At 38.2% G+C, this 124,408-nt stretch overlaps 1 protein-coding gene across 1 annotated transcript; it reads left to right on the top strand.

Moving 5' to 3' along the window:
- The first annotated feature begins 19,421 nt into the window (after positions 1-19,421).
- Positions 19,422-121,179, top strand: polo (Serine/threonine-protein kinase polo). Its single transcript, XM_067158491.2, has 10 exons — positions 19,422-19,603; positions 19,784-20,008; positions 20,086-20,303; positions 56,504-56,599; positions 57,799-58,001; positions 66,589-66,696; positions 74,748-74,912; positions 85,632-85,785; positions 94,700-94,946; positions 119,936-121,179. Exons 1-10 carry the CDS (start codon positions 19,508-19,510, stop codon positions 120,131-120,133), a joined length of 1,710 nt encoding a protein of 569 aa, XP_067014592.1. The 5' UTR covers positions 19,422-19,507; the 3' UTR covers positions 120,134-121,179.
- The last annotated feature ends 3,229 nt before the right edge of the window (positions 121,180-124,408 follow it).

The raw sequence follows: 124,408 nt of genomic DNA, 5'->3' as shown, positions 1-124,408 counted from the left end.
CACAGTTCGAACCCCATTTTTAATGAGCTCGATGTGCTACTCATGTTAGGTCTATTGATGACAAGCGGAACGCAGACACATCTCACATTATGATGTACTACAGCGTCCAAGCCGCGTGTTTCTGGGTATGGGTTCCTTCTTGAATGCCGATCAATTTGCTTTCCCACACAACCTACTAAGCGTTGTCGGTGTTTCTTTGGGATACCCTATATATATTATTTTGGGCCTTGTCTTAGGACACTTGAGATAAAAAGAACTTATTATTATGTGAGGGCTCAGTAAAGACGTCAGAACTAAATATTCCTTTAGCTTTCAATGTGATTATATTAGATGAAGGTATGTATTTTATATAGTGTGTAGCATTTTCTGAAAATTACTCTATTGTTGTCCGGAATATGCACCTTAAAATTCAGGTACACGGTGTCCAAGCGCTATCTAATTATACAAATTTGAGATGACTTTCAAAATGGATTGCCTTTGATTTCCACAATGAAAGTCTTTTGGATGAGATATCTATACTTGAATGAATAGAAAACTGTGACTTTCTGCTGCGACCAGGCGCGACCATGAGAGTAATTAATTTTTTTCAGAAGCCATGTACTCTGTAACCCGGAGGTCGTTTTTCGAGCTATTGAGGAACAGCAGGGAATATACGCGGAATGATAATATTGCGAATGTTGTAATTGAACATTTAGGCTTTGAGGATTGTTCCAAGGATATATCCAAGTCAACAAAGAAATCTGTCAGTATTTTGTGTGCTAAAATTCGATCACGCTGGGCAAAATATAGCAGAGAAAGGGACAAATTGCTGAAGTACAATAAAAGATGGTTCGAGCAGAGAATGAGCCTTGCAGAAGGACGTGCATCACAACAATGTCAGAATGAGCCTGTCAGTACTATAGCTCATTCCATGTTAATAATACTAATATAATGGTCCGTTATTTTATTTATTTATTTGGCGTATGATGAATAATGACAACCTATAAACTATTTACACAACCAGTGAAAGATGAGTACAAAGTAAATACAAATTATCATATCTATACAGTCAAAGAAAGCAATTTACAAAGTTTGAAAGTACAAGAAGAAAACACAATATATTTACATCGCTATCCACCTATCAACTCTGACAGTTCATATATACACACTGAGTGCGAGTGATGTACATGTCACTAAATGTGAATGTCCAAACCCGCCACCCACTTCACTGCTTCGGGTGTAGCTGAGTTGAGGTCTTCCATGGTGCCAGTGAAAGCACGGAGTGGACATTCCTGCACTACATGTTTCATTGTTTGTCGAACCTCCCCACAATCACAGTATGGAGAAACTGACCAGCTCCAGGTGTGTAAAGTAGATGCTGTTCTACCTACTCCACATCTCATGCGGTTTAGTCTACTCCAGGTGCAACGTGGCAGATCAAAGCCTGCCAGCTTTGTGGATGGGTTATCAATATCCACTATTGCCCGAGGTGGGGATAAAGACCACTCTGTTAACCATTTAGAGGTGGGGTTGAATTCACTAGATGTTATCTTCACGGCTGTCTTCCAAGCAGGCTGGCGAGGCTTCAGGCGTGTGCATTTCTGTCTGATATCCTCATGAACAGGTAGACATTCATTCTTTAGCATTCTGGTCCATAGCTGAAAAAGGGCCTTCTGTCTCCTGATATGTGGAGGTAGTATATTGCTGAGAACCGGTAACCATTGGGTCGGTGTAGCACGAAGTGTACCAGTTATGATTCGCATAGTTTGACGAAGTTGTGAATCTACTAGCTGTGTGTGAGCACTGTTAAGCCAAACACCAGAGCAGTATTCTGCTGCAGAATAGACTAAGGCCAGAGATGTTGTCCTTAATGTGTTTCCATCCGCTCCCCAGGAAGTTCCAGCCAATCGTTGGAGAATGTTATTACGACTTTTTAGTTTGTTGGCGGTTTTCTGCAGATGATTTTTGTACGTAAGAGACCTGTCCAATTTTACTCCTAAGTAATTGGGATTGGCACAATATTGTAGTTCATGGCCCTTGAAGAATACCCTTGGATGGTGGTTTGCTTCTGCGTTGTTCAGATGGAATGTAGATGTCACTGTTTTCTGTGGATTGGGATGAAGGTACCATCTTTGAAAGTATTCATCCAACAGTTCAAGGTCTCGGTTAAGAACTATTTCAGCTTCTGCGAAGTTGGGTCGTTGAATTGTAAGGCAAATATCGTCCGCATATATGAACTTTCGGGACACTGTTTCAGGCAGGTCGTGGATGTATAAGTTGAAGAGAGTAGGAGATAGAACCGACCCTTGAGGCAGACCATTGTTGACTTTGTGGAATTTGCTTCTGTTGTGTTCTGAGTGAACTTGAAATAGTCGGTTGCTTAACATTCTGTCAATTAGTGTAGTAATTTTTAAGCAAGGAACAGCTTTAATCAGTTTAAGCATAAGACCTTCCCTCCAGACTGTGTCATATGCAGCTGTAAGATCTAAGAAGACAGAGACGCTTTTCAATTTCTTCTCAAAACCAACCTCCAGATATGTGGTCAAGGACAGTACTTGGTCACTGCAGTCACGGCTGGGTCGAAATCCTGCTTGTTCAACTGGAAGGAATGCTTCGATGGCTGGTGCTATTCGGTTTAGTATCAGTCTTTCTAATAACTTGTAGGTGACGCAGAGTAGAGCTATAGGTCGATAGCTTTGTGGGAGAGTTGGATCCTTTCCTGGTTTCAGAAGGGCAATAATTTTTGACTTCTTGAAGATTGGGGGAAGTCTTCCTGACTGAAGTATGGAGCTGAAGAATGCAGCAAGCCATCTTCTTGTAGCTGGACCACAGTTTTTTAGTAGTTCTGGGTAGATTCCATCTAGTCCTGCAGCTTTGCCATTTCGGAGTGATTTTAATCCCTCATCGACCTCTTGTGATGTGAAAGGTTGTGGATAGGTTGCGTTCGGTTGTGTTTCTCGTTTTGCCCGTTTAAGCTCAGTTTTAACCCATTTCATGGTCAGTTTATTCCTTGTTGTTTTAGAGGTGGAAACGAGGTGATTTGCTATTGCTTCTACCTTGATTGGGGAATGTTGCTTTAGTGGTATGGATGTGGAATCTAATTTCCGAATAAGTGACCATGCTTTTCTGCTGGAATGAGTGAAATTCATGTCTTTTACAGTCTTCACCCACTTCTCTTTTCTAGCAAGATCAAGTGATTGTAGTAAATCTGTTGCTTTCTCGTGACTGCTATTTTCTTCGAATTCCTTACTCAGTCTGCTGGACTCTTCACTCCATCCCGGTATATAGTCTTTACGGAATCCTCTAGGAATATAGGTTTTTGCTGCTGATTTTATTAAGCCAACAAACCTCATGTAGTTCTCTGGGACAGGTTTAATCCATCTGATGTTGGCATCAGTAGACTTGGCATAAGCAACCCAGTCTGCTTTCTGAAAGTTCCAGCGAGGTCTGGGTGTAGATTGTATAACTGGGATCTGAATTCCGTTATTGGACATTATAAATTTTCCAAGTAACTCATTCTCGGTTGCCTGCGTTTCGCCCTCATGTGCTAAGTTAGGCTCGTCAGTTGGGACTTAGCACACCACCCAAGATGCAAGGCTAGTGCATACTGCGGAGGCCACTGCATAGGCTATTTGAAGCCACCAGCAGTGCCAATGCACTATGAGAGCTATGTCTCATTTCCAAAAAATAGATGCCTGCCTGGCCATCAAATGAAGTAGATGTTGATTCCCATAGGGAACCTAAAATATTTGTCCTGAATGAGTAAATTTATAATACCAATATAATGGTCCGTTATTGGACATTATAAATTTTCCAGATAACTCATTCTTGGTTGCCTGCGTTTCGCCCTCGTGTGCTAAGTTAGGCTCGTCAGTTGGGACTTAGCACACCACCCAAGACGCAAGGCTAGTGCATACTGTGGAGGCCACTGCATAGGCTATTTGAAGTCACCAGCAGTGCCAATGCACTATGAGAGCTATGTCTCATTTCCAAAAAATAGATGCCTGCCTGGCCATCAAAAGAAGTAGATGTTGATTCCCATAGGGAACCTAAAATATTTGTCCTGAATGAGTAAATTTATAATACCAATAATAGTGGCCTCCACAGTATGCACTAGCCTTGCGTCTTGGGTGGTGTGCTAAGTCCCAACTGACGAGCCTAACTTAGCATACGAGGGTGAAACGCAGGCAACCAAGAATGAGTTACCTGGAAAATTTATAATGTCCAATAACGGACCATTATATTGGTATTATAAATTTACTCATTCAGGACAAATATTTTAGGTTCCCTATGGGAATCAACATCTACTTCATTCCATGTTAAGAAAACAGTATTGCTCTTATGACAACAGGGTTACCATATCGAACGGCTCCGCTCAACGCCACCACAGGAAAATGGCGGCACATAAATTTGTGAAATTCAGTATGTAAGTTCGAGACAAAAGGCTGAAGAAACTAAGCTACGAATTACTTTTATGAATTAAAGGGAACGTGGGGTTTACAGGGGCCACTTTTCGTTTGTACAGAATCAGAGGTAAACTACGGCACATAAGAAACCTCAGCACTGAAATATAAGGAAAATTGCGAGAGAAAATAGACAAATAATTTTATGGGCTCGAGGGGCAGGGGATGTATTTAATTGCGTTTAATGAATTTGTCCAGATAATAAAAGCTAGAAAACAGACGCAGTAAATAAATACTGCAGATTACTACAAAAGATCACAGTATTAATGTTAAAGAAATAAATCACACACCTAGGCTTATCGAATAACTCTCATTCAACAAAATATATATTTACGCACTGATTTAAAGCCTAAATAAATAAATGAATACTGTAGATGACTTCACTACAGAAGTTCAGGGAGGAAACGGTTCTAATGGTTGATATCCGAAGCAGTGCTGGCAATACCAATGATGGAAACTGCTAGAAGATTCTTCAGAGAGGCTTCCACTTCTACAGATATTACTGGAGTAGACATAAATTTAATAAACCATCTACGTGCCATCGTAGAAACTCTTTCGTGTGGGTATGCCATTGATAAAGTGACATTTTGGCATGTACGCAACGGAAACTATACAGTTGTACTTACAAAAATACAAATCGTACTACATGTGTAACTTTGTACAAAATCTTGGGTCATGGAGAGGAGGTCATTAGGCACTGTATTTTACCTATTGGACAACTCTCCGAGGAAGCCCAGGAGATCAGGAACAAAGATAATAGGAAACCTTCCAGAAAGACACAAATACTGACCTTTTCCATAGGCTGCTTATATCATTGGACCCTTATATTACCAGCTTAGGAAAATCTAGGAGGAAGAAGTTGATTCCGCTTTCACGAGAAGTGCTCAACTTACTGTCTGAGCCTCCTGTATCTGGTTCTGCCGAAGGAGATAATGACAGTGATGATAGCGATTCTGATGTAACTGCATCTAATGAATAAAATGTTTGGCAAGTACATGTATTCCTGTATCTGTTTTTAAACATACTAAACAGCATGTCCCGCTATTAACATCTAAAGCTATAACGAAAAATGATTAAAATTACAAAGATTACTAATTATATTACTGGCGTAGTAATTTGTTCTTTGTACTTGATTGACCACACACTAAATTATCTCCAATAAAAGGAGTTACATACTATGTTTTATGTAAAGCGGTCCATTAGTTTCCGAGATACGATTTTTGGCCGGCTAGATTCCTGAAATTACTCACTGTGCAACGGGAGCTTGCTTAACGTTTGGAGGTGGGGTAGAAGGTGCTGGGGAACCTGGCAGGGGAGAGGAGGTAGCGGACCCTTCTGCGTCATTGGTGGTATAGGAGGGGCATTCTTACGAGTGACAGGAGCAAGCTTAACGTTTGGAGGAGGGGTAGAAGCCTTCGTACTTAACAACTTAGTGAGTTCTGATTTCCATTTTAGAATTAGCATAGGAAGTCAGTGTGTAGATGTCACACCGATTGATCTAGCGCAAACCTGCATTTTATGTAATATTTCATCATTATTTTCATTCTCAGATAAAGTAATTATTTTAATTTTCAGGAATAACTTACAGATGGGAATGTTTGCATAGTAAGATTGAATACCTACTTTCCTTAATCTTGTCTATAATCTGTCCTTATTTGCTCCATTCCACAGTTCTTGACAAACTGGATGTTTTCCAAATAGCTTGTTTATAGCTTGTTTCCAAATAAATAAACCTGTTGTTGGATCAAGTTACACAAGTCTTGGTGAGTGATTAATTGACTCAATAGTAGCACTTGAAGAGTGATTTCTAGCCTCCATGGCTCAGGCGGTAGCACGCCAGCCTCTCACCGCTGAATCGCGTGTTTCAAATCCCAGTCACTCCATGGGAGATTTGTGTTGGACAAAAAGGAGGCAGGAGAGGTTTCTCTTCAGGTACTCTGGTTTTCCCTGTCATCTTTTATTCCAGCAACACTCTCCAGTATCATTTCATCTGTCAGTTATTAATCATTGCCCCAGAGGAGTGCAACAGGCTTCGGCAGCCGGCACAGTTCCTATCCTCACCACTAGATGGGTCTTCATGTGTTCCATTCCTGACCCGGTTGAATGACTGGAAACAGGCTGTGTGGATATTCATACTCGGGAGTGATTTCCAGTAATTTTTTTCTGAGTAATTCAGTGCTTGGATATACTGATCAGCTGGGTAGCTAGGGCAGTAGAGCACTGGCTTTCTGAGCTCAAGTTGGTATGTTCGATCCTAGACCAGTCCAGTGGTACTTGAATTTAATGGTGTTTTTTGAGGATCCAACTTAACAGACAGACCATAGTCAGAGGTATTTATCAAAATTATCTGAAGCTCACTTAAAATTCACAAGTTCAAACTTTATTTATAGAAGTATGCATGGAAATCACATTTTTATGTTGAGATAGTCATTTTTAAAATACAACAGTGAACATTAGATCAGCCTGCCTGGTGGCCATGATCATTAAGACGTTGAAGTCTAAACTGTCTGACACCGAGGTTAGCCAGTTCGAGTCCCGTTGGTCAAAAACAACGTCACCATCAGACTGTTGGCTGGCAGGGTAGGGGAGGGGGTGGTATACAATTTATAACCAGTAGATTGCATGTCAAAAGCCTGGATTAAATTCCAAACCTCTCCGCAATGCTCATATGGAGTGAGGGCATATGATGCTGTTGATAGTGATTCGTCCGTCGGATGGGGACGTTAAGCCTTGAGCAGACCTCTTGGTGCTATTCGACAGGAGTAGGCTACGTGCCGGCATGGGTTTCACCCTGTTTCTTCCTAGTATCATGTATCACGTCATTCATTTCATCTCATTAACTCCTCTGATGAAGTTGATGTCAGGAAGGGCATCCAGTCATAAACAGCCGCCATGACAGATTCATCTCGCCTCACCTCATACCCGACCCCGTACAGAAACAGGACAAGGGTTGTCCAAACAACAATAAACATTAGATCACCAAAACAGTACTCTAAAAACAATGATTTTTTTTTGTCCAAACCTTGTCCCGTTTTATCTACGGGTCGGGAATATGGTGAGATGAATCAGTCGTAGTGTTTTTTTATGACCGGATGCCCTTCCTGGCGTCAGCCTCATCAGAGGAGTTAATGAGATGAAATGAATGACGTGACATATGATAGTAGGAAGGGAGAGGGTGAAACCCTGTGCCGGCACATAGCCTACTCCTGTCGAATAGCACCAAGGGGTCTGCTCAAGGCTTAACATCTCCAACCGACAGACGAATCACCATCAGCAGTGTCATATGCCCTCACTCCATATGAGTACTGCGGAGAGGTTTGGAATTTATTCCAGGCTTTTGGCACGCAATCTACTGATTAGAAATTGTATATCACCACCTCCTCTACCCTGGTGGCCAAAATGTTTTTGATCAAGGGGACTTGAACCGGCTAACCACGGTGTTAGACTGCGCAGACTTCAATGCCTTAACAATTCTGGCCACCAGATGGGAACGAGTACTCTACAAACAAGTTTAGTAAAAAAAAAAAAAAGTAAATGTCTAATTTGTTGTAGTTTGTGAGTTTTTATGGAATGACCCTTACCATAACACAAGTTGAGCTGTGCAATGAGTTTATTATTATCTTAATGTTAATAACTAATAATTAAATTTTTCTATTCTTTTCAAGAATTTAAAGTATGGAAATCAAAGGGGAAAAAAAAACTCAATCCAGATATATTCTAACTCGTCCACCAAGACATAAGAGGACATCGACAACTACCAAACCAAACCCCATGGCACTACAGCCCTTGAAGGATCTACTTATTTCTGTCATTGCAGTGGATTGGTCAAAAGAAGAGAAAAGGGAATACGGCATATGAAATTTCAGGGTTCATGTAAAATAAATAATTGAGTGTGCATGTTATTTACAATAATGTACATTTTGGACATCACAGAGGAGTTGGGCATATCCTGCTGTCAAAAGAAGAGAGAGAGAGAGAGAGAGAGCAGATTGCTGGCCAGTTGGCTCAGAATATTCCCTTTGACACTGTTCTGAAAAATATCACAGACAATTTAGATACTAAGCAGATTCTGCAAAGACATGACCTGAGTAATATTGTTCGTGATTTGAGATTAGATAGTGATAAACAGAGTCAGAAAGATGTAGAAAGTGTGTGCATTTGGATAGATAGGTTAAAAGAACAAGGTAATGAGTATGTCCGGTTTGGTAAATTACAAGGATTTCCAACCCAGAATACGGATTGACAGAGAATGATTCTGTATTAATTTATGACTGATGCGCAGAAAGTAATGCTTGTGGAGTTTGGGAAAATAAATCATTTGTATTGGCAGTACTCATGGGACAAATGCTTGTGACTTCTCACTTACAACATTATTGATGTTAGAAGAATACAATGAGAGATTCTCTGTTGCATTCTGTTACTCTATTCGAACAGACTGCAATGTGCTGAAATTATTTTTTTTGGTATGTTGTCAAATAATCAATATCTGCAAATGATTTTCCTGTGCAGATACTGATAACTGATAATTAGACTTCATTCTCTAATGCATGGGTTGAAGTCACGGGCGCCCCTTTGAAGAAACTTCTATGCATATGGATAGGGCTTGGAGAAAGAACATTTCCTTTAAAATTCATGGTAGCCAGGCATTCAAAGCAATTGTGTAACAAACACCTAAGGACATTGTTGCAGTGTGAAAACGTAGTTGAATTCCACAGTGAGCTCAACAACTTCCTACATGCTTGTGAAAATAATGACACATGTAGAGAGTTTGGTGTGTACTTCAAAAAGGAATATGCTAGTAGGCCTATTGTTACCGATTAGAAATGCACATTAATACCAGTATGCATTTAGAAGTCTTCCACCGAGTCCTAAAACAAGTGGTAATGAAAGGTCTTCGAGTCAGTAGGATGGATAAGAGCATAAATGCTGTGATGTCACTGGTAAAACACAAAGTGTTTGATAGGTTGTTAAAAGTAAATAAAGGAAAACTTAGCAAAGCTGTGCAATATATAAGGCAGAGACACAAAAACAGTCCACAAATGTGTTCATGATGTGACAGTGGAAAGTTCCACTTCATGTAAGGTTGGAAGCAGGAGGACAGATGAGTTTTATAGTGTCAGCAAAGAATGTGTAATAGGTCATTCATTCTGCTGCCCATTGTTTTGCTCTGAATATAAAATATGTATTCATCAGTATCCATGAACATGCTGTGACCTGTGACTATTCTTTGCATTCTGCAATATGCAAACATGTTCATTTGGTTTTGAGGAGAGCCCATTGTACTCATCTGTCCTGGAATTCCTGAGTTCTTTAACTATTTTGAAAAATATCCCTTAGGTGCAACTTCATGTTATGTATATTTTATTTCACTTGTTCATGGTAGTTTATAGTTTATTCAACATATCTGTAAATGTATCTTCATTCTCCTTGTGTGAGTCAAGATTATTTTCCAGTTTATAAGCATGTTTTTTACAGTATTTTCAAATGAATCATTCAGTATATTTGGCATAATGGTTACAGGCTCCTTTGTTACCTTCCTAGCAGTTTCATTATTTCAGCACAAGCTGCCATGCATTTATTTTTGGAACTAATGAATTTGTCATAGGCAATTATTTTTCATTTTTCAATGTGTCTTCTACATAATTATTTAATAGCACTGTACCTTTCTTTGCCTTCAGAAATACCCAGCTTGGCTTTAATGTAAAACAGTACCAATGAGTTCTTAATGGCTGCAAGATGAGGAGTGTATCATTTTGACATGTTTTCTCATGTACCATTGTATTAATATTTTAATAAATTAATGTACATAAAAATAATGAGTTGACATTTTATTGAAAATAATTCCTTCATATTACTGTAAAATGCGTTGGTGTTTCAATGTTGATAATGATCCTGCAATCATTAAGAGGGGAATTCCTCAAGGCAATATTATTGGACCTTAAATAATATGAGTAAACAACTGGAATCCGAGATAAGGCTTTTTGCGGATGAAATGAAATGTTGTATGGCTTTTAGTGCCGGGATATCCCAGGACGGGTTCGGCTTGCCAGGTGGTGGAAACATTTAAGTTATTATTATTATTACTTATATATTGTTCAATACGGACCAAAAACATGAAATTCATAACCATCAAAGATTGTGAGCAACTGCAAAAAGACTTCGAAAAGTTGCGAGATGGACAGCAGGCAATGATATGATGATAAACGGTGTTAAGTCAGGTTGTGAGTTTCACTAATAGGAAAAGTCCACTCAGTTTTCATTACTGCATTGATGGGGTGAAAGTTCCTCATGGGGATCATTGTAAGTATGTACGTGTTGATATAAGTAAAGATCTTCATTGTGGTAATCACATAAATGTGATTGTAAGTAAAGGGTACCGATTTCTGCACATGGTTGTGAGGGTATTTAGGGGTTGCAGTAAGGATGTAAAGGAGAGGGCAATATAAGTCTCTGGTAATACCCAAATTAAGAGTAAGTTTCCAGTGTATGGGACCTTCACCATGTTTACTCGACTCGAGAAATGGAAGAAATCCAAAGAAAAGCAGCTCTATTTCTTCTGGGTGATTTCTGACAGAAGAGATGTGTTACAAAAATGTTGCAGAATTTGGGATGGGAAGACTTGAGTGTAAGAAGACTAAGTGGTACTTTCTGAGCTGTCAGTGGAGAGATAGTGTGGAATGACATTGGTAATCAAATAAGTCTGAGATCAAAATATGAAGATAAAGTTGAAATTCAAGAGGACTAACTGGGACAAATATCCTTTTATAAGAAGAGGAGTTAGTTATTGGAATAATTTACCATGGGAGATGTTTAATAAATTTAAAAATTCTGTGTAATTCTTGAAGAGATGATGAGTAAACAACAGACAGAGTATCTGCCACCTGGGCAACTGCCCTAAATGCAGATCAGTGGTGACTGATGCGAATGGCAGAAAACATGACCGAAAAGTTAACCTGGGAAGGACAACTGAATCAGAAAGTGATGTAACAAACAATATAGAGGGCAAACTATTCTAGACATAGTGCTAATAAAACCAGATGAGCACTATAGAAAAACTGAAGTGATCATGAAGATCATTTCTGTTGTAGTTGAAAATAAATGTGAGAGAATAGAATGCTGTAAGACTATTAGGCAATATCATAAGGTTGATAAGAGAGACAGAGGGGAGTTTTTAAAAATTAATTATGATTAGTTAAAAATAGTGAATGAAAATATAAACTGATTATGGGATGGGTTTAACTAATTGTTCGGGAGTTTGAAAACAGGTATGGTATTTTTCTAAAGTGGTAAGTAATAGTATAGACCCACTGTATTGTAACAGAAGTGCAGGTTAGAAAGAAATAGGAATATATGAGGAAGTAAGGAGAGACTGAAAGAACTTACTAGGAAATTTAATTTACCAAGAAAAAAGTCAGCTAAGGTTTACGTGATGACAAGCATAATTGACAGCCATATGAATTTTAGTGAGTACTGGTACCGTAATGGATGGGTATGTATAGGTACTTTAAGGCAGACACAAGTTCCAGGATGGACATTCCAGGGAAAATTAATGAACTAGGTGAGTGTATATGTGAGGACTTCCAGAAAGCATAAGAATTCAGTTAGCAATATGCAAAGATAGTTGGATGTAAGATTAATTTCCAGGTTGAGGAGGTGACTAATATAGGCTAAGTAGTGGAATGTATCTATTCTTCTTCTTCTCCTTGTGAATTTGGCCAACTGTGGACCGCATAGAACTTAAGGCTTGTTGGCCTCTCTTCTCTTCCCAGAACCTTTTCATTCTCTCACTTCGTATTTTTCTCTCCTCCTCAGAGATTATCCGGTTGGGCTTCTTTTTAGGTGGTTTGTCCTAAAAAAATTTGATTTTGTTGATTATGTTTCTAAACTCTTTCCTTTTATTGATCACCTCTAGTGTAATTCCAATTTCTTCTGCATCTCTTTTGACCTCTTCTACCCACTTAGTGGTGGCCTTCAATCCTACAATGTACTTAAATATCTTTTTGGTCAGTCTGCTTTCATCCATTCTTACTAGATGTCCGTAGAAGTTCTACCTTCGCTTCCTCATTGTGTTTGAGATCTTTTCCGTATGCTTATAAAGATCCTGGTTTTTCCTTTTTTTCCAGGTTCCATCAGTAGTTTTCTGGGGTTCCAGAATCTTCCTTTCTTTCTTTTCCAGTTCTTATAGCTCCCCTTTTTTATTCAAAATAAGACACTCTGAGGCATACAATCCTTCTGGTTTGACTACTGAATGATAGTGTCGGATTTTGGCCATGTAGGATATCGCCCGTTTGTTGTACATACTCTGGGTTAGTTTGTAGGCCAATTCTAATTTTCTGATTCTTCCTTTGATAGCCTCTTTGTCTAGCCCATTGGGTTGGATCCATTCTCCCAGGTATCTGAACTTCTCTGCCCTTTTAATCTTCCCATACTTTATCTCCATGTACTTCTCATTTCGGTGCCTATACTCCATATACTCCGTCTTTACCTATTATAATAAAGACATTTTCAAAAAAGGTACAAAAGATGAAAGCAGCTGGCTTTATTAAGAATTCAGGGTAATTTGTAGAAATATGCTGCCACATCGGGAATATTTGTTTACTGTTTGTAAGAAGGAGCTCTAGCCCCACTGTATAAAGAAAAGGGTGATGAACATAAGGCAGATAATTACAGGCCAGTCTGCTTAACATGTGTTGCATTTAAGCTCTGGTTTGATAGAAGGCCGTTCACGTTTAGGTAAGGTTATTCCAGTGAGGTTCAACTTGTAGGATTCCAACATGATATAGCAGATAATTTAGATTCAGGTCGAATGGACTATATGTATCCATCCATGGTGGTGGTGTTTATTGTTTTAAGAGGAACTGGGCGACCATCCTCTATTAACATGAATCAGAGGGAAGAGATTCGACACTTTGAAAAAAGAAGGTAGCGGCCAAAGGAAGGTGACGGCCATGAAGTCTGGTAAAGTGAAAGTCTCTCTAGACCTCAAAAACCTAATACCACTGGGGTCAGAAAAGACCAAGGGAGATTGGATAGGATAAATGAAAGTGTTTAACTTGGTGTGTAAGTAAAGGGAAGCAATGCCAGGACTCAGCCAAAGTCCCCACGGTCGTCAACCCGTGCTTGTAAGTTTAGAGTTTCTGGGCTCCTTTTAGTTGCCTCTTATGGCAGGCAGGGGATGCCATGGGTGTATTCTATTGCCCCCACCCACAGGAGGTATTGATTCAAGGATTTTGACAGGGTAGATCATTAGAGATTACTGACCTAAATAAGGGCTAATGGACAAAAGAGTGGTTGAATGGGTGGCTCAATTTCTAGAAAGAACTCACAGAATTAGAGTAGTTGAAGCATTACCTGATCCTGAAATGGTTATCTGGAATAAAAGATAAGGCTTTTTTGCTGATGACGTTACACTGTATATATTAAATAAGCTGCAGGTTTGTAAGCGACTACAAAAAGAGATCAACAATGGACAGGAGACAAGGGTATGATGGTAAATGGGATGAAAAGTCTGGTTGTAATTTTCACAAAGAGGAAAAGTCCTCTCAGATTTAATTACTCTGTTGATCAAGTGACAGTACCTCATGGGGATCACGGTCTAGGTCTTAATATAAGGAAAGATCTTCATTCATGAATGAGATAGTACATAAAGGTTACACATGAGGGTATTTAAGGGTTGTAGTAAGGAGGTAAACCAGAGGACATATACAATAAGTCTCTGGTAAGACCCCCAATCAGAGGATGGTTTCACTTTGTGAGACTCCCACCAGGATTACTTGATACAAAAACTGGAGAAGATCCAAAGGAAAGCAGCATAATTTCTTCTGGTGATTTCTGACAAAGGAGTAGTTTTTTAATATGTTGGAAAGAAAAGACCTGGGAGTAAGGAGACGAGATGCTCGAATAAGCGGGATGTTCTTAGCTGTCAGCGGAGAGATGGCGTGTGACGGGCGTAGCCATAAGGGGCGGGTTTACTGGGGGTTAGAAACCCCATGGAAATTTTATAAAAGAAAATAAACAGAAACTGACTATAAACAAGTGAAAGTCGACTCAATGGGGTGGCTCTTTGGAACATTCATAGAGACATAATTGTAAAACCAACAGATATCTTGAATATGTCTTCTAAGAAGCCTCGAAAGTTGGTTTAGATTGTAAACTGAATATACCATTCGCTCTAAAACTGCTGAGCTTGATCGTATTGTTTTTCCTGTATTTTAATGTAAGAGATGGTGGTGGTGGTGATTATTGTTTTGGGAGGAAGTACAACTAGGCAACCATCCTCTATATAACACTAATCAGAGAGGAAAAATGGAAGGGATCCGACACTTCGAAAAATGAAGATATCGGCCAAAGAAAAACAAGGGCCACGAAGGGCGTGAAAATGAGACACCCTAGCCCTCGCAAACCTAATAGCGTCGGGGTCGGAAAAGAACAAGAGTTGACCAAGGGAGGTCAGATAGGATAGATGAAAGTGAGGAGTCTGGCATAAGTAAGTGGAAGCAATGCCAGGACTCAGCTGAGGGCCCCGTGGTCACCAACCCACACTCCAAAGTTCAGAGCCCCTGGGGCCCCTTTTAGTCGCCTCTTACGACACAGACTCTGCGAGAATGCGTTGTGATTGGCCAGGTCATATTATGGCAGTGTTATACCGAGACGTTTGTTTACAAATAAGTTACAAATTCCCATACTTTCTTCAATTTTTCAGAGGATGATGATTTATAGTGAATATTAAATAAAATTACATGGCCATTTGGCTGTAATAAAACTATTATTATTATCATTAAATAAAATTGCCGGCTCAGTTTCTAGAGATACTTCACGAGTCTTCTTTCTCCTTCAACAGCACGTTCCTAAATTAAATACACTTTATGTTAGTGATGGGCGATATTTCACGAACTGTGATTTTTTCACTGATATCAAGAAATCACGAGTAACGACTGTTACTTTCTACGCTATCACTGTGATCAGTCGTGATTTCACTTCAAGTGATCATCGTGCGCCCTCTTAACTCCATATACAGAACTAGAATGTTGCTACCTAAACTGTGACTGTGATATATGTTGTGATCAGTCGTGATATCACGACATGTGCTGCCGCAACGCTATCCATGCGAAGCGATGCGTTCAACGAAGCAGCATCGCCATGATCACCAACAGTATGGACATTTGTTGATTTCATTTTTTAAGGACGTCAACATATCGTTCAGTATATAATGTATTTGTAGGAATTGAGCACATTCCTCCCGAATATATTAACAACTGAAACACTTATAATGCTCGGCATCGCTTGCAATATCAGTTTCAGGAAATTGTCAGTTGACTCGCAGTGTGGTATTATTTTTAAGCGCGCGTTCAAAAAAATCGTGGTACACGGGACTCTCCTAGAATAGTAACAAACATGTATTTCTCCTGTATTTTGGAATGCCCGGGGGCATATTGTCACTGAAGCTCAGTATTAGGAGCAAGTTGACTGAAATGGCGTTTTCTAGAAAAAGGAAGAACAGTGACCTGTAGCAGTCCTTTAAAGAAGTGGATGAAAATTTCACAATATGTAATATGAGCAAACAGAAATTATCTTAAAAAGAAGTACTTCAAATCTGAATAAACATTTGGAATGCGAGCACCTCTCACTTGCTTTGCCAGAAAGCAGTAGTCAACAATCGGCATGTATCTGATGATACAGACCAGGGATTTTAGACTCTAAAAAAATGTTTTAGGCACCTAAAATGGCTTTTTAAACAAGTAAATAGGTTTTTAAAAGAGAATATAGGCACTTCAAATATGCTTTAAAAATAGGCAGAAAATAGACTTTAAAATATGACATAGACCTACACTGTAATGTGATATTTTTTTTAACGTTAAGTACAGTAATGTGGTATAGGCTACCCTTTCTTAATAGGAATAGTTGCAAAATGAAGGCATAATTAAAAAGCGTTTATTACAAACAGCTATGGATTAGGAAACAAAAAATTTTCATCAGTACTGTACTAAAATTAAATTAAATGCGTAGTACTGGTATGCGTATTTATTTGTGAGGAACATTCCTACTGCACTTTTCAGTCGTAGTTTGCTTTATAGCACATAACAATAATCTTCTCCAAATTTTCCACAGTCAGGCTGCGTCTTTTGTCTGTTAAAACAATTTTTAAAGCAGAAAAAATGTGCTCTACACTCACAGATGTTGGAGGGGCATAGCAAAATTTACCTGCATTTTTCAGTTCAATTTCACTAGGTAGGTCTACTTTTCCCCATCCATTACCTGATATATCCTTTCCTGCACTGAATTACCTAGATTCTTCTGCAATACACTAGCCCACCTGTCTTTTATTTTATCCCTTACTTTACCCCTAGTACTTTGTATAATATTCTCAGCTTCCTCAATTACAAAATATATCTGTTTGAGACTCTACTTTTTTTCCTATTTTTGTAATGATTGACTGGAAGAAATGAAAAATTTGCCTGAATATATGCAATGTCTCTCTGAACACTGGAATAATCCTTTAGCAGATCTTTGCCCATACGACACACATGCAGAGTTGTCTGTTAAAGGCATATTGTCTATCACAGATGTTCGATATAATACAGGGCAGCTTCCATTGAGGAACCCCAACGGCTGTGGTGGAAAAGAACAGAGTGGAATTTCTCTCAGAAGATGGCTATTCTTGATGGAAGCTTACAGAACACTCTCTTCGTTGTTGAAATCAGATTATTTACTGCAGGCAACTTGGCCCTAACTATGTCTGTGAGTCTGTGCAAGGCATGGGCCATGCAAGTAACATGGACATTAAAGAAGGGTAGAAAGTTTTAACGAGAGGTAGAGTAGCAATCATGTAGGAAGCAGCATTGGAGACAAGGAGAAGGTCTTTATAATCAACACTCCCAGGATACAACAACTGGAACCCCTTGTTGATGATGTACACAATGCTTTGCTCTATTTTCTGAAGCTGCTTAGAACAAAGGAGAGCAGTAAATGCCAATTGGGTTCCAGTTTTCCTACTATAAGATTAGCAATGTACCTGCCCACAGAGTTGTTGTTTTTGTCCACATACAACCCTATGTAAGGACTCCCAAATATCCTCTGTGACTGGCAAAATTACCTCCTATATCTAAGTAGTTTTTCTTTAATGTAGATGTTGAAAGTATGTGTTGTTGGTATATTTCTGTAAACAAATCTCTGAAAACATGACTATGTACGGTACAGAATTCCAGGGGATATTTTCAGCAACTAGGGCTCTAAACATATGAGCATAGAAACTACTGTGGATTGTGGGAGGTATACTTTGTGTGAGCAGAGTCTGTCCAGTGTTACTTTTCATGGTTGATTTTGCTTTGTGACTAGCACTATCAGCATGCTCTTGTGAAGTCTAAAACACAATGTGATGAAAATTAGACTAAGATAAGGAATAGCTAATGAATAAAATTTGTAATTTTGAATTATTTCATTTAAACCACTACTACTCTAAAGTTAATTAAGAACAAGAACACTCCAGGCCTCAAAAGGTCTTGGCTTTCATTTACAGCTGCTGCGCAGCTCTAGGCTTGCAGATATTAGATAGCCGTGTGGTCAGCACGTCACATCCCTCAAGTGTATTGCCATGCCTCTTAGACCGCTCCTCATTGTAGCTTCCCAATTGTCCTCATGCAGCTGGGTCAACGCCTTTCCATACCATATATTTTTCTAAATTACTGCCGGTAAAAGAAATTTGCTCACTTCAAACATTGATATAGGAATTAGAAAGATGTTTTTGAAGACTTTTGTGTGGAGCGTGGCATTGTATGGAAGTGAAACATGTACAATAACTAGCTCAGAAAGAAAGAGAATAGAAGCTTTTGAAATGTGGTGTTACAGAAGAATGCTGAAGGTGAGATGGATAGATCGAATCACGAATGAAGAGATACTGAATCGAATTGGCGAGAGGAGATCATTTGGCTAAATTTGACGAGAAGAGATAGAATGATAGGACACATCTTAAGACACCCAGGACTTGTTCAGTTGGTTTTGGAAGGAAGTGTAGGTGGTAAGAACGGTAGGGGTAGACCAAGGTATGAATATGACAAGCAGATTAGAGCAGATGTAGGATGCAATAGTTACGTAGAAATGAAAAGGTTAGCACAAGATAGGGTGGCATGGAAGGCTGCATCAAACCAGTCTATGGACTGATGACTCAAACAACAACAACTGGTATCTAGGGAAAGGTGCACTGGTATAGTTAACCTTACATTAGGTGGCTGGGAATAGTCATTCATCATTATATTTTTCATTTGTGCCAGATAAATGTGTAGAATTTCATTTCCTAGCACATACCAAATAATCGGTTACAGTATAAAATACGACTGTTACCAATGTTGATCCTATTTTTTCCTTGATATATTGGTTGAACTTCGGCATGTCTACAAAAAACGAATGTAAATAATAAAATTATTATGTTTGTACGCCTAGAAGTAAATTGGCAACGACCGTGTCTGTAATGCAACCAAGATGTAGGCTGTTTATTAAATGCAAACCCTTAGGTGGCTGATTTTCTTATAAATGTTTACACAGAGATAGCCTAGTCACAATAACAAGGCATTCTCTTGATCACAAGCTACAAATAACAAGCACCAAGCAGCACGGACGATGCGGTGATTGTGATCACGTCACGACTAAAAATCACTGATATCAGAAAATCACGATATCAAATCACGCTGTGACTCACAAATCACGGTATCGCTCATCACTACTTTATGTTATATGCATCAGGAATATATGAATTTTCTTGAATTTGAGACTTGATTCTTTTTACTTAGGAACGTTTGTTGTCTTGCATATTTTCTGGATATGGGAAATAAAAACCGTAATGGGATAATTTATTGATGATCAAGTTGGCTGTGAGTCTTGTAGGGCGCATGCGCAGGAATTCATTGACAGGCGCTCTAATTGGTCTATGTTTCTAAACGCTGCTTCCAATCACGAGCTTATTTTCAAACGCGGAGTGAGTGGTAAACGGTTTAAGTTTCTGGTGAGGTTGGATTTCTTTTATGAGTTAAAATATTATTACCTTTTTATCCTTCGGCTAACATATTTCGACGATGGCTTCCAAAGAAGATGATAGGCACTTCATCCCAGATAACATATATGATTCTGGAACGGGAACGATGTACAGAAAAGGAAGGTTTTTTGGAAAGGTAAATGTTTTATAACCGCTTGCAAAGCGATTTCTTGTTTGGATATTTTGTTATTTAAGAAACAGGAAATCACTTACGTGTGTGTAATTGTTGACATAATGTTGAAAAAAGTGTAAACGTTGGAATGCTGGTGTAGGTAAGATATTTGACATAATGTTTATTTTCCTATATTATTTACAGGGAGGCTTTGCGAAGTGCTACGAACTTACTGAAGTTAAAACCGGCAATATTTACGCCGGAAAGATTGTTTCGAAGAAAATAATAACTAGTGGAAACCAAAAAGACAAAATGACTCAAGAAATTACAATCCACCGTAGTCTTAACCATAAGCATGTGGTGGGATTCCACAGTTTTTTCGAGGATGTCCACAACATTTACATAGTTTTAGAACTTTGCCGTAGGAGAGTAAGTAGTTTCATTCCCAGAATTAAATGACATATAGATGTTTAGTTTTGTACTTATTGTTTACTATTTTGTTTTAGTCTCTAATGGAATTACATAAACGCCGAAAAACCTTATCAGAACCTGAAGTCAGGTATTATCTGACACAAATTTTGCTGGGTGTAGATTATCTGCACAAAAAGAATATCATTCACAGAGATCTGAAACTTGGAAATCTCTTCCTAAATGACGAGTTACAAGTCAAAATTGGAGACTTTGGTCTTGCAGCACGAGTTGAATACCAGGGTGAGCGTAAAAAGTATGTATAACAATCCATAATTTTTCAGTGTGTAAGTTTTATTTAAATACATTAATCTATTTACTGTGCACTTGATGTGAATAAGGTATGTTTCATGATTATAATTTCTCACACCACAATTTTTATTTATGAGGTTACCTATATTTGTATTTTCAGATTGACTGTTTAGTATTTATTGGTTTGTGTAAATGTCAATCACTACTGATCTGCATTTAGGGCAGTCGCCCAGGTGGCAGATTCCCTATCTGTTGTTTTCCTAGCCTTTTCTTAAATGATTGTGCAAAGAAATTAGAAATTTATTGAACATCTCCCTTAATAAGTTACTCCAATCCCTAACTCCTCTTCCTATAAATGAATATTATTTGCCTCAATTTGTCCTCTTGAATTCCAATTCATAGTGTGATCTTTCCTAATTTTAAAAGCTCTGCTCAAGCTTATTTGTCTACTTATGTCATTTCACGCCATCTCTCCACCAACAGCTTGAAACATACCGGTACCACATAATCTTGATGAATAATTTTTATTTCCGTGTTGATGCTACTTACTTCAAAACTACCTTAAAAATGATGTTCCATCAAATCAACATTCTTACACTAAAGGATCAGTTTCCAATCATCATGGAGTCATCTTCAGCTCAAGTATTAAAAATTAGAACCATAGTACATGCATACATACAGATAAAAGGTTACAAATAAAATATGTTCTGTAATGTCAAACCATCAAGGGTTCTGGAAAATTCTTCCTCAATGTTCTGTTATTTACATTTATAAAGTTAAAAAAAAGAACCATAGTACATACATATAAAATGTTACAATAAATATTGTATTTTCCATAATTGCCATGATGAGTTGAAACAGGTCCTGTAGTGTAAGAAACTAGCTCAGTACTTGACAAGTCTTTATTTGGTGGAACATATTTTTACGGTAGTTTTGAAACATACCACAGTCAAGCATCTCGTCTCCGTAATCCCAAGTCCCCCAGAACAAATTGTGCTGCCTTCCTTTAAATCCTTTCCAGTTCTTGTGTCAAGTAGTCCTGGTGAAGGTCCCATACACCAGAATCACACTCTAACTGAAGTCTCACCACAGACTCATGTGCTCTCTCCTACATCCCCACTACAACCCCCAAATACTCGTGTAACCATGTGAACCTTTATTTTTCCATAAACATAATTTTTGTCACTTTCATTGGCATTACTACCCAGATGTTTGATGGAATGTCATATTTTACACTACACTGCATCCAAGTGCTTTTCAACACCTCAAAAAGGTTTAGAAAGTGGCAAATACTTGCATTTCAAGATCTACGTTAATGAAATAAGCTTCTATTTGATTGTTTAATTTTATTGGGAATTATTAGTATTATCCTATATAAAACTTGTTTCTTTCCATCATGAAAAAGAAATGCATAAGTGATGGGAGGGGGTAAAAATGATTTGTGACTGCAAGCAGCCTTCTTGGCACCTTTACATAATTTCACGCATTGACTTCTCTTTGACTTGATTTAAATTTGGGAAACTGAATTCTGGCCCACTTTACATATTTTATAAGCTGGCCCCGCGGTGTTGGGGTAACGTGCCTGGTTCTTACATGGAGGCCCCGGGTTCGATTCCTGGCCAGGTCAGGGATTTTTATCTGGATCTGAGGGCTGGTCAAACTATAGCAACTTGGTATTGATATGGGCTAAGTGATGATTTATGATTAGGATTTAATTAATTATTTATTGATTTATTTACTGATCAACCTACTACAAGAAATGCTCCCAATTTGAAATGAAATGAAGCTCTGTACTCGCTAGTTGATATTAAGTTGCATATTAGGATTGGTAAGACCCACTACTTCAAGATCCAAGATGCTGTTCCTGTTCTGAATGTGGTTGTGCCCCTATTGCAAAATTTACCACCTGTTGAATTTTGAAAGTTGGGCTTTGATATAATACCAAGCTCTTTGCTGTGTGTATTTACTGCTTCAGTTTTGTGTAAATACATACATTTTTGCTATGTTTGAAATGTCATAATCTTCAACAATGAGTCATTAACTCGACAGTACTAATTGTACTTTGTTCTTGAAGTTTATACCAAAATTAATGTACTTCAGGGTTATTTGAAAAACCCTGAAGTAATCAGTCATTGCACAGGTCTACTTTTTAAAGGCTGTTTTACTTCTGAAAAATGATTATATACAATTGAGTACAGCCATTTTCAAAAAAATGCCTTTCGTATCACATAAGGTGTTTTACAAATCCAGAATGAAATTCAATGTTAATTAAAAAATACTTCTTTTTTTTTTTTTTTTACAAATATTAATAGTTTTGATTGAAATACTGATTGTATTACTTGGAAATACGGTGTTCATTCTCTAGAATGCTATTTAGTCAATAACTTTTTGGTTTGCCTTCCAGTGATCTTATCTTGGAAATTCTCTTATGAGCTGCTGCAGAGTCTTCTGTTTGAAGCATCCAGCAGTAATCCACTATCATTGATATACTCCATCGTCCTTGGTACAGTCGTTCGATCTCCCGAATGTCCTGATGGAAGCGTTCGCCTTGTTCCTCGCTCGGCGCCCCCAAATTCTCAGGAAATGCATCCAAATCTGAAAAAAGAAAGTGCAGCTTAAAACCCATGTTGTAACCCATAATTCTGAATTTCTAAGCCATTGTGGCTACTACTTCTGCATAGTTAGGATCTTTGGTGTTTCCTAAAAACTTCTTGGTTACATCTCTAAAGGCTTGCCAGGCTTCTTTTTGTTCAGAAGTCATTGTATCTTAAAATATAATCTTTCATTAGACTTCTGATTTGTGGTCCTACAAAAATAGCTTTTATTTTTGCTTGTGAGAGAAAAGGGAACCTGTTGCAAAAATATTGAAAACAATTGTCCTCTTTGTCAAGGGCTTTCACATACTGCTTCATCAGACCCAACTTGATGTGAAGAGGTGGTAATAGTATTTTCTTATGATCCGCTAAGCTTTTCTGAAAAACATTTTTACATCCTGGAGTTTAGGTGGTTCGATCAGGCCATTTTTCCAGACCAATGCTCATCTCTTGTCCGTATATCCCTGTTGCTGACCTAACAAAATACAGATTACTTTAAGATCTCCACAGACCATCCACTGATGTCTGATATATTGTATTTTATTTAAGAGAAGCTTCATGTTATAATTCTCTTCTAAGTGGACTGAGTGAGCTATTGTAATCGAAGCAAACTTGTTCAGTAACACAGCTTTCATACTTCTCTTACTAGTCAATAAATAACCTCCAATCGTTTGGGTCATACATGGCACCACCTACCTTGTTTATTAGGTCTGGAATGTTGTTGCAATAAACCAGTCTCTCTTCATGACTAAAGTACTGTGCAAGATCTTTTTCTCTATTTCTGTAGAAAGTTAATGAAGTACCATCAGCAAGAAGATTTTGTTCTTTTAACCTGGAACTTAAAAGTTCAGCTGCATTTTTGGGGAGGTTCAAATCTCTTAAGCCATTCAACATGGATTGTGGGAAGAGTACTGGTAGTTTAGATTTTTCAGGGGTAAAGTCACTGTCAGATGTTTCCGATCTTTCACTACTTGAAGAATCAAACTTCAATATAGTCTTTAGGAGGTGTGGGAACTGGAATATCGGGGCCATGAGGTACTGGGAACTGGTCTCCTAGCAGATTCAATGCTGGGGTACGTTACGAGTTTCTTATTCTTAGCATTGAAACCTTTGACCATACAAGTACAAAAGTAGCAGTCACTGGTGTGGTTTTTGGGTTCACGCCAAACCATTGGTATACCAAAGCGAAGCGCTTATTTCTTTCCTTTTGTCCAATTTCTCAAATCTTCAACACAAATGCTGACTTTTGATCTAACTTTATTCCAAAATAAGCTTTAGCGACAAATGAGGTTATGTTATGTCTGCTTTTTCACTACAAAACTACCACAAATTAAAAAAAAAAAAACACTGGATTGTTCAAACACTGTCACCTTTCCATACTCACAGAATCACAAAACAGAAACTGGCAATAAATGCACACATATTCAAAGTAAACTTCTTCGTTTGGAAATCTAGCTGGTGACTTAGAGCTTTCAACTGAATTCACATCACAAAGGATTTAAGTGCTGCCATCTGGCAAAGAGTTCAACAACATTCTGCAGTGCTACCACAATAGGTTTTTAGGTCCAATAAACAGCATTCCTGGAACAAAAGATTATTTCAAAACTAAAAGATAGTGTGTAGTTTGTAATAACGTGACTAAGACTAAAAGAAAAAAGGTATATGAAACAAGTTAATGGATATATTTGGCATCAGGACATGCATATTACTTCAAACTGACTCAAATTCTAAACAGCAAAATCACTGTAGACATGGTATTAATGTATTTAGAGTTTAACTTAAGTAGTTGATTTTTGATCAGCTAATGAGGCACGTGATGTTGATCAAGGTTCATAAAGAGAGAATCCACACTTCCATCTGATGTTGGTCTTTTGTTCCTGACATCGTTGGTGAATATAGATCACCTATGTTCAGAGTGTATTTTACAGCAGATCCTACAGTTACTAAATTTGATTGTACTGGGTGTAAAAATATATACCATGTACTCCAGCATTATTAGGAAGTACAATTTATGCAAATCTTACTTGGTACCGGGCGAGTTGGCTGTGCGTTTAGGGCCGCGCAGCTGTGAGCTTGCATCCGGGGGATAGTGGGTTCGAACCCCACTGTCGCCACCCCTGAAGATGGTTTTCCGTTGTTTCCCATTTTCACACCAGACAAATGCTGGGGCTGTACCTTAAGGGCACAGGCGCTTCTTTCCCACTCCTAGCCTTTTCCTGTCCCATCGTCGCCATAAGACCTATCTGTGTCGGTGAGACGTAAAGAAAATTGTAGGAAAAAATCTTGGAATTTCCTGTAGAGGAGAGATTTGAGCATTGTGATGTCTGGGAACCCACCATCCCACCCTTAGAAGTACACTTGTATAACCTAATAAAGAGCAGCACTCGCCATTGTCCAATGCTGAAGTAGCTACTTGCATTTCTATAGGCCAGCGTAAAGTTGGATGTGACGTCATTCCCATCAATCATAATAATTAGATAAAAGCACAAAGAAATACTGGTCTTGTCCAGGCCCTGTAGGAAAACTCTGTATCCACCACTAGCGCACATAGAATACATTGTATCACTGTAACCCTACTCTAACCATTGCAACCAATGATGTTTGCACAGGGGAGACTAGAGGCCTAAGGCCAGCTGCTTTCTGGTTCTCACCTGGCGGGTTAAGCCCACAGATCCCCTTTGCTTGTCCCCATATCACTGGTCTTGTTCCCCCCCCCCTACCCTACCTAATCCAGACCGATGGTCTTGTATTACTGTAACTATATTCTTTCCTCTCTTTCTGGCAGTTCAGCCTCCCCATCTTAGTTCCTAACTAGAAAGATTGGCACCTTCCACGTATAGATGTTACTGATACAAGTGGTGACTCGAGGCACTAATGTTGGGGTGCATGGTATGAAGTATTGATATACTGGGTCTCCAATTAACGCAGCTGAGGCCGGCAAGCTATCACTTATCAGCTGGGCAATACAAGAGCAAGTTAGAGGCTTTTTTGGCATTCCACTATCAGCTGTTTTGAGAATTTAGGTAGCCACGATGCTTTTGTTGGTGAGACCTAGTGTTAACAATGCACTATGTCTTCTGGTATGGGCTAGAGTAATTTTTACTTTCATTGATCTCTTACCCTTGGCTTTGACAATAAGTGAGTGAGGTATGAGTGATGCTAGTAATGCCATTCCTCATGCAGCCAGTCCCTGCTATGAATAGTGTGAGAAAATGTTGCTCATATGGTCGGTTGGTGCATGCATTTCAGTGGGTTTGACGGACCGATGTGTAATAGCAACTTTTGACTCGGTGAAGAAAGCAACGGAAAACTTTCACTCCTAATTTCCCTAGTATGCCTCTTAAGTGATGCCTAGGGCATCTGTGACAGCTAATGGTAGAACCATTGAGGATTCAACCAGCCTTCGGTCTGAGGACTGAATGTGCATACAGGTACTCACAAGTGAAACGACGCTTCATCTGAGAAAATGAGATTGGGATAAATTTCTCAGTTGTGTGCTTTATTCAAAATCCATTTGCTAAAATCCCACACACAGGATGACCCATATATAAGTTCTTGTATCACAGTACATGTATAAGGTTTTAACTTCGTAGCCCTTTGTATGGAATTGCAGGAAATTCTCATTTGCTGAGAAAGATGGCTGGGAGATTTCTCAAAAGAACTTTTTTGGGAGTTGTTTAATGTAAAGTTTTTCTTCTGTTGGCACTGCATTGCCTTCTTCGCTTTTTATCATTAATATTTCCCCATTTCACGAAATTTATGAAGTAATGTATGAACCATCCCAAAATGTGGACCTCGTTAACATCTGGAAGTTTTTGTTGAAATATTTTAACAGCACGAGCGGATTCTCTACGAATATACAGATCGTAAATACTCGATGTGGAATAGAATGGTTAGTCCCATTATTTTTTTCCATTTATTCTCGCGTTTTTTTTGCTGACATGTTACTCTTACTGAAATAAAAAAACAAACTGCATTGCGAATCAAAGTCAGAACCGGTAGTCCCTGCAGGCTAACCTCCCTCGCACGTGGCTGTTGGCTTAGTCACTCCCAGTCACCGCTCCAGTTCTTAATTGGATGATCCAGTATATGTAACGAATTGATAGACTGAAAATTAATACTGAAGATGGAAATATTTTGATATCAGAACTTCAGGAATTGGCAATACTGTTGCATGACGAATATGAGAACAAAGGTGAGGACTTCCAGTTCAAGCAGGCAGCACTAGAGTGGACAAGCTCCACGGTACCGATCAACTGGTGTTAGGAATAATTCTAGAGGAAACGTACCACTCGTTAAATGATGGGTATATACACCGTCTTTTAAAAAACAATGAGAGATTACAATTAAAACACCACGGCAGGGTACAACAGAAAAAATCATAAATAAGACCTATGGCCTTCATGTTGCAGAAAGCACAGGTTACTGGAGTGTACACATACAGATAAATAGCATATAACTTCCAGCATATTAAAACAAACATCCATGAACTATTTAAAGGTAATACTCCACTTACCAAGTCAATTTATGTCGCCGACAATGATGTAATCCTTTCGATGATTTTATTCTCAACAATAAACTCCCTAAAATGAATTCATTACTGTACCTCATTCTATTAGAAGATTTCACTTGGCATTTCTTAAGCATGGTGCTATGCTAAGATGTTATCTCTTTAATTAAATACCTGTGTATTTCTAACCTGCTTCTCCAGCAAATCAATTCTCAATTTTGCTGAGTTGAGACTGGATCTAGCTCAAATTAAATTTCGATTAGCATTTTTTTAGGCACCTCTTGAGTGATATTGTCTTTTCGGCATCGTAAAATATACTAGAATGAGGCAAATTTTTATCAACATCAGACTGACCTTTTAATTCCTCATTCGCTGCTGCACTCCTGTCTTCAGTCTTCTTTCTTCTTTCCCTGATTGTGTCTAGGTTCTTTCTCCTGTTGGATGTTTCACAGGACTTCGTTCACTTGAAAGGTATTTCGGTAAATCAGGGAAAATGAGGCACTGCTCGTATCCCCCGGTGGGTGGGGGCGGTAGAATAACACCCACGGTATCCCCTGTCTGTTCTAATATGCGACTAAAAGGGGCTCTGTACTTTTGAGCGTGAGTTGGCAACCACGGGGCCCTTAGCTGAGTCCTGACGTTGCTTCCTCTTGTGCTAGGCTCCTCACTTTCATCTATCCTATCCGACCTCCCTTGGTCAACTCTTGTTCTTTTGCGACCCTGACAGAATTAAGTATGGAGGCCTAGGGAGTCTTTAATTTTCATGCCCTTCGTGGCTCTAGTCTTCCTTTGGCCAATACCTTCATTTTTCGAAGTGTTGGACCCTGTCCATTTTTTTCTCTGATTTGTTAAGTTATATAGAGGATGGTTGCCTAGTTGTACTTCCTCTTAAAATAATCACCACCGCACTGCTCGTGGACGTAATTTCCATCTCATACGAGAGATATCTGCTTCACCATTCACTATACAAGTATGATTTTACTATCAAACCATCAGAGAAATGAACATGACAAATTCTGCTGTTACGTGTTAACTCGTATTGTTCCGTGGAATAGCTCTGCCCCGTTTTTCAAATTGATTTGTCCTTCGGTGGTGAAACAAATCGCATATCAACTATTTATCATAGCCTGACTTACAGCCAGGCACAAAACAGTGAGGCATGGAACTATTAAATTATTCAAGCCATATAGAATTTATGCTTGAAGTACACAACACACATTGAACAAAGTTTACGAACTGAAAGCAAAGAAAATATAACTTACTCACTGAAATATCTTGCACAGTAACGTCTTCACTTTTCTATTCTTGGCTTTCTGGAACTACTGGAGCACATGTTGGATATATTAGCTTGCAATGCTTGGAGTGGTGGGACCACAAACTGCCATGCTATAATGGCTGTGTCCTGACACTTGGTCTTATATTCGTCATGCTGTCAGTGTTGTGGACGTGTATAGTGCTTGCATCAGTATTTTAAGTGAATGTATATATTTCACAATCGCATTGTATTTGAAATTTGGTTTCTCAACTGAGTTTTGCGACTGAAAGGGCGTCCAGCCTTAAAAACGTGCTTAGTTAATTTCATCTTATCCCTGACCCCCTTTACGAAGCAAGACTAAGGGGTCTAAATAGATGCATTGTACTTGAAATAGATGTTGGCTTATTAGGTTGTGTTGAGTACATATAGTACATGCTGAAGAGATATTAGGTACAGAACAAAAATAGCTATCCGGATACCACTGGGATCCAAACCTACAACCTTCTGATTTCACGTTGGATGCTCTACCTAGGTCATCTCTTTGGTATCTTCTATATGTGTAGCCCTGCGCAGGCATACAAAACATCCACTCCACATCCGCGAATGGTTATCTGCGGATATTATTATTTACCTACAGTATATTACACCCAAGATATTGAAACGGCTAGATCTGTTAACATAATGCATTAGGCCTGAAAACTGGCACTGCAACTTCTACAGTCACAGGTTTATGAGGGATTTTCTCTTGTGACAACTGCCAACATATTGACCTCTGTTCCTTTCTTCCACTAATACCAGGCAGAATGCAGTTGGGTTTAGGTCAAATATACGGCTTTATCATCTCAAGGCTCTGTAGATCACCATTCTCCCATACCAGTGTCAAGGGTCGCCTGACTACAAGCAAAAGTAAGAGTATACCTGTGAGAAAATCAATGAACATCATTATTTTGAAATTATCCACACTGGCATACAGTCGGTATCCACGAAGACGCTAACTTCGTGGATAAATCCTCGGATATCCGCATCAGTGCAGGGCTCTATATGTACTCGGCATGACCTACTAAGCTGAAAGTTTATATGAAGTATGTCAGTATTGTGCTAGTTATGATTGAGGAATGTGCATTTTATTCTCCACAGCAGTAATCTGTTTAATTGGATGGCACAACATAAGTAAGAGGTACTGTGTAGAGGAATACTCATCCCTTTCCCTGCCATCCTAAAATGCTGAGAACTGCTAAAACTGCCAATCTAAATTAAGGCAAAATGCAAGGTCTTATTGAAAATTTTGAAGCTATATAGATTTTTTAAAATGATTAATAATATATCCATGTATATGTGCTGTGATTTACTTAGTTGGTGCTTATGCCTTTATGTTTAAAAATATTAATTTCCATTTTCTCAAATTTTGAAAATTTGAATTAGTATTTGGCATAGTAATCATTGTTTCACATACATGTTAATGTCACTGTTAGAATCGTCTTTTTTAATGTCTAAAGTTTTAAATCTCTGTTTAAAAATGTCCAAGTAATTTTAATTTTTGAAATTGACAATTGAGGTTAGGTTCCCTGTCCTGTTCTCTTGCATTTCGCTGGTTAACATTAAGATTGTCATCTTAACTTTCGTAAGTGGTAGTTCATAGTAGTAATTTGATGAGTCATAACACTATTAGGCCTAATATGTCGCACTTACTGTGTATCTCACTGTTTTCATCACTAGAAAATATAGGCCTATCAGTGTCATTTTCTATCAACATAGCCTGAATGTATGTTTAACACAACTGTTCCAAATAATATTTTACCACCTTTCCCTATACAAATTTGCAGTATAATATGCAAAAACACGATAAAAGCAATACCTCATGTCAAACTTGCTGTGCAATGTTCGTGGCGCAAGACATGGCCAGTGCATGTCAACCTCTCAAAGAAATAGAAAATAAAGTTATGTTCTTTGTCAGTTACCATGCATCAGCCAAAATGCATCCAATAGTAGTGTTGCGTTAAAATCTGAACAAACGGTATTTGAAAACCGGCCTTTTACGGCATTGGATCTGATTAGATCATGGCAGTTTTACAGTTCACAGAGCATTGGCTTACATCAGATCTTGGTAGCCATTGGGTTCATGGGACTCGTCCTGTCCTTCATAAATTTATATAGTAAAAACGTTTCCTTAACCCTTTCCAGCCCAAATTATCTGCAGTGATGGAAAAAAATATTTTCCTGTGAATTTCATCTAAAATGTGCGTCCTGAACATGAAACCACCAATACTTAATTTTTGTCGCACTCTCATATGCTCAAAATTTTGTGATGCCATATGGCATCATTGGGCACATGCGATGCAAGTCCTCATGAAATGTTCTTCAAATTGTGAACCTGAAATACAATCATAATACCATTTGTATAAATGCTCCATTGTTAAAACCGGTTCTCCTGACTATAAAATAGTACTTTTACCAACATACACTTCAAAATCGTAGACAATACCACTGAAACCAGCTTGAGCAAAAACTTTTACACCCCATTTATGAGGCTTATTTTTCATGTATCGTTTCAATGAACTTCGCCCTTTGAACGGTATTATAATTTCATCCACAGAATTGTCCGCCTCCGTAGCGTAACGGTTAGTGTTATTAGCTGCCGTCCTCGGGGGCCTGGGTTCAATTCCCGGTACTGCCAGACATTTAAGAATGGCAGGAGGGCTGGTATGTGGTTGAAATGGTACTTGCAGCTCACCTCCAATGGGGGTGTGCCTGAAAAGAGCTGCACCACCTCGGGATGAGGACACGAGTTTACTTATCCACAGAATTATACTCCTCGGGCTCAATATCAGCGAATCTAGCTCTGATGGCATCAATAAAAGGCCTGACTGAAACGTTTATCACACTCTGGATGATCACGTGACTTCATATTATCATCGTTGATGTGGAAGATGTTTCTGAGTTTGTCAAACCTATTGCGGTACGTAATGTCAGCAATTGGGGGGAATCTGGTTGCTTGTGCCCAGTACGTTCTGTAACTTGGCATCCTGACTATGCCTGACAGAATGTGAATTCCCAGAAATTGCTCTATTTTATTCTTATTTGTGTTCAGTGAGGATCAAGTTTTCTGAACACAGTATAAATTTGAGTTGCCTACAAAATTGTCTATGAGAGAAGCTGTACAAAATTGTTTGAAATTTTCATATGGAGTCATTTCACCTGGTAGAACAGAGTGATTCACTGTGCACTCTGAATAAATAGGTTCTAAGATTTTACACCGCAACCTTGAGTCCCTCTGCCTCTCATTGGGTACTGGTGAGCCAGAAGTAGATGTTTTTGCCTGAAGTCGATGAGCCAACGGTATTACATCTTCATGCAAATCAGGTTCAACATTTACTTCAAAATTCAGCCCCACTTCCGGAATAGTATTTGGCACTGGTTCTGCAACTGTATTTGGTGTTGTTACTTCTTCCTTGTGATCATCATTACTGATATCAACGTCAGATATGTCACCTTCCGGAAGAAGAATGACCTCTTTCTCTGATAAAATTTTACACTTAATGGATTCATCTAGAAAAATAAAGTGAATAAATAGTACACAACAATTTGAAATGCAACTTCTAACGAAAATTTATTATGATATAATTTGGAATAGTAGGCTACTTATTTCAGTTGTGCTGTTTATTAGCAGGTTTTCTTACATTTAATGATCAAAATATACTGTTAAGCGTTTATATAATATCGCAAAACAACCAGTAATGAGAAAGGCCGCTGAATAAAAATCTAATTGCCTCAGATAAACATAACCTAAGACATGGCTGCTACCCACTGACGCCATATGGCATCATACATATTTACACACACAGAAAACCTGTCAAGCTTAACATAACAAAAAATTACATACAGAATATTTATATTACATCCTTTATCTCTAAAATAACACAATTTGAAACAAAAATGAATAGTACTTACAATAAAACATGTTGTAATGCAGTGCGGTGTGAAGGAGTCTCCAATTCCAAGTCGCCATGATCATAGAACATGCATTATTCTTCGGCGATGTTCAACTACTGAACTGCTCCAGTGCTACCAATGAACTCCTAACACCACAACGTATCCTACCATAATGTAATATGGCATTCAAGATAATTTTCAAAGCACAGAAAAAACGTTAAATATCATGATGCCATATGGCATCATTGGGCTGGAAAGGGTTAAACAGATTTGTCCGTCCAGCCACTTTACTAGGCTGATTTGCTTCATTCCTTTTTTTTTTTTTTTTTAAATTTTAAATTCTCTGCAGAATTATCTGCTGGTGAGTCATCAGGCATTGATAGGTCTCTAAGCTCAGTCGACTTTGAGGAATCCTAAAATTAAATTAATCAAAATTAATAGTTGACGCCGTGCCACCCAATACCTTATTCAGCTACGCGCGGGAATGACCGTTGTTTCTCGTGGAGGACGTTGTCGGGCTGTCAACATTGTTGTCGATGTCTTTACTTAGGAACTAAGATAAGCACTAAGTTGGAAGGTGAATTATAACTTTTTCCTTGCCGTGCGGAAAGTATGCACGACGACTATAGATAAAAGCCTCTCAAAGGGGCCACTGTTCTCAAAACAGATTGGCTTAGGGTCATAGCAGTGCATTCTATGTTGGTTAGTGTTGGATAGGTGAATAACTTTTTTGGTACCATTTATCATGACAGAGATTGGCTTATGGCAGTAACAGCCCGTTCTATTTGGCTTAGGTCAATAGCAGATAATTCTGTGTGGGCGATTATTAATCTTATTGCTGCCTACGGTCTATGTGTTATTAATTTAATAGGTTTTGTATGTGGTTAACTTAAGTATCATCACTGATGGGAATGAAGTCTCATCCCTTTTCACGTTGGCCAATACGAAGGTCGATCAAATATAAACAGGAGTTTTGCTGCTGAACATCAACAGTTGGTAGGACTGGCCCTGCACTTCTGCTATGTTTAGGCAGGACTGTTATGAATGGGGAGAGTGTACTGTTAGATATTTCCTGCCGTTTCGTCAGTAACGCTCATGATTTCAGAGCAACAGGTGCAACGCATAATTATAAAATATAGCGGTGGAAATTTGCCAGAGATTGACTGCACAGTCAGTGATCATTGTCAAGGACGCGTGTGTTTGCGCGGCATAAAAAATTCAAAACATGTGGAAAATCAGCAACACAATTGCCGTTCTCGGACCAGCATTACAGACCAAAAACATTGGTGCGGTTAGACATTATTGACGACTATCGACCGGCGAGATTATCACATTGCAGAACAAGTCGGAATCGGTTATGGGAGTTGTCCAGCAATCATAAACGACCTACAGTTCCGTAAAGTGTGTTCCAGATGCGTCCCTTGTAATAGGAATGCAAGTAGCAAGTGCTGCTCTTTTATTAGGTTGTAAATGTACTTCTGGGGGTGGGCTGGTGGGTTCCTAGACATTGCAATGAGCACAGCTCTGCTCTCAAAGGAATTCCAAATAAGAGTTACATATGCTTATAATGTTACAAACCTTGGACAGCGAGGCGTCAACTTTTGCCTATAATTGCAAGCGAAGGCTTGCCGTAATAGGTTGCATACAGTTAAGGAGGAATACCTTTATGTAAAGATATTCGTGAAGCTAAACTATTAAAAATGATGGGTGTCTATGGGGAAACCTGCAATTTCAACCAAACTTGGTACACACATACTGTACTGGAAATTATTTAATAAGGCACGACTAGATATTTTAATCACAGGGTACACTGGATGTAGACCTGGAGGTTCCCTATGGGAATCAACATCTGTGTCACACAGAGAGTTCCTAACTACTATGAGTTCCAAATTTTTAAAACTGAATTTATTCACATAAGGTTCACTTTACAATTGTGCTGGTTACAGTGAAGTAGCTCCATAGATCCTCCTTGATGAACAGCGACCCAACGATGGAACCACGATCCCTTATAGACAGCAACTAAACCATGGTAACACGATCCGCTGTAAGCAGCAACGGGTCGTCGATACTTGAAGGTCTCGATGCGGGGTAACCACTCGCTGATTGTTACATGAGTGTCCACATTTAACTGTCCCCTGGGTATCAGAATGATTCACATAAACCACAGCACTTTGTGAATGCATACCGGCCAAGTATTCCAGTTTTTTCCGTAAAATGTACGGATTTTGAGTGTTGTATGAACGTTATTGTTTGGATTTTGAATATCCGCGCTTGTTTTCACTTTCTGCACCCAAATCGGCTTTGTTTGACTTTTGGTAGTAGCTGAAATTCGACTGGTAAATATATCGATAATCGAGTTACAGATTATCACCGTGCTTTTGTCACCTGTTCGACCTCAATTGCTACTTCATTCACTTTTCACTGAGATGTTCCCAAACAAGTGGCAGGCTGTGATTTTGAAGAACATAAATCTGAAAAGTAGCAGGCTGTGAATTTATATATAACTTTAGTAACTGCGTCGTGCTTCGTAGCAGTTGAAGGGCTTTCATTGTACGTGGGTATGAGGTTATGCGTAACACTGGCGGTTGTTCTGAAACTCGTGGAATTGTGACGAATTTGTAAGTGATTTAGTATTTTTAGTGGTGTTCATAATGAGTTCAACTAAAACTATATCAGTCTTTTATTGAGGCATATTTGCAGAATTTCGTCGTTTTATACGATCACGGAAAAGCGAAACATTCGCATTCTGTTCCATGTGCTCGTGTGATATAAACGTTTCTCATGGAGGTAGAACAGAATTAGTAAATTACATTAAATCTGTTAACACTAGAACAGCGGAAGGGGTCAACATGACACCCACCTTCAATTTTTCTTGAATAACGTGTGCACTCTTGTATCATTTCTCTTCAAATATGTTGACCTTTCATAGTTTTTAGTCTCGTTTGCTGCTGTATCGCACCCAGCAAAATATTTACATTTACATTTTCATTGATTTCTGATATGGCATATCCTGGACAGTGCAAGGGGTCATTTTTGACACTTGTACAATATTCCTTATTACAGCAGTTTGCATTGTCAGACGTGTATCCGGCCATTATTATTAGTATTGTTGAGTTCTTACTGTCAGATGAGTGTTCCAGTTAAAAGAATTATTGTATTCATCTCGTCGTTTAGAAAGTGTTCTTATAGACATGTCTTGCTACGATCTTCTTTCTGTTGACGAGGTGCCTCGTATGCTAGAAAAATCAGATGTTTAGTCTGAAAGTGAACTATCAGATTCAGATGGTGATTTTTTTTTTTTTGCTTGAGACAAGCGAGACGAGCGAGGACGATCATAACAAGACAGAGGATGAATTATACGCAGGAGAAGTCGAAAGTGCTAATCTGCCTCCGAACTCGCCCCAAATGTCTGTCTCAGTTAAATGTTTCATCAGTGAAGATAGTCGCCCGAGACAGAACTGAGTGGGAGGACTTGGATTCACTCTCTTCATCTGGAAGACAGGCTTCAGTGAACATCCTGAGAGCAGGGAGGTCCCACAACATATTCTTACAGAGTTGACAACTGTCATTAGTGCCTTTAGTGTCCTCTTTGATGAATCGATGCTTCGTGTAATGAAACGACACACCGAATCAAACGCTCAGAAAGAACTTCAGAACAGACTCTACCGTGTCGCTCGAGGAGTTGAAGGCTATGATTGACATAATGTATACCCGCAGTGTCCTGTGTTCGAAAGGTAGCAGTTGTGTGCAAAATGTGTTTAGTGTGTTTTCAATTTTCCTAAAGAATTACTGAAAATGTATAATTGTTGCAATAAGGACTAAGAAAAGGTGTCAGATTTGTTAATTTTGTGAAAATTCCTTAGAGAAACAAACATGATGCAGTTGCTTGTGATTATTCGTATGTCCATCAGTAATATAAAAGGTCCATACACTGTCAGGTCTTTGTGTAAGATAAAGTTGTGGAAACCCAGTAGAAGAAAATGCATGTTTCATTGTGTTCTATTTTGAACGTTTCCAAGCATTTATGATAGGTCAAAATTACCCCTTACCGCTGTTCTAGGAATGTTAGATTCTCTGCCGTTCTAGTGTTAAACAAGTCTCCAATGAAAAATTTAAGTATGGCAGTTAGAAAATGAATTCATTTTTTTACCTCTTCTGGAGCCGACCTTTATATAGTAAGAGCGGAATGCTTGTTCACTTCATATTTAACATAATATACCGTTAACTGCTGCCGATCATGCTGGTGCATGGAGTTGCTGCTGTTTTAATGGAAGCAGTCGTCTGTGTACTGGGTTGCTCATGCCATTTGATTAACTTGGCTGCTGAGAAAGGTGCAAGCAGTTTGTTAAAGTTGATGAACTATCAGTCGACATCTTCTATTGTTTAGAAAAGAGTTGTAAGAGGAACGCCTTAAGAAATTCGAAGAGCTTCACAAGGAAATGGTATTGAAACATGTTTGCATATGATGGCTATCATTAGCAAGGTGTCTGCAGAGGCTGTTAAAGCAGTGGGATCCTCTACTGGGCTTCCTAAAGATGAGGTGCTTGTTAATGTTAAATGTGCATCAACTACTAGCTTACCATCATTTACGATCCCAAAAGCCGAGCCTAGTAGTTCCAAAGGCCATGAAAAGAGGAAAGCTACTGTGTCAGAATTGGTCGTTCCCAGAAGATTTGTATGCGTCTCAATCTGTCGCTCCTGTGCTAAAGAATAAGAACATTATTCAAAATCGTGAAGAACATTTTTTTTTTATCGTTCTATCATTGGGCTTAAATAAGGCATAGTGTGCCTTCCTGTATGCTGTCATTCCTTTATTTGAGAATCTCAATTCTACACTTCAGAGTTCTTACCCTCACGTTCATAAACTACTAGAACTAATGATGAACCTGTTAAAGCAGCTGCTTTCCAGATTTGTTAAACCAAAAGTGATCAAAAGTTCCCTTTTATTGAAAGTTTCACACCATTCTACTGAGAATCAGAGACATTGGCGTTGAGACAATGAACTTCGTGAAGAAACTTAATGATAGAGATAAATCAGCATTCTCTTTATCTGCCAGGGGTTACTTCTGCACAGCATGTGATTATACACATATTATTAACAAGTTCCCTCTCAATGCTGAAGTACTGGAACATGCAAAGGTTGCAGATGTTTCAAAAATTGAAGATGCCCAGTTTTCTTGTGTACAATTCTTTCTATAAAGATTTCTGTCATTGCTGCCGAGGAAGGACAGCGAGTTGGCTTCATTACCAATTTGTAGGTCTTCAGATTGATGAGTGAGAATCTGACAGATGACCCAAAATGGGCTCGCTTGAACATTCGTGGAGCTGATGTTCCTAAGTATGATAGGATATCCCGGCTAATGCTTTCTGTTCTTACTCTATCGCACAGCAATGCTGAGTGAACGTGTGTTCAGCTTGGTGAAAAGAACCAGAATCAGTTTAGGTCCTCAGTGTAAAATGAAATTCTGGATTCTATTTCTGTTCTGAAAACTAGAAGTACTGGTCGATGTTACTAGAGTAGTTTTTCTCCCAGGATTGCTGAAGAAAGCAAAGAAAGCAACTTACCTCCATCTGTCCTTTCCAACATGTGATTGGATAATAGCCTGCATACTGTGAACTTGACAGAATTCCGTAAATAAGTGTACATGTTCAGTTTAATTTTCATGGTGACATTCATATTGTGACCTGCAAGTTTAAAGTGCAGAAAAACACTGTTTTGTGTACTGTGTGAACTGTTCCCAGTGTTAAGTGAAAACAGATGAGCACTTGGTGTAAGTATTTAATTTCAGAGGTGATTGTAACGTGTTTGACTCGTATTAATATTGTTTGTAATCTCCCCCCTTGCCGTCCTTTTTCACTGTTTCTCAAGACTTTGCGATGCATGCGTGTGTTAAAATTTTTCCACTTTAGGATATTCTGGATTCTTTTTGAAAGTTGGTAGGTATGTGAATGATAATTGTTGACTCAGTTCTAACTTAGAACCCAAATGTAAAATTAGAAAAATAAGTTGCACTTGCGAAACTTGTGGTAGCTTTCCACAAGAAAATAAAAAAGTGACTTCTGTCACTTGTCAAATTAATATTTACACCGTTCATTGGAACTCGTCACAACACAGTTAATTCCTATTCACGCCGAGAAATGGAACGTCTGATGGAATAATTGTACTCATAGAATTATAATTCTAAAGAAATGGAATATTTGTAGCGACCTACTAGAAGCAAAGTTCATTTGGAAATTTCACTTGCATTTCATGAATGTCTTGGTGTCTGTTGTGTAAATCACTAGGAAAAATCACTATCATTACTAACTACTGCATTCTATGTGAAGCTATTATTATTATTATTATTATTATTATTATTATTATTATTATTATTATTATGAAAAGTCTGTTCAAAGAAAAATGTACGTTTGCGTTACCTGTAAATGGCGCCACAATGTGCAAAACAGCGTAGGTCTGTAATACACGTGCAAATTTCATTACCTGTGAATAGTACCATAATGTGTGGAATACCGCGAGTCTACGCTACTCTTGATTCATACTGCAACATGACAAATACCATAGTCCACTTTCCTAGAGATAACTACCATTGAGGGGCCGCTGACTTGGATTTTGGACCCCTTTTGCTTACAAGTATCATAGATTCAGTATTGTGCTATAGAAGCAGTCGCTTAGTCAGTAATACTGTTGTTCTACACAAGCTTTTGTGTGTGTGAGGCACTGTGAGTCGGTTCCATTGATTATTTTAAATTCATATCCATCCATTCATTCTTCATCCTCACGTTTTGAATTGTGGTCAGTGGATGTTTTTGGGCTTTTAATTTATCATTTAATTTCGTCTCATTTTGTACTATTAGGGGCCGATGACCTAGATGTAAGGCCCCTTTAAACAAGCATCATCAATGGTCCGTTATTGGACATCATAAATTTTCCAGCGTACTCATGCCTGGCTGCGAGCGTTTTGCCCCCGTGTGCTAAGTTGGGCTCTTCAGTTGGTACTTAGCAGACCCACCAAGACGCTTGGCTAGTGCATACATATGAACTGATGAGCCCAACTTAGCGCCCGGGGGTGAAATGGTGGCAGCCAGGAATGAGTTAGCTGGAAAATTTATAATGTCCAATAGTGGACTATTTATATTACTATAAATTTACTAATTCGGGACAAACATTTCAGGTTCCTTATGGGAATCAACGTCTATACAAGTCTTTGTTTAGTTGGGGTGAATTGTTGAGCGACAACATATTGGATATACATTAAGGAGTGAGGGTAATAGTTTCCACCTATTCAATACTACAACAGTGTGACGTCATCTTAATACATCACGTATTTATTAGATTTCAACATTGGGACCGGTTTCAGCATTAGTATTTACCATCAGCCAAACGAAAATTGTTACAAGCCTGTATACAAATCAGTACTAACATAATTTTAAAATATACATACATACAAATTGAACCATAGTCTTAAATTACTTTGTAATTTGGTGTACACCATAAAACTTTTAATTGAAATTACTAGCATATTTCTTATGCGATATATTATAATTTAACTCTGTACAATCTTTTGTATATGAATAGTTAAAACGTTATCAAGTCCTTATAATTGTTGCAAAATGCTGATTAAGCATCTAGTTTAATTGAAATAAATCTCTTAAGTTTTTTACAGTTGCTTAGACCTTAAGGGCATATGGTTTTTCTTGGCCAATTATACATTCTAGTTACTAACATACATTAAAATAAATTCGCCTACTGTGATATTTGGAACATTAAACATATTTGTGGTTGGTATGGAGATTCATTGCAGTACAAGTCTTCGGTAAAATCTATCTCTTAAAAAGTACAGCTGCTTTTGACATCAAGAGTATTCAGTGTTTCTTGAGCAATTATACAATTTGGTTATTGATATGCATTAAAATAAATTCAGCTGATGTTATTTTAAAACATTAAACATTTTTATGTTCGGTATGGAGGTCCATTGTAGTAAAGGTCTTTAGTGAAAAACAGTTCCTCAAAAAATGAATATTAGCGAACTGTAAAACGGGTTCACTCTGTCCTTGGTAGAATTGGATAGATTAAAAACGGTACCGGCCTCACATGCCGGATAGCTCTAACGTGCAGTATTAGTGCTCATTACATCAACATTTTTCTAGTGTGTCTGTCATGGACTCATGAATTTTTAACCCTAGAACTGCTGCAGGTTTGTTAAATGCAGTTATTTTCCTCAATATTCACCATAAAATTAAACCATACCTGCAATTGCATATTAATCCTAATAAATCCTTATTATACACCAATAGAAAGCTGAAAGATGATCTACATGATGACAGAAATGACAAAACGTGTTGTCAAGATTTCTAACTATTGTAACATACAATAAACATATTTTGAACAAAGGAAATTGTTGAAATATTTTGCTACAATTTTTTATATAGTTTATTCCTGGAACATGGTATTCTGAATCAAAGTATGTTCTTACATATTCCCCCCACAGTTTTCTGCTTTTCATCTCTAATGCTAAGTAAAACTGTTTTTTTTTTTTTTTTTTTAACAAAACAGATTTAAAGTCCTTTTTACGAATTTCGAACCTACAGCTTATCTTTGTTTTCTTAGGTCAGTTTAATTTTTTGCTGTGTTGTGATCAAAGTCCTTATAACACTCTACACAAATACAAACTGTTCACACTTACACATTTATTTATTCTGAATATTGTTCCAATGAGCTATTAACTCGAGGGAGGGACTGCCCTTTACAGAATGTGTAATATTCATAATATATGTTGATAACAACAATGTTGGCAGTGCACTGGAGATAATTAGCAGTTATATTTAACTGTGACAATAATAATACATTTCGATATATTTTTGTGAAAAATTATTAAAACAGACTTCTTAAATAGGGATTTAAAAAAAATGTTCCCGGACTCAATTGGCAATTTGTTATATGATGCTGCAGTAGAATGTGCTGTATTTTTTATTCCACACCTTGAAGAGGATACATGGCCAGTGTAAATCTGATCTATTGACCTAATTTGGTAGTTATGAATGTCTTTCCTGTACCTAATTTCTGTGTTTAAAGATATCGTACCATATTTAAATTTGTTCATCAGTAGTGTTTCAGAGTCTCTTATGCATTCTGACAGGTAATAAGATGTTGGTGTCTATATCTCAATGGAACATTCCAAAAATCTTCTGGCCCTTTTTGTGGCTAAATGGTTAGCGTGCTGGCCTTTGGCTAGAAGGGTCCTTGGTTCGATTCCCTGCAGGGTCGAGAATTTTAACAATCATTGGTTAATTTCCGTGGCACAGGGGCTGGGTATATGTTGTCTTCATCATTTAATTTCAAGATCATTTATATCTTCTGGTTTGCATGAACCCCAAATTACAGTCATGTAAAGTAGATGTGAGTGAATAAGCGAGAAGTACATGCTTCTAAGCTGCTCTGTAGTTAAGCGTATGTCCTGTAATCTTTTCAACACTCCTATAACAGCAGTGATCTTAGCATCTATATGGGATATGTTCTTTAAAGTATAAAGTTGTGTTCAGAATAAGATGCAAGTATTTACATGAACTGACTCCACAATTTGAGTGTTAATTTCTAATCTGTTTAACAAGGTTGCATAAGATGGGTTGTGGAAAAACATTTAGTTTAAGTATTTAAAACAAGATTGTTTTTCAGTGACCCATTGTAAGATAGTATCTAAATCTTTGTTCTCTATCCATTTTTTTTTCAGTGTCATCTTCATAAGAAAAAAAATCATCTGCAGATAACAGCAGTTTACCGTATAGTGCCAGTTTTCCTATATAGTTTATGAATATTAGCACCTAGTTAGTACATACCCCTGAGGGACAACAAATGTAACGGTTGATTCTAGGCAGATTGTCTCATTCAAACATGCATATTTTCTTGCTATTAAGTTACTTTGGGATGACCCATGTATTGTTCCTTGTATTCCTGCTGCTGTTAACTTATTCAACAAGGATTGGAGCTATTATATATTTCATCTTTATAGTATAAAAATAACACACACTTGACAGTATTGAATAGGTGGAACCTCCAATCTTTAAGTGATAAATTGTCAATATGGACTATAATTAAGTTAATTTCACATTATTCGACAAGTCGATTAACTGTATTAAATGCTTTTGCTGAGTCTATGAAAATGCCTACTGCAATTTGATAATTATCAAGGGGATTTTATCAGAATAACTACGTCGAATATAGCTAATTGAGCGCTGCGATGTCTAAGAAAGCCACATTGATTTTTAATGAAAAAGTTACACAATTTAGGTAATTCATTAATGTTGCTTTTACTACCGACTCGAGTAATTTTGCAAAGGAAGAAGAGATGCATGCTGGTTTGTAATTTCCTGGGTGTGATCTATCCCCACTTTTAAAAATTGGTACAGGCCTAGCAATTTTACGTTTGTTCTACTCCCTTTTCTAATGACGCGTTAATCAAAGGGGCAATTAATGATAACTGATAACACATTCAAAAAGACGTTAATGATTCTATTGCTTGTAACATTATGCTTGTACTTGGAAGATTTTATAATACCCACAATTTCAGTTTCTGTAGGAACATTGACTGACAAGGTGAATTCTCAAGAAATGAAATTTCTTTTGGGGGTGGAATATTTTCCACTTCGTCCTGCGCCACTTTCATATAGAGTAATAAAGTATCACATACATCCCTTTTAGAAGTATGAGTAGTATTTCCAGCTTTCAATTCAGAGATCTCTTGAATGTTAGATTTTCCGAGAATATCCCTCACTGTAGACCACATTTGTCTGTTGCTCTTTCCCTTTGCTATTTCATTACAGTAATGTTTTTTTCTTTTATATATTTTAAATTCTCTCTTCATTTTGATTACTCCTCTACTACATGCTTTATATAGTTATATTATTTCAGCTGATGGATTTTTATATTTTGTGTTTGCATATAAATTTTCTTCATTTACAAGCTTAAGAAATGCAGAAATTGCCAAAGGTTTAAGGGAGACTTTTCTTGTTGGTTTGTGTAATGTTTAGGTTTGTTTTATTACATTGCTTACATACTGTCACTCCGTGTCATAGGCTGCAGTTTTGTCAATTGTTGAAATATGTTTAGGGTTGTATGTGAAGTACTGATTGATACTGGCATAATTTAATTTTGTCCTTTCTGTGAGTTTATTTCCACCAGTGGGTGTGATATTTTACTAGAATTGATATCTATTATTACAATGTATTGTGATTGCTTAAATCATTAATCGTTTTATAGACATTCTAGCTATGAGAAGCATCATTAGCAAACATGTGATCAGTTAATGTTGAAGATGGTATAATTCTCTTAGGCAAGATCTTATTACAGATGTCAAAATTGCAACCTTTTAACATCTGAAGATAAGTTTTATAATGTCCATCTTCTTCAAGAAAATTGATATTTTCATCACCTAAAATAATTTTTTTTTTTTTTTTTTTCCTTCTCGTATACGTTCTAGGTCATTCATGAATTCTATTGTTTCTGTTTGTTATATTATCCAATTACAAGTCAAATTTTGATCATGATTTAAGTCTACTTGAAGAATGCTATGGTATTAATGCATTGACTTTACTATTTTTAATCGATGTTGCAGGCATGTTTATCAACTGAACCCCACCTCTTCCCTGTCTTGTCTTGGTACGTGTGATAACCCAAATCCCGGAATATTAAAATAATCTGCCTCAATGCCTTGTAACCAAGGCTCGGTGGAAAGGATGTCTGATCTATTGTTAGTTTTACCTCATCACTTTTTTATACTACTACGTGCATTAATGTAAAAGCACTTGAGAACTTCGTTAGAATGATGTCCCTGAGATGTTTGCTCTCTTTGCTAGTTTTGTCATAGCCTACTTCCTTTAAGCTTAATTTATCAATAACAACGGGTGTATATAAATCCATGTTAATTTTAGAAGTATTTCGCAGAATATTTTACGCTAGCATTGTTTTCTGTTCCAGTTCATTTAGTTTTTCATTACCTACGTGCAAGGTTGGACCATTTCTCACCTCCCGAACTTATATTTTACAGTCCCTGGTCCACGATGCAAAGATATTATCCTTCTGCCTTGGGTTCCTACATATCTTTGCAATGATGTCATTGTGCAGCGATAGATGGTCGATATAGATTCTCTTTCGAGATCGTTGATAACCAAACTCTGCGGTATTCAGTGTTCTTTTCTGTATTCTAGCCTGTACCATTTCCCCCTTTTCTTTTCCACCTGTTTATAAATCTTAAATAATCTTCGTTTCGGACCCTGTTGACGGTATGTGCGGTATAAATTTCATGATTGGGCCCGTATTGATGGATATGACTTAATTTTTACAAAAACTTATTATCCACCTAATCAATACAGTTTGCTCTGAAACCGTACTATGGGTAGTTTTGACAGTCAGAGGTCATTTTCAGCTATTAACATTTTCACTGCAGAGTTTTAATGAACAGGCAAACCCTCTAGGCTGGTGTTATTTTTTTTTAGGAAGCACTTTTACACAATTGTTTACTGATGCTGTTAATGGAATTTATATAGCCCCCTTCGCCCCGCAGCCCAATACGGGGCCAGGGATGAAGTGAGATATTTTACAACACGTTTTACGGCCAGATGCCCTTCCTGATGAAAACCTCAGTTGAGAAGATGAATATCAAAATGAATGATGGTAAATGAAACTGGGTAAGGAAGTGGAAGGAATCGGCTGTGGCTTAAGAATAGGAACTGTCCTGGCATGTGCTTGGGAGTGCAAAATGGAAATCACAAACACAAACATTCTCAGGACAGCTGACTGTGGGGTTTGAACTCACTCCCCTGCTGAATGCAGAGCTTGGCTCCATAGTCGTAGCATGTTACCACGCACAGCTACTCCACTCAGTGATACTATTACTGAAATATAATACAAAATTGTTGATCCAAGAGCTGGTATCAAAATCATTAACATTTAGATGAAAATAATTTATCTGAGGATGGAGTGACAATTCCACATGATTCATTATGACTACTTTGTCTCGCACTTTCTTGTAGTTCAATATCTCCCTCTATATATGTTCTCCATTTTCAATATTTAAATCTAGCTCTCCAGAATCACTATTTATGAGGAAACATTCCATTTCTCCGTCAACAAGAGTTGAATGTATACTTACACGCCACGATGGCTACACGTTGGGGGGAAAGATGTTACTCCAACAAAGCTGAAATAATCAGATCCCAAGTGGTATATTTGCCGTACAGAACTTCTTTGAGCATTTTCACGGAATTTCAAAGCATGGCGTAAAGTACACACTGCACCAAAACTTATATATACGGCTTTGGCAGACGAGGCACGGCGTTCAATAACGTGTATATGTACGGGTTTGGTGTTGAGTAGGTTAATCATAAAATTACTATTACGAAACCTGAGTTAAGGCTACAACTACAAACACAAAATCTAATTGACCATTTATCAAATGTTTAATGTGTGAACTAGTGTGTTTAATGTGTTTGTAGCCTAAACTCGGGAAGTTTTAATACCCCCTCCTCCCCCCCCCCCCCCACTCCCTTGACTTTCATTTATGACGTAACCATATCCTAAATCTAATTTCATTATTAATAGCTATGGATGACCCCTATGCATGGTCAAAACTAGTACTGTTTGAGAGTTAACTGTATTGATTAGCTGGATAATAAACTAAAGTTTTCGTAAAAAGTAAACATTTAGATGGTAGTTGGTATGCAATATCAATGTCACTATCCTGCAAATTCACACCCAACACAGTAGCCGTTTTAACCATTATATCAGACATTTTCTTTTGGTGATTCGGGTACTCCAGAAATTAATAAAAAAATTTTTCTGGTGTACTGTTTAATGTCTTAAGTATTGTTTAGCACATCTTTAACTCTACTCACATTGGTTAACTCCTTACCAAGCTCCTCAGATTTTATTTGAACTTCTTTGCTTACACACCAAAATTCTTCAAACTGTTCATTCATAAATGCAGTTGCCTGATTTACTCTGCATTTCTTCCACTAGCACTAGTTTCATCTATTTGACCTGCATTTGTACTTATTACATGACTTCAGACATCAAGTTACTGAGGTTAACGGTTGGCTTATCAGTCCATTAACATTTCCTCTTTAGTTTCTCATCTTTTGAGTAGTTTTGGTAATCCCCATTAAAGACTTTCATACTCTCACATTGAAACCTCAGTTTACAATCACCATCACAACAGTTGTTCAGTTTTTTCCCCACACACTGCACATGAAGACACAAGCCCCCATTTTTTTCTTCGCTGGTTTCTTCAGTTATTGACGTACTGCCAGTAATATCACCTGCGCAGACTTGTACATCATTCCTTACGAGGCACCTTGTACTTTGCTCTCACTTCACTACTTACGGGAATAATTTCCTTTCCGGAATTAACACTGTAATCACTGTCACCATCATTTCTGTCAGATCTTCAAAAGTCAGTGCTCTTTCATAATAGACAACAAAGTGGGCTGCCATATTAATTGTAAGGTCATATAAAGTTTATTCACTTCTACAACTAAATAAATTCTTCAAACCATTGCTTGCTTTCCAAAGACTTTAAAAAGTGAAGATAAAAGTATCATTCAGTATTTGGTATCTATATTAGTGCCATCTCTATGGTAGAAGACATCGTCTCTCAGGAAGACGATCACACTTCACAAAACAGTGCAGTCTTCCAGAAAGATGGTCTGCAGTTCTTGGTTTAAATATAAACAGGTTAAAAGGTCTTTGTACAGGAGCCATATGTGCATAGTTTTTCCAGTCTGAGAATTAACACATTGGTGAGCTAGTCTGAATGGAGGCTACTACCCCCTGTTGACTGGATAGTTCAAGCCCACAAGAACAAATTTACACTGCTGCACTCAAATTCATGTAACACAAACACTATTCTAGATATCGACCTCAAACTTTTAAATTACGAACTGGATGATCTTTTGAGAAGCCGCTGACTATGTATCTATACCTACTATATACTTAATACAAGTGCTATCTATACTCTACTTGTGTGCATCTGAGTCTCTGCTGTGTTCCAATGCATGAAATTGTCCACGATTTGACATAGGACCAAAAGCACTGTCAGAATCGCTCCCATAAGTAGAAATATCTAATTCACTGTCTCTAGTTACATCTGATAACCTGTTGCCCACAATTCATCACAAATATCCATAATACTATTTATTCCATGGCTACTCAGTTTGAAACTTACAATTTCGCGAAAAGATTGTAGCAGCGATCAAGGAAACACAAGGTCCATAAAAACGAGAATTCTCGTAGCCCTGCACCAATGTGTTAACAGTAAAAATATGGGAACTATAAGTACAGTGGAACCTCGATATCTGGATTCTCCTTGGGAGCTAAATTTTATTTTGAGTTATCGAAATTTCGAGACATAAAGAAGGCAGTTTTTGAGCCTGTATAGCACATAATTGAATCATGTGTGTACTGCATACATTAATTTTAACAGTATTTAAAAATATATACAAACTCTAGTTTACGGCATACTTTAATTATAACCATTATTATAGTAACTTTTTAGGAGACAAGATACAGTACATACAGTAGTTACAAGAAACACACCTCCGTTAACACCTTTGGAAAAAATCCGTTGGTATCTTATCGTCACTGTTAACCTTTCCCCCTTCACGTTGAAACTTCTCAATACCACGCAGCAGAGATTCGTAACTGGAGTTTGTCATCCGTGCCTTCGGGGTTTGCTTTTGTACGGGACCGGTAATTAATTCACATAGTTACAATTCTAGTTTTATTTTCCACGTAATTCAATACATAAAAATGTTAGTCTCTAGAAGGACATTTTATTACAATAAAACACTGCCGGGGACAATGTTTCGCTTGTTATATAAAGTTTCTTCAGCCTCATTTGAACAAATATCTCAAGGTTGTCTTGACATTGAACAATCATAAAACAATTTGATCATTAAAATTATTGAAATTATTTTACACCAATAAAATATTACCACTAACAATAATTAAAAAAGATTTAACAAATTAAAATATAGCTGTGATGTCCAAGTCATAGTAATGTTCTAAACATCTGTAAGATTTGGCTACAAAATTTGTTAGTTCCTAGCTTTTACTAACACTATTTAGAGCTAAGTTATTTTTATGTTTAAATGCCCTATTTGAAATTAATGATGTTAGAGGATTAAACTTGCAATGTTTTTCTCCTTCGTTGTACTTTCAGTTTAGTTGAGAAACCACTACATATTAAAAAATTGTGCTTTTGTGGTCTGTTGTAATCATCATACTAGTTGTCCTCCCAGTTCTTCACTTGGTTTCAGTCGGTCTATTTTAACACTGATCTGTTATTGAAGCGTGGTTGAAAGGGACACCGATAAATGTTGCTTAGTTGCTGAAGTATTGTTTTACTGCAACATTTGTGGATGAATGTGTCCCTTTATTCATACTTTAGTGCCTTTTTGCAGTACTGAGACTATAGTTAACTACCGGGGGATGAAATTGATCATTGAGGTAAGGGATAGAGGGTTTTTTAGTTACTCTCACCACGTTGTTATTAAATTGCTGAATTATTTTTGAGTGCATTTAGCTTCCTCTCAGGAGTAAGCTGTTTTTTTAGATAAGACCTCAATTTATTATTAACTTGGGTCTGAAACAAGTTACAGTGAGCGCTGGTGGCAGGCAAGCTGCTTCAAGGTGTCTCGTAAAGTCTGTTGTTTAAAAATGATTTCTTCTTATACAAATCTAATTTCATTTTTTAGCCAAATTTTGTTGACTTTGATTTGAGTCTTCCAATGTTGTGGACTATTGTTTTTTTAAATATATTTTTTTATTACATTTTAAGGAAATTAGGTGTTAAGTTGTTTATTATACATTGCTTAAGAAAATCTATATCTTTGCCTAGTTTTGCGACCTTTTAAAAAATACAATTAAATGGAGAAAACGCGGTCCTTGTAAAAGGTCCTGAACGCAACTGGCCCAATTTTAATAAATTGAACACAACTTCCAACTTAGTCATAGAATCATAAGTTACCATTAATAACATGCCTTTAGATTTACAAGAGGAGTTGTAGTGCTTCAATACGCTTCTTTCAGTCAATGACCTTTTGATGTTCCGCATTTGAACTGGGAAACGTAGTTCTTGTTATTAGCTTAAGGACTTTATTTGTACGTTTCCACCTCGTCAGGCTTGTTTGTACTGAACAGTACTGTCAAAAAGGACACTACTTAAACATCTCGTAATCTTTGATAGCATTATACGCAGAATTACAAAGTGTATTTAATTAAGCACAAGAATTTTAAGATCAGAACTATACTAACAACTATGGTTCAATTTTAATTTGAACTCTCCAAAAGATTACAATTATTATAGCAAATCTGATCACATATGGTTTTAATAATTTGGTAGAACAGACCCACAAGTCTTTGACTTGTTGAGAAAGGAAAACACTTTATCTGTTTAAATACATATTAATTTCAATTTTATTATAAGATTTTAACTTGTTATAATGTTAATTGTTACCTCTACTACAGTGGTAACACCAAACAAGGCACAGAGTTAAAAGGGGAAGCTAAGAAGAAACTACACAATATAAGAAAACACTACACACTCGGAAAAACAGTAGCTGGCATTACTCGGATCTTCAACAAAACATGTACGAAATATCAGTAGGGCCAACTAGTGAACAACAAACCGGGAAGATGAAAGGGCTGGGAACCTACCAAAGGCATGCATATGGCTTAGATAGCGGATTCCAAAATGAATCACCGTGATCCTTGGTTTTTAAACATTTTATTTACAAGATAATTTTACAAATACATTCCAAGTTATGAGCTAGAAGTTCAGTGATATACATAGGTTATTCGTAGCAGTGTAAATTCAAATTTCAAATCAACTGTACATCCAGTTACCCATGCAGTAGTACAATGCAATTTACAGGTTATCCAAAACCTAGCGTACCTCAAGTGATACAGAACTACCAGAGGCAACCCCCAAGGGAAATAATGTTAAACTACAATGTACATATTTTAGTGAAACAAGAAATGGGAATGCCTCGGAAACGAACAGGTAAGTCCAGCTGAAAAACTAAGGCGTCATAAGTAACTAATTTGGTGAATCTATGCGAGGTTAGAGCAGACTCCTGTATGAGAAGCAAATCGGAACATTACGGAAATTTTAGCAGGAAAGGAATTCAAGAATGCTTACCCGAGGAGTGTGCCATCCCGGAAACCGGGGGACGTCAACCAGATAGGCTGCTCACAGACAGATAAACCAAGACCGACAGAATTCAGGATACAGAATTCATTCGAACACTGCCTCGCTCACTATATATAGGAATTCCTATCCTTGGAGGCAGCCAGTCAGCGTGCACGAGTTCCCTATCGCCACCTAGACTCACCAATCACAACCTTACTTTCGATCGCGAACTTTGACTAACATTCTAGAATACGCATGATTGCGAAAGTCGTATTTTTCCAGAATAGACAGAACACACTTTCTAGAACACATACCAACAAAGTAACACACCCTGTACAAATGTTATGTAACTTTCTGGATCTTTCCAGGAACTATAGACAGAATTCTATTTACAAATGCCTATGTTACAACATTATACAGTACAGGTTAGGTCAATAAAAATAAAACATATCATATTTTACAAACAACGTCTTCAAAGAAAATACATTCCACTCGCATTACATGGTTCACTTTTAACATTAATGTTGACAATATTTATATGTGGCCAATTTTCCATGCCTCTGCAGCTGATGACACAGTATAGCGTTGAAACTAGTTCTGAATTAACATGTTGTAATTTACATCTATACAACAAATTGTTTAGTATTGAATAAGGTGGACCTTAGAACTCGTTAAAAAACTTTGAAATAAGACTAGACATAAAAAGGAAATTGAGTAAAATAATATATCTCCGAAAATAAAACAACCCCTTAATCATGAAGACGTGGTTAAAACAGATACATTATGTCTGGTATAAAATTGGCAATTCATTGCGGTGTCCATGAAGTTAACCTGGATAAAATTAGATAAAAGTAAATTAATGAATTAAAGGAGAGAGCCTCTTAGATGGCATAGGTTATGTCTGGCCTATTGCTGTGTGTGCCTCGTACTAACGGTTGTGAGATTCAAAGGAAAAGGAATGGGCGGGCAAGGCGAGAGGTCACGTATGTGTGGTGGTGGGGGGAGGGCAGGGGAAATTAAGGCGGGCTTGAAGGATTTGGGGGAAAAAGGATAGCTGCTGAGGAAAGGTGCTGTGAATATTATGAAAAACTGAATTATGACTTGTTGGTTTGACTTTTCTAAAAATGGGAATTAGGTCATAAAGGATATTTGGCTTTTCTGAAATTTCTTTAAGATTGTGATTTGGGTTGAAATATTGATCTATATGTATGAAGCAGCTCTTGTTGATGATTTTGAGAATTTTCATATCTTGTTTTATGTCTGTGAATTTGTGATTATAGTCATGCATATGCTGTCCTACAGCTGAAAATGTTGTACTTCAGGGTATTGACGTGTTCAGAGTACCTTATATTAAAATTCCTACTGGTATGTCCGACGTAAGAAGAATCAAAACTGTTGCAAATAATCCTGTATACTCTTGATTTTGAATAACTATTGAACTCATTTATGGATGTGGGATTATATAAGACTTGTTGGTTTTTGAAAACTATTTTTACATCGTGCTTTTTAAAGATGTTGAGGACTTTGAAGGTAAAGATAGAAAGGGAGGCGTTTTATCTTTTTTCAAAGTGGTTGGGGGACGATATTTATATTTGATTTTTTCGATAAAGATACTGTTGTATCCATTGGGTTTCACTATATTATGAATAGTGTTCAACTAATTTTTTAGGTCTCTTTTAGACATTGGAACACTGAAGGCTCGGTATGCCATGTTGTTGTACACTGCTCGTATGTGAATTTGGGTGTGTGAAGAAACTTGAGAGATTGTAGTGACTGTTTGGGTGGGTTTTCTGAAAAACTGTTATATTAAGTAGCTTGGATGCCTGATAATGGTCACGTCTAAAAAATTTATTTTCCGTTCAATTTCAGGTTCAGGTGTCAATGTTACTTAGATTAATGAGGGTGGTAGCTGTGTTTGTGATGCTCATCCAGAACTACTATGGTGTCATCTACAAATCTTGCCCAGAAAAGGATGTTGTCACTTACCAATTTTGGTGTGTTCCAAAAAATCCAAGTAAATCTCGGCTAAGATACTAGAGGCCGGCGATCCCATAGCCATTCCTTGTTGATAAATAACATTATACAAAGTGAAATAATTGTTGCTTATAACCAGTTGAAGCATAGATATGAAATTTTGTATTTCTAATACACTTAGGCTGCTGTATTTCCTTAAATTGTTTTGAATGATGGGGGTATACTTTGGAGATTTGTATGCTAGGATACAAACTTATTAAGTGTTTACAATATCGAATGAGAGGAGAGAATGATTGTATTGAATGTTAAATTTTAAAAAAATATCGATCAATTCTTTAGTGAGTTTTTTTTTTACGGAATGATGTAACGATCTCCCCTTCAGTTCATTAATTTAATTTTTATCTTATTTTATTCATGGGCACCGCAATGAATTGGAAATTTTATACCAGACACAGTGTATCTGTTTAGACCACATCTGCATGTGCCGTCCTGACAGTGTCCAACATCACAATTAAAGTCTATCAGGTTCCACCTTTTCAATACTAATACAATGTTCTTGGATGATATTTACAACATTATTTATTACAGTACATGTTTCGGTGCTCTATTATGTCACCATCATCAGCTGATTTACAAAATGTGAAAAAACTTGGCGATCTAAATATTAAACAAAATATTGTCATACTTAACTCATACATATTTACATACAACAGAATATTTATTGGTTAAATCCTAAACATCTTATGCTATATTAAATATCCCTAATATGTAACAAGGGAATTCTTGTAAGTCATGAATATAAAATTTTTCTCATCTGGTTGATGAGTTGTCTTCACATTCCTTAATGTCTGTAATTCTGTGCTCTCGTACTGTCTAATTAGAATGCGCACTTAAAATTGAGGAATTAAAATTGCATGCAGTCTATTTGATGTTAAAATGTTCATTTCATTTGTATATTAGCTGCTTTTGTTGGATAAAATTCATTATATGTAATATGATTGTTGAAAATTGAGCCGTCTTCTTATATTTATTAAGTACTAAAACTTCGTATTTTTATTGCTTTATCCGTGGTTGGAACTGTAATTAATTTGTCCTACAGTTGTTAGGCGGACTTATCTTCTCAGTTCAATGGGAACCCTGCAATGATGAAACCCAATATTAAAAGAAAAGCGAGAAAATTGATAAAGAAGCTGATTGAATCCAACTGTTGATACGGCTGACTCACCTCTACAGCTGTGTACTTTGCGTGACGGCTACCGCGCGATGAGTGTGTGTGCTAGTATCTTGTGCTGTGTGACGAAGCGCTAGTGAAGGAGAAGTAGGGGCGGCAAAGGGGATGTTTCTTGAAACATGAACTTTTAGGAGAGGGTCCGGGGGGCGTTGTGGACGAAGACAATAGTACGCAAAGTTGTTACGTAGCATTCGGAACGCATTCAAATTTTCTGGAATTTTTAGCTTGTTAAGTAATAGAATCAAAACGTCAAACAGTACCTTGGGTTTTTCTGAAATTTCATTCAGATTAAGGTTAGCGTTATAGTATTGGTCTATATGTTTTAGACATGCTTCAGTAATGTCAAGCTTCTGTCCCTTAGAAAGTATTTCCATGATTTCGAGGTCTTTATCTATGTCTGTGAACTTAAGTTTGTACTCATGGATATGTTGACCTACCGCTGAGAATCTGTGATATTTTACAGCGTTAAGGTGTTCCTGATATCTGACGTTGAAGCTACGCCCAGTTTGCCCTATGTATCCGCTTGAACAGTCTTTACATTCAAATCTATATACCCCTGATTTAGAATATGGGTTGACTTTATTGACAACAGAAGCATTATGTAAAACTGTTGTACTTCTATTCTCTGTCTTGAATGCGATCCTGATGTTACGCTTCTTGAAAATATTTGTAATTCTGTGTACATCTTTATTAAATGTGAAGGTTGCGATTTCCTTAGCTTCTGGTTTATTTTTCATCAGACTCGTTTGAGGGCGATATTTGAATTTGTTTATTATTCGTTCTATGAAATTCTCTTTAAAACCGTTGGCTTTAGCCATAGCTCGAATGATGTTCAGTTCCTTGGCCAAGTTTTGTTTGGACATTGGTATGCTTAAAGCGCGATTCACCAAGCTGTTATAGGTCGCGCATTTGTGAGCTGAGGGGTGTATCGAATCATTTCGTATTGTGGCTACAGTTTGTGTGGGTTTTCTGTAAATACTAAAAGAAAATGAAGACGCATGCCTATTGATCTTTAGGTTCAGATAATTAATGGATTTATCTATTTCGGGTTCTAAAGTAAATTTTATATCCGTATCTATCGTGTTGAGATTACTAAGAGTCGTAGATACGTTGGTTATGCTTTCATCCAGGATAACAAACGCATCATCTACGTACCTAGACCAAAATAGAACATTTTTGAATTTTTCATTATTAATTATTTGTGTGTCCTCCAAGAAATCCAAATATAATATAATATTTAGATCGCGAAGTTTTTTTCACATTTTCTAAATCAGCTGATGATGGTGACATAATAGAGCACCGAAACATGTACTGTAATAAATAATGTTGTAAATATCATCCAACAACATTGTATTAGTATTGAAAAGGTGGAACCTGATAGACTTTAATTGTGATCTCAGTTCAATACGGACAAATAAGATGAAGTTCCTTACGTTTAGTGTCCAACATTTCAGTATGATTGTCCGGCTTCATGGCTAAATGGTTAGCATGCTGGCCTTAGGTCACCGGAGTCCCGGGTTTGATTCCCGGCAGGGTCAGGAATTTTAACCTTCATTGGTTAATTTCGCTGACACGTGGGTTGGGTGTATGTGTCTTCTTCATGATCATTTAAACTTCATCACGACGCGCAGCTCGCCTCGGGGATCAAATCAAAAGACCTGCATCTGGCGAGCCAAACTTGTCCTCGGACACTCCCGGCACTAAAAGCCATACGGCATTTAATTTTTCAGCATGATTTTAACAAGCAGTTTGAGAGCATTTCATTTTATTATGTTGATTGATATTGAAAACACCATCTAGCAGTTCTGCGTCAGCTGGTGGTTATTTACTGCCGCGTCCAGTGACTTACATACAGCTAACACCACTCTGTAGATTTGGTGATTGACTACAGGATCAACATTTACCAGTTCCCATTTTACAATTGAAATTGTAATAATTAGCTGTGATGGAAATAACAGTTCTATGATTCTACATGAGTCTCGATGATGAGCATTCTCACAATACTGAGAATTTAGAGCCTAATTTATTTACAAATTTACCCAGTTTCTAATGTCAATTTTATATTTGTTCATTTGTTTTATGTCAATTGTGAATATTATTTGTTTAGTTATTAGATGTTTTATTTACATTAAGGCTGAAGATGGCCAGCCCAGGCCGAAACTAGTCCGTAGTAATGTAATTCAAAATACTGCCTATTATAGTATAGAAAGGTGGACCATTACATTAATTTAATTATGATGATGATGATGATTATTATTATTATTATTATTATTATTATTATTATGATTACAATTCAGTACAGATCAGAACCATGAAGTTTATATCCTATGATAGTTCATTCATATGGAAAGCAGACATGCAAGTCAAACTTCCACGTTTTTCGTATTCTACTGTATACTTACATTGTAGAACAATTGCAATCACTGTAATCTATTGCAACTTAGTGTGTCAGTGTAAGAGTGTTTTGCTTTCTCCATAGTTTTACATTCTGTCTAAGGCCCTATAGTTTTGTAATTTTATCTTTGCAGAACCCTGTGTGGAACACCCAATTACATTGCTCCCGAAATTTTGATGAAAAAAGGCCACAGTTTTGAGGTAGATGTGTGGTCAATTGGGTGCATCATGTAAGTTAATTATATAATTTCCTTTTATAACATTTTTTGGTGTGGGGCTTGTACTGAATTTGGGAACAAAAACTGAAAATAATTTACTATGTGTTGTACTGAACTTAAAAGATAGTTTATACTTACGGGTTTTTGTGTTAGAGGTACCAGGCTCCTAGTGCATAGCACCCACATTTTATTTTCTTTGATGGGAGTACCTATGTGGACTCCACGACACAAAGCATTGGGAAACCAATACTGATCCATGACCACATAGCCTCCCATAATCCATGAAGATTGGTTGGAGCCCAGTGTTTTAATGCAAAACATGGTTTTTCATAAGAATTCAAACCTTTAGACTGAATTATCTTAATATAGTGTTTTTGAACTTTATACCTTTGCCTTCTATGCCCACAGTATGTTAAAAGTACAGTATGTAGAAGTGTATACCAAGTGCATGCATAAGTTTTCACCATTTTTTGTGGTAAGGAAAACTCGTACTTTTCAATGGAAATTCCTTTTGTTTATTCGAAATATTGGCCATTGGCTTCTATACACTTTGCCCCTCTTTCAGGTAAGGTATGAATACCATGCCAGGAAAACGGTTTGTCCTTTGTGACAAACCATTCAAGACATTTTCAAACTTCCTTAAAATTACTGAAGTGCTGTTCTGCGAGCGTGTGCCCCATTAATGCGAATAGGTGATAGTTAGATGGCGCCAAGTCGGGGCACTACGGCGGGTGCGGAAGGATGTCTTATCCAAGCTATTTCAAGGTGTCTGTGGTTTTGCTGTGTGAGACAGCACATCGTCGTGTAACAAAATCCCTTTGCCATGTCTTCTACCCCATTCCAGTCATCTTTCGATCAATGTGTGATTTACATCAATCATTTGTTGGCTATAGCGTTCGGTTTGAGTTGGGTCATCCAGTAATGCCTGTAATTCCTCATCTTCACACTTTTGTGGTCTACCAGAGCGCACACTGCCTTTCATATTGGAATCACCATGTTTAAATTGTTGAAACCATGTCTCACATGTTCTGATCGATGGAGCTTGTTAACCATATGTTTCTACCAGAAAATGATGACTTTCCACAGCCTTTTTCTTTTGATTAAATAAGAAAAGCATGCATACACCTGGTATGCCATAGAACTATAGTCGAAAGCCATGCATTACTTTTATTACAGCAATGTTGTATTAGCTCTTTAATATCATGTTCCAGGTATACCTTGCTATTTGGTAAACCACCATTTGAAACTACAACTTTAAAGGAGACATATTCTCGGATCAAGAGGTGCCAATACAGACTACCATGTGGAACCATGGTCTCCAAGTGTGCCGTCAAACTTATTCAGGATATGTTACAGTCTGAACCCAAACTTCGGCCAAAGGTGGACGACATTCTCCATTCAGAGTTCCTGTCTGGTAATCACATTACAGCTTTTTACTACTTTTCAGTTTACATAGATCGAGCCTGGGTTTACACCCACAAGTGAGTACTCAATTATACAAATAAATGCATAAAATATGTATGCACCATAATGTGAAAATGCAATTAAATTGCTTTATGCTAAATTTTAACTGAATTAAGGCTGCTACAGAGTACTAGCAGTTAACCGTGGCTTCGCTCGCGTTGATTTTGTCATCTGATAAAAGTAATCGTTCCTTGGTACTGTACTAAGATATTATCTGAAAATCCCTCGAATATAAAAACTCACTGAAGAATTGTTTCATTTACCCCAGAAAGTCTTTGTACACCACGTTTGTTCCATTGCCTTGTGGGGTTAAGATGCGACTTACAACTCTAGGTGTGAGAAATAGTCTTCTTTCTAGTCAAAAAAAAAGTTTAATTTTAAAGGCGATTCCAAATACCAATTTTTAAGTTTAATTTTCACGTCTGTAAAATCTTCAATTTTTGTGAGAATTCCGCTCCGTTTTCAGTCCTTTTTACCCCCTCTCTCAAGTGTTTCTTTTTGGAAACAAAAAAAGTGGTTCTTTATTTTTAAGAGATTAAAAATACCAGTTGTTACGTCTGTAACATGTTAAGTGTTGAGACATGCCATCTATACGCTCAATTTAAAAATTCATCTCCCTTTTCAGTTCCCCTTAAGCGGATTCCAGATACCATTTTCATGTCTGTAACATTCTCAGTTTTAAGATATAAGTATCCACGTAAAAAGTATTCAATCTCTTTTTAACCTCTTTTCAGCGCGCAAACCCCTCACCCCCCCCCCCCCCCCCAAAGGAATTTCCGGAAACAATCCAAAATTTCATTTCTCTATGTCCAGTAGTTTTGGCTCGGCGATGATGAATCGGTCAGTAATCAGTCATTTTATATACTGTATGATCCCGCCTGTACGTGTGTCTTACCCTACAGTTTTCTTCCCAAAACAGCGTCATATGTTTACCATACCGATTGGGAACGTAATTTGACTGAAACGGCATTCAGTGTGTCAGTTCATCTCGGCTCCCCAAAGACTAGGAATTCGTCACTAATATCGTCATTTTCGTATTTATAAGTTTCACCCCCTTCCTTTAGGAGTGCTAGGGGTTTCTTGCCCCTACAGTAATTTTTCCAGATAGTAAGTTATGAGTATCAAATTTGGTTGAGAGCTATGCTGGAACATACACACATTCACCCGTAATCTCTGTAATTTGCGACATTTTTTCACCTCACCCCCTGTGCCATGGGGACAGAACTTGGACTTTTTCTTTTTATATAATTATATAGAAGATAAAGGCAGAAATAAGTTTTAAAGGAACACAGCATAATCTTTACATACTGTAGGGTAGGCAACCCGCTGATCGGACTTGTCTTGCGGTTTGCTTATCTTCCCCTATTTTATTTTTTAACCCTTAGTGCTGAACTACCAGTCAGATTTAGTTCAAACCATTTCATAATCCCTCTCAGATGTAATAAGAACAAACTGAAAATTTCAGCAAAATCGGTCCAGTAGTTTCTGAGTCTATTACCTTCAAACATACCATCATCCAATTTTATGTATATAGATTAGATTATAGTCCCATTTTATTTATTTATTTATTTATTTATTTATTTATTTATTTATTTATTTATTTATTTATTTATTTACAAAGTTTACGCCCACATTGGAGCACTTAAATCAAACCCAAATACATTTACGTTAACAAAGAATTAACTGAAGATTTAGCTTGCATCATCTTCTTCCTTTCCCAAAACCTCTTCATTCTGGCTGACCTGGCTGCCCTTTCTTCATCAGATATGACATATTGTTTGTGTTGTACAGTTGTTAATGACAATCTTATTTGTTTGTTCTTGAGAATCTTTTTTTCTTCTCTATTTTCAATTTGCTTCATTGTAATATTCAGCTCTTCTAAATCATTCTGAACTTCTTTAAACCAATTATTTTTTGTTTTACTTTTCCAAAAGTAATTAAATAGTTGTTTTATTATCCTATTATCATTTAATCTAGAAAGATGACTGAAAAAGGCAATTCTTCTTTTTCTCATCGTATCAATTATAGATTCACTTTCCCTATAAACCACTGCATTAGGCCATAATCTCCATTGTCCATCCACCTGATGTTTTTTATTAATGATTGTTCTGAATATCCTGTCAACCTTTTGCAGTGTATCATTTGTTGCTTTGGTGTCCAATTTAAATAGTGTTTCACAAGCGTAAGTCGCTTCAGGTTTAATGACGGAACAGTAATGTTGAAGTTTAGCATTTATTGAAAGAGATTTTTTCTTGTACGTTGGCCATGTAATTCGTTGTGCTTTTTTTAACTTAAATGTTCTGCTTTCTATTGATGATTTTTCATTGGTGTTCCAAGTTATAAGTTCACCAAGATATTTAAACTTATTCACAATTTTAATTTGTTTGGTATTGGCTAAGGTAATGGTTGGTGCTCTAACAGGGAAGGTTGGTATTTCTGTTTTTTCATATGAAATTTGCACTCCAACTTTTCTCGCTATGTTATCAAGTTCTATTTGCAGTTTAGCTTCTTCCGTATCATTAGCAAGTAGTCCAAGATCATCAGCGAATGCTAAACAATTGAGTCTTATTTTTCTGCCAATCTTGATGTTAGGTTGACACATCTTATTCCATTTCCGCATGATTTTTTCCAACACACAAACAATAATGGTGAGAGTCCATCTCCCTGCCGAAGTCCAGTATTAATGTCAAATGGCTTTGAGAGTTCATTTCTAAATCTGACTTTAGATTTAGTGTTCTTAAGGGTAATTCCAATAAGGCGAATAAGTTTTGAATGTAAACCAAATACTTTTAGGGTATTCAATAATGACTCACGATGGATACTATCATACACCTTTTTAAAATCAACAAAAGTGATAACTTTTTGTTTCTAACCCTATGATGCTTCATCATCCACTTTAAACTGATAATTTGATCTGGACAACTTCTCCCTGGACGAAAGCCTCCTTGGTATTCTCAAAGTTCAGTCAAGTTGTTCTTGAATTCTCATGTATAATAACTTTGAAAAATTTTTGTAAGTGATATCCAGCAATGATATCCCCCCCGATAATTGTTGGGATCTGATCTATCACCTTTTTTATGTAAAGGGTGTATTATCACCATATTCCACTCTTCGGGCATTTTTTCAGTATTCCAAATGTCTACGAGGTATTTATGTAAATTCTGAATGGTTTGTGTATTAGCATTCTTCCATATTTCTGCAGTTAGTTGATTCTCCCCTGAAGCTTTGTAATTTTTAAGTGAATCGATGGCTTTCAACACTTCATTAAAAATGTTTTTTGAAGTTAACAAGAGCAGTTGCGAAATCTGGTCATTGGAAGAGTTCTTGCAATTTCATTGGGATTAGCGACATGACAGATTCTTCTCTATCACAACCTCTCCTTAATGTTGGCGTCAGTCCAGTCAGTATAAGAATTCCTCTGATTGTATAAATCTAATAACTTTAAACCATACTGAGTGAATTGGCCATGCAGTTAGGGGTGCGCAGCTGTGACCTTGCATTCTGGAGATTGTTTTTGAACCCCACTGTTGGCAGCCTTGAAGATGGTTTTCCATTGTTTCCCATTTTCACACCAGGCAAATGCCAGTGCTGTACCTTAAGGCCACGGCTGCTTCTTTCCCCGCTCCTAGCCCTTTCCTATACCATCATCGCCATGCGATCTGTGTTGGTACGTTGTAAATCAGATTGGAAAAAAAAAACCCTACCAGTTCATGGTCATTGACAAGTTTATGTACGTACATACATACATACATTATCATTATAGACTGTTATGCCTTTCAGCGTTCAGTCTGCAAGTCTCTGAGAATTTACTAAACGTCGCCACAATCCTCGATTTGCAACTAGTGTTGTGGCCTCATTTAGTTCTATACCTCTTATCTTTAAATCGTTAGAAACAGTCTAACCATAGTCGTCTTGGTCTCCCTCTACTTCTCTTACCCTCCATAAGAGTCCATTATTCTCCTAGGTAACCTATCCTCCATTCGCCTCACATGACCCCACCACCGAAGCCGGTTTATGCGTACAGCTTCATCCATAGAGTTCATTCCTAACTTAGCCTTTATCTCCTCATTCCGAGTTCCCTCCTGCCATTGTTCCCACCTGTTTGTACCAGCAATCATTCTTGCTACTTTCATGTCTGTTACTTCTAACTTATGAATAAGATATCCTGAGTCCACCCAGCTTTCGCTCCCATAAAGCAAAGTTGGTCTGAAAGCAGACCGATGTAAAGATAGTTTCGTCTGGGAGCTGACTTCCTTCTTACAGAATACTGCTGATCGCAACTACGAGCTCACTGCATTAGCTTTACTACACCTTGATTCAATCTCGCTTACTATATTACCATCTTGGGAAAACACACAACCTAAATACTTGAAATTATCGACCTGTTCTAGCTTTGTATCACCAATCTGACATTCAATTCTGTTGGATTTCTTACCTACTGACATCAATTTAGTCTTAGAGAGGCTAATTTTCATACCATACTCATTGCACCTATTTTCAAGTTCCAAGATGTTAGACTGCAGGCTTCCGGCACAGTCTGCCATTAAGACCAAGTCGTCAGCGTAGGCTAGACTGCTTACTACATTTCCACCTAACTGAATCCCTCCCTGCCATTTTATACCTTTCAGCATATGATCCAAGTAAACTACAAACAGGAAAGGTGAAAGATTACAGCCTTGTCTATCCCCTGTAAGTACCCTGAACCAAGAACTCATTCTACCATCAATTCTCACTGAAGCCCAATTGTCAACATAAATGCCTTTGATTGATTTTAATAATCTACCTTTAATTCCATAGTCCCCCAGTATAGCGAACATTTTTTCCCTCGGTACCCTGTCATATGCTTTCTCTAGATCTACGAAACATAAACACAACTGCCTATTCCTCTCGTAGCATTTTTCAATTACCTGGTGCAAACTGAAAATCTGATCCTGGCAGCCTCTCTGTGGTCTGAAACCACACTGGTTTTCATCCAACTTCCTCTCAACAACTGATCGCACCCTTCCTTCCAAGATGCCTGTGAATACTTTGCCTGGTATAATAATCAATGAGATACCTCGATAGTTGTTGCAATCCTTCCTGTTCCCTTACTTATAGATAGGTGCAATTACTGCTTTTGTCCAATCTGAAGGTACCTTACCAACACTCCACGCTAATTTTACTACTGTATGAAGCCATTTCATCCCTGCCTTCCCACTATACTTCACCATTTCAGGCCTAATTTCATCTATTCCTGCTGCCTTATGACAATGGAGTTTATTTACTATCCTTTCCACTTCCTCAAGCATAATTTCACCAACATCATTTTCCTCCTCCCCATGAGCTTGACTGTTTGCAACACCACCATGATGATTTCCTTTTACATTGAGATGATGTTAAAAATATTCCCTCCACCTCTCCAGTGATTGCCTGGGATCTGTTATGAGTTCACCTGAATTACTCAAAACGCTGTTCGTTTCCTTTTTCCCTCCCTTCCTAAGATTCTTTATTACTGTCCAGAAAGGTTTCCCTGCTGCTTGACCTAGCCTTTCCAGGTTATTACCAAAATCTTTCCAGGACTTCTTTTTGGATTCAACAACTATTTGTTTCGCTCTGTTTCTTTCATCTACGTACAAATCCGTCTGCCTCGGCCCTTGTTTGGAGCCATTTCTGATAAGCCTTTTTACGTTTACAGGCTGCTCTCACTTCATCATTCCACCAAGATGTTCGCCTTTTCCCATCTTTACACGCAGTTGTTCCTAGGCATTCCCTTGCTGTTTCTACTACAGCATCCCTGTATGCCACCCATTCACTTTCTATATCCTGAACCTGCTTACTGTCTACTGTTCGAAACTTCTCACTAATCATATCCATGTACTTCTGTCTAATTTCCTCGTCCTGGAGATTTTCTACCCTTATTCGTTTGCAGACAGATTTCACTTTCTCTACCCTAGGCCTAGAGATACTTAGTTCACTGCAGATCAGATAGTGGTCTGTGTCATCGAAAAATCTCCGAAAAACTCGTACATTCCTAAAAGATTTCCTGAATTCAAAGTCTGTTAAGATATAGTCTATTATGGATCTGGTACCCCTAGCCTCCCATGTGTAGCGGTGAATAGCCTTATGCTTGAAGAATGTATTCGTAACAGCTAAACCCATACTAGCACAGAAGTCCAGCAAACGCTTCCCATTCCCATTAGCTTCCATATCTTCCCCACATTTACCAATCACCCTTTCGTATCCTTCAGTTCTATTCCCAACTCTCGCATTGAAATCGCCCATTAGCACTATTCCATCCTTGCTATTGACCCTGACCACGATGTCACTCAATGCTTCATAAAACTTGTCAACTTCATCCTCATCTGCATCCTCACATGGTGAATACACGGACACAATTCTTGTCCTAATTCCTCCCACTGACAAATCTACCCACATCATTCGCTCACTTACGTGCCTAACAGAAACTATGTTGCGTGCAATGGTATTCCTGATAAAGAGCCCTACCCCAGACTCTGCCCTTCCCTTTCTAACACCCGTCAAGTACACGTTATAATCTCCTATCTCTTCCTCCTTATCTCTTACCCGAATATCACTTACTCCTAGCACATCCAGATGCATCCTCTTTGCTGACTCAGCCATTTCTACCTTCTTTCTTCCATAAGCCCCATTAATATTGATAGCTCCCCATCGAATTCCATTTAGTTCGCCAAGTTGTTTCCAAGGAGTCCCTCGCCTGTCAAATGGGAGTGGGACTCCATTACTCCCATAGGTCCGAGGCTTGCTTAAAGTGTTCTGAGCTCGGTAAATTCATGAAGCAGGATGCTGCCCTACTTGCACATAGTCCAAGTGAGGATCTCTCCTCTAACGGGTTATGGACCACCGATGAATTGTCTAGTCCTAGCCGCCTGAGCACAAGGAGGGCCACGACTCAGAATATGTCCGAGATGCCCACTCCCATTCCGTAGCAACTGGTATCCCGACTCTCAGGACCACTTACTAGGCCACTCAGCTGTTGCCCATGGTTCACGAACTAGGACGTGACTACAGTAACCCACAAACATGAACATGTAAGGTAAGCAATATTGTAGATATATATGGGTGGTTTAAAGTGACTCGATATAATCTGAAGATGTTCTTATAGAATGAAACATGTCATTCTTTCGTTATCTTTCGTTATTAGTGTATGGGTTTTTTCACAGGTGTTAAACCAGGTGGTTCACTCCCCCCCCGCACTTGCGATAGTTTTGTGCAACCTGCCAAGTTTACAATCCTGAAATACTTTGTTCCCTCTCCCTACACGGGGGTAATATGAGATGTGGTTACAGGCTATAAAACTGCTGGAATCGTGATTCCTGATGAGTACTCTGAATGTGAACCGTAAAACTGGTACGGATGTGAAGAACATATACCTTACCGCAGGAGATGCTCGCTCAGACCAGGAACAGTTATTGTGTGAGCTAGGAAGTGCCCGCTGGATGTCAAGCCTCATAGTAGCCAACGTGGCAAGGGAGTGGTGGAGTGCAAACCGGTAAACTTTACATTGTACAAGTAGTAAAGATTCAGATTTATTTTTTAAAAAAGTGTCCTCGCGTAGGTGCTGCCTTCATCACTTTCTCATTATGGCATCAGGAAGTGTTGATAGATTAACTCTCATCCATAGTTATCGACCGTATGATTAAGTATAAGATATTCATCCGGTTTGATAACACTATTCTTTCGACTGTACATGTTTGCCTCATAAAATTCGGGAACTTCCTTCGTGTGACTGAGCTTCACTTCATGTTCACTTGACTTTGTTGCTTTCTGTGTTGTGATTGTATGTGTTGTACATTCTGTATGTGAACTGGTTTGTTTCCTATGTTCTTTATCAAATACAGCGAACTAAAAATTTAGTTCTTCTCTTCCACTCTGGCACGTAACAAAATCAAAACTTTCTAAGAGTGAATCAAGTGAATGTAGTGTGCTGAAAACAAGTCTGGGGGAAAATATTGCGATCAGATTTGTAAAAGGTGAACATGTGGTTGTGGATACTGCTTAAGTGGTTTCGAGTGAAAGCAAAAAACTGATTTTTTGCGGCGGGGGGGAATGACTGGTTAAATGTTGAAGCCCTCTCTTACTGAAGCTTTTGACCATGACAAAGGGATAACTCCCAAAATATTCAGAACAGCCCATAAAACTGCCAAGAAAAACTTTCAATTTGGAAGTGACTAATGGAAAAGGTACTAATGTCATGTCAGCATTTTTACTAACATTTTAGTTACCCATGCTGAAGTGAAAGCTAATGTAAAGAGTAAGTTAAGTTGTGTTTTGCACTATAGATTGGGTTACATTAAGGTACATTTGTTTTAAGTTAATTTTAAAATAATTTACTGCAACTGACTACCTGGTAGTATATGATTGACACCTTACAAACTGTAATTTGATACTACAGTATTCTATGTTTGGGATTGGCTGAGTTAGTACTGGTTGAAACCCCCCTCCCCCCTTTTTTTTTTTTTTTTTCCTCAGAAAAAATGTACTGTGTATCATTACATTTATTTTAACTTGATGTGTTCCAGGTTACATTCCCAAGCAGTTGCCATTGTCGTGCTTGACCATGGCTCCAAGGTTTACTGCAGCTGATAGTGGACTGTCAAGGAATCCTTTAAGGGAGATGAACGTTATAGGTAATAATATCGCCTTGTATTGAAAGTGAAATATTTTAGATGTCCTGAATTTTACTCCAGTTCAACTCCTAGACTAACAAGATATTGAATGAATTAAGAGCAAGTTGGCACGTACTTCTCGCCCACCATTCTGGTGATAGTTGCATTACCCTGTGAGATACTATGATGCATGCAGTCAATCTCCTAGAACTGATATAAGACTTGTTTAAATGTAATATTTAACAAATTTCATTATTATATTTACAGGTTATTAAAGTTGAATCTCCCAATAACACTTTCAGTCCCAAGTTACTGTATTGCTGTATCAATTTTATCACATTAATATAAGAAGTCGTATGCAGAATATTGTTTGACCATTGAATTAATTCAAGGTATTGTATAGAAAGGCGAAAAAGTGTAAAAAAAAAAAAAAAAAAGCACAAGTACTCTATATACATAAATTATTTATGTTAAACTACAGTAGAAGTCCGCTATAGCGAGTACGGCATATAACGATAACCCCGTTATAGCGATAACTTTTGTCCGTCCCTTCAAAATTCCTATATTAAACTGTGTATTATCCGTCGGTTATAGCGAGAATCCTATCACTGACGCATCCGTTATTACGAGCGATTATGCGCGCTCTATTTTTTCCGTTCCCGATATTTATGCACCCAGTCATTATACTGCATGTGATAGATCATCTTCGGTACCGTATGGTTTTCTCGCTATACCCACGAGCGAGCTCTCTCGTCGACATTCGAAGGCAATGTCGGAATCGATTAGTAATACCCGTCGACTGCTCTTCCGCGTGGAAAATGAGAGAACATGTTTTTGTAATAAATGCGTAAATGTGTCCGATAGCCATTTCTAACTCGTTAAAGATAAACGCTGAATAAACGATCTCTTAATTTTAATGCTAAATACCGCAATAAAGTAAGAATGAGATGGGCCTACACCTCACGATATGGCGGAGTGAGTCATTGATTACGAGGTTAGTTTATATTTTCACGCGTCCGTTAAATTACGGAAAGTCTATTATCATGTAAATTTATAGCTTAGGTGAATTGCTAAGGTTTTTAAACAGGTTAATTTGCAGGTACGGTACATTAGTTTATATTTTCACGCGTCCGTTAAATTACGGAAAGGCTATTATCATGTAAATTTATAGCTTAGGTGAATTGCTAAGGTTTTTAAACAGGTTAATTTGCAGGTACGGTACATTGATTCACTTAAAAAGTACTAAAAATCTACAATAACAGCTGAGGATGTTCCTAAATAAGTAACGAAACGTGTACTGTTGACAAATAAAAAATTTGCCAAAAGGCAAAAAAAGTATCAAAACGGTGGAAGAATTTTAAATATTGTAAAACTTAGTGATTAAATTTTGATACGTAAAATGAAGTTGATTACTTGCAAGCTATTCCCATGTCAATTTTTAGCGAGGATGTTATCATTTCTCTACATGCGTTTTCAATGGATTTCCATGATACATATACAGTTAGGTTAGGTGACGCCGTTTGAAAAAGAAAACTGAAATGTTTGCCACAGAAGCCTCTGGAGTAATACCGTATTTCTTCGAATCCAAGAGGACGTTTTTTCCTCAGAATATCGCGTGAAAAATCAAGGGTCGTTTTGCATTCACTGGCCTGATAGTAATTAACACCACTGGCAACTACCGCAGTAACCAAACCACGCTGTTTCTTTTCATCCCTCCCCCTCCCCCGCGTTCACACATGAAACTTGTTGACAATAAACGACCGCCTCTTTATCATAGGCCCAGGCCTACACCGCTAGCCACGGCGACCGGTCATACAGTGCCTATGTGTAACGTCACTGGATCTCGGAAAATAGTGAAGAGAGAATGACATTCTATTATCCTCTACAAAAAGTATCTCAAATCTGCAGTATGGCATCAAAACCTGCGAGCCTACGAATTCTTAGAAAGACCACGGCTATCAGTAACAGAGTTATAACGCGTCTGCTGTACCTGACGCTTAGTAAAATTAAGTTTTATAGACAGCAGGAATATTTTCGTGATGGATCGTCGTATTATAAAGATACGTGGAACAGGTATTGCCGGAAAATTTTCAACGGGTTCTCGTCGATGTTATGATGCCAATTTTAAGTTCATGGCTATTAAACACTCGAGAATATATAATAATTGTCCAACCGCAAGAAAATACGGCATAGGCCTAATTAAAGCCCATATTCGGCGTTACCGTGAAGACAAAGATGGCTTAAAAATGCGTACTGCACAAAAAATGCATTCACTGGCCCGGAACAAGGACGCTTTAAAGTTCAAGATAAAATTGTGAGGTATGTGCACAAAAATGCATGGGCGGAATTGCCATACCACGGTGGAATAAACTTGTTCGTCGACTTTCAAAGTCCGCGATTAAGACCTATACATCGCTAGCCGCTGAAGTTGGCCGAATCTGGCAAGCAAGACGTGCGTGTAGCAGCAGCCAGTTATATCTGACGCTGAGTGAAAGTACCGGTAACAGTTTTATAGTAAGCAAGAATATTTTCCTGGTGGATCGTTGTATTGTAGAGACGCGTGGAATGTGTATTGCCGGCAAATTTTCAACGAGTTCCTTTCGATATTATGATGCCAATTTTAAGTTAATGGTTATTAAACACACTGAAATAAAGAAAGCATAATTGTACATCCGCAAAAAATACAACGTAACTAAAGCCAATGTTCGGCCAGTCTAAAAATGCGTACTGTATAAGAAAAGACATGATTTTAAAAAACACTTTTTAAGCCTGATTAATTTTTTGAAGGAAAAAGTGGGAGTCGTCTTGGATTTGGAGAAATACGGTAATATATATTTTTCAGGTTGAAATTACACACAATTTCACGTAGTATCGGATTTCGAAAAACAACAAACAAGTCGCAGTGTGGATATCCGCAAAAACTTTCCCTGACTTTTACAAAAAATCTGATATAACGATGATCCGTTATAGCGAGTAAATTTTTCGCCATTATGAATTCTCGCTATAACGGACTTCTACTGTACATAATGAGAAATTTAATGTATTATGCCATAACAGTGAAGTAAATTCTTGCTGCAATTGTCTGTTTTGGAAAGAAATTGGTCTTTTTTATATATCTACAGCCCCTTAATCGGAGAGTTTTCATAGAGAAATGATTATTCATAGCAGGGAATGTATTTTACTGAATATGAGCTAATTCAGTCTCGTGCACTATTTTGATGCAGATGACACAAAGTAACTCATTCCACAAAATTAAATGTTAATTAAGATCAACCTGGTCAACTTGAATTGCTCGTGATTAGTAACAATTGGTCAGTACATGTTTCAGCTTGTTTAAGCCATCATCAACTGACAAAGCATGGTAAACAATCATTCTCTTATAAACTAATACATAAAATATACATTAAAAGCAAAGAACGTTCATGTAGATGACCAAAAATTAATGTCCCTTTAGAAACGTTGGTATGTCATGTTAAAATTAATGTTTCTTAAAACAGAATGTCACATTAAAACACTGAACAGGAATATGGTGATGAGTGCGTGAATCCTCAGTTTTATTATAAGGCATTCCTTAGATAAGTTGTTTTCAAGTTAAAGAATTTGCATTCATGGAGCGGGGCTGAAAACATTAAAACACTGCACATCTTATGAAATTCTTAAAAATTAGTGCTTCTTGAAGGGAATGTCCTGTTCGAAATGCTGTTTCATTGTATGTGGGGAGCATATTCATTTTTTGAAACAGCACATAGACCTGGTTTTGATTAAATCCTTCATATCAAAGTGAAAATTTCTAACTTGATATTGAGAAATGTTGATATTAACTATGATGTGGTCCACATGTTGTTGACTTAACAAAACATTCTTGATTTTGATGATATGTACTTGGAAAAAACTGGATACTTTCTTATCTTCTGATTTTTTTTTATTTTTTATTTTTTTTTGTCAATACTGCCAAAATTGTTTTGATGGATGAGTTTGGAAAGCACCGGAACATCTGAAAGATGCAAAAGCTATGAGAATATAGATTCTACACAAATTTACCTCAAACTGTTCATTGGAGACTCATTCAGAAGTTGGCCCTGCTGGACTAAGTCGTCCTCAGCTTGTGAATGTGTAACAGTTTGAGTGCTACTGTTAGGTTTTGAAATCTCTCATCAGAATGGAGAGGGTTGCATCGTGAATGGCGCCGAGTTGTGAAGTATCGATCTTGCTCTTCTTGAAATACTCGTCAGATATTAATGGGATGATATTGTGTAGTATGTTATTAGCAGTGTCACTGATTTTATTGAAATTGTAAGAAGGGTTGCGATATTGATCTATGTGAATGTTCTCAAATATCTTGAAGATGACCTTTTGTAAAAATGTGTAAACCTTCCAGGTCCTGTTCTATTATAGTGAATTCATGATTAAAATCTATATGTTGGCCCTTTGCAAAAAATTTATCTATACTCCGCATGGCTCCACTTCTAAATTGACGTTTTGGACGATTTTGACTCTGTCTGGTGATTATGCACTGAAGCATAGACATCCAGCCAATCCCAAGCTGCCATTCATATAGATTTATATCGGCAGAGCACGATGTCGAGACCTAGTCGTCAGGTCTAATATTTACATTCACCACATGGTTAACCTATCTCGCTCAGCATGTATGGTATTCGGTGCAGTTTGCGGTCTTTTGCATTTTCCTTCAGTAATTAGTGTGTTTTTCATAGTAGTCTTTATCTCTCTAGTATAGTATAGTATAGTACAGTAATGCGTAGATTAGTTTCGCATAGCAAAAGTTAGTGCAATATAGGTTTAATTATTAAACACCTGTAGTTTTATTTACGTCCATGTGTCAGCGTACTTAGTTCGTGTTTACCATGTCTCAGTGTAGTTCGGGAAAGACAATCATGGCAAGAAATCGAGAGGTGTGGGACAAGAAGCCAGGCCTGTGAAATTGTGTCCAACGCGCGAGTACTTTGAGAAAAAAAAAAAAAGAACGGTGCTACATTGCTTCCTTTAGCACAAGCCGCACAGAGAACTGCCGACGCTACCAAAGTAAATACACAGGAGAAATACCATGCTGAGAAACCATCTCCTGGATCGTCTGAGTTTGAAACGCCGGGTAAGAAAAGGAATCGGACCAAACCAGTCACAAACTTGGATAGTTCCCAGAAAGATTCCATTCGTTGGTATATTTATGACTACTACCGCAGAAAAGACCACCCTACTCTACGTGAGTCTCTGAAGGAAAGCAAACTATTTAATGGAAGCAAGATTACACCGAATGTTGTGGTAAAGGAACTGGCATTCCGTTACAGTAAATTAAACGATCGGCAAGTATTAATGCAGAGATGTGATATTCTGATGTGACACTGCCGGTTTTTAAGGGACATTATGAAAGAAAATATTGATACGATTGTGTGGTTAGATGAAACGGATTAATGCAAACCATACCGCAGGAAAAGGCTGGACAGGTGATTCTGTGGAAGGTGGTAGTGCCCATTGGAAAGGGAGAAGAATTATTGTGCTACATGCCAGTACCGCAAACGGATTTGTACCTAACTCTTCATATGTTCTGAGGTCTTAGAAGACTGGCGGTTACCACGAGGAGATGAATAGCGTTAATTTTCAGAAGTGGTTTTAATACACATTAATGAATAACCTGTCTGATAATTGTACGATAATAATGGACAACGCCCCCTACCATTCCGTAATTGAGGACAAAGCTCCGACAGTGGCAGCAAAGTAGGTTATTGCTGAGTGGTTAAGGAGGCACAATATTCCTGTGCGGGACGACATGAAAGGTGAACTGTAGTGGCTTGTGAAAGAAAACAAGCCACAATTTCCAGTGTATCGTGGATGAAATTGCAAGACGTTATGGGCATAAATTTATTAGACTTCCACCTTACTGCCATTTCATTGCAATTGAGAAAATTTGGGCTTAGATTAAGGGTTATGTTGCAACCAAAAATAAGCGGTTTGCTATACCTGAGGTGGAAAACTTGTCAGCCGAAGCTGTGGCGAATGTCACTGCCGAGGACTGGAGGAAAGTTGAACGCAGTACACAAAGATTAATACGCAAGGAGTGGGAAAATGAAGATGTAGTGGAGAACTCCATCGAATGTTTCATAATATCTTTGGGAGCTGGTAATAGTAAAATTGATGCATTATTGGAGGTTTCCACAGACTCTGAGATCAGTGGAGTGTTCCCTTTGTAGGCCATAACCACCTTCCTGTGCCAGCTGTTAGCAGTGAGTGATGTATTTCCTCATTCTCTTTTATTCTTAATAATATATTCTTATTAGTCAGATATTGTTAATAAGTGTAGTTTTGTGAATTTGTTTGCAATCCATATTAATTAGTTTTTCTGAGTACGGTATTACATTTTACTTGGGCTGTTTACCGCGGTCGTATTGCATCAGCTGTTCTTGCTGGCAACAGAGGAAAGGCGATGCTCATTATTTTTGCGAAACTTCAATTAAGTAAGGCCGTGCAGAGTATAATTACCTTTGAATGCTCAATGTAACGTACTTGCAGGACAGTTGTAGAGGTTTAGCAAGCTCTTTTGTCCCATTAATACACCAGGGCGACATGGCCAGGCACAAATTACCCAGTCTTCCACAAGTGAACTGTCCATCCAGCCGGAGTTCTGAGATCTGACGATAACACCAGCGGGTAGATTTTTAGGAAGCGTTTTTCGCTTGAGAACAATGTACAGCGGCAATTTGGTTCTGTCGGCGAGAATACACAACATTACCATACACCATTGTTTTTCATTACCACCTGTTCTAATGGGAAAACTTTTCGCACCTTTAACATTCAGTTCTGTCCACTGGCATTTCAAAAGTAGACTGGCGTCTGATCTGCAGTGCCAATTTGGGAAAGCAAATATTCATTTTTCTTCCGCAACCGAATTATGTAATGCTGAAATGACGATAACTTCTCATCGTAGGCACCAGGAAGAAGCTGTGAAAGTGAAGTACACCTTCGTGCTCTCAACCAATTTCTTTTATAAAAATTACAAACCCATCCTCTGCTTGCCTTAAACCCTTCCGATGAAAGTTCCTTTGCGATCTCTAATGCCTTTAGCTGACACTTTTCGGTTGACACACCATATCCTGCTTGTGTCGTGTGTTTTTCAAGTTTTTCCATTTCTGGAAACTTCACTTAGTCCACGAAAAGCTCGACGACCACCACCACATGTTAATAGCACGTTTTTCTTCTTTCTCCAAGCGCGGATACACGACTCGTCAATATCATATTTCCTACAGGCGGCACGATTTCCAACAATTTTGGCTTCCCGAACTACTTTGCGATTCTCACTCGCAGTAAAAGATCGCAAACGCTTTGTGAAATTCATGTTGATACTCCGAGAGCGTGCATGGGACGGACGCCAAGTGCGGAAGTAGCGTAAACTGAGATCGGAGAGAGCGTTGTTGCCAAGCCGCACCGGCGGTGATGCCCGGTTTGTGCGCATTCGGAAAGATAAATTTTCCAAAATTTTAAATAAGAGCCACACCGAATTTTGGAAGTGATATTTTCGGGGGGGGGGGGGGGGGGAAAGGCTTGAACGGGTGGCTATTTGTCGTCAGATTTCCACGGTGCAGAAGTCCCTTCACAAACTCAATTTTGCGAGGAGGAAGGTTCTGAGACTTCCCCATAACTGTGCTATCAATAATCTACTTGGTTTCCCTGGTATCAACTTTAAAGCTACTGCATCGTTATGAGGTTCATGTTACCAACACAGATTTAGCATAAACATCTAAAACCCAGCAAGACAAACTGTTAAACTTCATTAGCAGAAAACCAAACTCATCTGACAAAAATAAATGCAGTAATTATTTCCTCATTAGTGGTAAGGCACAGGCTGAAAATGTGTGTATTTGATAAGTTCCAACAGTCACATTATCAAAAATACCATGTTCTTTCTACATTACAAGCATGTACAATACGTTTGTTTCATACATCCAAGAATTGGGGTGTTGTATGAAAAGAAATGTTAAAAACATCCTTGCTTCTAATAATGTGGCCAGGTACTGTATTGTAAGGCTTCTGTACCTGAAAGATATGTTTTTTGTTTATTCCAGATGATGGAGGAGCTCCTTCTGCTGCCAGTCCGTTCAAAAAGGCAGCCGCACCAGGAATCTCTGCCATTCAGGAGGAGTTGCTGCTGAACATGAAGAAACTAGGCAGTCAGCTTCTTACCACTCTCAACACAAACCCTTCCTCTAAAGTGCGGACTACATTTGGAGGTAACTTTGATTTATTATACAGCTTTTAGGTGTCTTTTTGCTAGGTTTGAAAGCAGAAGTACATTGAATTTTTTTTTAATTGAACCTGTTGTAGGTGGTTGGATTGCTCAGATTAACACATTGGTGCCCGAGACCCTCAATTAAGAAAATTCATTTTCCTTGTCAGAAAGTATTTTACATAAATAAACTCGCACACATAAGACTTGTATAAGAAATGCCTTCACCTGTAGACAGATACAGTAGAACCTCGATAATTCGAAATCGGTTAATTCAAAATCCCGCCTAATTCGAAGAAGCTCTCGTTCCCGGAAACATGAGATACAGTTTTGCATGTTATTTCAATTGTTTAATTCGAAATACGGATAATTCGTAATTCGAAGTACAATGTCGGCCCCATTACCGAAATTCAGACTTTTAATTCGAAACTGCCTTTACATTTTAAAACAATAGTACGTTACAGAGCAATTTCAACTCGAAATTTATCCGCTGCACGTCATAATAGAACACGCGTTCCGGAACGTGGAGGGGTAGTTTTCCGCATTTACACTCACTTCGGTGGGTCTACAGTGCGCTTCATGATTGCTAAGTTGAATGAAATCGGAATTCTTTTGTATTCAACCTTTTTAAGGAACGCCATAATATCACGCAACAGGCAGTGTGCGGGAAAACAGAATCCGCGAACACTGGCGATACCAACAGTTGACGAAAAAACATGGCTCATATAATAAATACGTACGCACCGAACAATATTTTCATTGCCGGTGAAACTGCATTGCTTTATTTTAATGCGAGCCCGAACGGTCTTATGGTTTTAAAGGAGAAATTGCCAGCCGGGAAATCGTACAAGGGTGAGGGATGGGGATCATAGTAGTGCACATGGATGCGAGATACTTTATCGCCTCGCCATAGGAGAATTCGATAAGCTACAATGTTTTAAGGGCGTCGGGCACTTTCCATGCCAGTATAAAGCATCTAAAATGCGAAGAGTACAGAAATTCAAAAAATAATGCATTTGCACAGGGGAACCGGCATAATTTATCCTAGTCTTTGAATTGTGCGATTTTTTTCTTTCGTTGCGTGAGGTTATGTTTGTCAGTGATTTATCCAAGTGCATTATTTGAACATTGTAAATGCACCTTGTTGGATACATTTCGGAAATAGTTTTTTCCATGGCATTTGAAAGGTTTAAACAGTGAATCGAGGTGATTGCATGTATTAATGGGTCTTAGAATACTTTGTGACGCTGCAAGTGTTTACATTTCTGAAGTGCGAGAGAAGTGCCATGGCGGGAAATCATCCGGGGATAGTCATAGGAAAGTTCGATTTTAAGAGCATCGGTTACTTTCTGTGTAAGTACAAGGCATCTAAAATGCATTCTGTATAGTAATCCAATTAATAAAGCACTTACACATGGGAGCCAGCATAAATTTCTCCTTGTCTTTGAATAGTTTTTTTTCTTTCTTTCGATGCGTGAGGTTATGTTTACCAGTGAGATATCAGAGTGCATTATTTGAATACTGTAATTGCACCTTCTTGGATACATTTAGGAAATAGTTCTTTCATGGCATTTGAAAGGTATAAACTGTGAATCAAGGTTAACTGCATGCTATAACGGGCATTAGAATATTTAGTAACGCGGCAAGGGTTGGTACTTCTGAATTGCGAATTGGCGGTTAATTCGAAATCACGTAATTCGAAGTCCGATTTTTTAGTCCCAACGACTCCGAATTAACGAGTTTTTACTGTATCTTACTGTACCTAAGTGTAGTTCCATGTAAGTGACGAGTGAGAAAGTTTCATAACTTGGGCTTAGTTACATCTGTGTATATTGTTGTATTTCTTCCATTGCTTTTTTTATCCCCACCAATACCAAATGAATTATTTCATGCCTGACCCCATGACAATGATATAACATTCTGTCCTTTGGTTCAGGGGTACCCAGTAGTGTTGGCTACTGAATGTATGATTCGAAGCAGTGTATCGATTCATTCAAGTGTCCGAGTGAATCGATTCACAGGAACGGCGAGCTCACGGCACATGATTCAGCTTACTCCCAGCGGACAGTGCTGAGTGGCGCACTCACTGGACATTGCCGGGGAGCCGAGCTTCCGCTGCAGCGAGACAGTGAATCAGTGAATCATGGCAGATCGAAAGAATCGCGAACGAGCGCGGCTCAGTGAGACACATGATACACACGGCTCCTTATCGGCTCACTGGACACGCGGAGAGCCGAGCTTCCGCTGCAGCGACACATACAGTGAGCCATGGCACATCGAAAGAATCGTGAACGAGTGCGGCTCAGTGAGACACAAGATACACACGACTCCTTATCGGCTCACTGCAGCGAGGCATACAGTGAGCCATGCTACACTGAAAGAATCGTATGCTATAATGGACTCTCGAGCTCAGCTCATTTGAAAATAATACCCATTTGCATTCACTGTCCTCTTCTTACAGGGAGGTTTAAATAATAGATGGATTTATTTGCAGTGTTAAAAAGGTAGTCACAACATAATTCTGAAGTAGCTAGTAAGTAGGTAGGCTATTAGGTGATACTATTTATTAGTTTAATGAATCTTAGTATTATAACTTAGTTGACATTTGACAATTAAACTCGACTCTAGCCTGCCCTATGACTATGAGTCATGCTCATGACCACTCAAAAGTACCTGTTTTATATTGGGAAGAACGGCTCAGTATTCTCTCAGTTCATATGTCACATCATTGCACAAGACTTCAATCATATGTGGACAGACGCAATAACAGTATGTTGAATCAGAAAACCAGCGGGCTACTGTACATCTCGGGTAGCCTATACAAAATATGACTATTAAAAAAAAATCCTCAGCTGATAGAAAAATACTTTTTTTAAAAAAATGACTGAGCGAGTTGTCGTGCGGTTAATATCGCGTGGCTATGCGCTTGCATTCGGGGGATGGTGGGTTCGAATCCCACCGTCGGCAGCCGTTAAGATGGTTTTTCCGTAGTTTCCTCGTTTTCACACCAGGAAATGCTGGGACTGTACCTTAATTCAGGTCATGGCTGCTACCTTCCTAATCCTAACCTTTCCCACCCTGCGTCGCCGGAAACCTTCGATGTATTAGAGTGACTAGCATTTTTTTTTTTCTAAGAAAGTAGTTCATAGTACGAAGACCAGATGGCAGCTGCGAGCACTGAATGCTGTTGCTGCTGTCTTACCAGCACATACTACACAGATGCAGTAGGAGCGGTGACCAGTGAGCCGTGAATCGGATCACTGTATCGATTCAGTAACGTGAACGGAATCAAATGAATCGATTCAGTAAAATGAATCGAATGTCCCATCACTAGTACCCAGGTTCGATTCTGCCCAGGTTGGGGATTTTAACTTTCCTGGCTTAGGAGCTGTGTCTTTAATCTTCATGATTAGAATTCATCTTAGGTAGCGCCCCATCCTTGCAGGTGCTGAGGTAGCCTATAGCGTATCCGTTCGCAAGACCTGCACCAGATTTTTGCTGAGGGCACCTGTTATTGTTATTAAATAGACCTTTGATTATCTTTACAACAATACCTTTAATCAAAACAGTGCTGCATAAAAACTACCAATTTCGTTGAGGTCGCTGGCCGGTCAGAGTTCGCACCAACCCCATGCATCACTTGTGGACTTAAGACCTGTCGTGCTGTCTTAGCTTACAGATCACCTTAACGCCTTAAGACTCTACTTATGATATGGTATAAAATAGTATCTGATATATCCATTATAGTTCTGACATCCCTGAATTTTGACTGAGGCAGGAATACAGTTATATTAGGTAGGTGAAGCAAAATTAAAGGATGGCAACCCGCTGGATAAAATTTACGTTAACCTTTTTGGTACTGAATTCTCGGCAGGCTGGTGCAATCAGAGTGCTGAATTTTTTCAGCCAACAACCTCATCAAATATCGCCAATTTCAACATAAAATACAAGCATTAACTACAGAATAACATTTTGAGATGATAGTTTAACTCGCCAGTTTGTTCCTAGTGTCGGAGACAGTTCATGTTTGAGAACTGGGGTTCGATTCCACACGAGGTGGGGAGAATTTCAACCATTAAGAAGAGGCTTAGAAATTTTCTCTTGCATTATGGGCTATGCCTATTTACTCACAGTGCCAAGCTATACACACGGTCAACAGTAGAAAGATTAAATTAAACACACAATATTGATAAATGTTGGACGGAACTTGTCATAAACTAAGCATCAACTGTCTGCTTACAGAATCTGTTTGCTTCGTCCGCTACCCTCGCCGACATCTCTTCATTCACAAATACCTGAAAATAGTCCATTTTAGGGCATTCTGGGGTCAAATTATTGACATAGCTAGGTTTGGTGCTTGAAATGCATGTGCCTTCGGCGTAACTCATCGTCCGACCACGTGTGCAGGCCTAGGTCAGTGTCAATTCTTCCTCTCTGGCAGCAGATTATCACCTCTATCAATATTATCATTTCCTATCACTTCAGCGATATCTTCAATATCGATACAGTCACTGTCGAAATCCACATCCAGATTCTATCTCCACTAAGGGTAACAATATCCTCTCAGTGCACGTTACGATCGTAAGCGGCAGCTATGATGGAAACACTAGAATATTTGTTTACATGAGGTGACAAAAGAAAAACTTTCATACTGCACGCTGTATGCGAATAGAAAGGTAACTAAGTTGTCCAAACGTTAGCAATTGATGGTAGGAACATAAACAAATGTTTCAAGACGTATCGATAATATTCGATCGTAGCACTGATGGCGCAAAGTTCAGAACGAGTATACTCGACGGCTGCATTGGCAGCACACTTCACGGAGGACAAGTATACTCGACTGCAGCAGTAAAAGAGTTAAAATAATCAAAAAGGTAGAAAAACAAGGTTGCCCCCAAAAAGAGTTAATCTTAACTCAAAGCCTATGACATTGTTTAACATTGGTAGTAAACATGAAATTTGAGGGCAGACACTGCATTATGATAGAAATAAATGTGCCGTGAAACCTTGTTAGTGCGTTCCTCATGAACACGTTTTCCCACTTATCGCGTCGTAAATTCGAAGATCCGATTCTCATTGTGTTAAATCTATAAAAATACCTTGCTCATCGCGTCATGGATTTTTGCTGTTACTGCTTAGTACGAGCACATTTTTCCTGGCCCTGAAAATGTTACTGTATTTGTCATCACTTGTGAAAGTAACAAGATTTCCAACTCTGAAGAGTCATTGCCACGGTTGCGTGATTGCGTGATTCCTGAACTTCACAAGGCAAGTTGCACTTTCGGGGAGCGAGCTGTTGGTCTCAGGTATGTTCAGATTTGCTTGCCAGTTAGCAACGATGTTCTTGAATATAGCAAGATACCAGTATACCAAATCTTGGGGACCTCAAAAATGAATTGTTATAGTGAAATTATGACGTAATCAGTTCTTAAGAACTCTCCTACTGCCAAACCTGTTGAAGAATCTAAGTTATTTCAACATGAATTTACACATTATTAAATTATTAAACGAGAGAAAAATTAGGATACATATATTTACATAAAGTAATGATATGAAGTACAGGTAATTGCAAAAAATGTTCAGCATCTCAAATTTTACCCAGTACAGTTGCATCATCTCCTCGACTTTTTTTTAAAGAAGTCTATTTTCTTCTGAACACTCCCAGACACAGATGAATATTCAAGCTAGTCAGCAACCACTGCACTTGAATTTAACACAAATTTAATTCAAAACTACCTTTACAAAAAAAAGTATTTTACAGGGTAACTTAAATTCATAGTTTATCCGCGTCATGATAAACGCATCCTCCGGAATGTTCAGGGTAGCTTTCCGCACTTTCACTCACTTCGGTGTGTCTACCGTGTGCTTCATATTTGCTAGGTTCAAGTGAAATCTTAATTCTTTTGTATTCAGCGTTTTAAGGAACGCCACAATCACGTAGCGGGCAGTGTGCAGAGAAGCAGAATCGATGAACACTGGCGATGCCGACAGTTTGTGGGAAAACGTGCACACCGAATTATATTGTCACTGCTGATGAAACTGCATTGTTTTTTTTTAAATGCAAATCCCAAACGGACTTAGGATTTTGAAGGAGAGAAGTGCCAGCCGGTAAATCGTACATGGGTTGGGGTCATTGTACTGTGTTGCAGTGCACACTGAAACAAGACTTTACCCCCTCGTAGGAAACTTTGATAAGCCATGGCGTTTTAAGGGCGTCGGGCACTTTCCGTGCAAGTACAGGGCATATAAAATCCATAAAATACACTAATCCAATGAATAAAGCACTTGCGCACAAGAGCTAGCATATATTTCTAGTCTTTTAATCATACTTTGTTTTTCTTTCGTTGTGTGAGGTTGTTTGTCAGTGAGTTATGCGAGTGCATTATCTGAATTCTGTAAATGCACCTTGTTGGATACATTTTGGAAATAGCTTTTTCCATGACATTTGTAAGGTATAAACTGTGAATCAAAGTTAATTGCGTGCAGCAACGGGTCTTAGAATATTTTGTGATGAATTACGAGTTGACAGTTAATTCGGTCAGATTTTTGTTTCCCAACAACTTTGAATTAACAAGGCTTCACTGTAATGACTTTCAGTACCGGTACACCAAAACTGAGTAAGATAGCCTTCACGTGCTGTAGGGTAGGCAACCTGCTCATCAAAATTGTGATGTATTCGCTTACTTCCCCTGATTGGTAATCAGGTAGTTCTGTCTGTATGTTGTATAGTGAGTCTCTTGTTGTATGAAATTCCCAGCGATTAAAACAGGATGAATTTCAATTACGTTTTGAAGAAAAAGGCTATATTTTAATTCATTATACTGAATGTTCAAAATTTGTTACAATGAAAATATTTTCACACACGTTAAATAGGGAAACGGGAAGGGGCCTAAAAATTTCACTAATCTGAACATTTCGTTAAACTGGCATTAGTTACAATAACATTTTACTGTGGCAGAGTGATCCTGTTTGTGCTTGTATTTCACATTCCATTCTCAGACGTGCTAATTCTCCAGATTTGAGCGGGAGATTCCTGATTTTTCGTCGTTCCTCCTGATCTCCCGATCGCCGGATCCGATCTCCCGATTTTCAAATCAATATCAGTAATTTTCGTATTTTAAACTCCCGCAGATTTCCTCGTTCTATCAATACATGGCTGAGTATGGCTGGTCGATAGTATTTATAATAATGATACCAAACGGCAGTACGGGTGACGGTGGCCAGTCATGTGCTCCTCTTTGGTCCATAATGGAGTCATTCTCTTTGCAAGAGAGTCAAGCGAGTAACATTCTCTTTGGAGTAACCTACCTCAGAAGCAGCACACCATAGTCGTTCTACCAGGGGCAAGACCTGCGGAAGTGTTCGTGTTGTGCCTTAATATTTGTTTGTGCCAAAATGTAAAATAATAAAAAAAGATGCAGTGTTTAAAATTGTTTATAGGGAAGAGTTTCCATGTTTGAGTGAATCCAGAAAGGGATCAACGTTCATATTCTGTACTATATGTAGGTGTGATTTCAGTTGCACATGCAAACGAAAAACATAAGGAGAGTGTCCAGTGTGTAGAAAGAAACCAGACTCTGAACTTTTCATGTAAAAACCAAGATGTAAATCATGTGACAAATGCCGAGGCGTTATTTACGTCATTTATAGTAGAACATAACCAGCCTGTAAATTGTGCCGATCATGCGGGACCTTAGTTTCGCACAGTGTTTCCTTATTCGGAAATCGCTAAACGATACGGTTGTGCTAGAACGAAAAACAGCAGCTATCGCACAGAAATGTGCATGGAAGGCGAAAATTGTATCACATTTGCAAGTGAATGCATTTTCTGTTGCTACTGATGGTAGCAATAAAAGCCAACTTGAAAATATATCCCATTGTTGTAACATTTTTTTAGGCCTGAACTCATTGAAATTCAGAGTTGTCTACTCTCTGTGCGTAATTTAGAAGGGGTTGCTACTGGAGCTAACATTGCCAATCTTTTGCTTTCAACTTTTTGGGAATTCTGTATTCCATTAAAAACTGCCTAGCTCTTGGTGCTGATAATAATCCAGTAATGGGAGGATTAAAGAATGGTGTGGCAGGATGTTTGAGGCAGGTAAATAGTAACATAATCATCGTAGGCTGCTCTTGTCACCTAATTAATCTTGCTGCCGAGAAGGGTGCGGCGTGCTTGCCCGTAAATGTAAATGAAAGTATAATCTATTTATTTTATTATCCGGAAAAGAGTGCAAAGAGGAAAGAAAAGTTCAGAGAATTTCAGACTTTACATAACACGAAATCAGGAAAATTCTGAAGCATGTGCCTACTCTGGTTATCACTAAGGTTTTTAGATAGGATTTTGCTGCAGTGGGACCCTTTGGTTACTTTATTCAGGAGTGAAATTGTGAGTAACGATTCTCAGATCGGAACTTTGAAGACTTACAAAATTCCTAAGCACAGTTTAAGTGCAGATGTGTCTTGTTTGTCATAACATTTCACCTCACTGCTCGGTTAAAAGGAAAACCCAGTCATCAGTTTCACTAAAAAAAAAAACTACTGATGACACTATGAGCCATGCATTGTCACGTGAACGACTTTTCATGTTCCTTTCATCAAACTTGCATAAACCTTTTTGCTTTTTTCTCTCAAGTTTTATGGATATCTTCGAGAATCAAAACGTAGCTCTTCAGTCCAGTGTGCCGCACATCCACTTATTGAGGTCAGCTTTGGAGGAACTATTGAAGAATGTGATGGCAAGGTTTGTGAAACCACATGCTATTAAAAGCTCCCCCTCTCTCCTTGATGTAGATGATCATACTCCAGCAAATCAAAAGGATGTTTGTGATCTGATGATAGGGAACTCTGTGTTTGTTTTAGTGAACACCTTGAAGTCTAAGGAAAAGTGCATATTCTTTAAGTCTGTTAGAAAGTGTTTCTCTTCATCGTGTGACTACATGGTACACAAATTTCCATTCCAAGATGAAGTTTAATTATTGCAGAAGTTGCAGATATTTCTGCTCTAAGTAAGGCATCATTTTCTAGCCTTAGATTTTTCATTAACTGTCCGAACACTTTTGAAAGTTGGCTTGTCTGCATTCAGAAGGTAGAAATTTATTTTTTGTTAGTGGTACAGTGAAGTAAAGCGAATATTTGTTGCATGATACGGTAGCCTTTTTTTGGATTAGGAATATAATTGTGTGAAATTGACTAGCATGGTGCATATTTGTATTGTGATAGCATAGTTATGGATACAGAAAATGTCGTGAAATTCCTTAATAATGAAGACAAAATTGAAATGTCAAAGTGCACCAGCGTAAGCACGTCTTGGTCACAAATATTGAATTCAAATTTCGACTTGATCACTCAAGTTGGTCGAAGTTTTGTTTGATTTGAAATGATGGCTAAAGCCGTTCCTGGCAGTTGCACGTGGTTGAGTGTAACCTCCAATTCATTGTCTAAGAGTGTGACCAGAAAATGTTTTATAACCGACTGCTCAAAAATAAAAAGGCTTCTAACATTTGTTTTAGAAAGTGTGTGCTCTGCAGTAATACTTTGATCAATTTGTTGGCCCTTGTGCACGTTTTCATATTTTGTCTGGTGGTGGTTTTTTTTTTTTATAGCTTTCATTGTACTTGTTTTGTAATCCCCACCGAAAGATTTTCATATTTGTTCTCATGTTTTTCACACCATACTTGCCTCTCATTTTTAGAAATGCTAGAGTCCTATAATTTTCACTGTACCCCCAGATACATGACATAAAATGCCCTCGCATATCTAGTGTGTCCATATCCCTGTTTGATAGTTTTTATTCGTGTATTCATTAGCAAGTTTTCTCTCTTAACACTTTCCTTTCCCTTGTCCCTTTGCAGAAAATTCTTAACAAGGTTTCGCTATAATCATCAGGTTTCCACTCCAGTTTCCCGGGTGTGGTTTACGAGCGCTTTCCATTTTAGTGTCTTCATGTGTCACCTCTCCTTCAAGACTTCATCCCAGTTGATTCCTTTGGATGTGGTATCTTCCTTCACTTGGTCCAGCCATCTTGTATCTTTTCATTTCTTACTTTGTCTCCTATTATTTACACACACTCCAAACCCCCTCCTACTGAGATCGATGGCTGCAGTCGCTTAAGTGCAGCCATTATCCAGTATCTTGATTAATAAATTTCATGATGTTCCGTATTGATGTCTATAGTATGTCATAGAAAGAAAGAGATCCACCTTATCAATACTAAATTTATTAATGTGTTTTAAAACAGGACCGGTTCCGACTTATCACAAGTCATCCTCAGCTGTCATTTACATACACATTAGAATACATGTTTTAACAGTTGTATCTTACAAATAAACATGTCATATTTGATAGACATTAGGTAGTATGTCTAGAAGTGAAATTCTGCTTCTTACGTCTAAACTTAGACGTAAGAAGCAGAATTTGGGTCCCTTGAAAAGTGTAAGAGGGGTAATAGTTGTGTTATTTTTAAAAAATAATTATTTTGCGAATGCCTTGTTAACTATATTGGTATATGCGATATGATGCATGGTAAAAAATGTAATTTGTTCAGTGCAGTATTTTGTTCACAAATCAGTTTTGTTTCTCCTGGAAACTTATTAAAAGTGACAGTTCATTTCTCCACTGACCGATTCAGTTGATAGGAAAGTTTTGCTTGGGGCTAGTATTTGTTACAGCTATGTTTTGCTAACTTGTGCCAGTTTCTAATCTAGTTTACTTGTTCGGTGTCTAGATGAAGCCACTGATCCTGCAGCTCAGCCTGTTGTATGGATCAGCAAGTGGGTGGACTACTCGGACAAATATGGCTTTGGCTATCAGTTGTCAGACGAGAGTGTTGGCGTTGTTTTTAATGACAACACCAAACTTGTCATGTTAGCTGACTGTGTGTGAGTATATTTTTCTTAATTTGTACCACAAGAAGCATATCTATGATTTTAGTTGTGAGGGAATGAACTAACCATTCTGGTGCCTTCTGTGTTCTACTTAATGTGTAAACTCCCCATTTTTTAACAGCACATCCTAAGCATGAATCAGATAGCTCAAACACATACCTGCCATCTTTTACAGTTTATTCGTAAAATTTACGTAAATTGCAGCCTTTTACAGTTTTACGGATGGATGGTGTCATTTTACGACTTCGCGGACAGAAGTTTGAAAGAACATTAGATAATCGCTCCACTTCCGTATGGGCCGATGACCTTCGATGTTAGGCCCCTTAAAACAACAAGCATCATCATCATCATCATCACCACTTCCGTATAATAGATTGTTTACGTGGGTTGAAGCACGCTCGGCCTTCGTCGAAGGCAAGTCCACTATAATCTATAACTCATTCTTTGATTGGTTTTTAACCGTGTGATGTTTGTGTCGTTATTGGAATTGAATTTAAAGCCGGGATGACAGTTCTTCTGTGTGAATCTTTGATGTCGACAGGCTCTGCTCCGCAGATTCTTTGTTTACGAACAGTACTTCCAGACATTTAAAGAATCATATTCTGATGATTTTACGTGCATACTAAAATGAAGAAGGGGAGAAATTTGCCTTTTGCACACTATGTGGGTGTAATATTAATATTGCACATGGACGCGACGATTTGTGATGGTGGGTTAGTTATTGGCGTTACGACTTCCAACGTAGTGAATGATCTCCAGGATGCTGGTAAATCCCTTTTCTTTCCATCGGTGAGAAACTGCTTTTGTACTGCCTGTCACTACATCAAGTTTCCACTCAAGGTTGACGTGTTAAAGCATGCTCAAGTTGTTAGGTTAGACAAAATTTAAGATCCACAGTTTTCTTCTATTCGTTTTATTCCAGAAAGGTTTCCTATCATGTTATGCAAGGAAGAGAATGAAACTATAGATGAGGTGGTGAAAGAGTTCAGGTTGATGTCACTTTGGTTGCAAATCACGATACTGCAGGCGATTAAAGTAGAACAATAAAACTTTAATAATTTAGCAATAAAATAAGGATGAGATCCTAATTTTATAATTGCTTTTAAAGTATTGAATAGGTGGAAATCAGTTTTATTGTTCTACTTTAACTGACTTTCAGTACGGAAAAATGAGGATAGTATCCTACACTGCAGGCGATTCCAGTAGGAATTCGTGGAGCCGGTGGGCTTCTTACGTATAGCCGAATTTCTAGAGTAATGCTGTCTATTCTCACCGTGCCCCATAGCAATGCAGAATGTGAACCTGATTTTGGCCTTGTGAAGAAAAATAGAACCGAGTTCAGATCATCCATGTCCATTGAATCTCTAGAGTTGTATTTCTAGGTATTTTGAAGACCAGGAGTTCTGGTCCTTGTTATGACAAAACATTTTCTCAAGACTTTTTGCAGGAAGCTAAAAAGGCCACAATTATGACTTTCAAATCAAACTAGTGTTTGATTTGCAATCTGTATTATATTATTTCTTGCCTGTGTTATGTTAAGAGTTTTATTGTGTAAAGGCTTTTTCAATTATCGCATATGTGCTTAATTTATCAAGGAAGTCCTGTTATGTATGCTCCAAATAATATTCACTCCTGCTGCTGTTTTACATGGATTTTTTTCTTGATTGTTATATTAATCTACAAGTCATTGGCCTATGATGTAAGTAGATATGATTTCTTTGAAGTATCCTGTTTAAAGCATGAATTCTTGTATTTTGTAGCCCAGAAGTAGTATTATTATTGTCGTCAAGCCAGGGTATGTCTAAAATCATCAGAATTTTTGTCGCGCGTGAATTTTACTGATAGCCCTGTTCAAAAGTTGGCAGGTATGTATGATGAATCAGTCAAATATCAGTGGCTATCGGAATATAGTATGATCCGGGAGAATGGCAAGATAGTTGCCTCACTCCCCGCATGTAGTCAGATAGGCTGTTCCACACAGCAAGGCAGCTTCTTTAAATCTGTCAGATGCCAGCTTCGTGGCAGATAATTAGGGACCTGAAAAAATTGCATTTGGTATAAATGCGAATTTTTGAATCTTGTTCTGAATCCAAGCCTGCAGTAATTCTAATGTGGAATAAAATCATTTTTATGCATAAGTAGAAGTGCGACAAAATGCGAATGGTGACCCAAAATGGGAAATTAGTATGAATATGCGATTTTGGTGCGAATTCTGTGAAAATGTGCTTTTTACTGGCAAACATATTTCAGCAAAATCGTCAGAAATACTCAAAATTTGATGCATAAATCTTTCGACCGTTCCGATCGATGAAGAAAAGTAGTCGATCGATTGCTGGTTGCTGACTTTAATCGATATTTACAATGGGAATAGCAAGGGGAATAAGATCTGTATCTATTATTATGGAAATGTAAAGCAAGTGTTACGGAAATGAGATAGACGCAATGTTTTCCTGTTGTTCAAAATTGAAGCTAGTGAAGAGTACAAAGTCCAGCCATCGTTTAGGTTATGGGGCGCATGACAAAAACTACGCACGATAGGGCTCAGCAATATGCAAAGGCTGGTTTATATGCTACAGATTCAGAGAGTGTGTTTTGCAAGTATTGTAATTGCCGAGTTGGGTGGGAATAAAAAGATAGCATTGTGAAACATGGTAAATCTGAAGAACACGTTTGTAAGCAACTGGATAACGAAAGTTCAACCTCTGCTGCTAGTACGTCTCAAAGAAAGAAATCTTATAGTTGTAAACGACAAAAATTTCCAGAGATAACTTCTCGTAATGCACAATTGAAGTATTTGCCAAAGCAGATATACCTCTGGAAAAGCTGGAAAGCAAAGAGCTAAGAGCCTGGATTGCAGAGTTTTCAGATGAAGAGCTGCCATGTGTGAGAACTCTACGTGGAGTATATTTACTGGGTAAGTTTTGATTTCATTTATCTGGTACGGTTCAGGTAATACGACATCATAACCACACGCAAAATTGAAAGATACCGAATCTGAGTGTGATTTCCATGTTGAACTTTCTTACCCGTACGCAATTGATCCAGTAATCTTAAATGTTTTTAATAATTTGAGGTCTTTCTTCCTTTCTAGAACTTGCATCTGACAACCAGAAAAGAACATCAGAGGCTCTAGTGTGGAAGAACATCAACATACTCTGTGATGAAACTACAAGTAGTATGGGCCGTTGTGTTTTTATAGTCATATTCCAAGTCCCAGCCGGATCGAAAAGAGCTGCACGTTGTTTCTGTGAAGTATCTAGATGCAGGAAATGTTACAAACTGCTCTCATGTTTTAGAAGCTCTGTGCAGTTATAGTGTACCGTATGATGCTGTTAAAGTGTTTGTTAGTGACATTGCCCTGTACATGACCCAGTGTTATGAAACATTGACTGGTCATAGGGGATCATTTAATGCATGTACAGTGTTGGGCACATATGATCAGCTTGGTTTGCAATAGTTGGGTTGCAGTGATGACAGATTTAAGTCATGTGGTTGCGATGGTAAAGTCTGCATTTTTGAACAAAAGAAAGCGAAAATATAATTATTAAAAATTCTTATCAAAGTAAGGTGCTTCAAAGGAAGCAAAGCTTTTTTTCCTGCACCTGTTATAACCTGATGGAATAGCTGGTTTCAGGCTGTCTTCTATTTGAGTGCTCACTTTACGGGTGTTAAATTTTTGAAGATGTCTGACATGAAAGAAATCAAATGTGGTATTAAGTACCTGAGTGACCGAGAAGTGAATAGGTTTCACTCCCGCACGGCTTTTGTCGCAGATCATGCAGCTAAAATGGTTGACCTCATTACTGAACTTGAAGGGTGTCAGTATCTTACCTCTCATCTGCTTTACCCCAAACTGCATAACCTTGGCGCCAGTTTTACCTTAATTTGTAAGGGGAATTTTTCTGCGGTAACTAATGGCGCTTTGATTAAGCTCACTCCTCTACAGGAGGCTGCATGTGGACACATTTGTCAAAACTGCTCTTTCTTCACAGTGCAAGCTAGCCACATTGAAATCTAAAGACCCCAACCATAAGCATTTTGTGTCAATTTCCTCAAGCTTTGTATCCAAAATATATAATTTTGAATAACACTGATAGATGAGCTTGAGAAATTGTTTGGAGTAATGGATCTCTCATGAAACGATATCTGGTCTGGTTACTGTTCTCTGAAACATACATTTCAAACCCATATGAAAAAAGGTGAAAAATGTGATGTCATGCTTGCATTAACTGCAGTTCAGAGTTCAGCATATTTGTCTTGAGCTGTTGTGGACCCCAACGAACGGAGCGCGTGTTGTCATTACAATACAGTGGTTACAGACAGACGGTGCAGTTTGAAAAAGAGCAATGCAGAAGTACTGACGATGCTTTCGTTTGAACAATGAATTTGTATTGTGTGTGAACTAGGGACAATAATTGCACTTCATAAGCTTGGAATTGTTAAAAATTAATAATACCATGCGATTATTTTAACTTCGTAAATAGATGCTAATTTTGAAACAAATAGATGCTAATTTTTCAGGTCCCTACTAATTACCATTCCAAACTCCAGATTTTCATTCCAAATGTCCAGTCTCCTTTGTACATCCTTTTCTCCCTTTCCTGAAATCACATCTGCAAATACCAAAGCATTCACTTCATCACTACTGATACTCTGTTTTACAAGTTTTATGATTTCATCCATCAATAAACAATGATGGCGACAGTGCACTTCCTTGCTTGAGACTTTTTTTTAATATATAAAATGTTTAAAGAAAAAAATTTCATTGTTCCGTATTGAAAGTATTAACGTTAAAAATTTAATAATTGAAAAAGAGGTTCAACCTATTCAATACATAAAAAAAAGAAATGTAGTGATTACATTCTTATTTAATAGTAACTATAAATGGGACCGGTTTCGACCCTAGTCCAGGTCATCGTCAGCCCACTTGTACACTCCTTTTAATCTCATGATACAAAATTTTTATCTTGTTAATTAATGGTTTTGGTACATTCCCTTTTCAGTAGGCATTCCCATACACATTTTCTCTTAACTGCATCATAAGCTTTTTCCAAATCCAAAAGTACGAAGATGACTTTGTTCCTTTCCAGATGTTCTCCATTATCTTTCGTACTGTAAATATAAAGTCTGTTGATCTGTTCGGTCTAAAGCCATATTGTTCTTCCTCTGTGTTTCTGTTATATCCCTCAGTCTTTATTTTTAGCCCACGTGATAATATTGTTATACCTCTATAATTTTCAAATTTCTTCCTATTTCCTTTTTTGAACAATGCTTCCTTGTTGCCAATCTTCATGTATGTTACAAAGTCTGTAAATGTAACATGTGCAAATAAAACGACTGCGGCTTTTATAATTTAACTAAAAATTGAAATTTCCAGTTTTATATTAGGACGAAAACAGTAATAGGCAATCCCGAAACCTTCCATGGCTTTATGTATGTAAAGTGCATCATCTGTTCTGGTCTCGATAACATAATTGTACGCGATGATATTAAAATACTAAATTTGTGATACTTGAGGAGCAGTTTTGATTCCTGCCTGAAGGCCCAGAGACTATACAGAGCCCTGAGGGAAATGTCGGGAAACCATTCGGCGATACACTTGAAAAAAGTGAAAAAAATAAACGTCTGGACATAATGTAGACGCTTTGCAAGTATGAACAATTGAAGAAACTTGTTCAGTCTTCAAATAGAGCTGTCGAAATGCGCTCTTGTCTCTTTCCAATTGCTGTGGGCACTCTCTGCTTTGATTTTGGAGAATTCTCTAAACAATGCTACCGGAATGCGATGTTAAGATGACCCCTTATGCAATGTTAAGATGATCCCTTATGCAAGTTCATCGCTGATTGCTTTTCCAGTGCAGTACTTCTTCCAGTTACCGCAAAGACAGGATATCGACACAGACCCTTAAGTATCCCGTAGCCGTCCTTTCATAAGATAGTTTCTTGAAAAACCTGTGATCGAGGATTTAGTATTGATGGGACTGAAATTACTGGACGGTTGGTCCAGGAAATAGTTACTTCAAGGAACGGATAATGAAGGATTTTTACGTGATTTAATGAGAGAGCTCGCGGGACCACATAATTTGAACGAATAATACGGAAAAACTTAGTTTCCGGGATCATACAATTGATGTTCTACTGTAATGTCTTTGAGATATTAAAGTGAAATTGAAATCGCTTTTGCTTACAGCTAATTGTGAAATGAAAATGCATGAGGCAAAAAAATAAATTATGCATTTATTTTAAATTTATATTGGCTAATGCATAAAACATGTTTGTATATTAATGCAAAATCGAAAAAATAAAAGGAAAATATACATAATTAACTTCAGTTATGTTCATGATTCAGCGTCACTGTTTAAGGAAATCATAGAACATAGGTACCTAATAATTTTTTTCTGCCATTCATGTTCTGTCAGTTACACTTAAATTGTATATACTGAAATATCTTTCAGCATTTGCGGGCAGTTCAATGGGGGCACAATTTTGTCACAAGAAGAATTAAAAATAACATAAATTAAGTTTTATTTGAAAAAATCCTCTGTAGTATTTACCTATTTACTTGTGTATTAAACTCCCTCGTGTATTAAGCCCCCCGGCTTCTCGAGACGAAGAAAATGGAAAAAAATCTCGCATATAAGACCCCCCCCCCAACATAATTCGTCTGAGGACGATTCCGCTTCGAAGCGGGTACAAGTCTTATTGCAGCTCTGATGACATCGCACATATTTGTGAATAGTTTCGTCCGTTCGACCTATGCAATGAAAATGCGTCGAATCCATGCGGTACATCTGTGTTTCGTAGTTGAGAAATGTCCGACTCCGTAGCATAGGTCTACTGCAGCTCTGACGTCGCACAAATAGGTGAATAAGCCTAGCTTCATGTCCGACTGCGCATTGCAAGCATGCATCAGTCATGCTATATGTCTGTGTTCTTTAGTTAATAATGTCCACCAGCGTAATGGTTAGCATAATTTGATTCCCGGTACCGTTGAAAGTTGATATGCGGTAAAAAAAGCGGTAAGTTACATAAAATTCCCCTCCACTGGGGGTGTGTCTAAAAAGAGCTGTACCAGCTCGGGATGAGGAAACGAGCTTACTTTAGTTGAGAATTACTCGTGGTTATTGCTATTTATACAGCAGGCGAGATCATTAACAAAGTGGTCGTTTAATATCTCGTAACACGGGCCAATATAGGTATATATTTGGAGAGAAGTTTAAAACGTGATAAAAGCTATCCAATTAAAACGATTGTTTTACTCGCCAACGTACCTAACAAATAATAATAATAATAATAATAATTTTATGTCCCCACGTACTTTTAACGATTTTCGGGGACTCCAAACAAAACATATTAGGGTATGCATTAATAAAAAGATAACGAACGTACGAAATTAAACATTATGATAATAAAGCGCATTACCGCCACACCTGTAGATATTCATAAATGCCGTATATTTTTGTGTTTCTTATTTTTATTCTTTCCGTCGAGGAACTATTGGCACCATCAGGGCAATAATATACCTAACCTAAACAGTGTGGTCTGTCTTATCTCATGGATAGCTGTTCATAAAATCCTGATGCGATAAATGTAGAGAACAAACATGAAATATACGGTACTTAAAAATAGGGGTCTGTGTTTCAACAGCTGCAGTTATCAAAATAATGTCTCCAGTTACTATGTATTACATTTGGAAGTACAACTCGTAACATACGCTAGTTAACAGCTGATGGTTTGGCACACAGAACACCCGTTTGGCATGCCTTCTACAGATGGCTTTATTCGGAAGGAGTAGCTTCTGCTATATGTACACCAACTGGGAATATGAGACCATCTCCAGAAATCATTTGGGGATAGATTCACACTGTTTAGACTTTATAGTCGGGGACAATGATTTTTAAAAGGTTCAAAAAGACGGGACCTCGTATACTCTCAATTGCAGTGCATGGCTCAAAGAGAGTGAAGCATGGCTCGCGCGACTGACGAGATGGCAGTGAAGATGACGTCACTCGGAATTCCAACACACCTGTAGCAGGGCAGGGAAGTTGGCGGCGCAAGGCGATAATTCAAATGGCAGCAGTGATTAGTTTACTGTGTGCTAGGCCTACTGCTGAACTGACAGAAACAAATGACTGATCATTAAGTTACTTTGTGTCAATATTTAATTATATGATAAAACGATATCCTTATCCCATTGTTCTACGGGGTCGAGTATGAAGTGAGACGAATCTTTGTAACAAGTTTTTACGGCCGTATGCCATTCCCGACGTCAACCTCACCGGAGGAATAGAGATGTAACGAATGACATGATATGAGTAACTAAAACTGACTTCTATGTGTACTGTAAGTCTAAAAGTCTTGTTCACCATTTGTCTGTTTACGTTTGAAAATGCTGCCTTCCGACAAAAATAGCCAGTATAACTTAAATGCATTCTTTGTTAAATAATAGTACAGAATATTTACACGTACAATTTATAGCTCTTTACATCCTAGAAGTCGTGTTTGCTGCACAAAATTTTGAGGTTATCACATATTGGACCCCCTTTACTATTTCTGGCTGTAAAAGTGGGGGGAAAAGGGGGTCTAAAATACGCGAGTAAGTACGGTATATAGTATTTTAGTATAAGTTTGCATTTTCACAACACATTAAAATGTGGTTTACAGTTTGTGAGAAATGAAAATAAAGTAAATTTCAGATATGGCTATTGCAAACAATCTCCAACTCTACCAACTGATAATCCTACCACTATGTCAAGAGATGTTGACAGCAAATAGTACCAAAGTTTAAATTCTACCCTATACGTTATATTCTTCTTTCCTTTGTCTTGATACTCATTGAACAGATTATCTTCTTAGAAATATTTGGCTTTCATTTTGATATATTAAAGATAATTTTGTTTTTTTTGTAGAAATGTTCACTACTATACGAAGGAGGGTGAAGAATCGTACCACACCATGACGGAATTTCCTCAAACCCTGGAGAAAAAGATGAAGCTGTTGTCCTACTTCCGCCGCTACATGAACGAGCATCTTGTCAGGGCAGGTGAAGAAGTCGCTCCACGAGAAAGTGATTCATTAAGTCGAATACCCTGCATGTTCCAATGGATGCGCACATCCACGGCTGTCATCATGCACTTGAATAATGGAACTCTGCAGGTAAGTCATACAAGTTGTTAGAGTACATATGTAGTAGAACCTCGATAATTCGAAATCGGTTAATTCAAAATGCCGCGTAATTCGAAGAATCTCTTGTTCCCCGAAACACGAGGTACGGTTTTTCATGATGTTTAAATTGTTTAATTCGAAATATGGATAATTCGTAATTAGAACAACGTTGGTCCCAGTATTGAAATTCAGACTTTTAATTCGAAATTGTCCTTCAATTTGTTAAAAATACTTTACGGCGTAATTTGAATTAAAAGTTCTCCGCGTCGCGATAGAATGCGTCTTCTGGAACGTGTATCTTTCCGCACTTTCACTTTGAGGTGTCTACAGCGTGCTTCAGAGTTGCCAACTTCTAGTGAAATCATAGTTCTTTTGTATTCTTCTAGTTACTTATTTTACTGAAAGTTTTAGTGTGCAGTTATAATCTTCGAAGTTGTTATATTTTATTAATACTGTGTTTTAGTTTATTGGTACGATATTTTAGTTTAGGGCACGTGTGTTCCTTTTTTTTTATGTTGTGATGGCCAAGCGTCAGTGTTCTTCGAAGACACTCGGTGAGAAAGTGAAAATTATAAGGGAGGTCGACAAAGGACAAAAGACAAAAACTGAAATAGCTAAAGAATTTGGAATTCCTGTGTCCACACTTTCAACATTAAAAAAAAATCCTGATAGCATAGAAGCTCAGGAAATGCAGGGTGTAAATACAGCAAAGCGAATGCGCATTCGAGGAGCTAAACACTCTGATTTGGAAGTACAATTGATCGAGTGGTTTCGGCATGTTGTGGCAAACAGTATCCCAGTAGATAGCGAGATTATTAAGGGGAAGGCGAATGAACTGGTGCTGAAGATGGGTCTTGAGTTTGTGTTTCAACAGGTGGATTCAGAGATGCCAGCTATTACGATTCAATCGTAATAATTACGAATTACCCATCGTAATTACGCCTTTACGAATCACACACCACAAATTAGGATTTTTTGTTGATTTTTAAATCTAAGTGTATGAAGTGTTGAAAAAGATACACAAGGAATGCCATTACAGCTTGAATTCTCAGAATATTATTTCCGGATTTTTCAGTAATCATTTATACCCCTTAACTGTCCCTCGATTAAGAATATTGCGAGTTTTCTCGCACCGAACGCAGTGTGTGCTTCCAGTACCGGAAATATAGGCACCTGTGAACTGGTATATCTTGCGGAGTGGTTGGTTTTGTTCCTCACATGATCAGACTTCCATGTAAGTATGAGAGTTCTTTTGTCTTTGTTTTGGCGGCAAATGGTGACAAACTCCGTTAATACTGTGTGCGTGACTGTTGAAGTATTTATTGCTATTTAAGTTGCCAAATTTACATATATTGCTCTGCTGGGATATATGGTAATCGTGTGTTACGAAATGCGAAAGGTTTGAAATAATGAAGCGATTTCTTGTGCAGGAAAATACATGTGATTACGTTACCGTGACTAGTGACGCTAGTAATAAACCAAAAATAGTTCAAAAATTTAGGAAGGAATACTCGAAAGAATGGCCCTGTTTACTGTATCCTTCAAAATCTAATTCACAAGTGTTCTGTAGTATGTGTAGCTGCAATTTTTCAGATGCGCATGATGAAGAACAAGACTGAATCCCGCGCTAATATGAACTCCAAACTGTTGCAAGATCTCCAAAAAAGAAAAAAAAAATCTACGACCGCCCCCCCCCCCCCCCCCCCCCCCCCCCCCTCCGTGCTTTAGCGGCTGCATTACGAATTGCCTTTCTTGAAAGTTGGCATATCTGTGGATTCAGAGCTTCAAGGAACGGCACAATATCACGTGGCAGGCAGTGTGCGGAGAAGCCGAATCAGTGAACACTAGTGATGCAGGCAGTTGGCGAGAAAATGTGGCTCACATAATTCGTATGCACCGAAAAATATCTTCAGTGCCGATGAGATTGCAATGTTTTTTAATGCCGAGCCCAAACGGACTTATGGTTTTAGGGGAGAGAAGTGCCATGGCAGGAAATCTTACAAGGATAGGATCACAGTCCTGTGTTGCAGTGCGGATGGAAGCGAGAGACTTCCTGCCCTCGTCATAGGCAAGTTCGAGAAACCACGATGTTTTAAAGGCATCATGCACTTTCCGTGCAAATATAAGTCGTCTTAGAATTCCTGGATGACAAACAAAATTTTTGAGGAGTGGCCGGTATGCCTTGAGCGTAAAATGGCATGCTAGGACAGGAAAATACTTCTGTTGGATCAGTGCGCTGCACACAAACATAATCTAATTTTAAAACGTGTGCGTCTTTTTCTACCGGCCAACACTAAGTTACTTGCAGCTCCTAGACCAAGGCATAATTTCATCTGTGAAACGTGCCTACAGAAAGCGACTGGTCCGTTACTTTCTCCGGGAAGGTGCTATAAATATTCTGGCGGGAGAAATACGCAAGTGGGACGTAATTGATGCAATGCGGAGTGTGACAGTTGCCTGGGACTCTGTTCCTTCGACAATCAAGAACTGCTTCAAGTGTGGTTTTGGTTCGTTAAATGAAGTACAAAAAGAAGACGACGACAGTGAAGATGAATGGGAGGAGTTACGGCAAAAGTCCGATGTCGGTATGACTTTCTCCGAATACATTGCCATAGACCATGCGGAGACTACTTCAGAAGAGCGGGATCTCGCCATTATGATCAGCTGTGATCATGTGACGCCAGAGGGAGATGCAGCTACAGCTGATGTTGAACATGACGAAGATACGCCGGAGGCAACAACTATTCCGTCAAAGAATGATGTACTTGCCGCTCTCACTGTGTTGGATTCAGTGATAAGTGCTAGTGATGCTGACGACGCTACAATTAAGGCTATGGCCCATATGGAGCAGTTCGTAGCTAGTGTTTAAGAAAAAAAAGCAACCTCTCGTACTCTTTTCTTTAAAAGGCAATAAGCCTAATGTGTGACAAAGACCTACTGGATCATTAAACATTTGTTAACTATTGAGGTACTGTACATACCGTATTTCACGGCATAATCGTCGCCACCGCGTAATCGTCGCATCCTTTAATTTCAATACAAAAATCGAACTTTAAACCTTTAATTACGTAATCGTCGCACGTCCAAATTTTGTTCACTAATCTGGTTAAAAGGTAAATGGAACTGCAACGTAAGTTGCACATGAATGCGCAATTTAAATACGTGTATGGTTTATGGGCAATTTGGCAACACAGTCACGTTTGCGACATGTTGCACAACGTATAAATAAATAATACCGGTATATGTACGACGCATGGCTTACCGGTAGACTATCGGCAGTTTGACAACGTGGTCGCGAGACAGTGTACTATTTATTCACCACCTACACATTATGAGTTCCCATTTGAAATACGTAAGGCTGTAAGTTATCCCTTATCGGCAACGTCGCCAGGAAATACCGGCTAGGTAGGTTGAATGGACCTCGAACCAGCCCTCAGATACAGGTAAAATTCCCTGACCCGGCCGTGAATTGAACCCGAGGCCTCCGTGTAAGAGGCAAGCACGCTACCCCTACACCATGGGGTCGGCTCCTGTGTTATTGCGCACGAAGTGAAATCCAAGACGATAACGCAGATTTCCATGGAATTATTCAGCCGAATTATTTACGATGTCTCTGTTGTCATCGCTAGACTCTTATCTTACTACTACGTCATAAGTGTCCGGGCATGGGATGAAAACTTTTATCCAAGCAGTCAAGATAATTATTATCCAATGCTATTAAAGTTTTATTTTATAAACTCGTCAGTAATGTAAAATCATCAATAACTGGGAAGAAATATTAACCTAATTACCGTATGTTTAAAAGAAATTGAAAAAAATGAATGTTTGTTACTGACATCTCGGAATACAGTCAACTATACAGTAGATCTACACCGCGCTAGCTAGAGCTCCGGTTTGCGAGCTTTGCGCAAGCGCAGTAGTGTGTCGCAACCAACGAGCTAAACTGATAAAATTGTTGCATGCTTCCTTGCTGCCTAACAGTATTGGCTGCTCTGGAATGGACAGATCACAGATGCATTTATTTGTTTCAGATTTACGTGATTACCGGTACTGTAGACATGTGTGCATGAGAATTTAAGTTTTTAATTTGTGTTTTGGGTGTTTGCAGAAATAATTTGTTTTAATAGTGGACAATTACGGAAAGTCATTTATATCGCAAAACATTAACGTGTGAAGCATTTATAAGCGATTATGGGTAAATATAGAAACTCTTCTGCGGGCTTCAAGCTAAGCGTAATTGCCTTCGCTGAACAGCACGGGAACAGAGCTGCAGAAAGAAAATTTTCTGTGAGTGAAAAGTTGGTGCGTGACTGGCGGAAAGTAAAAAACAAGCTAAAAAGCACAAACCCTTCTAGACGTGCGTTTAGAGGTCCTAAAACAGGGAAGTTTCCTATAATTGACGAAGAAGTGTTTAGGTACGTCAGTGAAATACGAAACAGTGGCTGCAGTGTATCATATGAAATGTTACAAATTAAGGGACAGGAGGTAGCGCGCAAACACAACATACCGGTAACTCAGTTTAAGGCGACTCGTGGGTGGATTAAGGGGTTCATGCAACGACACAATCTGTCAGTGCGAAGGAGAACAACACTAAGCCAAAAGTTGCCTGCTGATTACACGGACAAGATTGTAAATTTTCACAGATTTTCATACGTTTGCGCAAGGAAACTTCGTACTTGCTTTCTCAAATCAGTAATGCCGATCAGACTCCAATCTTTTTTGATATGCCTCGCAACAGCACTATTGCGCTAAAAGGATCACGGAGTGTATTAATGAAAACCAGCGGTAGTGAGAAATTGCGATGCACGGCAATGCTAGCCATTACAGCTGACGGGAGAAAGTTGCCGCCTTACATCATTTTCAAGAGGAAAACGATGCCTAAGAATATACAGTTTTCCCGTGGAATTCATGTACGAGTGGAACCAAAGGGTTGGATGGACGTAGAACTCATGCTGGACTGGGTTAAAACTGTGTGGAATAGAAGACCTGGTGCACTACTAAAACAACCAGCTCTGCTTGTTTTAGATAGTTTCAGAGGTCACCTCGTGAACGAAGTGAAGCAAATTCTCACTACAAATAAGACACGACGGATAGTCATTCCTGGTGGCCTAACATCTGCTTTGCAGCCACTATTGTAGATGTATGCGTTAATAAACCCTTTAAAGACCACTTACGTCGATTTTACAACGAGTGGATGATGAGCGGCGATCAGCAATTGACGCCCGCCGGAAATATCAGGCGTCCACCCTTGGACTTGTTATGCTCGTGGGTGAAGAAGAGTTGGGATCTTATACCACCTGAACTAGTCTCCAAGAGCGTCAAAAGGACTGGGATTTCGAATGCACTAGACGGTTCCGAAGATGTCTCGGTGTGGCAGGGAGACGAAGAATCTGATACTGTTATTAACAGAGGCGAGGACGGCGCATCAGATAGCGAAACCTGCGATAGCGACACCGAAGATTTGGAATAAATTGCGTACCGGTAAGTCCGCATTTCACAACAAAGCGATAATTTTTTGCAAGTGTAATATTTTAACTTTAATACTCAAATTAATGACAAATTAACTTAATACATTCATTTTTATTTTCAGGTTGGAAAAACGTTCGCCGAATTGTTGCGAAAAATTATGAATTTTGTTTTAGACTATTTTAATTATTTTGATGTATAAACGCGAGTATTACGTGCATCTTAAATTTGTATCAAATACAATTTAGTTATAAATACATTTTTTGAGTAATACAAATACTGGTATTAAATTTTCATCGTATAATGGTCGCACCCTACAATTTTTTCGAAAATTTTGGTATAAAAAGTGCGACGATTATGCCGTGAAATACGGTAGTTATCTATTATTCTTTATATTTGTTTAAAATGTATGTCTGGGTTATTAATGTTTGTTTTGTTGGTGCCATGTGTTTCCAATTTGGACAGCCTTTTTGGCTCCCCTGTGCAAGTGCTTTATACTGCACTTAAATCAAGTAGGTTATAACCTATTTGCTTAAATTGCGTCGTGCATATACACAGTAGATTACCGTACTCCTTGTCTTTGAAACGTGTTTTATTTTTCCCGGGTGTGAGGTTATGTTTGACAGTATACGGCGTTATCCAAGAGCATTATTTCAATAAATGCACCTTGTTGGATACATTTAGGAATTTTTTTTTCCCTACGGCATTTGAAAGGTTTAACTGTGAATCAAGGTTATCTCGTGCAGTAACGGGCATTAGAATATTTTGTAACGCGGCAATGGTTGGTACTATTGAATTGCGAATTGGCAGTTAATTCAAAGTCCGATTTTTGAGTCCCAACGACTTTGAATTAACAAGCTTTTACTATAGTCACTATTGTTATTTATAAGTTTCATTTTCCGTATTGAGTGGATGCAGTGTACAGACAAGAAATGTGTTCTACCTCATCATCATCATTTCCCTTTATCCAGCTTTAGCCGGGTAGGGGCAAATATGGTTCCTCTCCACTTTCTTCGGTCTTTCCACCACTCCTCCTCCAACACTGTGTCCCAGTCCAGGTTTCTTTCTATAATGCTGCGTTGGATGGTGGTCGTCAATCGTGGTCGTCCACGGCCTCTCCTTCCTTGGATTTGCATTTCCATCACCTTTTTTGGCATTCTTTCGTCGCTCATTCGCTTTATGTGCCCAAACCATCTTAGTCGGCTCTTCTCTATTCTATCATTCATTTTTTCCACTCCAATTTCTTCCCAGATTTTCTCATTCCTTATTTTGTCTCTTCTGCTCTTCTGTATCATACTCCTCAAGAGCTTAATTTCGGCTGCCTGTATTCGACTCTCATCCTTCTTTGTCATTGTCCAAGTTTCTGCTCCATAAGTTGTTATGGGTACATAATAAATCTTGTACATAGTATCCTTTGCTTCCATTGGCACATCTTTGTCCCATAACATATTTCTTACACTATGATAGAAACAACTTCCAGCTTGAATCCTTTTACTAATCTCAGCATCCAGTCGAGCATTCTCCATTAATTCACTCCCCAGGTATTTAAACGTTTCCACTACTTCCAGGGACTTGTCTGCAAGTCTAATCTGACCTTTCCCTTCTTTCTCCCCTCTAGTCATAACAAGAGTTTTACTCTTTTCTACACTTATTTTCAATCCACATTCTTCAATCTTCCCATTCACCACATTCAATTGTTCTTGAACCTTCCTGTCGTCTTCTCCCCAAATCACAATATCGTCTGCAAATATCATGTTCATTTCTCTTCCTCCAAATGCTGCTTTTGCTGTTCTCATGATGTCATCCATTACTATTGTAAACAGGATTGGTGATAGAACACTTCCCTGTCTCAGCCCACTAGTTATTTTGAACCAACTTGTCCTGCCAACTTGTGTTTGCACGCAACTACAACATTCCTTATACAATGCCATGATCATTTTTATTAATCCCTGTCCAATTTCTTTTTGCACCCGACTGTCCCAAACTTTCGTCCTAGGGACACTGTCATATGCCTTTTCAATATCAATAAATATCACCATATCATTCCCGTACTCCCAATGCTTTTCCATTAGTTGTCTCATAATGAAAATGGTTTCTATTGTTGACCTTCCACTTCTGAAACCAAACTGATTTTCCTGTATCTGCTTCTCAACCCTCAACCTTATTCTACTTTCCAGTATCCTTTCCAGTATCCTTTCCATTATCTTAGCAACATGGGATATTAGAGTAATTCCCCTGTAGTTCTTCAAAACTTTATCACCTTTCTTGAAAATTGGGATGATTCCTTTTTGCCAATCCTCAGGGACCTCCTTATTCTCCCAGACATTCCTGAGAACCTGATATGTCCACTGCAGGCCTACAGCTCCAGCTGCCTTTATCATCTCCACTGAAATTTCATCTATTCCAGCAGTTTTTCCATTCTTCATCTTTCTTACTGCCATTTCAATTTCATTCATTGTAATTTCTTTATCCATTTCTTCGTCAACTAATTGCCTTTCCTGGTCGTCCATTGAATGACTGTCATCCGTTCTTATGTTCAGCAGCTTGTGAAAATACTCTCTCCATCTATTTCTTATTTCTTCTGGCTTTGTTAAAATTATGCCACCTTCATCCTTCACAAATCTGGTGTTTACTTGATCTCTCTCTTTGTTTCTTAAGATACCATACAGTAATTTCTTGCTGCCCTGCGTATCATCTCTCAATGTCTGTGTAAATAAGGCCCGGCTTTTCCTCTTTTCTTCCTCCACTACTTTCTTGGCCAAATTCTTTGCCTCCACATATTTTCTCCTACTTTCTTCAGTCTTAGATGCTTTCCATGCCATTTTCTTTTCCTTCACTTTAATCTTTACCCTATCATTCCACCAGTGTGTTTCTTTGTGTTTCACATTTCCTGATGTTCTACCACGCACCTTATCTGCACATCCAACCAGTGCTTCCTTAAATCTTTTCCATTCCTCTTCAACATTCCCCACTTCTGTCCTGGGTACCAAGGGTATTATTTCCCTTTGGAATTCTTCTTGTATGCTTTTCTCCTTCAACTTCCATACTTCAATTCTTTTCTCTCTTCTTAATTGGGGTTTTTCAATATTTCCAACTTTCAATTTTCCTATCACAACTCTATGATCTCCACCAAAGGCTTCTTCAGGCATGGCTGTTACATTTACAAGGTTCTTCCGGTGGTCTTTCTCTATGATTATATAATCAATCATGGTCTTTGTTCGTCTGTCTCCCCAGCCATACCTTGTAATCTTCTGACTGTTCTTTCTAAACCAGGTGTTTCCAACAATCATTTGATTCCTCATGCAAAAATCCACCAACAACTCGCCTTCTGGATTTACATTTCCATATCCAAAGGGCCCTACAACATCTTCCTTTTCTTGTCTTTCCATTCCAACTTGTGCATTTAGATCTCCCATCAATAGTACTTCCTTATCTTCTGTCTCTCCACTTCCTCTAAGAAGTCCTCTAGATGTTCATCTATGCAACCAGTTTGTGGGGCATACAACTGAAATACATCTTTCACGCCATTTTCAAACTGGAGTATCATCATCATCATCATCCTATCACTGACGTACTTTGTATATTCCAGATATTCTTGGATTTCTCTTCTAAGTATGATGGCCACTCCATTTTTTGCTTCAGGTCCTCCGCTGTAATACAGCCTGTATCCTTCTCTCAGAGGAATCTCCCCCTGTACCCCTCTTCTTGGTCTCACACAGTCCAAGTATGGCTATATCTTTTTCTGTCATGAAGTCAACCAGTTCTTCTGTCTTTCCCGTCAGTGTCAGTACATTAACTGTTGCAATTTTGATGTAGTTTGGTGCTGGTTGCCCATTTTTCACAGTTCCCCCAACACCTGAAGAGCTGCGCGTCGCTTTTAACAGGGGACGCCCTAACCTTTTCCGAGGCACCCTATCTGCTTTGTCCATATAGGCTATTGTTACGATGGGCTCGCCACACCCAAAGGCATTTTATACCTACTGCCAGGTTCAAAATTAGACCCCTCCTAACATGGAGACAGACGCCTTTCGTAGCCGCTCCTCTGGAGTACAGGCGCTACGGGTATGCCCCTTCCGCCGTACCGAAGTCCACCTTCTCCGCCGTAGATGCCGTTGAGGTCTTCACTCGTAACCCTGAGCTGGGACCCATACCAGATGTTACACACCGGGTCAGTGTGCTCTGGGACTCACATAGGCAGGGGCGCCACTCCCTGGGTAGGGCTGCCTCCGAAGAGGGTCCCTACCTGCTACCTGTGTGTTCTACCTATCAATACTTAATTATTATAAATGGATTTACATTCATTTTTATTCTTCACATGTAAATCCATTTATAATAAGTATTGATAGGTGGACAACATTTCTTGTGTGTACATATAGTCACTATATTTTTGTTGGTCTACAAAGAAGAAACGTTACAGTTTCTCCCCAAATACCACTGAAGGTAGTGATTTATAATTATTTTTGAAATGTTCTGTTGGATTCTGTGTTCTCGTCCATACAGTGAATAGACCCTGCTTGCTGATACAGCATCTATGTTGCAGTTTTCTTCTAACTCGCATGTTGGCATTATTTCTTGGAATTGGTGAGGAGTTAAACTTGCCTCCAACTTTCATATTATTCGCATGAAAGTCACTATTTGTACATCTTGGGATGTGATTAATACATTTCTTGAATATAAGTGAATAATCCAATGAGAATGGTGATGGGAATATTCACACCCCTACTTCTCGTAGATGTAGAACCATATCAGATTTGTAACCGTACGTATGTACGATCCCCGAGTTTTTAGGTTAGGAAATTTTCGTATATAGTTTGTTAGGTTAAAATCATGTAATTTTGTTTATTTACCATGTAAAAACGTAATATTATAAGAAGAATGTATAGTTAGGGAATATTGCATATGTTCATCATTATATTTTGTATAAATTTCCGTTTGGGTAAGAGTCTGTAAATATGGCCTAGCCGTAAGGATTGTGCAACCGGGAAAACTGCGACTATATCGGGAAGGACGGTTGAAGTCAGTTGGATGTGTTGCAACAGGTGGCTTGAAAACACGGGGTACGGCAGGTTGTATCGGTTGAAGAATTGGAGTGAATCAATGTGGACATACATGAGTGGACGGTCTATGTCACATCATATACTCGATAGCCAATGCGAGGGCTTTGTTTTGAGCGAGGTTTGTGTTGACAGAGTGACGCGGGAAGAAGTGCCGGTGTGAGCGTTGCTACCACTAAACTTTTCAGGACGCGATTACCACGTGTAGCAAGCACGTATAAGTGGGTACGCGTGTGCGGCGAGTCATTCTGATTCTGATTCTCATTGTGTTTCTGACTCTGATGCTGATACTGTGTGTTTCTCATTTGTACTGGTCTGCGGGAGCGACGTATTTGCGCAGTTTGCTATACGATCTGCTATTGTACGTGAGTATCTGTTACGGAGTGATCATGGTATAATCTCAACGACTTACCGGCTTTGCAGTGGACTTTCTGTAAAAGAAAGTGTTTGTTTGGAACTTGTCACCCGAGTATGCAGCTTCAGTTGGTGGAGAATTTTGCTGTTTGCTTGCCTCCGGACATGTAACGCTTTCTGTCCAGCCAGCAATTGTAAAGAATTCAAGACGACGAAGAAGTGTAAATAAGGTTAGGGATGCTGTTAGTAAAGAAGGTTGCATCCATGTGTAGAGAAATAGTCGTCGTACTTTTCTCTACCAGATTAGGATTCACGGTAACAGTGGAGTGCAGTGGGGCCCTTACCTGGAGGTATATTAGTTCTTATTCGATGTTCGATTTTTATTGGTGAGTTTAATGATGTGTAATTTGCCTTTGTAGACGGCAAACGAGTAAATCTCGTGAAGAGATGATTTTGTTGGGTAGTATTGTGTATATTAGCTCTATGTAAACAGCAAGCACTAAGTGGGTTGCATAAGTGTTTATTTTGTTGGTGTTTGTCACATATTAGTTCTTATTCTGGGAGTAAAGTCATAGAATCAAACTTTAAGTGAGTCTTTAGTCAGTGGAGTAAGGCTGAACCTGGCATGTTACCCAAATTTAATTTCAGGGGTTATATAGCAACAGGTAAGGTTACAAAGCAAGTCTGGAGCCTCGTCAGCCTGATGACCGTCGCCTTGGGAGAGGGAGTGGCTCGTTGCTCTACATAATTAAATATTCCTGCAATTGTTTTGCAGGTGGCGCCCATTATCCTTGTTATTTACACTTAGTTGAGTCAACGTTTATCTGTTCAGTATTTCAATAAATTGCAAAAGTTACAGATTACATAGGTGAAGACAAAATTAACAAGTTGTTGGTCTATAAGCGAATACCTAAATACCTACTAAAACTCTCCAGCAAAATGTTTTAATAAAATTATCCCGTGTAAAATGATAAGCCAGGACTTGAATAGATTACTGTAAAATATTTCTTCCACACTATACGAAATTGTCCATTTAACCAATAGTAAAACGCAGATTGCTGCTGCTTCATATGCTCTTTACTTTACAGATTGTGCACTTATATACTGAGGAAATCACTCTTATGGAAGGGTACTGTTATGTTGAGTGTGAAATGGGTTCAGCATTTGAATGCTACTGATATGTGGCCTGCAGGTGGAACAGCTTCTCTAATATCTGAGAAATTATTTCCCATTCTTCTGCAGGGAACGAGATTTAAGAGCAGAAAGGAAAACAAGTCTTTCACCTATCTGATCAATTTGTGAAACTGTTTTGATAGCCACACGGTTGGAGAGTCTGAACGATCTAATTTTAGGCAATATATGGCCAACAAACCATTAAAATATGGCATCATAATCAATGTCCTGATAGAAGTCACGTCATTTTAACTGTGGTTCTTGACCCATACAGTAGAACTCCTTAAGAAATCTCAGCGCAGTTTACCTCTTCCTAAAATCAGGGTTTTCCTTAAGTGTGCCTACTGGGCGGCTGGTCTATCACACAATACTAGGAGCCGCACTGGCAGACAGGTTAGCAACTCTAAATCGACAGGACGTACCTATCACCTTAATGATAACAAGTAAGTTCCCATTTAAATGGGGTCAATTAGGAAATTCACACACACTTGTGATATAGTATTAAATTCTACTTTTTTCTTTAGTTTCCACTACAGTACCTGTATTAATTAGTCGGTCATGCACGACGTTCTATACCTCGCAAATTTGCGTAACATAACTTACTACCTACATTTGTAAACAGATTAATCAGCATCTTTCAACTAGAGCCCGTATTTGACTCCTGCACACATTCTACATCCTGTCTGTTATGTTTAAAGCAATATGGATTATTGTGTTTTCACAATTCACCTTGTGAGCACTCTATTTTAACTTACATTTTGGAAATACCACGTCACATAAGCTGCATTTTAATTTTCGTCTTTCTGTAAGATTGGTGTTCACCTCGGTACTGTTTTTAATGAAAAAAAATTTACTATTGATTTTAAGATGATTCAATAATGGTTTCAAACAAGGTTGTGAATTGACGTTGTGATAATTTTACTTGTTTATGTTATCACGTTTTTTAGAAGTGTTTTAATGTTGTTTTTAAGATGTAATGTAATTTGAATTTTAGGCTACCATAAATTTAATTTTGACTATAGTCTATTATTTTTACGACTGTTCAGGAACATCATTTTAAGATTTAAAAATTGAGACTGAAGATGCTCTTTATATGAGCGAAACATGTCCCTTAGAAGGATTAATTGTATGGAAGTGTAAACACCAATAAAGATGATTTGTATTGAATAGGTGGACAAGACATACTTATTATAATTGTTGTACTTACCCCTTGGTCGAGTAGCTGGTCTTCTTTCTCCAGTTCTTCCCAGCCCAAAATTTTCAAAATTTTTGTAACGCTACTCTTTTGTCGGAAATCACCCAGAACAAATCGAGCTGCTTTTCTTTGGATTTTTTCCAGTTCTTGAATCAGGTAATCTTGGTGAGGGTCCCATACACTGGAACCATACTCTAGTTGGGGTCTTACCAGAGATTTGTATGCCCCTTAACATCCTTGCTACAACCCCTAAACTCCCTCATAACCATGTGGAGAGGTCTGTACCCTTTATTTACAATCCCATTTATCTGGTTACCCCTATGAAGATCTTTCCTTATATTAACACCTACATACTTACAATGATCCCCGAAAGGAACTTTCACCCCATCAACGCAGTAATTAAAACTGACAGCACTTTTCCTATTTGTGAAACTCACAACTTGACTTTTAACCCCGTTTATCATCATATGCTTGCTGGCCATCTCGCAACATTTTCAAGGTCATGTTGCAGTTGCTCACAATCTTGTAACATATTTATTACTCTATACAGAATAACATCATCCACAAAAACCGTACCTCTGATTTCACTCCTTTACTAATCATTTACATATATAAGAAAACATAAAAATACTGCCTTGAGGAATTCCCATCTTAATTATTACAGGGTCAGATAAAGCTTTGCCTACTGTAATTCTCTGAGATCTATTTGTTAGAAATATAGCAACCCATTCAGTCACTCTTTTGTCTAGTCCAGTTGCAGTCATTTTTGCCAGTAGTCTCCCATGATCCACCCTATCAAATGCTTTGGACAAGTCAATCATGATGCAGTCCATTTGACCTCTTGAATCCAGGATATCTGCTATATCTTGCTGGAATCCTAAAAGTTGAGCTTCAGTGGAATAACCTTTCCTAGAACTGACCTGCCTTCAATCGAACCAGTTATTAATTTTGCAAACATGTCTAATATAATCAGAAAGAATGCCTTCCCAAAGCTTAGATACAATGCATGTCAAACTCAACTGGCCTGTAATTTTCAGATTTATGTCTAGCACCCTTTCCAACAATAATCAAATAAGTACTTTAGATATGATATTATATCCGAACCCATTATCTTCAGTATATCACCAGAATTCTTATCAATTCCAGCTGCTTTTCTAGTTTTCAACTTTTGTATCTTATTGTAAATACCTGTTTCTGCTTTAAAATACCTATACATGCCCTTCCATTTTTTCACTAAAATTTGTATCACTGCCAATTTTGCTTGCCATCATGTTATCCTTAGCTGCCTTCTTTGCTAGATTCAATTCCCTAGTAAGTTCAATTTCTCCTTACTTCCACAGCCATTTGCAGTCTGCACCTCCTTAGTCTATTTCTCTATTATAATAAGGTGGGTCTTTACCATTCGTTAGCACCTTTAAAGGTACAGACCTGTTTTCACATTCGTCAACAATTGCATTACACACTTCCCAGGGTCTGTTTACATTTTTATTTACAGTTTTTCACCGATCATAGTTACTTTTTAGAAACTGCCTCATTCCTGCTTTATCAGCCATATGGTACTGCCTAATCCTACTTTTAAGATTTTCCTTTCTATCAAATTTATTTTTAATTACTACAAAAACGGCTTCACGATCACTAATACCATCTATTACTTCGGTTTCTCTATAGAGCTCATCTGGTTTTGCCACCACCACATCCAGGATATTTTTCTCTAGTTCCATCACTTTCTTGCGACTTATTTGTCATTTGTTGGTCATGCTCCTATCGTTTGCATTTCCTTCCCAGTTGACAACGGGTAAATTCAGGTCTCCCGCTACAATCACATTAATTTCCATGTTTCCCACATAGCTGATTATCTTATCAAATAATTCTGAATCCGTGTCAGTGCTACCTTTTCCCGGTTTATACAGGCCACAAAGATATCAAGTTGCTTATTATCTTTGTAAATGAGCCTTACACCTAGAATTTCATGCGAGTCATCTTTTACTTTTTCGTAGCTTACAAATTCTTTTCACCAGAATGAATACTCCCCCTCCCACCATTCCTAACCTATCTCTACGATACACACTCCAGTTCTGTGAGATAATTTCAGCATCCATTATATCATTTCACAGCCATGATTAATCTCCTATTACAATATCTGGTAAGTTTATATATCTATTAAATGTAATTTTATTCCTTTCTTTACAATACTTCTACAGTTCAACACTAACATTTTTGTCATCACTACTTCATTTCCAGTTCCCTGTTCTCTTATCACTGCTCCCTAGGCAACCCTGTTTCCCTGAATGCACCTCCCTGTTACCCTTCCAAACAAATTTCCTAACATACCTACCACTGCAGTTTAAGTGGAGGCCATCTGAGCGAAGATCCCTATCTTCTACCCACCCATTTGGATCTAGAAATTTCACTCTGTTTCCCTCATACCCACTCCGTAGTCTCATTTAAATCACCGATCACCCTCCAGTCAATACCCCTTCTACACAGTATTCCACTGATAACAATCTCCGCTTCCTTAAACTGCACCCGTGCTGCATTTACCAGATCCCACAAATCTTCAACTATGTTGGTACTTATATCAGCTTTCATTGCGTTGTTGGTACCAACATGAAACACTACCACCTTCTCCTTCCCCTCCTCTCTCTTCTACTTTCCTCAACATCTGCCTCAACCTTATTCCTGGATAACACTCTACCCTGGTTCCCTTTCCTTCACACACTTTCCTCACATCTAACGATGGAATCCCCCATGACCAGAGCCTCAACCCTCCCCTCGTCATTTGTTCCCCTTCCCTCCAGGTCAACCCTATCTTTCCTTTAAGTTCAGTTCTCTTAATGCAAATTAAAGATATATGTGGATATTACGGTGATAACCTGTATTTAGGAATAGATTCCGCAGACCTGTTGCGGACGAAAGATTAGATACCCAACACAGAGCGGCTTCCGCAGCTCAGCTCAGACGATGTCACAGAGGTTAGAAATTCATTGCAGCGTGTCTCGAACGTTGTCACAGCGGCTTGTGCAAAGCTGCCAACTTAGGAACTAGTTACAAAACTAGGCTATGTTAAAATATTGATCTGGCTTGGTTATGTCCAGCTTGTAACAAGAATACTGTGCAGAGGGCAACAAAGTGGTCAAAAGGCCTCGAGCATCCCACACTCTCCACAAGGTACGATGCAATTAATCACCCTGTTATTGATTAAAACATATCTGGCACACTGCGTGATTTTCTCCTTTTTTCACTGAAGTTGGCAGCCCTAGCCAGCATATACCAACGCAGAAAATGGTGGCATATTTGAGATTTACACTGTCTAAGTTTTAATTCTTGTAAATAAGAGTACTTCTAGGGGTCGGTTTGTGGGCCGAGAAGTGTTGGCACCAGGAGGCTCGTGAGATTGCGTGTGAATAACCTGCGCACAACACTCCAGCGTACAAGATCCTTATTCAAGACTAGCAACTCGGAATTGCACGTACATTCTCGCGTAACAGGTTGCCGCTATGGGCGCTATTATATGCTGAGAGTATTGAGCAGTCCCTCTATATTCAAGACTTTAGCATATATTTTTCTTACGTACGATCAATCAATGCAGGAAAATTGTGACGGAGAACAATTTTTTCAAGGATCAATGTGATAAAACCATAGATGCAGGGGAAATTTGATTGGTTTATATGGAACATTTTTGGGTCGAATAAATTCAACGATGAATACGGGAAAGCAAAATTTCCAGGAACAATGCATCGAAGTTCTACTGTATTTGACCTGTATTAGTATTGTTTATAATCCCCCCCCCCTCTTGCTGTCCTGTTTCATTATGTCTCAAGGCTGTTAGGCATGCGCGTGGTGTTAAAAAATTTCTACTTAAGGATCTTCCGGATATCTCTTTTTAAAAGTTGGCAGGTATGTTCCCCTTTCAGCAGCAGTCTTCCTTTCCACATCCTTCAGCTGCACCTTAGACACTCACCCTCTCCTTCTCCCCTCCTTTCCCCTTTTTACCCATCCCTCTACCCTCCTCTCCTTATCTACTCATCTCCCTTCCTCTCCTTAACTACTCCTTTATTTATATTACCTAGTTCCTACGAGGAGTCTGTGCTTGTTCCCTATCCACTCCTTTGTTTACATAGCCTATCTGCTTCCTCCAGCAAGTCAGGGCTTGTTCTACATCAGACATTAGAGGTGAGTCTCATAAATATTTTTTCTCCTGTTTAATTTCCTTTCTCTATGTTTAATTATTCCTAATTCTGGCTATCACTTCCAGATTTACTTCTTTGCCTGGGGTCCTAAGTCAACTTAAAGACATCATATTATGACGAGTCCTAACCATACTTTTTTTTAAATTATATGTATTATCTTTGTCTGGTATACATGTATTTTTGTTCGCATGTAATCTGTTTAATATTTATTTGGTTGAAGTTGGTCATTAAGTGGCTGAAACTAGTCCCAAGACTGATGTAATATCATTTACTTGATATATTGTATTGAAAAGGTGGAACCTCTTGCCAATTTATTTCTTATATATAGTAGACAAGACCTAAGAAATAAGTCAGCTCGAAGCATTAAGCAGTTGAAGATTTTGTAATTGCTGAAACGAATTAATAAGATAATTAATTCTAAGAAATAATTTTATAATAATTTAGAGACGTTCTAATTGGTTAATATGACCTATTTCAACCATTTTATCCAGGTTGAGTAGCTCGAACGATAGAGCACTTGGCAGGTTCAATCCTGGGTCAGTCCGATGGTATTTGAAGGTGCTCAAATAAGTCACCCTTGTGTCAGTAGATTTACTGGCACGTAAAAACTTCCGCGGGACGCTTTCGAAACCGAAAAAGTAGTAAGTGGGATGTGAAAACAATAAGATTCATTATTATTTAGTTAGCCTCCATGACTTACGCAGCCTCTCACTGCTGGGTTCCGTTGTTCGAATCCCGGTCACTCCATGTGAGATTTGCGTTGGACAAAGTGGAGACGTGACAGGTTTTTTCCGGGTATTCCGGTTTTCCCCGTCATCGTTCATTCCAGCAACACTCAAATTTCATTTCATCTGTCGGCCGTTAATCATTCTGCCAGAGGAGTGTGGCAGGCTTTGGATGCTGGCACAATGCCTAGCCTCACTGCTAGATGGGGGCTTCATTCATTCCATTCCTCACCTAGTGGAATGACTGGAAGCAGGCTGAGGATTTTCATTTTCAGTATTATTCAATAATTTTAGGTGAAAGACAACAGCTTAAGACCTTAGATATTTTGATGGAGTGGCACTGGCACCTTGGAAGTAATCCTGAGAACAAAAAGATTTAGAATTAGGGAAGCATCCATAACACGGTGTGTGGTGGTGTACCCTGAATCGCAGAGTGACCCATAATTTTGACACTAAAGCACCACCAGTTTGACTTCCTGAACACGAAATAATGAATCGCTTCCGAATTTAAAATACTTGTATCTGTCTTAGGATCTAAAATGTCTTGAAACTTGTACGCTGAAGGGAAATTAGTTCAGTAGTACTGGATGTAGCCTGTGATACTGCAGTCATACCAATGTTGTTTTATGTAAGCCTCCGGCCGAGGCGGTAAAGGCATGCTCGGTTCGCCCGGACGGACGTGAGTTCAAATCCCCGTCAGGAAGTCGTAAAATTTAAGAAACTAAATTTCCACTTCCGGAGGAGCATATGGCCCTGAGATTCACTCAGCCTACACCAAAATGAGTACCAGGTTAATTATTGGGGGAAAGGCGGCCGGGCGTAGAGCTACCCACTCTACCCATAATGTGCCGCGGTTAACAATGGCATACCTGCCAACTTTTACGGTTTATCCGTAAAATATACGGAAATTGCAGCATTTTACGGTTTTACGGATGGACGGTGTCATTTTACGACTTCGTGGACAAAAATTTGAAATAACATTCGATAATCGCTCCACTTCCGTACAATCGATTGTTTGCGTGGGTCGAAGCACGCTCGGTCGTGGTCGAAGGCAAGTCCATGATATTCGATAACTCATTGTTTGACATGATTGGTTTTTTTTTTTTTTTTTGCCGTGTGTTGTTTGTGTCGTTATTGGAATTGAATTTAAAGCCAGGATAACAGTTCTTCCGTGTGAATCTTAGGTGTCAACAGGCTCTGCTCCGCAAATTCTTTGTTCCGCTTCGTTCGCTTGTTGTGATTTAACCTATATTCTTCGACCACACGAGTGGTGTTCTTTGGTTACGAACAGTACTTCCAGACATATAAAGAATCGTATTCTGTTGATTTTTAGTGCATACTGAAATGAAGGGAGAAAAAATTGCCTTTTGCACAGTATGTGTGATATTAATATTGCACATGGTGGAGGCAACAATTTAGGTGATGGGGTGTTATTGGCGTTCAGACTTCCAACATAGTGAATGATCTCCTGGATACAGATAAATCACTTTTCTTTTCATCAGTGAGAAACTACTTTTGTAGTGCCTGTGACTACATCATCAACAAGTTTCCACTCAAGGTTGATGTGTTAAAGCATGCTCAAGTTGCTAGGTTAGACAAAAATTAAAATGCAGTTTTCTTCCACTCGTTTTATTCTTGGAAATGTTTCCTATCATGTTATGCAAGGAAGAGAATGAAACTACAGATGAGGTGGTGAAAGAGTTCAGGTTGATGACACTTTGGTTGCAAATCACGATGCTGCAAGCGATTCCAGTTGGGCACAAATATCAAGAATCCGTGGAGCCAAATTTCTAGAGTAATGCTGTCTATTTTCACCATACCCCATAGCAATGCAGAATGTAAACCTGATTTTGGCCTTGTGAAGAAAAAAGAACAGAGTTCAGATCATCCATGTCCAATGAATCTCTGGAGTCTATATCTATTTTAAAGACCAGGAGTTCTGGTCCTTGTTATGAGAAAACATTTTCAAGACTTTTTGCAGGAAGCTAAAAAGGCCACAACTATGACTTTTAAGTCGAACTAGCATTTGATTTGCAGTGTGTGTATTATTTCTTGCCTGTGTTACGTTAAACGAGTTTTATTGTGTAAAGCCTTTTTCAGTTATCGCATATGTGCTTAATTTATCAAGGAAATCCTGTTTTGTATGCTCCAAACTAATATTTACCACGCCTGCTGCTGTTTAACATGGATTTCTTCTTGTTATATTAATCTACAAATCATTGGCCTATGGTGTAAGTAGATATGATTTATTTTAAGTATCCTGTTTAAAGCATGAATTCTTGTATTTTGTAGCCCAGAAGTATTATTTTCGTCAAGCCGGGATTCGTCGAAAATCGTTAGATTTTTTGTCGCGCGTGAGTTTTACTGATAGCCCTTTTCAAAAGTTGGCAGGTATGCAATGGTGGAAGCCTGTATCTTCCACTTCTCCAAGGGCCTTCATGGCCTGTACGGAGGTGACTTTGCTTAACCTAATATATATATATATATTGCACATGTTTTCAAAAAGGCTATTTGCACTTAGAATTCAATCTTAACAAAAGCGCTAAAAGGAAAGGTTGCTACGTTTAGTCTTTCCCCTTCGGTCAACTTGCTTCCTTCCAGATAATTTTCCGCCCTTTTCGTTTAATTCTGCTTTCATATCCGCAATCATCATGGCACCTATATTATTTGTCATCTCTTTCGAACCATTACACAGTGGATAATTTCTAGCATCCAACCGGCCAAAAATATTTTCAACCCTTGTCTTCGGTGTGCGAGTTGTGTTTATAAGACTCTTGGGTACAGTAATTAAGTGTTGAAAAGCCGTGCTGTCTGATTATCTAATCTCACTGAAGGCCTAAAATGGCTCTCCATTAGGTCATCATATTCTGACGAGGCGAGCGCGCAGTTATTATGTGAGGGCTCAGTGAAGACGTCAGAACTAAATATTTCTTTAGCTTGCAATGTGATTATATTAGATGAAGGTATGTATTTTAAATAGTATGTAGCATTTTCTGAAAATTGCTATATTGTTGTGCGGAATATGCACTTAAAATTCAGGTACACGTCCAAGCGCTATCTAATTGTACTAATTTGAGCTGACTTTCAAAATGGATTGCCTTTGATTCCTGCAGTGAAAGTCTTTTGGATGAGTTAATGAATAAAAAACTGAGTTTTTGCTGCGACCAGGCTTGACCATGAGAGTAATTTTTTTCAGAAGCCATGTGCTCTGTAACCCGGAGGTCGGTTTTCGATCTGTTGAGGAACAGCAGGGAATATAAGCGGAGCGATGATATTGCGAATGTTGTAATTTAACATTTAGGCTTTGAGGATTGTTCTGAGGATATATCCGAATCAATAAGGAAATCTGTCAGTATTTTGTGTGCTAAAATTCGATCACGCTGGGCAAAATATAGTAGAAAAAAGGGACAAAATGCCAAAGTATAATGAAAGTTAGTTCGAGCAGAGAATGAGCTTCACAGAAGGACGTGCATCACAACGTCGGGATGGGCCTGCCAGTACTATAGCTCATTCAATGTTAAGAAAACAGTATTCTTATGACAACAGGGTTGTCGAACGGCTCCGCTCAATGCAATCCCAGGACGGCGGCATATAAATGTGTGAAATTGAGTATGTAAGTTCAAGACAAAAGGATGAAGAAACTAAGCTACAAATTACTTTTATGAATTGGAGGACGTGGGGTTTACACTGGCCACTTTTTGTTTGTACAGAATAAGAGGTAAACTACGGCACATAAGAAACCTCAGCACTGAAAAAGCAAATAGCGAGAAAAAATAGACAAATAATTTTATGGGCTCGAGGGGCGGGGATGTATTTAATTGCATTTAATAAATTTATCCAGACAAAAGCTAGAAAAGACGCAATAAATAAATACTGCAGATGACTACAAAAGATCACAGTATTTATGTTAAAGAAATAAATCACACACGTAGGCTTATCACATAACTCTCACTCAACACAATATATTTACGCACTGATTTAAAGCCTAAAATGCGCAATAAATCCAAAGCAAAGTGCTGGCAATACCAATGATGGAAACCGCTAGAAGTTTCTTCAGAGAGGCTTCCACTTCTGCAGATATTACTGGAGTAGATATAAATTTAATAAACCATCCACGTGCCATCGCTGAAACTCTTTCGTGTGGGTATGCCATTGATAAAGTGACATTTGGCATGTACGCAAACGATCTATACAATTGTACTTACAAAAATACAAATCGTACTACATGCCTGTAACTTTGCACAAACTGTTCTGTTCATGGAGAGGTCATTAGGCACTGTATTATACCTATTGGCAACTCTACGAGGAAGCCCAGGAGACTAGGAACTCAATTTTCATAACTGAAATGGAAAACCTTAACCATGATGTAGATGTCCAATAACGGACCATTTATATTGGTATTATAAATTTACTCATTCGGGACAATTATTTTAGGTTCCCTATGGGAATCAACATCTACATCATTTGATGGCCAGGCAGGCATCAATTTTTGAAAATGAGACATAGCTCTCATAGTGCATTGGCACTGCTGGTGGCTTCAAGTAGCCTATGCAGTGGCCTCCACGGTATGCACTAGCCTTGCGTCTTGGGTGCTGTGCTAAGTCCCAACTGATGAGCCTAACTTAGCACACGAGGGCGAAACGCAGGCAACCAAGAATGAGTTAGCTGGAAAATTTATAATGTCCAATAACGGACCATTTATATTGGTATTTTAAACCTTAACCACTCGACCACCTCGCCACATTCTCTCCCTTGATTGTACCTCGCATACTAAACCTCTCGTAGCTTTTTTAGACATATTCAAAATAACTTTTTTCGAAAATCTTTGAGAGTTGCGCACTACTACTTTGCCGGTGTGTTTTTGTGATGTAGTACTACCAACCTACAAAGTTTGAGCAAAATTGGTGATGCGGACATCGTGTCTTCCCCTTATTAAATTATCATGAATTTAGAAATATTCTGTATAAGTCTCGTGTAAAGAAAAAATTGAGAAGCAGGAAGCGCATACCATGTGTTACCATTGTGATACCCAAAGAAACCATTATTGTATAAACACGTAATAGTCCATATCCCCCTAATTTCAACAATACCTAGCTGACAAGTTTTGTGTGATACATCCCTTATAGCAGCAATATTTGCATTTTAGTGTATAGCCTTAAGTGACGAGTACTATAAAATGACTAGAATTGTGTGTGAAACAATAGTTAAAAACAAAGAAACTCATTAAAACTCATCTATAAATATGCTAAAATTTTGGTAACTGTCCTTGTATTTTCTTGATTCTTGACTCGTCTTGAGGTCAGTTGATCAAACATATGAGACTCGCTTAAATTTAAACACGGTGTTCCTTGGTGAATAGGCGATACGCATTTAAGTTATTGTAAGGCCGATGGGGACATTTACAACCTGAATTTATGGGGGTCCGATGAAAGGATCAGTCCGTCAGTGATTCAGTAGGGAGTAAATATAAATTAGTAGGTTAGTATCGAAGTTGGATGTGTCCTTCTTCAGAAGTGATGTTTTAGTCGATTCGTGTATGAATTTTCATGCTGAATTCAAATATGAAACCTGTTCACTTCAAAAACAGACTAAAGTACATTAAAACTGAGCTTATAGTTGGACACTGGGATCAAAACACGGCCAAGTCTGCCAGCGGCGGATCAGGGCGGAGTATACTTATAACCTACCTGTGATACAACGCGCGCACTAACAGATATTATGTGGTGGTACTTTTGTTAGTGATGCCATTTCAACTGTTAGCTGTGATATTTTCATGTTTGTGCAAAGGAAATCCTTTTTATCATGGAAAGTGCTGTTTGTGTTGATGCTTGTGATAAATCTTGGTTGTAGAGTGCACAACTTGAACATTTTTCTAACTCTATTTTGTTCCTGCATAGTTGTTTTTCCAAAGTTTGGTTTAAAGTTTCTCCCTGTTTAATTTTGTAATTTTCAGTTTTTAGCATTCAGTAAAGTGACTTGTGAGAAGACTTATTCACAACTTATTCTTTTACTGGTTTACTGGACAAATATTTTTGCATTGAGTATTCTCGAGTAATATAGAATATACGTATTCCGATTTAAATCGAGAATGTTTTGTACATTTTCTTTTCTTTCCCTAATCTCCTTTTAATAGTCAGTTTCTCAAGCTGAATTGGTAAAAGTTTGTTTCAGAAACAGACAGCACGAAAATCAAGATGGAAGGTACTTTGTTTCAAACCGGGCCAGCTCCAAACATTGGTATCAAAACTGGCAAAGTACACTTTTTAAAAGGGTTTTTGATTTGAGTATTAAATGTATCATACGTTAAGAATAAATTTCCGATGTTATTTCTCACCAAGAAACCCCTCAAATGGTTTTTCACCTCTCCTGCAAAAAAAAGAATTGAAATGTGACATGTCTGTCTCTGATACTACCCTACTCAAACGTAAGTAAATGTCCTCAAGTGCTCAGCATCTGGTGTATGTGGCACGAAAAGCTAACGCCAAACGCCAGGTAGCAGTCCATTCCTAAAAATCCCTCCACATTCATCTACATAAACTATGTCTGCAGCACTTTCCATGAGGTGACGAACAAGTGCAAGCTTCAGTAAGATAGCCAATAGATGGTAGATAACATGTGTTTAATTATTGCTGCCTTTGTCATACCCAGTGCCGAGGCAAGGCTGTTCAAAGGTTAAAAGATATGTGGGGCCAATACACAATTTCTAGAGTAATAATTTGAACCTCATTGTTCATACTTCTGCAACAAAATATTTCTCTTCCTTTTGGTTACGCTAATGTTCTAATGGAGTATTTAACGTTTAACATTCAAACATTTGTTGCAGGTAAATTTCACCGACCACACAAAGATTATATTATGTCCGCACATGGGTGCCGTGACTTACATTGACGAAAAGAAGAATTTCCGAACCTATCGCTTTTCTACAATCCGTGAAAATGGTTGCAGTGCTGCATTGGAGGCAAGCTTGAAGTACACGCTGGAACGCTTACCAACCATGGAGGCACGATGCAAGGTTAAATAACTCTGCTGCAAGTCCTGTAAAAATTGCATGCATTCCATTACGGCTTTGCATTGAGCTGTGCTAAATCTCTCAAGGGATGTGGCACAGCTCAAAGCAAGATTGTCCCTTCGAAATGTTTGTTCTATTGCTATGAGTGTGTATTTTAGCCCTGCTGATCACAATTTTAATTTTAATTGGTTTAACACTGCAGGTCAGCTAGAACTTTTAAATATGCGATGTAACTCAGTTTTGCTGACAGTAAGTTTTAACTGATGTTGAAGATCAGATTGTATTTTAAGTAATGTATATGTAATGTGAAGTTAAGAGGAGAGAGATCAGGGGCAAAATTTAGTCCAATGGACTATTAAGCTGTTGGTATTTTGACAAGACATTCCTACAAGTTGATTTTCCCATTCGTAAGATTAACTTGTGATGGGTTCTACTTCAACCATTGTGAGACAATTCAATATGTGGTTCACCATCCTGAATAATAAGAATAAGTTCGGTGTGAAAATGACGTTTCGGGAAATCCTTACCCGGGTTGTAATGTTTGTATGACTGAAGTTACAGCATTTAAAAGATAAATTGTTTCTTTGACACTTCACTCACAGTTAAGTGGCATAATGTATATGTAAAGAATTTAATGTGTAATAGAGCTGTTTTATTTTGACATCTTTTTTTATCCTGTAAGTAAGAATGTTTTTGAACTCTTTCTGCATTTGTAATTTTTTGTGAGGTGATCATTTGAGAGAATTTGATAGCATAATGTTTCTAGTTCTATAAGTGTTGCATCAACTTAGTTTTTATTTATGTACAGTATTGCTAAATTGTAAAATAATTCTCCTTCCGTGTTGTGCTGTTTGTTTTGTATCTCACTTGTACATCGTATCAAAGACTTGAAATATATTTTCCATATAACCAAAAAATGTTTAATGCAAATGTCCATTAGTTTTGCTGGTGGTATGGTCATTGAATAGTCGTGCAGTATTTTCAGGCTATTTTCATTGACAAGACAATTTTTCAATGTTGTAATTTTTTTACCTTTCATTTTTGAAGTTTAAGAGGTGTTTGTTGACACACATTGGCTTCAGCATCCGAACATTAAGGACTCCACTCAGATATACGCAGATACTTATGTAAACGAGGACAGCTGCGACAACCACTTAGCTCAAAATCTTGCTTGGTTTTGTTCACTGCTTATCAAAAGGAAATTAGTTTGAATTCAGTAAAGTTAATCCACATTACTATTGTCCATGTGCCATACAATAGACTCTTGATTAGCCATGGTAAATGGGGATAGAGAAATCCCTGAAAATTGGCAAATGAGGTGAAATAGATACTGATGAAACTATTCCCTTTATTAAAATACCAGGGAGTTAAATGGACCTAAATGACTTTCACATACTGTCCCCATGTGTCAATTTATTTTAAGTGCACAGGATGGAACTCTGAAACCAGATTTTAAATTATCTGAACTTAAATTTGTTTCTTCATACAGGGAACATATCTTTTGGATAAGAGAAACCCTACGGCAGGGAGATTCAGCTACAAGGAAACAAGAGACTGATTAAAAACATGATTTTATTCCAGTAACACATTACATTTAAACTTGCATAAAAGTGTGCAGATGTCTGAAGGACTTTGATGACTCGCTGCATCATCGTTATTTTCACTTAAATTTGGATGAAGAAATTTCCTATATAATAAAAATTCTTGATATTAATTTCTGTATGTATTGTCAACCTGTATAAAATGTTGCCACTTAAATTAAATGGCGTGTCTTATTATATCTGAGGAATGTTTCGACCTGTGTTAATGATATCTTCAGCTTGATGTACAAGAAATAAGACATGCACATAAACTGGTACTTCATGAGAATAAAGCTAATAGGAGAGAAAACATATGACAGTATACAATAAGAATGTAATTTTGTTTAAAATATTTATCATTCTTAAGTCTTGCTATGATTAAAATTAGTGCTGATTTGACTAGAAGTAAGTCCAGAGTTTAAAAAAATTGGTTTTGGATGTACGAGTATCGTTGAAATCAGGTGGACTGTTTTCAAAGGAACATTAAATATAGATTCTAAATGTCAGAACGGAGTGAAATTTATGCTCTGTATTTTTTCAATGAAGATAAAAATGTTATTCAGGTATCTGAAGGGAAGTCAAAATTACAAAGTGTGAAAACGAGAAAAGTTTGAAGAAATGGCGTTATTAAATGAAATTCCAAAAACGTGCTCATTCTCTGCTCATTATCTTTGGTTCCGTAATGTGCAGCTCCTCGTCTTCAACACATTGCCCCTGCCGTCATCTGCCGTTTCCCCTAGTGAACAATCTTAGAGCAGTCCCCAGTCAGTGCTAAGGTCAACATCAATCCGACCTGAACAACTTGCGTACTTATTACATGAACAAATTTTCAATTTCATACCCGTGAGCTGCCGGCTCTGTGATGTAGGGGTGGCGTGCCTATCTCTTGCCCAGAGGCGCCAGGTTCGATTCCAGGCCAGGTCAGGGACTTTTACACGGACCTGAGGGCTGGTTTGAGGTCCACTCAGCCTACACGATTAGAATTGAGGAGCTATCTGGCAGTGAGATAGCGGTCCCGGTCTAGAAAGCCAAGAATAACAGCTGAGAGGATTCGACACCTTGTAATCTGCAGGCCTTCGGGCTGAGCAGTGGTCGCTTGGTAGGCCAAGGCCCTTCAAGGCCTGTAGTGCCATGGGGTTTGTTTTTGTTTGTATACCAGTGAACTGTGTGTACCATTTTGACCACATATCAGCCCTCTAGCTAATCTCAAATTTGACAGTACTGGGAATTGTATCTGCTAACAGGTACATGGACTAATTTTGTCCTTAAATATAAAGGAACCTCAGTTTTCCTGGATTGATATTGTTCCAGTCGTATGGTCCATGGGAAAATCCTGTATCTTCTTCCTGACCTTTTACCCCCTTTGAGATCAGCATGGGCACTATGTGTGGATTTGACTCAGTTTTACAGCTGGATGTCCTTTTTGATGCCAACTGTAAGTGGAAGGATTGCATTCATTATTGCAAGTTTCTGTGGTGGTTGGCACTGACGTGTATTGTGTGTTACGATAAACTCAGTCCCCAAACCAGACAGATATAATCATACAAAGTTAAAAATTCCTTACCCGATCAGAAATCAAACGTGGGGCCTTTTGAACTGAAGCCACAGCCCTGGGATAATCGTGTACAAATTAGGTTAATAACTGTTTTGAATGCTAGTTTTCCTCTCTGTCCTGTTTAAAGTACAATTTTACTTATTGTTAATCCACAGAGAACGTGCATTAAGTACTACTGCACTACGTTCTCAGGTTGTGGTCTGTGGGTTATTGCTTTTAAATGTTAATATAATGTCTGGAGATGGGCTTTTCAAAGTTGAAAAATTTCTGATAATTACTGAAAATCTTATTTTGAAGAATAAAATGGCATTATCAACATGCCTTTTCTGACACTAACTAAAAATTGAAAGAAAATATTTTGGTGATATATATTGGTGATATATTCCTAGCTCCTGTAAATTTATAATGTAGGTAGGACTATAGGTATTTAGATAGTACAGTTATTAAGATTATGGACTGGTCCCATGGTATTACTGTGGTGCATTATAGGAGATTGCACCACAGGATGGTGTGGCGATAGTTCAGCTCATCCCAGCAAGAGACGGTTGCGGACATTGTCCGGTGTGGAGGGTAGTTGAACATGAACAGCGGAATGAGAGATGTAGCAGTTTTAGAAATGGGTAAACATCAAGTTCTGGCTATTACTAGGCAGATCTGTTGGCAAATGTTGAAATTGCCTGTATCACCACAGTGGAAAACACACCAAGGTGAAAAGACTTGTTTGGAATTGGGCATGTGAAGTTCACCCCACAAGGAACAACTGTAACCTAGGACAGCTTCAAGGAGATCCTTCGCTGTCTGTGCGACTCAATTCATAGTGAGCATCCTGAGTTGTGATATAGGAACTGGCTATTGGTACACGACAGTGTCCTTGCACTTTCCTGCGCGATTGTCCGAGAATGACTAGCGAGGCAATAAGTAATCATTTTTACCTGGTCCCTCAGCGTGCAATTTCCTTCTCTTAACACGCCTGAAAGCAAAACTATGACAGCATATATTTCATTCTGCTTAGATCATTATTGCCGTACAGGATCTTCTTGAATATGTTTGAGCAATGTTTCCAACAGCTATACAGTCAGCAGACGTACATTGTGGGTAACAGTGACTATTTTGTGACTCAGTGGGTATAAAGAGTCCACCCCGAAGGATTAA

The sequence above is a fragment of the Anabrus simplex genome, chromosome 14 (genome assembly GCF_040414725.1).
Source record: "Anabrus simplex isolate iqAnaSimp1 chromosome 14, ASM4041472v1, whole genome shotgun sequence".
Lineage (NCBI taxonomy): Eukaryota > Metazoa > Arthropoda > Insecta > Orthoptera > Tettigoniidae > Anabrus > Anabrus simplex.
Note: the sequence above shows the minus strand (reverse complement) of the source record. Positions and strands in the feature narration are given on the sequence as shown.

Excerpts from the sequence above, each read along its gene's own strand:
- polo (XM_067158491.2), top strand. The coding sequence starts at position 19,508 with ATGGCTTCCAAAGAAGATGATAGGCACTTCATCCCAGATAACATATAT. Across the intron at positions 56,600-57,798 it reads TGGTCAATTGGGTGCATCAT|GTATACCTTGCTATTTGGTA; the intron begins GTAAGTTAATTA and ends ATCATGTTCCAG. Across the intron at positions 85,786-94,699 it reads GTCATGTTAGCTGACTGTGT|AAATGTTCACTACTATACGA; the intron begins GTGAGTATATTT and ends TTTTTTTTGTAG.